The 121,896-nt window shown below is 44.9% G+C and overlaps 4 protein-coding genes across 5 annotated transcripts in view; 1 reads left to right on the top strand and 3 right to left on the bottom strand.

Moving 5' to 3' along the window:
* Positions 1 to 617: 617 nt before the first annotated feature.
* cilp (cartilage intermediate layer protein, nucleotide pyrophosphohydrolase) lies at positions 618 to 21,733 on the top strand. The gene is made up of 8 exons (XM_078427290.1): positions 618 to 711; positions 5,409 to 5,678; positions 9,475 to 9,666; positions 12,089 to 12,157; positions 13,895 to 14,209; positions 15,926 to 16,034; positions 17,148 to 17,305; positions 19,362 to 21,733. Exons 1-8 carry the CDS (start codon positions 651 to 653, stop codon positions 21,731 to 21,733), a joined length of 3,546 nt encoding a protein of 1,181 aa, XP_078283416.1. The 5' UTR covers positions 618 to 650.
* Positions 21,734 to 22,379: 646 nt separating this feature from the next.
* mtfmt (mitochondrial methionyl-tRNA formyltransferase) lies at positions 22,380 to 34,122 on the bottom strand. Its single transcript, XM_078427219.1, is given in 10 exon segments — positions 22,380 to 22,574; positions 24,368 to 24,444; positions 27,522 to 27,603; positions 28,050 to 28,141; positions 28,366 to 28,441; positions 31,793 to 31,895; positions 32,510 to 32,632; positions 33,141 to 33,356; positions 33,715 to 34,055; positions 34,057 to 34,122. Coding segments are annotated over 10 exon segments (1,326 nt in total). The 5' UTR covers positions 34,108 to 34,122; the 3' UTR covers positions 22,380 to 22,409.
* Positions 34,123 to 40,089: 5,967 nt separating this feature from the next.
* On the bottom strand, positions 40,090 to 88,352 carry LOC144609118 (aminopeptidase Ey-like). Its single transcript, XM_078427500.1, has 20 exons — positions 87,651 to 88,352; positions 72,677 to 72,819; positions 70,698 to 70,834; positions 67,707 to 67,833; positions 64,783 to 64,937; positions 62,804 to 62,917; positions 60,983 to 61,126; positions 60,831 to 60,896; positions 60,667 to 60,732; positions 56,642 to 56,811; positions 55,270 to 55,346; positions 54,297 to 54,430; positions 52,053 to 52,108; positions 50,278 to 50,425; positions 49,291 to 49,382; positions 48,078 to 48,188; positions 46,478 to 46,645; positions 44,812 to 44,952; positions 44,594 to 44,675; positions 40,090 to 41,815 (listed from the first exon to the last, which is right to left on the bottom strand). Exons 1-20 carry the CDS (start codon positions 88,292 to 88,294, stop codon positions 41,663 to 41,665), a joined length of 2,928 nt encoding a protein of 975 aa, XP_078283626.1. The 5' UTR covers positions 88,295 to 88,352; the 3' UTR covers positions 40,090 to 41,662.
* A 12,735-nt stretch (positions 88,353 to 101,087) lies between these two features.
* Positions 101,088 to 121,896, bottom strand: part of LOC144609012 (AP-3 complex subunit sigma-2) — a 48,476-nt gene continuing 27,667 nt past the window's right edge. The window contains exons 4-6 of one of the 2 annotated variants that reach the window (XM_078427326.1): positions 117,523 to 117,594; positions 108,884 to 108,991; positions 101,088 to 107,734 (exon numbers count right to left, since the gene is read on the bottom strand). In XM_078427326.1, the coding sequence (XP_078283452.1) occupies positions 107,627 to 107,734; positions 108,884 to 108,991; positions 117,523 to 117,594 (288 nt within the window). In that variant the 3' untranslated portion in view covers positions 101,088 to 107,626. The remainder of the gene's footprint in view (positions 107,735 to 108,883; positions 108,992 to 117,522; positions 117,595 to 121,896) is intronic. The other variant, XM_078427327.1, reaches the window with a different exon arrangement.

The raw sequence follows: 121,896 nt of genomic DNA, 5'->3' as shown, positions 1-121,896 counted from the left end.
GATCCTTCTTTCAGCAGATATGAACACCATGGGATAATCGTCCTTTATGTGCAGTAAATTTGTGAAACTTTAAGGGCTGCACTTAAACTAAACTATGACCCTCCCCTAGTTTGAATTATTGTATTCATTGCCCAGTCCTCCCTGAATACTATCTAATTCCCTGCACCAACTCATTTTCCTCCCATTTACCACAATTTTAGAGCATAGAATACAAAGAGTACAGGATAGGAACAGGTCCTTTGGCCCTAGATATTTACCCCTCTCTCCCTCCCTTCCTCTCCCCCTCCCTTCCTCTCTACCTCCCTTCCCCTCCCCCTCCCTTCCCCTCCCCTTCCCTTCCCCTCTCCCTCCCTGCCCCTCCCCTCCCCCTCCCTTCCCCTCCCCCTCCCTCCCCTTCCCTTCCCTTCTCCCTCCCTGCCCCTCACTTCTCTTCCTTACCTCCCATCTCTTTGCCCCTCTCTCTCCCCCTGATGGTGACTATTTCCAGCATCCCCCATGTCAGTGGGGGCATGTACTGCTCGTACAGTATTCTGTTTTAATTTTGTTTTTTAGGGATCTGCTCTTGATGGTATTAAATGAGATTAGGTGTTGATATCTGAAGATCAGTGGTCTACAAAACTCACCGCAGCTGTAGGAACAGAATTAAAGAGATGGATTTAAACTGGGCCACCACCGTGCTCCTGTTCGCGATGGTCTGTGACGCAGCACGAGGTGGGTGTTGTGCTCTCTCAGGAATTTCCTGACTTCAAATCTTTTGGTTTGCTGGAAATGCTCTTATATTTTATGCTGTCGTGAGCCTTTGAATTTAATTAGACAATGACCTAATCTGTGAATATCTAGCTCGCATTTAAGCCGGACTATTCTTCAAATTCTTAGAATCTTAAGAATCTTCATGAATTAAAGAACATGAAGTTCAGGAGGAGGTTGGTCGCATGGTAGCTTGCCATCAAATAGATCACAGTTTATCTACTGATAAACACTCTCCTTCCCAAACCCATAAACATGATCCCCCCCCCCCACCCCCCCCCCCCATTTCCAAAGCTTTCTCTTTCCCCAATGTAGCCAATATTGTTCTTCAGTTTTAGAAGGGCGATCTGTAAATGCATATAAAATGGTGAGGGGCATAGATATGGTGCATAGTCAGTCAGTTACACAGAGTCGGAATGTCAAATACTCAAGTGCGAGGCTTTAATGGTAAGAGGGGGAAAGTTTAAAGGAAATGTACATTGCATGCTTGTTATACAAAGAATGAACGGTACATAGAACCTGCTGCCAGGGTAGGTGATGGAAGCAGACACGATTTATGACATTTAAGAGGCATTTAGTTAGGCAGATGAATGTGCAGGGAATGGAGGGTTATGGATCACATGAAGTTCAGGAGGAGGTTGGTCGCGTGGTGGCTTGCCATCAAATAGATCACAGTTTATCTACTGATAAACACTCTCCTTCCCAAACCCATAAACATGATCCCCCCCCCCACCCCCACCCCCATTTCCAAAGCTTTCTCTTTCCCCAATGTTTATGTGGTATGTCGTCTTGGACGTTGTGGGCCTATGCCATACTGCTCTATGCTCTACGTTCTATCTCAAGCTTGACTGTACTCACTAAATCTGTATCTATAGCTCTTTGGGATAAAGTTTCTGAAGATTTATCAGATGTGCAGCACTTTGGTCAACGTGGGTTGTTTTTAAATGTGCTATACAAATAAAATTGACTTGACTTGACTTGACTCTGAGTAAGTGAACTCTTCTTTTCAGTCCCAAATAGGCAATTCTCAATCTGAAACTATGACCTCTAGTTCTAGATTATTGGGAGTATTATTAAGGTAGAGTAATAGGACACTAAAACAGTAATAATAGGGATGGGCAGACACAGCCTAGTTTGATGAAAATATGGCAGTTCTGTTTAAATTTTTCGAGGTTGTAAATAGCAAGGTTGAAAATTAATTGCTATGGTACATGTGGATTGTTTAGAAGCCTTTGATGTGTGATTGAGATATTATTAAACAAAACTAGTTATTTGTAGTTTATTCTGGTGTGGATTGAGAAAACAGAATTTTGGAAACTGAGACAAACAGGATTGGCGATGGCCTCATTTTTTCTTAATTTATATCTTGAACTTGGAAGAGGGGATCAAGTGTGATATGCCAAGTTTTTGGGTGAGGTTGGGGAAACTGCTTAGGAATAAACTGGTGAGGGGGTGAGAGAGACCTAGTGAGGAGCAGTGAAGCATCAGAAGGCAAAATCCTTCCAGGTGTCATTTCAAGCCTCTTTTTTTTTTTTGCTCATTTGTCTGGTATGATATTTCCAGAGAATAATATATTCTTCCCGTATTTACTGAAAAGATTTCAATCCCCCTTGAGAAATTTGACAGACCAAAGCTTTGGAAATTTTATCTCCCAACCGCAGAAATCTTCAGTGAAGCTGAACGAGAAAATCTGTTTTATCAATTAGGAAAACGGCATATAATTTGTCAGCAACAATGACAGGTTTTGGGAAGCTCATGCAAACCCCTGAGAAACAAAATGTTCAAACAAATCGTGCTTTTAAATACTATTCCAGATAGATTGTGGATGCTTCCTCAGTGAACTTTCAGTTCTGGGAAGTGAATTTATATTTTGGGATTGTGGGTTGTTATTCTTCTGTCTGTGACAGAGTTGTAATGAATTTATTTTACAGATGTCCTTTTACATGATACAAAACATTTATTTCTTAAAGCACTGGGACATTATTAACTGCAGGTTTTATTCTGCCGAGTGGTGTATTTTAGAGTTGCTTGTGAAAGATTATTTTATTTTCTGGACTGGAAGTTCTGAGTGCAAGTGACATTGTAAATGGCATGTGTGCAACCACTCAGCAACTAAAAACTTCACAAAAAGAGGCAAAGAAACCAAATGCCATTTTTAGAATTTAGATTGTTGAGGGGAATATTTTCCTTGGTTCTATATTATCAGTTCTTTCGATCATCTTTGGCCCATAAAAAGAAAGGTTTTCTTGGTTTTCAGTCTAAACAATGAAGACACGAGAGACTGCAGCTGCTGGAATCCTGAGCAAAAAACAAAGTGCTGGAGGAACTCAATGGGTCAGGCCGCATGTGTGGAGGGAAATGGGTCAGGCCGCATGTGTGGAGGGAAATGGACAGTTGATGTTTCGGCTCAGGACATTTCTTCAATCTGATGCTGCTTGACCTGCTGAATTCCTCCAGCACTTTGTCTTTTTGCCAGTGTTGAAGAATTAAGAACTCCAGATGGAGGCGATGGCTGCAATGGGCCTTTATGGCTTGCTGCAGCACGGACTTTGAAAATGGCACCAAACCTGGCCACTCTTGTACATGGTCTCAGTGGGCTATTTTTATACATTTTGTATTTGATCTGGGATTTTATTTATCAAGAGTAATAATTTACTGAACTATATGCAAAAATAAGGATTTCACTATACCTTGGCACATGTGATAATAAAGAACCATTGAACCATTAGAGCGCTGGGGTTTGAGATGAGAGGGGAAAGATTTAATAGGAACCTGAGGGGTGACTTCATTCAATGGGGATGACATGTATATGGAGCAGGCTGCCAGTGTGGAAGTAGTTGAGGTAGGTACAAGAACAGTATTGCAAGATATTTGGGCAGGTACATAGATAGGAAAGGTATAGAGGGATGTGGGTGAAATGCAGGTAAATGGGACTAGCTTAGATGGGGCATCTTGATGGCCTGGATGAGTTGAGCAGATGGGCCTAGTTTTGAGGTATGCGTCTCTGACTTGGTATGAGAACAAATGCAAAGTGTGATGGTATTCTTCAAATTGATGGTGCCTTGTTTAAATCTATGAATGAAACGGTATACTTAATTTTTTGATCTTTGCAAGCACTTAAAGCTAAGGAGACATTTAAGCAAGAATAATGCATGTGCCAATGGAAACCATCCCCAGTCAACCACAAGACATCAGCAGCAAGGTCTAACATTTCCCTCTTACCTCAGTATAACTCACAGTTTTAACTATGCTGCCCTGCCATTCTTCGAGATCACGTCTGATCTGCAGTACGATACGATAAAACGTTATTTATCCCAGGAGGGGAAATTGATTTGCCAACAGACATAAAAACTAAAAATACATGAAACATGAAATTAAAGTGATGAGTGGAATGGATTGGGGATGTGCAAAGATTGTGTGGGGGGGGGGGGGGGGAGTCAGTCTCATTCTACCCCATGACAGAAGGGGGAGGGGTTGTACAGTTTGATAGCCACTGGGAAGAAGGATCTCCTATGGCGTTCTGGCCTGCATCTTGGTGGAACCAGTCGGTTGCTGAAGGTACCCCTCAGGTTGACCAGTGTGTCATGGAAGGGGTGAGCTGTATTGTCCAGGAAGCTCCACAGTTTGAGGAGCATCCTCCCCTCCGAGACCACCTCCCATGAATCCAACTCCGCCCCCATGAAGGAGCCAGCCTTCCTGATGAGTTTGTTAATCCTCAAATACATTAGCACCATTTTTCTGCAGATCCTCATTCCTCATATTTTCTCAACATTTAGAAATCCATGTATTTCAATGTTGAATGAACTCGGTGACTGACTCTCCACAGCCTCCAGGGTGGAGCATTCCACAGACTGGTCACCTTCTCTGCCCCCCAATTGTACTGGGCTACCACATGCTCTCAGCCCGTCACTGTGGTTCCTGGCATCACCCAGTTGAGCCCAATGACTTTCTGCCTTTGACCATGATCTCCTCTCGTTGGAGAAAGCTCAAACTCTCCACCATCTCTGGCCCCAGTCTAGAGAATATTTGTTACTACTCCTCTGCAGTAATTATATAATTAACATAAGGGAACAAAATCTCGTACCCAGTACCCACTCTTATCAGAGCCCATATGATTACAGTAAGATATCTTTACTTCTGAACTCAAATCCTTTCAAAGTAAAAAGCCAATATACTATCTGCCTTCTTAATCACTTACTGTCCCTGCGTGTCACCGTTTGTGTACAAGGACACTCAAGTCCCTTGGATCATCCAACGTTACCCAATCTCTCACCTACCACTTAAAATTATTCAGCTTTGATCTCCAGACACGCAGATTCCAACGTGCTTTCCAGTGTTGCACTCTGAGCTTTCTCCAAGGTGGCACAGACCGTCTCCTCTGGTCGTTGAATTCTACAGTTCATTGAGAGCTCCTTGGATTGACAAGGCAAAGCATGATATGAGACTGAATTATACCGTGGCAAGGAGGAAATTTGTTGCTGTTGAGGTTTGGTGGTTGGCTGAAGGTGGTTTCCTTGGACACATTCACTGCAGTTGAGATCAGTATCAGACTGATCTGTGGAAGAAATTGGAAGCAGGAAGGGAGTAGGTGAACAATTGTACAGTTCCCTTCCATCAATCTTTGCCAAGGAAAGGGATGCAATAACACCTCCTTCTTTCAGGGCATTGGCAGTGGACGCCCTGGTTTAATATTGACCACCCTGGGGGGAGTGGTGACCACGAGCGACTTGACGCCATCCAGCGATACTACCCGGACAAACTCTGCCCAACGCCACTCGGGGTTGAAGCTCGCACCATGCAGGGTGTCCCCGCTGCGCTGACGGGAGAGGCAGTGCACCTCAGTCACCAGCATGGGTTCTGGTGCGTCAATGAAGAGCAGCCCCCGCGGAAACACTGCTCCAACTACGCGGTGAGGTTCCGATGTCCCACAGGTAGGTGCCGCCCTCGGGTGAGACAGAAACCCACTCGGCATTCTCCCTGCAGCTGTTCTTGTACTTTATCTCAGTGGGAGGCAGATGAGCGGGAAAGTTTGGCATTTGTAATTTAACGCTGACAAGTGTGACAACGCATTTTCTGAGGTCTAATTTTGGGAGGACATTCAGGATAAATCTGTGAGGCTGATTCCGATGTAAAATAAAGCAGGAGTTGTCACTAAGATCAGATGGATAAAAAATACTGAAAATCTGAAGTGCAGGTGGCATCTGCAGAGGAGAAAAAAGTCGCAAAGTGCTGGGGTAACTCAACAGGTCAGGCAGAATCTCTGGAGAACATGAATAAGTGATGTTTCGGGTTGGGACCCTCCTTCGGTCTGATGTTCTACGGAAATTGAGTGTCATTGAACACAAATGGTGACATACAAGGGCAATAAGTAGTTAAGAAAGTAAGCAGCATGTTGGCCTTTATTTTGAGAGGATTTGAGTACAAAAGTAAACCAGCATAGTTCCATATTTCTCCATCTGTCTGCAGAGGAGAAGTAGGTTAATGGGCAGGTTGTTATTAGAGGAAGCATATGCTGATTTTTGTGTGGGGTGGGTGAGGGACAGTTGAGGGAGGCAAGTTTTGAAGGAGAAGCCTGGTGTGTGGGACTCCCCCACATGATGTGTGCCTTTGGCCACAGTGCGTGCTCTTGTGGTCCCAACTTATTCCCTGCCCAGCAGTCAGTCGATCAACAGCAAGCAGAATGAAGCTGGAGCGGGCAAGTAGGATGTTGGTCAGATAACATGGTGACGAGGGACCAAGCCTTGTTTAATTCACGAGGGGCTGATCACTGAGGCAGCTCAGAGTCAGAGTCAGCCAGGGGAAGCAGGGACCGTTCCTGTCTACTGATCCACAAGCACTACTGGGTTATCATTACTAGATTTGAGGAGCTTCCAGCATTAATATAGATGCAATATATTCTGTTCATGTGCTTTTTAATTTTTTCTTTAAGTTGTCATTAACTCAGAAGAGGGGAAACAATCTTATCACTGTCCATTGGTCAACTTACCTTCCTGCCAAGTTCTGCTTTATTTTTTCCCAGTCCACTGGAGCACTCGAAGATTTCCATCAGGGTCCTTCCAACTCTCTCCCACCAACCTATTCCTACTGCCCCTCCCCCACCGATCCATCCCCAGACTCCCATCTCCCGACTCCCATCCCCCCGACTCCCAACTCCCATCACCCCTCTCCCACCGACTCATCCCCACTGCCCCATTCCCACCTTCTGTAAGAGTCAGGAAGTCATGATGCAGCTTTATAAAACTTTGGTTAAGCTGCATTTTAGTTTAGCTTATTATTGTTGCCACGTGTTACGAGGTGCAGTGAAAAGCTTTTGTTTGCATGCTATCAGTCAAAGAAAAGACTCTACATGATTACAATCAAGCTGTCCACTGTGTACAGATAAAGGATAAATGCATTTGGAATATTGTGTGCAGTTGTTGTTGCCCCACGACAGGAGGAATGTGGAGGCTTTGGAGAGGGTGCAGGTTCACCAGAATGCTGCCTGGATTAGAGGGAATTGGATATGAGGAGAGATTGGACAAACTTTGAATGTTTTTTCTGGAGCATTGAAGGTTTAGCTGTGAACTGGTAGAAGTTTATAAAATGAGAGGCATAGATAGGTGAGATTTAAATGTTTTTGTTTTAGTTTAAACGTTAAAGATTGGCAGGCATAACTTTAAGCTCAGTGGGGAAATTTAAAGGAGTTGTGCCGCACAATTTCTTTAGTCAGATGGGTGCCTGAAACGTGTGGCCAGGTGAGGTGGTGGAAACGGATACTACAGTGGCATACAGTAGTCTCTAATTTAAAGCACTGATTCCATCAGGGACCCAGTTTCAAATATTATTGAACCAAGGCTGGAATGAGAATTCACCATCTTTGCACCAGGACTTTCAGATGGCCAAAGTAGGGGTGAGGGTGGTGTGTGTCAGAATGATAGTGAAAGAAATGATAACTCCTCCCAGGAGAGATGATATACTAGAAAGATGAGGCTATTTGGGTTGTACTGTGATCACAAAAGCTGTGAGAATGGTGATAATCCTCTACCAATAACCTGTATGAAACTTTCCAATCCGGATTCCGCTCCAACCACTGTACTGAAACTGCGCTCCTCAAAATCACAAACGACCTTTTCCTCTCCTCCGACGCTGGCAACCTCAACATCCTCATCCTACTTGACCTCAGCGCCGCCTTTGACACCATAAATCACTCCATTCTCCTCACCCGACTTGAAACCTCCTTTAACATCACCGGCACAGCCCTATCCTGGTTCAAATCTTACCTCTCTGACAGGCACCAGTTCATCTCCATTAACAACTGTAAATCCCCCACCGCTCCCCTCCCCCAAGGTGTCCCCCAAGGCTCAGTCCTTGTCCCCCTCCTCTTCATCCTCTACCTGTTCCCCCTTGGTCAATTAATCCGCCGTCATGGTCTCAACTTCCACTGCTTCGCCGATGATATCCAGCTCCTCATCTCCACCAAGTCAATCTCCACCACCACACACTCTACACTGACAAACTGCATCACTGAAATAAAATCTTGGCTTCAATCAAATTTCCTCAAACTCAACTGCAACAAATCTGAAATCATCATCATTGGTCCAAAAACGCTCACCAAATCCACCCAAAACTTCATCCTCAATATTGATGGTCTCCCAGTATCCACCTCCCCTCACATCCGGAATCTTGGAATCATCTTTGATCAAACCCTCTCCTTCGACAAACACATCAAACACATCACAAAGACAGCCTTCTTCCACCTCAAAAACATTGCCCGTCTCCATCCATCCCTCTCCTCCACAGCATGCAGAAACCCTCATCCACGCTTTCATCACCTCCCGTCTGGACTACTGCAACAGTCTCCTCTATGGCGCACCCTCAAAAATCATCAGTAAACTTCAATACATTCAAAACTCCGCTGCCCGTCTACTCACCCACACCCCGATCCGTGACCATATCACCCCCGTCCTTTACAAACTCCACTGGCTCCCCATCCCCCAGAGAATCCAGTACAAAATCCTCCTCATGACCTACAAAGCCCTCCATAACCTGGCCCGATCCTACCTGACTGACCTCCTCCACAGGCACACTCCCACCTGCACCCTCCGCTCTGCTGCTGCCAATCTCCTATCCCCCCCCATCCGGACCAAACTCAGATCCTGGGGGGACAGGGCTTTCTCCATCGCTGCTCCCACCCTATGGAACTCACTACCCCAAACCCTCAGAGACTCCTCCTCACTCACCACATTCAAAACATCACTGAAGTCTCACCTGTTCAGTACTGCCTTCAACCACTGAAGGTCACCTCACCTTCTGTCTCCTTTCTCTGTTCGTTTACTTATTTATCTATTTATTCACTCCCCTATGTTCTTTAAATCCCTGTAAAGCGTCTTTGAGTATATGAAAAGCGCTATATAAATGTAATGCATTATTATTATTATTATTATTATTATTATTATTATTATTATAATGCACAGGAACACGATTCTCCAAGAGCACAGAGCAGCAAACACAGAGGCAGATTTCTGAGCTGCACCGTAACTGTCTGGCCAGTGGTAACTGGGCATTTGTAGTTATCCCAACTTTAACTCATGCAGAAATAGTGTAACAGGAGTAGAGGCGCAGAATTCAAAATCAGAATTTTCTTCAAGGTGAAGAAAATAAATAAGTGATAAATGATAAACGGAGTGAAAAATCACTTTATATTTTGGAGCAATTTAACACAAAACAAACCAGAGTTTCTTTCTTCAGGATCTGCTTCTAGGGTGGCTTTGAGCTCATGGTCCCCGTGGTCAGAGTGGGGGTCCTGCAGCGCAGGCTGTGAGCGGACTGGAGTGCAGACAAGGAGCCGTGCCTGCTCCTCAGCACAACTGCCAGACTGGCAGCAGCACTGCCCCGGCCCCCTGCAGGAGGGGCGGATGTGCCAAGGCCAACCTTGCACAGGTACGTGGAAACACATTGCTCATGTTCCAGGCTTGACTGCAGGAGTGACAGTAATGAGCAAGTTACCTCAGAGCTCATGTGAAATCAAAGGTTGGTGCAGCAATCCTAACTTCAGCTGATCGCTCGATTCTAACGTTCCCTTCCTTCGTGAAGAATCGAATCAGAGATGAATCTTCTCCCACACATCACTCCCCCCTCATGTAGTTATACCACTGTCATGTGATATACGCAACAATATTTACTGCATTAACAAGGAAGGAATGCTATTTTAATTCTGGTCAGTGGGCAGGCTTCCAAGCAACAATGAGTCAAGGTGTCATCTCCTCACCCTGATCTCTAGTCCAGAATTTGGATGCTTTAAAGATACTACAAGATTTTCTACAGTGCATTTCCAAAATACAGGATTAACTAAAGAGTGTGACAGCCAACAAACTACACCATAGGCAACACAGTACTGCCCCTCCCACAGTACGACACCACTCCTCCCACAGTACGACACCACTCCTCCCACAGTACGACACTGCCCCTCCCACAGTACGACACCACTCCTCCCACAGTACGACACTGCCCCTCCCACAGTACGACACTGCCCCTCCCACAGTATGATACTGCCCCTCCCACAGTATGACACAGCCCCCCCACAGTATGACACTGCCCCTCCCACAGCAAGACACTGTCCCTCCCACAGTATGACACTGCCCCTCCCACAGTACGACACTGCCCCTCCCACAGTATGACACTGCCCTTCCCACAGTACGACACCGCCCCTTCCACAGTACGACACCGCCCCTCCCACAGTATGACACTGCCCCTCCCACAGTATGACACTGCCCCTCCCACAGTATGACACTGCCCCTCCCACAGTAAGACACTGCCCCTCCCACGGTGCAGTCTCCCCTCAGCACTGCCCCTCTTATGGGTCATAACGTCAAAAGGGATAGGAGTAGAATTAGGCCATTTGGCCCATCATCTATTCCGCCATTCAATGATGGCTGATCTATCTCTCCCTCCTAACCCCATTCTCCTGCCTTCTCCCAATAACCTTTGACACCTGTAGTAATCAAGAATCTATCCATCTCTGCCTTAAAAATATCCACTGACATGGCCTCCACAGCCTTCTGTGGAGGCCAAGAATTCCACAGATTCACCACCCTCTGACTAAAGAAATTTCTCCTTGTCACCTTTCTAAAAGAAAGTCCTTTAATTCTGAGGATATGACCTCTAGTCCTAGACTCTCCCACTAGTGGAAACATGCTCTCCACATCCACTCTATCCAAGCCTTTCACTATTCTGTCTGTTTCAATGAGGTCCCCCCCCTCATTCTTCTAAACTCCAGCAAGTACAGGCCCAGTGCCGACAAACGCTCATCATAGGTTAACCTACTCATTCCTGGAATCATTCTTGTAAACTTCCTCTGGACCCTCTCCAGAGCCAGCACATTTTTCCTCAGATATGGTGCTCAAAATTGCTCACAATTTATTCATGTATGTGTGGAGCATCAGGAGATGGGCAAGATCCTCAAGCAGTATTTACCGTGGAGAAAAGCATGAAAGCTAGAAAAGTTGTAACAGTTAATGGAGATATCTTGAGGACAGTCCGTATCATGGTCAAGGAGATGCTGGACATCATAAGGTATATAAAGGTCAATAAATCTCCTGTGTCTGAGCAGATATATCCGAGGATGTTGTGGAAAGCTAGAGGGAGCCCTAGCTGAGATATATGAATCATCGTTAGACACAGGTGAGGTCCTGGATGAATGGAAGGTGGCTAATATTGCGTCTCCAGTTAAGAAAAGCTGCAAGGAAAAGCCTGGAAACTATAGACCAGCAAGCCTAACATCTGTGGCAGGTAAATTATTAGACAAGATGCTGAGGGATAAGATATATGTGTATTTGGATAGAAAAGGCTGATTAAGGATAGTCAGTCAGGTTTTATACTTGGGAGACAGTGCCTTATGAATTTGGTTGTGTTTTTTTAAAAGGTTGATGTACAAGGCCATGTACATTGTCTATCAGCAAGGCCTTTGATAAGGTTCTCCATGACAGGCTGCTCTGGAAGGAGGCCCAGATTCGATCCTGACCTCGGGTGCAGTTTATGTGGGGTTTGCACATTCTCCCTGTGCTTGCAGGGATTTCCTCTGCGAACTCCAGTTTCTTCCCACATCACAAAGATGTGCAGGTTTGTAGGCTAATTGGCCATTGTAAAATTGAACCTAATGTGTAGACAGTGAGTGAGAAAGTGGGATAACATAGAACTGAACAGGTGATCAATGGTCAGCGTAGCTTCTGTGGATGAATGGGGCCTATTTCCCTGCTATATCTCTGAACTAAAACTAAACTAAACAATAGTTACTGACTGCCCATCATTATTGGTCATTCCAGTTATGAGTAATGGTGGTTTTGCTTTTGTGCTCTACTCACAGTGACTCCCTCAACAGACTTGAGACTGCAGAGTGTTCCAGCGAAGAGTGGTGGGGAACAGCAGACTGCCGGTATTATCTGATCTGTTCTTCATTGTAAAGTGGTTGTAAAATAAATCCCATCCCTTGACATCATCTTCAAAGGAAATACCTTTATCATCTGTGAACAAATCAAAATTATTTGCAGGGATACCTCAATGGTACCTTATTGTCACATGTGCCTAGGTTCAATGATATTCACACTTCCACTTTGATCTGAAACTAGGTTGGGGTTAATTTTTTAAAGGGACAACTTATTCTGATCAAATTCTAAGTCATTAAGTGTGAAAAATATTCTTGTTAAGATTTAGAGAGTCAAGTGATAGCACAATTACAAAGTGCTCTTCCTCCACCTCCTTCCTGGATGCCCTTGAGCTGTGGAGATACCCAGTAGCACTCCAGTATAGTGACCTTCCCCTCATTCCTTGTACAACTTCCAGTCCTGCATCCTGTACCCCAGAGGGACTTTCCTGAGCAGTAACAATAAAGTCTCCATTTCCCTTTAGCAACAGCCAGAGTTCAACCAGAGGTTGGAAATCTATTTGTTCTTCAATGCAATGTTTCATTCTCATCCTCGATACAGACAGAACATTCTGTTCCTAATTCCCTATGATTGTAAATTAAGAACAGAAAATACTGGGTCACTTGGCCAATTAAACAGATTCTATGGAACAAGAAACCAAGTTCAAGTTTCAGACTTCATTAGATGTGGGGAAATGTCAGAGATACGCAGGTTTTAAGATGCAGAGAAAGTGGAAGTAGAGAAGATCCATGAAATGCAGGAAGAATACAAGGCATGATGATGTGTAGAGTGAATACTGGAAATCCAAAATTTAAATTCTGGAATACGATTGTACGGGATTATTGAACTTGATGTTGTGTCTGAAAGACCATAATCAGCAAATATTGTGTTACTTAATTAGAGGAGGCCACAAAGCAGTGAGAGTAGAAGGGTGGAGAATACAGGCGATAGGTGAGTAGGAGCTGAGGATGGCAGTAATGGGTGAACAGTCACCCAATCTCCAGTCATCTGCATGCAGAGGAAACCATGCTGTGAACAGTGCAGCAAATTTAACTGAACAAAGTAAATCACTGCTTCATGGCGGCACGGTAGCGCAGCGGTAGAGTTGCTGCTTTACAGCGAATGCAGCGCCGGAGACAGGTTCGATCCTGACTACGGGTGCTGCACTGTAAGGAGTTTGTACGTTCTCCCCGTGACCTGCGTGGGTTTTCTCCGAGATCTTCGGTTTCCTCCCACACTCCAAAGACGTACAGGTATGTAGGTTAATTGGCTGGGTAAATGTAAAAATTGTCCCTAGTGGGTGTAGGATAGTGTTAATGTACGGGGATCACTGGGCGGCACGGACTTGGAGGGCCGAAAAGGTCTGTTTCCGGCTGTATATATATGATATGATATGATATGATATGGGAATGAACGTTTGGGTTTCTGGACAGTGGGAAGAAAGGAGGTGAAATGGCTGGTGTTGTAGGTGCACAGCAAGTTGCCATGAGATGGGGAGTGGGGGTTGCTGGAGATGAGAGTGAAACTGAATTATGCAACAAGAACACTCTCTTGTTGCATAAAGGGGAAGAATTGGGAATTGCACCTGGCTGTGTATGGGAATTATGCAGGATGATCCCTTGCATGAAAGTTGAGAACAAAAATAATTCCGCTCAGCCTGGGAGCAGGAAGAATAGATCTGGATTATGTAAGGAAATGCTTTGGTCCTTGAATTAATTCTGACTGAGCTTGAATGTGGTGTGTTGCAGGTTGTGAGCTAAGGTGTGCAATGGGCCGTGTGAATGCAGCGTGCACCCAGTGCATGTGTGAGGATCATTCCCTCTATGGCTCAGTGCGACTCCAGGATGGGGCTCCTGCGTCCGAGGCAACTGTTCACCTGAGGGGAAGCTCCAACAAAGCCTTGACAGTCTGTGACAATAACGGCAAGTTCAGGATACCTGGCCTCTGTCCAGATGGAAAGACTGCCTTGGAGATCAGAAAGCCTTATTATGGAATTGCTGTTGTCACACTGCACCAAAACACCAGCAAAGTCTCCACCATCAACATAAAGCTCAAGAGATCCGGTAAGGAAATACACTACACCTCCGCATGTACACAGCACCTAACAGGAGGCACAACAACACACTGTCATGTCATTGTTACACAGAAATTGTTTCACATTTTCCTGTTGTGTTACACGCCTTTCACTAACGCACAATAATACAGTGACACAAGAGACTGGATTCTTGACTGGCAAACAATTTGCTGGAGGTAATAGAATAAGAATAAGGGGTAGGCCATTTAGAACTGAGATGAGGAAAAACCTTTTCAGTCAGAGAGTTGTGAATCTGTGGAATTCTCTGCCTCAGAAGGCAGTGGAGGCCAATTCTCTGAATGCATTCAAGAGAGCTGAATAGAGCTCTTAAGGATAGCGGAGTCAGGGGGTATGGGGAGAAGGCAGGAACGGGGTACTGATTGAGAATGATCAGCCATGATCACATTGAATGGCGGTGCTGGCTCGAAGGGCCGAATGGCCTCCTTCTGCACCTATTGTCTATTGTCTATTGTAATCAGCGGATCGAGCAGCATTTGTGGGGAGAAAGGGATGCCCCTAATATATGGCACATGATCACACAACCTTCACAACCTCACTCTTGCACCTCATGCACGTCACAAATGCTTCACTTTAACATAACTATGTAAGGGGTTTCTGCGCCGAGCTTTCGCCCGACCTAAGGTCCCCGTGCCTTGCTCTGATCCCTTGACCAGGCCGCGCACACTGGTTCCCCGTGAGTGGTTCGACCCACTCACCCCCTACGGTTCTAGACACTGGACTTAGATGCAGGAGCGTTGATAGTGCAGAAAAATTCAACCAGACCAGATTTGAAGACCAGGGTTTAAACGGAAAAGGCTTTTATTGAGCACTCGGGACTATTGAACATGAATGCTCTTCACAGTTCTATAAGACATATCGATAAGACACATACCGAATTACATGAATACTTTTGACTCTGAATCATAAAACGCACAGTTCTACAAGACATATGAATACTTTTGTCTCTGAATTATAAACGCACAGTTCAGACGGTCTGTTAATCTGTTTCTCGTTGAGAGGTGATGGGTTTAACTGGTTTCCCATCTCCTGCCAGGTATGTTTCTATGGGCTATTGTGCCCCCTTAACGAGATTAACTGTGTAGGTCGGCTTGGGGCATTGTGAGTATGCTGATGTCAGCGCCTCAGTGTCTGGACTTCGACCTGGTTTCGCAGGTTTCTGCATGGCCAATATTCATCCATTGTTCTGGCCGTGGCTTTGCGGAAACCTAGAGATTGGGCTGCAAGGTTTTTTGCTTTTGTGGCTGGTCACGAGGTCCTGCGGCCATCTTAGGACCCACGGATTGTGACATCCCTTGTTAAACTGACCGCAGCCTTTCTCCGCTATCAGCCCCAGTCTCCCGTGTAAAATGTCCAAACTGCAGCTCTTTGGTTTGGTGTTGATTGCAGAATGAGGGAAAACTTCTCAAATCTTACAACTATTATTAGTTACTATGCATTTCCCTTCAATATGAAACCACCTTTGTACATCTTTTATATCACTTGGGTGATAAATAAATCATCAAAACACACAGACCATCTGAGACACCTGATAGTTGCAATGATGCAACTGATCACAGCTACGCAACCAGTAACCAACCAATATAAATAAAAAACAGTTGTAACAACCAATACAACCAGTAGCATGAGGGAAAAAAAACACTCAGTGCCCTGGACTCACTGTTTTTGTTCAATCTTCTTTCTGCAGAGAAGCCATTCATCAAGAAACAACCTCAGAGCAAGGTCAGGCGCGAGGGGCAAGGTGTCACCTTCTGCTGCCAGGTTGTGTGCAATCCTCCCGCTAACAAGTACCTTTGGTGAGAACCTCTCAGTTTCGTTTGTGCTCCTCTATCTTTGTCTTTGTCCCTTGCAGTCCCTGATACCTCTGTGGGGTCAGGGCCAATGGTGATTAAATCAATGGTCCAAGGTTGGATTGGTCACCAGCAACTTGGTTCAATGGTCGGAGCTGGAACTGCTGGTCGGAGAGGATAGAATCTGTTGTTGAGGGCTGGAGTTGGTGCCAGATGGTGAGATTAACATTGAGGGCTGCGATCTGGAGCCATGAGGTGTTGGGGCTGATACTAACTAGTTGAAATGTTGCAGTCTGTATTGGGATGGGATCATTGGTTTAAATGCTGGGATCTGCATTGGGATGGGATGACTGCATATTGGGATGGAATAATTAGTTGGAATGTTGGATCTAGAGTGGGCAGAACATTTGTTTTGGTACTAAGGGTGGCTTCAGTAACTGGGCTGGAGTCCCTCCGAAGGGGGGAGTAGGACTGGTATTTGGACGTTGTTCAGTTGTCAGGTTGGGGTTGGTAGTCAGAGACTAGAGACTATCGGAGACAGTGGAAGAGTACAACTAACATTGTTTCATAAAGCTAAACTTGCTGCACCCCAGGTTCCTGTACCCCACCCAACCAACCACGTCGTACACCCACACATCTAAATGCGCCCTGGGTTCCTCATCTTTATTCCAGAACACAGCACTTTTTCCCAGTTTGGGTTCCTCTGCTGTTGTTTTGTTCCTCCTCTTCCTAGATGTTTAGTAAATTCTTTCCTCCTTCATCCCTCTGCCAAACCATTCCAAAACCTCCCTGAGGGCAGCAACAAAACGTTCACAATCACCTGGGTCCAGCCCTGGTGAAATGCAAGTCATCCCAACTGATTCCAATGCCCTCAGAATCTAATGTTCTCCCCTAATGGACATTTATAGGCACCACCATCCTTACTGTGTCCTGTGAAGGCTGCATGGCCCATTGAGTCTGCTCCACCCTTTGTCAAGATCATAGAATCATAGTAAGGTTATAGCAAAGAAGGAAGCCATTTGATCTGATTTAGTTGGGCTAAAAGGCCGAAATATGCTATCTAATCATATGTTTTGGCTCATGGTTTTGTACTATTTCTTCTGTTGACATTTGGTGCAGGTACCACAATGGTTCTTTGTTGGATGTGAGGACAGCAGGATCTGGCAGCGTGCTGGTGTTACACCAGTTGCAGCCACAGCAGGCTGGGCAATACATGTGTCATGCCAGCAACTCGCTGGGCTCCATCAAATCCAAGCCCGCCACACTCACAGTAACAGGTCAGTCCTCTCTTCACTACACCAGGGCTAACATTCAAGGAAATAATCAGACTGAAGAAGTTCAAACTCGTGTGCAGGTTGGGTACGTTTAAGTAGGATTACTTCTCCAGTGCATTTTGCCATTGCAGGTCTCCTACAGTGATGAGTATTCAATGTTTATGGGCAATCGGAAACAGTTCAGACGTATTTATTGAGGCATACATGTTGACCCAGAGTGGATGGAAGAACTCTGAACTAGTTTCAAGAAATATTTTCCATCCATATGATAATTTAGCTCCACCTAGTGCTGACACAGCACCTCCTCAGTGGAGATAGACACAAAATGCTGGAGTAACTCAGCGGGACAGGCAGCATCTCTTGGGGGAAAGGAATGGATGACATTTTGGATTGAGACCCTTCTTCAGACCCGACCCGAAACCCTCTTGACCAGAAATGTCACCCATTCCTTCTCTCCAGAGATGCTGCCTGACCCACTGAGTTACTCCAGCATTTTGTGTCTATCTTTGGTGTTTGTCTTGGATTGTGTGTCCAGGTGCCTTGCCTGTATAGATATGTTCAAGTGGGATTACTCTCCGAAATTTCCTGTGAGCGCACATTCCTTCCAGGGGATTTGAATGGGGTTTTCCTGGATTGAACAAAGGTTCCATTGAATAACATTTAGTCTTTGTGCAAACCAGTCTTGAGAAAAAGACTTCCTGCAGCATTTGGGGCTTTAACTGACACTACATTTTTGTGCATTTTCTCCACACTTTAATAGGACTTGCCTTTTCGTTTTAAATAAACATTTTCAGAGCATTCTGGGGCTTTCCTTGGTTTTACTTGTCAATGTTATCTCATTTGTTTTCCTAATTCAATCCTGCACCTTCTAAACTGCTCCAGCAATTTTAAAGTGCAAAGGTTTGCGTTACTCAACATCCATCAGGAGCCAGAAATATCTTTGCAGGAATATTATTTATTTCTCAAGGTGTGAGAATTGTTGGCAAGGCAGCATTGTATCTCATCACTTAACATCTTTTAGATGGTATTTATTCACAAAATGCTGGAGTAACTCAGCAGGTCAGGCAGCATCTCAGGAGAAAAGGAATGGGCGACTTTTTGGGTCGAGACCCTTCTTCAGACTGATGTCAGGGGGGCGGGACAAAGGAAGGATATAGGTGGAGACAGGAAGATAGAGGGAGATCTGGGAAGGGGGAGGGGAAGAGAGGGACAGAGGAACTATCTAAAGTTGGAGAAGTCAATGTTCATACCACTGGGCTGCAAGCTGCCCAGGCGAAATATGAGGTGCTGTTCCTCCAATTTCCGTTGGGCCTCACTATGGCACTGGAGGAGGCCCATGACAGAAAGGTCAGACTGGGAATGGGAGGGGGAGTTGAAGTGCTCAGCCACCGGGAGATCAGATTGGTTAACGCGGACCGAGTGCAGGTGTTGAGCGAAGCGATTGCCGAGCAGCATTCCTGAACTTCTGCATCCGCTTGAATATGCTCCCACTGGGCTGCTTGGGATGGTGTTCCAGGACTTAGACCCAGTGACGGTGAAGTAACGATGATATACAGTCAGGGTGTGATGTTGGGGAAACCTGTGAAGGTGCTGTTTCCATGCAGTCTAAGCCCTGCTTATCAAATCCTTCATGTCTTCGACGCTATTTACCTTTGAGTAACTGGTTCTCGTCCACTTATGTGAAACCATTCCTCATGCTTCCAAAGTGCTCCCTCACTAAAGTCAGTGCCATCTCCTTTCTCATGCTTGCTATGTTCTGATGTAAAAAGTGCATGCATTTCAACAATTCTCTGCATCTTCTCATACATTGTGGCTGCATTCTATTGAAAACCAGCACAGGTCTCTTTGTGAAGACTCAGAAACACGCAGCTGCAGATACCCCTGGCTCTCCCTCGCTAGGCAAGAGTCTGGCCTGATGGGTGGTTCTGACATTTTCTGCTTTTGCCACCGGAATGTACTTGCATTTTGCTTCCAACAGAACTCCCAATTGTTTTGTTCTTTGAGATGATATGCGTGCGTGCCTGTGTGTGTATTTGAAGCTCTGATCTTGTTTTCACAGTGCGGAGCGCTCCTTCATGTAACCCGACTCCTCAGAGCTACTTCATACGACTTCCTTCTGACTGTTATCAAAACCTGAGCCAGTCTTTTTACTACGATGTGGGTAAATGTCCAGTAACTGCATGTGCCAGCACCCAGGAACCAGAGGGGCAGTGCAGAGATGCAACAACCTATTGCTGTGGAGCTGTGAAACTAGAAGATAGTGTGATTTCCTGCTCCATGTACACACTTCCCATTCGAGTGGTGAATAGATGTGGATGCCAGAGATGCGTCCATACCAAAGCAATTGTCCGCGGTCGTGCAGTGGCTGCCGACGATGGGGAACCCATGCGATTTGGACAGATTTTTATGGGTGGAAAAAAAATCAGCATGACTGGGTACAAAGGTACCTTCTCCATTATGGTTCCTGCAGACATTGACAGGTTCGTCCTCACTTTTGTGGATCGCTATCAGAAGTTTGTTAATACCACAAAGGTACTTCCCTTCAACAGAAAAGGAGGTTCTGTGTTTCATGAGGTTAAACTTCTCAGAAAGAAGCCAGAGATAATGTTGGATTGTTCCATCAGCAACACAATCAGCCTCGGGTCAAAGGAAAACGAAGACCCAGTAGCTGAACTGGAGATCCCACCCAACTCTTTCTACAGGGAGAATGGGGAAATATACAGGGGGTTGGTGAAAGCCAGTGTTACCTTCCTGGATCCAAGGGATATCTCACTGGCCTCAGCAGCACAAAGTGATCTCAACTTTATTAACGAAGAAGGTGATGTTCTACCTTTGAGGACATACGGCATGTTTTCTCTGGATTTTAGAGATGAAGTAGCAAACGATAGACTCAATGCAGGACAGGTGAAGCTATTTTTGGACACTGCCCAAGTCAATATACCAGAACACTTGGAGCAAATGAAGCTGTGGTCACTCAATCCTGAAACTGGCTTCTGGGAAGAAGAGGGTTTCTTCACTTTTGTTAGAAGTCGTCGAGGCAAACGTGAAGAGCGAACCTTCCTGGTGGGCAACATGGAGATTCGGGAGAGAAGGCTTTTTAACCTGGATGTCCCAGAAAGCAGAAGGTGCTATGTGAAAGTCCGATCCTTTCGAGGTGATCGATTTACGTCTGGAGATCAGTTAGAGGGAGTGGTTGTATCGCTCATCAACCTGGAGCCCATGCCAGGATTTGCCTCCAACCCCCGGGCGTGGGGTCGCTTTGATAGCGCAGTTACTGGTGCCAATGGGGCTTGTGTGCCCGCTTTCTGTGATGACCAGCAACCACACGCTTACTCTGCTTATGTAACGGCGACCCTTGGAGGAGAGGAGCTGGAGGCTGTGGCTTCCTCCCCCACTGTGAATTCCAACACAGTGGGTGTTCAACAACCATTTCTGCACAAGCTCCAGTACAGAAGATCAGATCATGAGGATCCCAGAGATAAAAAGACAGCTTTCAGGATAAATGTGGCCAAACCTAATGCCAACTTACCAGCAGAAATAAATGGTCCTATTTATCCATATGAGAAATTAAGAGAGTGTGAAATAGCTCATTTTAGCGCCGGCCATTTCCGATTTTATAGAGTAGAGGGGGACAAATACGAGTACAACACCGTAGCTTTCAATGAAAATGACCCAATGAGTTGGACAGAAGACTACTTGGCGTGGTGGCCACGGCCAATGGAATTTCGGGCTTGTTATATAAAGTTGAAGCTCAGTGGGATGCATGAAATTACAGTGAGATCTCGCAACATGGGAGGAACTCACCCTCAGACAGTGGGTCAGATGTACGGACTCCGGGATGTGCGGAGTACCCGTGATGCGACCCAGCCTGGCGTTTCCGCTGTTTGTCTGGAGTTCAAATGCAGTGGCATGCTCTACGACCAAGAGAGAGTTGACCGCACAATGGTGAAGATCATCCCTCAAGGTCACTGCCGCATGGAAAGTATAAACAATATGCTACGGGAATACCTGGTCAACCATCTGCCACTCGCTGTCAATAATGACACCAGTGAGTTTACCATGTTGGCTCCACTGGATCCTCTTGGCCACAATTATGGCATCTACACCGTGACTGACCAGGATCCAGTCACAGCCAAAGAGATGGCACTGGGGAGATGTTTCGATGGAAGTTCAGACAGTGTCTCTAGAGTCATGAAGTCTAATGTAGGTGTAGCATTGGCCTTCAATTGTGAGGACAAGCCGGTGAGTCACCAGAATGTCTTCCAGACCCTGCAGAACTTCCCAGGACAGCAGCCTGTATATAATCAGAGGATGGGGAGAGGTAAGCGAGGCCGGGGAAAGGGCGTTAAACTGCGAGGACTTCGCCTGGCCAAAAAACTGAGAAGACATAGAGAGGTACCGAGAAGGAAGGCATTACAGCCTGTGGTTTAGTGACATGGTCAAAGCGGCACTTTGCTCCAAACTGCATAGTTTTACAGGGTCAAGCCTTCCTTAAGGAAATTAGTTCCAAATATTCTACGAACTGTGATATCAATTTGCTATTCTATTTATTTCTGATACTGTTTCAAAACAGTGCTTTCCAGATTGCACCAGGTGCCATGCATTCAAGCAATTCTGTATTGGAACTGGCATTAAACAGCTTTCTCTAAGTGCCAGCTTGATCTTACTACAACCTTTGATATAATTATTGCATACTCTGCTTGTAGTTAGTATCATGGAATGTTTGTAAAAATAAATAGCTCACGTTTTACATCGACATTGTGCTGCTACATGTGATTCTGCTCACTAACAATCTGTATGTGCATTCCAAATTCCCTCTGGGTGAAAAAAAACTCTTCTTCAGATTCCCCTTCAACCTCTGCCCTATAGTTTTATACCTCTCTGCTGCGGGGGAAAGTTTCCTGCTGTCCCCTTGTATCTAAACGGTCCAATCCAGGCAACATCCTGGTGAATATCCAGTGCTTCTCTCCTGATTTCTGTCACAGGCAATTTTCCCTTTACCCGCAAGATGTCATCTGCACATTCATCACAAGCCTCAATAATGTAAAAATAATTGAACTTTAATTACAGAATCACTTACATCTTTATCATCGAGTCACAATCCAGTTTATTTTGACATTTTATTGATCCTTGTTTTAGGTGTGTGTGTTTGAAACCTGGCTAAATTTTGATGAACTGGGCTCTGAAAGTATGGATGGAGGTATCCATTATAAAAATCTGCAGCCAAGAGCAACTTCTTCAATACCACTCGCTTGAAGCCAGTCCAGCCATTCTAGAGAGAAACACGGGTGAAACATTAGTGAGAGTTCATGTGCACAAGCTGTGGAGTTGATCAGCTTGGCGGTTTCTTCTCTGCCAATCCTCTTAGGTATGCAAGAACAAAATCAAATGAGCATCATAAATTGCATTCAATATCAACATCAGAGTGCCAAAAATTATAAACATAAATTTCAACTCTCCAATAATATTCTCTCGCCACAGGAGTCTGATATCCAGATCTCACCATCATGTGGTACAGCACAGAAATAAGCTCATTGACCCATGCCAGCGTTTTTGCCCATCCACGCTACTCCCATTTGCCCCATTAGGTCTGTGTACCTATTTAAATATCGGTTTAAATGCCTCTTCAACTTGGTGATTCCACCAGCTCTTCTGGCCATAAATTTCAGATGTCAACCACTATCTGCAAGAAGGATTTTCCCCTCAGATCGCCTATAAAACACCTTCCACTCAATTTAAACCTATGCCCTCCTGTTTTTGACATTTATACTATGGGGGAAACATTCTGACTATCTACCTTATCTATGGCTCTCAAAATGTTAAATGCTTCTAGCAGGTCACCCCTTGGCCTCCTTCAATCCAAGGAAAACATCAACTTTCTCTCCATAACTAAAGTCATTTATCTGGCACCATCCTTGTAAATCTCCTCTGCACTCTCTCCAGTGCAGTCACATCCTTCCTGCAGTGCGGCAACCAGAACGATATACAACATTGCAAGTGCAAGCCAGCCAGTGTTTTGCAGAGTTGTTACAAAACCTACTGACCCTTGTACTGAGTGTCCTGACCTATGAATCCATGCGTGCCTGCCTCACCATCCTATCCATCTGTGCTACCACTTTGAAGGAACAATAGAGCCCTCGGTCTGTTCATTACATTCCTTGGCACCCTACCATTTACTGTATATGTTCTACCCCTATTTGACTTCTCAAAATGCATCATGTAGATAGTTCCCGTCATTACAGAGGTCTCACTTGCTCGTTACCACAGTAACAGTCAGCTCGTCTGCTTGCCAATGAGGCCCTAAATCCCAATGCTTAAGGCCAAGGTCTCAGACATAATAAATCGGAAGGAACAAGACAGTGGCCTTCTGGTAGGAGTGAGATAAGAGACAAAGGGTCCACTCCAAGACAAGTCTCTTCTCTCATTCCTACCGGATGGCCACTGTCTTGTGCTTCAGATTTATTACTTCTGAGACCTTGGTCTTAAACATGCCAAACTTTCAATTTTTGGCTGTTGTTTAGTGAATCTGAGAGAGGTTACAATTCAGTATTGACTCTATTCTAACATTGAATGTTCATCAGCTGGTTAATCACTCCTTAATATTCACTTCTTCCATTCAGTCATTATCAATCTTGATATTTTTCCTAACATTCTTGAAGAGCCTCACAGACCTTTAACCATGACGGTATGTGGCACGCACCAAAGGCTGTAAACAATGTAATTCTTCTGTTCTGTGATGGCTATTTTAGTCCTTTGACTGACGCACACACATCCCTGGGTCCATGAATTCACACCCCCCCCCCCCTCACACCTCCAACCCTTACTTCACTCTTTCACTCTGGGCGATTCACAGAATTACAAATCCCCTTTTGGGGTCACAGAAAAAATGGAATTAGCTGAGCAGACACAGGGACCATCTGCAGAATGGAATTAGAGAGAGGGATAGGCAATTCGCCAGATCCTGTGAACTGTACCGCAGCAAACATGGCTGTTAACACAGTAAAGGAAAGTTCAAAAACCTCACATGCACCGAAATTAAGCCAGAATGCGATGTCAAAATGTTACCTTGCAGCGTATCAGAAGAATGTTCGATTCCTTATGGAAGTGGGCAGTTCCAGGGATTAACTGTTCTTGTGTGGCTGCTACAGAAACAAACGTTAAAAAACTCAAGAGATGCAATTCTGCAAAGTTTCTCAGCGTTACTGTGAAAATGGTTCATGCCACTTACAGAAATTCAAAGTGCAAGAAAGTGGGTACATTTCTAGAATCTTCAGAATTCGCAAATAATACAAATATAATGGCTGCCAACACTGAAGGCAGCCATCAGACCAGCTAGGAAGGATGGTTTCTTATAGAAACATAGAAAACAGGTGCAGGAGGAGGCCATTTGGCCCTTCGAGCCAGCACCGCCATTCATTGCGATCATGGCTGATCATCCACAATCAGTAACCCATGCCAGCCTTTTCCCCATATCCCTTGATTCCGCTCAATCAGCATCCAAGCACCTACAGTAATGGAGGCGATGCAAGTTCAAATACAATAACTCTGCAGATGCAGGCCAGCAGATCCAGAAATGTAACCTCTAATTCTCTCTCCACTAATGCTTCCTGACCAGCTGAGATCACCAGCAGTTTTATTTTAAGACTATTCAGGAAAAGGATGGGGCTTTTTAAGTGCCAGCACAAGTGACAAGTGCTGTTTGCTTTTGTCAAATTGGTTATGATCTTTTAAATTAGAAGTGTTAAATGTTTTCAGATGATTTGGGTTAAAAAGATAATAAACTATCGAAAAATCAACATTCCAAAACACTGAAAATTGCTTAAGATCCGAGGGTTTTGTTGGCCGGGCTTTTCCCTTCGACTAGTCGAGCCTTGGCTGGAGCTTGGATCCTCTGGCCGGTGAGGAAGGCCGAGCACATGTGGATCACGTTTGTTTGGACTTGGGTAAACCACAGACTGCAACTGCTGGCCAAGAACGTCTATTAGCGATATCTGGGCCGATACATTTCCATGAACCCTAACTATAAAACCCACAAAAGATTTTAGCAAATGCCTTCCGGAAATCCATGCAGAGAGCATCTGTCAACATGGCTTTAGTCACCAAAAACTGCACGCAAAACTCCAGATGAGGTCACACCAAGGCCGTGTACATCTGCAGCAAGACATCCTGCTTCTGCCAAATCTGTTCCATACCAGGAGAGCCGGACTACCTGCTGCACTGAGCTTTCAGCTACCGATGTACAAGGGCACCAGGTCCCACAGGGCTTTCCCTTTTACAAAATTGCTTACAGTCCTCAGGCCTGCTGTGGTGCTGGTAGTTTTGTATGTGGTGATTTGGTGTTTTAGCAGCATTGTGCAAATCTCAAGCCCCTGCAGAGGAATATTTAATTTAGTTTATTGTCACCTGTACCGAGGTACAGTGAAAAGCATTTTGTTGCGTGCTATCCAGTCAGCGAAAAAAACATGATTACAATCGAGCCTGTGTACAGATATAGAGGATAAAGGGAATAATGTTTAGTGCAAGATAAAGCCCAGCAAAGTCCAATTAAAGTTAGTCTGAGTGTATCGCATGAGGTAGATGGTAGCTCAGAACTGCTCTCTAGTTGGTGTTAGGATGGTTCAGTTGCCTGATAACAGCTGGGAAGAATCTGTCCCTGAATCTGGAGGGATGCGTTTTCACACTTCTGTACCTCTTGCCTGATGGGAGAGGGCAGAAGAGGTGAGACTCGTTCTTGATTATGCTGCTGGCCTTGCCGAGGCAGCGTGAAGTGTAAATGGAGTCCGGAAGGGAGGTTGGTTTATATGATGGTGTAGGTAGTGTCCACAATTCTCTGCAATTTCCTGCAGTCTTGGATGGAGCTGTTCCCAAACCATGTTGTGATGCATCCCGATGTTATGCCTTCTATGGTGCATCTGCAGAAGTTGGTGAGAGTTTGTGTGGTTACTTGTCCTGCACCCTCACCCCCACCCCAAAGGAGCTCTTTCTAAATGAGATGTTTGGGAGGGGAGCTCAATCCCATGGGTGGTGCTGCTGGCAGCCGAGGGAATTCCCAGCGCTCCTGGAAGTCAGGATGACTACATCTGTGGGATTGGTCTTGGTCCGGCCAGCTCGAGTGCCAACCGGCAACATTATACAGCCTAGCCACAAAGTGCTGGAGTAACTCAGTGGGTCAGGCAGCATCTCTGAAGAAAAAGGATGGGTGACATTTCGGGTCAGGTTAACCTATGATAAGCGTTTGTCGGCACTGGGCCTGTACTCGCTGGAGTTTAGAAGAATGAGGGGGGACCTCATTGAAACACAGAATAGTGAAAGTCTTGGATAGAGTGGATGTGGAGAGGATTTTTCCACTAGTGGGTGAGTCTGGGACCAGAGGTCATAACCTCAGAATTAAAGGTCATAACCTCAGAATTTTAGGAAGGAGATGAGGAGAAATTTCTTTAGTCAGAGGGTGGTGAATCTGTGGAATTCTTTGCCAAAGAAGGCTGTGGAGGGAGGGAGGGAGGGAGGGATGGATGGATACTTGATTAATACAGGTGGTCAGAAGTTATGGGGAGAAGGCAGGAGAATGGGGTTAGGAGGGAGAGATAGATCAGCCATGATTGAATGTCTGAGTAGACTTGATGGGCCGAATGGCCTAATTCTACTCCTATTATTTATGATCTTATGAGAACACTTCTTCAGACCCCAACCCGAAATTTCATCCATCCTTTTTCTCCAGAGATGCTGCTCGACCCACTGAGTTACTCCAGCACTTTGTGTCTATCTTCGGAATAAATCAGTATCTGCAGTTTCTTCTGACACTACAGAGCATCTGCCAGATGAAGAGCTACATAGAGAACAGCACAACTGTGGTCAGGAAAATAAAGGATGATCACCAGGCAGAGGAAGGAAGGCTGACCAGTAGTCAGGGAATCCTCAGAGTGCAACACACTCTTGTGGACAAGACAGATGGTACCTCAGTTCAATCTCCTATCTGAAGTGCTGCACTTCACACGGTGCTCGAAATCAGGACTGATCCCGAGTGTCAGCCTTGATTCCAAGGTCATATTTCTGGTGGTTTAAAAACTCATGACAGCCCAGTGAATCATGCACTACCCCAAGGTTCATTTCCTGAAAGGTTGCAGGATAGTCTGAGCTTCCACAGTCAGAAGGCAGAGCGGGGAGCCATGCTCAGTTTCAGCCACAGCCTAACCCCATTGCACAATCTGAAACAACCTACCCTGGAAGTCAGGAATTTCTTCTATATCCACGAAATCCATCAGCTTCACGGTCTTGCCCATCCACAGTGTCCGTAACAGTACCTGCGACAACAGCATTGATGTCAAATAATTCCATGCCCTTCCACATAATCAGCAGCATCATGTTAGTTCACCAGCAATATTATTTCTCTCCCCATCTTTATGTTCCATTTACCTATCCTCATGCAATCCGTGGAACACAGGAGGCTCACGAAGTGAACGGGCACTCCAATTCTGCCATTCTTCCTCCTTGGCTCAGTGAAGCGAGTGCAGGGACATGAGGTGCAGAAACACTGACTTGCTTTTCATAGTCGTTAACTGCTGGAAACTCCTTCAACCCCAGGCATTGAGCCCCGACTCTGGAATGACTGCTGTGGCTCACTGAGATAGTTCAACACCATTGTAACAGGAGCAGTGAGGGATGTACGATAGGTCCCAGCTTTGCCAGTGAAGACCACATCCAATGAACACATGAAGGGCAATGCCCAGTCACCGCCTCATGCACTTACCCTGGACCCGATTGCCCGGTTTAACCGATCAAGCTCCTCCACTGTTTGTTCCTCCCAATTCACCCAACTGTCAGCAACAGTGATTTTGGGAGCTGCAAATACAAACATTACAAAAAAAATTATTGAAGTCCCTTTGCGTAAAACACCCATTCCCCACCCGAGGTCCTTGACATTCAATGATATAAATATCTGGGATGATTTGTTTGATAATATCATATTATTTGATGTAAAACATTTCAGATGTGTTGAGAATGAATGAAATAGATGTAACATGTCAAAGGGCCAGTATCAGTGCAGAGAATTCTCTGGCACTCACCAAACGTGATTCCATCTTTGCTTTGTTCCCATTTATTCTCTATATGTTCGGGCAGACTTTTCAAAACTGACAAGAGCTGGAACAAATAAATCAGTAGGTTTAAAAATGATTGATTCAGCCAGATTGCAAAAAATCAGTAGGAACAGGAGGCTACTCAGCCCCTCGAGCCTGCTCCAGCATTGAATAGGAACATGGCTGATCCAACATTCCTCACCTACCTTCCTGTCTTTCACCCATTATCCTCAATTCTCTTACTGGTTAGAAATCTATCTTTCTCAGTTGTAGATATAGTCAAAGACCATATTTCTCTGCAGCAACGAGTTCCACAATCCTCATAAAAAAAATTCAACATCATCTCCGTCTTAAATAGGAGTCTCCTTATTCTGAAATCATTCTCTCTGCTTCTAGTGTCACACGAGAGGAAACATCCAATCAGCATTTAACTTGTCTAGCCCCCCCCCCCCCCAAAAAAACTATCTTTTACTGATCACCTTTCATTCTTCTAAACTGCAGTGAGTAGAATGCCAGCCTGTTTAACTTTCAATCCCTCTGTATCCAGTATCATCAAGTAAACCTCCCCTGAGCTGCCTCCAATAGCATATTACTCCACCTTAAAGAGGGGAGCCAACCCATTTGTGGTGTGCTATATGTGGTCTCACTGGGGCCTTGTACAGGTGCAGAGACTTCCCTACTTTTACACTCTGACCTCCTCGAAATAATGGCGGACGTTCCATTGGCCTTCGCCATTACCCGCTTCATCTGCGTGCTGGGTTTCTGTATTTCATTCCCACATTCCTTTGCGCTGCACCTTTTTGCCGTCTTTCTCCACTTAAATACTGTGCTTTTGTTTTTTCTTCCAAAACAAAGTTCACGCTTTCCCCACATTATACCCCATTTGCCCATTTTTCCCCCCCACTCACTTAACAATCTCTCTGTGAATTGTTTATATCCGCCTGAAAATATCTCCCCTTATCCCCACTCGCCGCTTCCTGCTCTCAGCCAATTACCACACATGACAATAGATTACTTCCAACACCATTGGGTTTTATCCTGTGATTTAACTTTTTGTGACCACTTTGTCAAACATATTCTGGAAGCAACAACAGGTTCCCTTCCATCCGCTTTTGAGACTTGCTCAAAAAATTCCAATGAATGCCTCAGACATGATTTCCCAGCACAAAGCCAAGCTAACTGCTGGAAAACACTGACATCCCACATGTGCTGCTCCTACAGTGAATGACCCGGCCTGGCCAGGACTTTAATACTGTCTGACTGGCAGGTTTTACAGCCTAATGGGTGTTACTGTTGCTAATATCCCAATACACTTTAAATTCACTTTGTTTTAAAGCTGTTACATGGTGGCTATAATACAATTACCAGTGAACCCTAAAGAGTGCTCAGGAAGCAAGGTGCCGATGAGTTTCAAAGGAGAATGGGAGCCGTCACTTGTGAGCTAGATGCTGGGCCATCAGAATTTCCTAACAGCTGGACTGCGATGTATCAGAATTACACTGTCCTTCCTCAATACTCTAGTTTGAATCACCTCAGCACAAAAATCAACTTTACTTTGCAGTGCAGATCCATCAGTGGCCCCAACATCTGTCCTTTCTCTGAAGACCTCTCCACTTTTCCCACACTCACTTCCGTAGCCATTTTTAATTTTACTTTTACAATTTTTCCAGTCAGCACCAGGAGATTTCCCACTTACATATATTTGTGATGTTCTCATTTCCATCTCTGACCCAATGAAAAAGATGGAACAACAATAGTCACATCTTTGTCCAGCTCCGCCAAAAATGAAGTTTTACTGATGCTGCAAATCTGTAGATTCTGGAAATAATCAGCACGCCAGGCAAGTTACACAGGTGTCTGTCCAATTTCCTTTGAAAGCATTGATTAATTTTGTTTCCACTGTGCTCAAAGGGACTTCTCTCTGAACCCTAAGAATTTTGCAAAGAGTTGAGACCTCAGTACACAATATTCTGTATGGAGTTTGAACGTTCTCCCTGTGACCGCATTAGTTTTCTCTGGATGCTCCATGAGTTTCTTCCGATACTCCAACGACGTACAGGTTTGTAGGTTAATTGGCTTTGGTAAAATTGTAAAATATTGCCCCTAGTGCATAGGATAGTGCAAGTGATCGCTGGTCGGCGTGGACTCAATGGGCTGAAGGGCCTGTTTCCATGCTGTATCTCTAAAGTATAGTGTAAAACATTCCAAGTGGCTGTTTCATCAGGGCAATGTAGAATTCCATTAAGGAATTTTGGTTTGCGACTCAAATCTTCTTGCAATTAAAGCTAGCATCCTCTATCAGACTACATCTTCCTTATTCAGTAGTCCCCTCCATTTATTTCAAACTTCCACATTTATTTCTGTCATTGTTTTTGTGGCAAAATTCAGGAATTCCCTCTACAGCAACACTGTTGGGAATTCCAGCAGTTTAAGATTTTCAGACTTTCAGCACCAAGAGAGTCAAGAGTTGTTTTCATTATCATATGTCCCGAAACGGAATTAATTTCTTACTTGCAGCATCAGTAATACGTCATCTTTGGCAGAGCCAAGTGAGGGCAGATCTGTGACAACTGTCTTCATGATCTTCTATCGACTCCATATCTGGTTGCACTGCGGACTTCAGTTTTGTACTTATGGTTATCTAGTATTATTAATGTATTATATTATTGATTATTATATATTTATATTTATCTGTGTGTTATTGTGCTTACTGGTCTGTTATACAACAAGTAAGAATGTCATTGTTCCATTGCCAGTACTTAGGACAGTTCTCTCTCTCTCTCCTAAAATTCTGCCCTATCTCACTTTGCCCATTTGTTGGCCTCTAAAATAACCCCAGAGAGCTCTTCTTGCTTAATTGAAACCAAATGGATGTGAGTTTTCACCTCTCAAGGACATCCTCTCTTTAGTGCTGTCTTCGAGAGATCATGAAGCCAACACCTTTTTCCCCATTCCCCTTTTTCAACACATTTTAAATTGTGAATTCATGGATAGGAAATGGGCAAATACGAGCAATGGGACTCGCTTAGGGCATCTTGGTCGGCATTTACCAGTTAGGCTAAAGGGCCTGGATCCCAGCTGTGTGACCTCATCCTGACTGGGTCAGAATCCAGGAATTCCTCATCTTGGAGGAATTCCTGGATTCTGACCCAGTCACAATTCAAACAAAACTATTGTGAAGAAACTTGTTGCATGACTGCAAGGCCATGTAGGTGACTGTTTGATGTTTGATTTTTTTCTACGATGGAGGAAACAGGCCTTCACCATCATGGACCATGGCAGGTCAACATCTTCCTCATTACCATCCACTCAAAGCCAGTCAGGGGTGGACAATAAATGCTGATCTTGGCATCAATGTCGACCCACGGACTGTTTTAAGTGAAAATTACAGCTAGTGCAAGTTTGAATATTTTACCATTTCAGCACCTTTTTCTGCCAGTATCACTCCCAGTTCACCAGACGTGCATCGTGGAGGAACAGGACACTCTTGCTGCATTAGAATGGGGCCAACGTCAAACCTACAAAAATCAAACATCAAACAGTCACCTACATGTCCTTGCAGTCATCCAACACGTTTCTTCACAATAGTTCTGTTTGAATGCAGTTAATCATCGAGAAAGTGATCAGATAAGTGATGCCAAGTCTAATCGCCTCTGCCTGCCACTATTGTAATTGCCTCCACAACCACCTTTGGCAATGCGTTCCAGGCACCCACCACTCTCCGTGTAAAAATGTACCCTGCACATCTCTTTTAATCTTTGCCCGTCTTACCTTAAACTTATGTTCTCCAATATTTGACATTTCCCCCCTGGAAAAAGGTTCTGTCTACTTTACCAATGCTTCTCATCATTTTATGTACTTTTTCAGTCTCCTCTCAATCTCCAATGCTCCAGAGAAAACAATGCAAGTTTGTCCAACCTCTCCTTATAGCTAATACCCTATAATTCCAAGCAACAATTTGGTAAAAGTCTTCTGCACCCTCTCCAATGCCTCTACATCCTTTCTGTAATGGGGCAACCAGAACTGAATACAATACTCCAAACGCCACCTAAGCAAAGTCCTGTGAAATGACCTATTTTGTTGATATCATTGGATTTCTCCCAGTTCCACAAGTTTCTTTATGTCAACGTACCTTTTTGGTCGAATCTGCATGATGGTGACACCAGCCATTCGATCACCATGGATCAGTGTGTGAAAAATTGGAGCAGGACCTCTCCACCTTGGAAGCAGACTGGGATGGAGGTTCAATATTCCACTAGAGACAAGAAAAAGATTAGATCTGATATTGTAGGCAGCATGAAAGAAAGATACAGGAGGGCATGAATCAAGAAAGTGTATTCCACATGTTCTAACTCGCTCTCTGGAGGATTAAGTAAGCTACAAAGGAAAGAAAGAAAGAGGTGCAAAAAGGAGGCATAGTCAACAATAAATTGGAGAGTGGTTCACAACGCCTTTTCATTGTTGACTTGAATCCCAACAGTACTTTTTTTTAAATCTCCATATCCCTTTTGATTAAATATCATCCCCATATCCTTTTTGATTAAAGATCTGCTATAATTTTACTTAATGGCACAGTGGGTGCGAGGGACTGAATGGCCTCTTATGTTTGGAAACACGAGACAAGGACAGTAACTTGTTGAGAACAGAAACCCAAATCTAATGTCCTGTCTACTTCAGATTTCTCTCACTATAGTAGTACATCATTAAAACGTCCCTAGTCCACAGAGACCTCAGGATCTGCAATAGGCAGAAGATATACTCACTATGGAAATTGCTGAATGAGGGCATCACTGAGCAGTGCACCAAACGATACAACAATTCCAACATCAAAATGATTGCACTCTGTGAGGCAAGGCCAATTGTGAATGGAAATTTGATTCAGCTTAGCGTATTTTCGAACGGGGAGCTTGTCAGATGTAGTGGTTGGCAAAGTAACAACCTCCAGCTGTTCTATGAGCAGCTTTCCATCATCCAAGGATCTATAAGGGGAAAAAATTAACCAGATGTGTCATTATTTTCCATTATTACTGCAGAAAGTAGCAATGTTAGAAGCAACCAGACAGAAATCCTTGGACAAATCAACATCAATTTACAGAGATCCCTGCAGCCTGTGTGGAGAGGGGATGGTAGGTGTGGAACATGATGTATGTGACCGACGTTTATTATTTCCAGATATGAATAAAGTGAATTTCCTAAAGGACAAGCATCGCCTTGGGCCCTAACTGACCCTGCCGGTAAGGTCAGGGAGGAGTCCCTCACCCCCTGGTTTGCTCCTGCTACCCGCCCCCGTCCCCATTCCCCTCCCCCGCGCCCGTCCCGGGTACCTGCGCCCGCTACCTGCACCCGTGCAGTTTCTGCAGCGTCCGTTGCGCAAACGCATCGGTTCCGAAGAAGAGAATCCTCCAGGGCGGCGCGGCCCGGATCCGCCGCCCATCGACCGAGCTGCCCACGGAGAGCAAGCGCTTCACTGCCCATCTAACGCGAGGAAAGCTTGGGGCTGCGGCCCAGGCCCGGCCGGCCCTCGCATTCCACATGCCGGGTGCAGAAAGCCCTGCTCCATCAACCCCTGGGCGCCGCCATCTTGGTGCAGGAAACTTCCGGTCCCGTCTGTTTTCTGCCCCCGAAGTGAAAGGTTCCGCCTGGGGACGCGGGGCGGTGAGCGGCGGTGCAGCAAAGCCGCCGAGGTGTCACTCCCTGAGAAGGAGTTCGGTGGTCAGTTCCCAGCTCCATGCCGTAACCCAGAGACTGAGGGGGAGGGAGAGGGGGCAGGCTTCCCAAGATGATCCCAGTCTGGAGAAATGTCCAGGAAAATAACTGCACAGATGCTGGTTTAAATCGAAGGTAGACACAAAATGCTGGAGTAACTCAGCCGGTCAGGCAGCATCTCAGGAGAGAAGGAATAATAATAATAATATATTCCTTTATTCGTCCCACACCAGGGAAATTTACAGTGTTACAGCAGCAAAGTGGATAGCAAGAGAGCAAGAGATCATTCATTGTAAATAAAAGATACATAAATTGTCATCAGTTTTCTGCGTCTTCTTAGCTGTTATTGTTGACTCGTCTGCTGGGAGCAGTGCTGGTTGTGCAGTCTCACAGCAGCGGGAAGGAAGGACCTCCTATATCTCTCCTTCACGCACTTGGGGTGAAGGAGTCTGTCACTGAAGGAGCTACTCAGTGCAGTGACAGTGTCCTGCATGGGGTGGGAGTCGTTGTCCAGCAGCGATGTTAGTTTTGCCATCATCCTCCTTTCTCCCACCACCTGCACTGAGTCGAGGGGGCAACCCAGGACAGAGCTGGCCTTTCTGACCAGCTTGTCGAGTCTCTTCCCTTCTGCCGCTGAGATGCTGCTGCTCCAGCAGATCACTCCATAGAAAATGGCCGATGCCACCACCGTGTTGTAGAAGGTCCTTAGGAGTGGCCCCTGCACTCCAAAGGACCTGAGTCTCCTTAGCAGATAAAGTCTGCTCTGGCCTTTTCTGTATAGCGCATCGGTGTTTCGACCCGAAACATCACCCATTCCTTCTCTCCTGAGATGCTGCCTGACCCGCTGAGTTACTCCAGCATTTTGTGTCTACCAGTCTGGAGAAAGATTCCTGCCCGAAACATCGTTTATCAATGTCCTCTTGAGATGCTGCCTGACTTACTGAGTTACTCCAGCATTTTGTGTCTACCAGTCTGGAGAAAGATTCCAGCCCGAAACATCGTTTATCAATGTCCTCTTGAGATGCTGCCTGACTTACTGAGTTACTCCAGCAATTTGTGTTCTAGGCACGATTCTACCATTTGTAGTTCATTGTGGCTCCAGCAATCAGGGATTGGTCATGGTTGGAGGCTGGTACAACAGGAGGATTAGAAAAAATTGTTGCTTTTTTGATTGGGGTAAACATCACTGCAGTACTGAGAAAATACATCCTTGTAGATCTTCCTGTGAGGCAAGAGGGAAAACTGAGAAATGAAAAGAGTGTGATCACCTCTGATAATCAAGGTGGCTAGAGGAGGAAATGTTGGGGGAGAATCACAAATAAGGAGCTGCAAGAATGATAGGGTTGTAATAGCGGGGGATTTTAACTTTCCAAATGCCATCACTTCCTTCAAGGCGAAAAAGGGGCAGCTCAAATGACAGCGAAGCATCACTCCCAGATGAGATCAATGCATTCTATGCATGTTTTGATAGGGAGAACACTGTTGTGCCTTCCCAAGCCCCATAGCCCCGTGATGGTATTGCAGTCACAGTTACAGAGGCCAACGTCAGAGGATACTTCGGGGGGGGGTTAAGCCTCAGAATACGTCTGGACCTGATGATATACCAAATCGTGTTTTTAAAACCTGTGCAGACCAAGATGCTGGAGTTTTTGCAGACATCTTCAACCTCTCATTACCAAGGTCTTAGGTTCCCACCTGCTTTAAGAGGCCATCAATAATACCGGTGCCCAAGAAGACCAGGGTGACATGCCTCAATGACTATCATCTGTGGTGATGAAGTGCTTTGAGAGGTTGGTCATGGTGCATATTAACTACTTCAACAAGAACCTTGACCGATTACAATTTGCCTACCACCACAACAGGTCAACGGAGGATGTGTTCTCACTGGCTCTCCACTCTGCACTGAACCACTTGGACAATAGAAACACATACGTCAGGCTGATGTTTATAAACCACAGCTCGGCGTCCAATACTATCGTCCCCACCAAGCTACTTATCAACATCTTGGTCTCTGCGCATCCCTCTGCAACTGGATCCTTGATTTCCTCATCAACAGATCACAGTCTGTTCGAGTTGGCAGTAACGCTTCTTCCACAATAACCATCAGTACGGGAACACCTCAAGGCTGTGTGCTCAGCCCACTCTATACAACTGTGTAGCTGGGTACAGTGCGAACTCCATCTTCAAGTTCACCGATGACACAATCATTGTTGAACGAATTACAGATGGTGATGAGTCAGAGTATAGAAGTGTGATCAATCGACTGACCAAATGGTGCCAGCACAACAACCTGTATCTCAATGTAAGTAAGACCAAGGTACTGATTGTGGACTTTGGAAGAGGAAGGATGTGGACCCACAAACCTCTCTGTATCGACGGGATGATGGTGGAGATTCCTGGGTGTGCATATTTCTGAAGATCTTTCCTGGACCCAGCACACTGATGCAATAAGCGAGTTTGGTATCACGACTGAGCATGCGCAGGTCATAGGTCGCAAGGGCTAAACATTCTCGTCGGCTGATCTGCTGCGTGTATACAGACCTGCGTTTCAACCGTATTTTCCAGTTTTGCTTCGTAGTGGTAAGAAAATACTGCTTTAAAAAATATCAATTAGGTGTATTTATGGTTAATTTGTACAGGAAGGATCTCGACATGAAACATCAGCCATTCCTTCTCTCCAGAGATGCTGTCAGTCCCGCTGAGTTACTCCAGTATTTTGTGTCTATCTTCAGTGTAAACCAGCGTCCACAGCTCCTGCTTACACGTTAAAAAGTCCCCACGCTTGGTGCTTCATTGCGGGTTACAGAGCTCCCTCCCACCCCAGGCAATGTCATTTGTGCCGCCGCCCTGAGTAGACACGGGCGCTGCACAAACTCACCCTCATAGGGGGATTGCACATAAGGTCGTACGGTCAGAGGGCCTGACGCACAGAGTCGTTCAAGCCATCTGGAGGATATGGCAGCTTCCGGCATACACTTGTAAGACATGCAACAGGTACGTTCTTACCTTGAAAAAAACACCAAAATGGTCCATTTTTGTGCTGGAAAAAATGGGGAAGAAGCTGGAGGATCCGGTGGAGGAAGAGGAACCGGGAGAAGGGCTGCCAAGCCCACGGATGCAAGAAGCAGCTGGGAAGACGTCTGGCCAGCCGGCGGGAGAAGGGGAACGCGACCGGGAAGGGAGGCAGGAGAGCAAGGCCGAGAAGCAGAGGGCTGCCGACCGGGGGGAGAAGAAGAGGAGGAGGAGGAGGAAAGGACGGGGTTGAGCGGGCTGGGAGAGGAGCAGCGGGAAGAACCCGAGCCGAGGCCCTGGAGGGTCTACAGGGGCAGAAGCAGCGAGTGCTGGAGGTCGGCAACCCATCTGAGGGTGAAGGGCCCAGACCTTGCTCGACGGCCTTGGAGGAGGAGGCAGTGGAAGAGAGGGAGGAGCGGAGTGTCGAGCCCGAAGAGGAGGAGGACGAAGAGGAGCCGGGGGGAGGCCAATCGGCAGCGGAGGCAGAGCAGCAGCGAGAGCTGGGCTGGGCGCTGAGAGCCGAGGAGGACCAGGCCACGGCTCTGCTCGGTGGCCCCAGCCTCGAGGTGTTGAGCATCAGCCACATAGAAACGGAGCCCGGCAGCCCGGCTGATGGAGATGGTGAGTGGGGAGAAGGGCTGGAGGGCCAGCAGGAGCGGCCGGGGGGCCGAAGAGCCACAGGAAGCGAGGCGCCGAGCCTGGAGGAGTGTGGAGCGCAGGAACGGGGAGAGGTGTCGGGACACCCGGAGCGCCGGGAGGGAGCCGGAGATGCATTGATGGGAGACGATGGGTGAAGCCGAGCTGCAGCAAAGTGCAGCCGCAAAATTCAACTGCAATACCCTCTCAAATTAAGACTGACGAATTGTTCCACAACAGAAGTCATTCCAAACATAAAATAGAAGAGAAAGACTAAGCAAAGCCATAGTGATTGCCTGCAGTACACGGCTTGCCCCCCAGAAGGCGTTATGTGGCAACAGTACGGGTCAGGGGTTGTTGCCTGCCGTGCAATCCCCCTATTCCACACAAACCTCGCTCCTCGTCACCCCAATGCCGCTGCCGGCGATGGCGGTGCCAGCAGAGGCCGTGTTCGCCAGCGCTGGCTGTGAGGATTGAGCCTGTCGGGTGCCGCTCCGTCAGGTTACAGGTGTTGCGATCGGAAACGCGCAGCGGGGGTGTGATCGAGGGAGCAAGACCCAGACAACCGGCTACCGGGAGCCAGCGCTGGTAAACACAGCCTCTGCTGGCACCACCATCCCCGGGAGCGGCGTAGGGCTGAAGAGGAGCGAGGTTTGTGTGGAATGAGGGTGAGTTTGTGCAGCGCCTGTGTCTACTGAGGGAGGCTGCACAAATGACATTGCCTGGGGTGGGAGGGAGCTCTATAACCCGCAATGAAGCACCAAGCATGGGGATTTTTAAACGTGTAAGAATGAGCTGTGGACACTGGTTTACACCGAAGATAGGCACAAAACTCTGGAGTAACTCAGCGGGGCAGGCAACATCTCTGGAGAGAAGAAATGGCTGACATTTCAGGTCGAGCTCCTAGAGTGTAACTTGAATCGTCAGCCATTCCTTCTCTCCAGAGATGCTGCCTGTCCCGGTAAGTTACTCCAGCATTTTGTGTCTACCGGAGTACAAATTAACCATAAATACACATAATTAATATTTTTTAAAGCAGCATTTTCTTACCTCTACGAACCAAAACTGGAAAATACGTATGAAACGGAGGTCTGTATACACGCAGTAGATCAGCCGGCGAGAATGTTTAGCCCTTCCGACCTATGACCTGCGCATGCTCAGTCGAGATACCGAACTCGCTTATTATAAAGAAAGCCCATCAACGCCTCTACTTCCTGAGAAGATTGTGGAAATTTGGTACGTCAGAGAGGACCCTCTTGAACTTCTACAGGTGTAAAGTAGAGAACATATTGGCTGGTTGCATCATGGCCTGGTTCACCCAGGAGCGAAGAAGACTGCAAAATGTGGTAAACACTGCCCAGTCCATCACGGGTTCTGACCTACCCACTATCGAAGGGATTTACAGGAGTCGCTGCCTCAAAAAGGCAGCCAGCATCATCAGAGACCCACACCATATATATATATATATTCATATACATACTCCCTCTTCCATGCTGTATGACCATGAAAACGCAGATGTACAGGCTTAAGAACAGCTTCCTCCTCATTGCTAGCAGACTCCTGAACCAATCACATCTTTCACACCCTTGAGAGTTTTAGAACTGAAAGGGTTAAGGATGTACGTGCAGGGGAGCAGCTCATGCAAGAAATATGTGGAAACAAGATAAGATGCCCAATTACCAAGTAAAACTGCAGAGAAAAACAAGTCTGTTCCAGGCACGAGAAGACCCCGTTACTTTAAATGTGCTGATGATGAAATAGGCATGGAAACTGATGAACGCAGCGGCAATGAGCGGGCATGCAGAAAGGAGCCAGCAACTTCAACAGACCAGAGTCCACACACAAATGTGACCTTTGCGACAGAGACTGTCACTCCTGCATTGGTCTCTTCAGCCACAAGCGACGCTGCTCTAGCCGAGGTGTGGAGCAAGCAGCCAACTAGGACCCATGGTCAGCCATGACCAAGGGGGCCTAAGAAGACGGGTATATAGGTACGGCTTTTGTATCGGACCTTTGAGTGGGACTACGAGGGACAACGAGTATGTAACCATACTCGGGGTTGCTCTCCCACTCCCATAAGCATAATAAAAAGGTATTGTTACATATTTAAGGTGACTAGTGTGTTTTGTTGTCTGACAGCGCGGATAGAACTTTAACACCTCTTCCCGGACTCCTGAACCACTCACATATTCTTAACTCTACTTATTTGGTTATTCCATTATTGTTCTTTAATATTTGTTTTTCAGTATATTGCATTGCACTTCAATCCAGTAACAATTGCAATTGTCATAGCTTTTAATATATTTTTACTGTGAGCTTCATGTGAACAAGAAATTTAATTTCACCCTGGTGTATTTGACTAATCTGAATCAGACTCGGCAATAAATAGCACTTCATGATATCAATGCTTTTGAGGAATTTTGAATGTCAACTTTTATTGAGAAAAAAAACACAACGAACATTGATGACGTTGCTGCGGATGCAGATTCTATTCTCGCTGTAGTTTCCCCACAGGTACTCTGACTGTTGCAGTAAAAACAAAGAATGGCTTTTATTTCTTCCCTTAATTCCGCACTGCGTAGCATAGTAAACAAGTCGGGACAGAGGTAATGCAATTGGCACACAGGATGAAGCAAATCTTTAAAACACGTGTGGCAGATTTTCAGGAATGAATGTTACTTGGGATGTTGCTTTCACTTGCAGTTGTGGTTTTAACACTGCGTGCTGTTGCAGTGGACAGTGCATAGACTTGATCGTTTCACATGAGACCACAGATGCTGGAATCTTGAGCAAAACACAAAATTCTGGAGGAACTCAGTGGGTCAGGCAGCAACTGTGGAAGGAAATGGCTGACAACATTTTGGATTTGGACCAGACTATGATTTCATTCTGTAGTAGACTCCGCGGGACTTAGCTGCGCACGGCTCGGTCACGGGGCCTTCCACCGCCCGGTTCGGCCGCGAGACGTCTCAGCGCCCGGTGCGACTCGGCCGCGGGGACTTCCAACCCCTTGCGGGGACTGTGCGGGTCGGTCGCGGACGAGCTGTCTGTCCGTGGGCGTGGGGAAGAGAGTGGAAGTTTTGTTGCCTCCATCACAGTGAGGGGGTGTTTGGAGTCACTGTGATGGACGTTTGTGTTGGGGTCATGTGTCTTGTGTTCTTTTTTGTGTGTGACTGCTATGTAGTTTCGTTCGGTACCTTGGTACCGAATGACAAATAAAAAGCTCTGTTGAACCTGTTGAACCTGACTCATAACATCCGTTGTTCAATTTAATTCTGAATTTGAGGCTGAAGAAGAGTCTCAACCCGAACCATCACCCATTCCTTTTCTCCAGAGATGCTGCCTGTCCCGCTGAGTTACTCCAGCATTTTGTGTCTATCCTAATTCCACAAATGCTGCCTAACCCACTGAATTCCTACAGACGTTATGCATCTTTTCCTTATAGATTCGTCCTGATAACAGAATTGCCAGAGGTATTTCCTCTTTCAATAATCACGTTTTGAATTGAGTAAACAGATTTTTTTTAAATTCAGAAACAACATAGAAATAATATATTTTCGCACTCCCTGAAGGTAGAGTGACAAATGTAATCACACTCAACCCAGAATGAAAATAATTATTTGGATTAATTAAGGCATAATTGATTCACCAGGTCTTAGCACCTGTACCATAAAGTTGAATCAAACCAATATCTTGGCATAGTAGTCTTGTGACCTGGAGGGCAGGGTACACATCATTTCAGTGGTTGTCACAGACTGAGTTCACTATTTCATAGATCATTACTCAGATATGGCTTGGCCTCCAACTCCAAAGTTTCGTGTCATTTTATATACAAAACATTCTCTACTGGAGAACAGATCGTGTAATCCTTCCAGTGCTTGTCACCCTCAGCTCATATTTACATTTCCGAATTGCCTTTCAGTTAAGGACTTTAATGCACGGCATTGATAAACCAGTTATTGACAGAATCCTTGTTTTCTGCCACCCATTTGATATTGGCCATTGTTTTCTCCAAGGCTTGTTCAATCGCCCGAGTTCCAGAACCAAATCCAATGTGCTCGTTGTCCTGTTGGAACTGTTTGAGCTGTTGATTAAACCAGCACAGTACAATGTTTAACTGTTTATATTCTTAGTACCAACAGTAGTACTTCCCGAGCAAACTTTAATCTCTAACAATTAGCATGATTGGTAAACTTGAGAAATATTGTAAACCCAAGCGTCCACATTCCCGTCACTTTAATTCTCCAGCCCACTCTGATCTCTGTCGATGCTTCAAAGGTGCTCAGCGTAAACTTTAATGACGGGATCTCGTCTTCTGTTTGTTTAAGTTAAGTTTTTTAAGTTTAAATTTATTGGCCAAGTATGCATATACAAGGAATGTGCCTTGGTGCTCCGCTCACAGATGACAACACAAACATACAGTTAACAATTAAGAATAAAGCATAGCCACATCAAAACAATAAGGATACAACATTTGGGTGACATGTGGGTGAAAATAAACCAGAGCAAAAAAGAGACTACAGACTTTGGTTATTGAGTAGAACTATCACTCGTGGAAAAAAAAGCTGTTTTTATGTCTGGCTGTGGCTGTTTTGACAGTCACCTTCCAGAGGGAAGTGCTTCAAAGAGTTTGTGGCCAGGGTGAAAGGGGTCAGAGATGATCTTGCCCGCTCGTTTCCTGGCCCTTGCAGTGTACAGTTTGTCAATGGGGGGAAGGTTGCAGCCAACAACCTTCTCAGCTGTGCGAACGATCCGTTGCAGCCTCCGGATGTCGTGCTTGGTGGCTGAGCCAAACCAGGCCATGATGGAGAAGGTGAGGACGGACTCAATGATAGCAGTATAGAATTGGACGATCATTGCCTGAGGCAGATTGTGTTTTTTCAGTTGCCGCAGGAAGTACATCCTCTGTTGGGCCTTTTTGACTGTGGAGTTGATGGTGGCCCCCCATTTAAGGTCCCTGGAGATGATGGATCCAAGGAACTTAAATGACTCCACAGATGTGACTATGTTGTTGTTGATGGTGAGTGGGGGGAGGGGAGGGGGATCTCTTCAAAAGTCTACAATTAGTTCCACTGTCTTGAGAGCATTGAGCTCCAGGTTGTTGCGATGGCACCAGGACGCCAGCTGTGTCACTTCCCCTCTGTAGGCAGATTCCTCCCCATCCTGGATCAGCCCAATCAGGGTAGTGTCATCTGCAAACTTGAGGAGCTTGACAGAGGAGTCTGGAGGTGCAGTCGTTGGTGTAGAGAGAGTAAAGGAGAGGGGAGAGTACGCAGCCTTGCGGTGCTCCTATGCTGAGGGTCTGCGTGTCTGAGATGTGCTTTCCTAGCCTCACATGCTGCTTCCTGTCCGTCAGGAAGTTGATGATCCACTGACAGAGGGGTTCAGGCACAGTCAGCTGGGAGAGTTTGTAGTGTAGTAGCTCTGGCACAATGGTGTTAAAAGCAGAGCTAAAGTCCACAAATAGGATCCTGGCATAGGTCCCCTTGTGGTCTAGGTGCTGGAGGATGAAGTGCAGGCCTAGATTGACTGCGTCGTCCACTGATCTATTGGCCCTATATGCAAACTGCAGGGGGTCCAGCAGGGGGTTTGTGATGTTTTTCAGCTGGGCCAGCACAAGTCTTTCAAAGGTCTTCATGACTACAGAGGTCAGTGCAACAGGCCTGTAGTCATTAAGACCAATGATCCTTGTCTTTTCGGGTACAGGGACAATAGTGGAGACCTTGAAGCAGGCAGGGACAGTGCAGGTTTGCAGGGACTGGTTGAAAATGTCTGTGTAGTTACCGTGGTGCCAGTTGTTCGGCACAGAGCTTGAGGGTAGAGGGGGAAACATTGTCCGGTCCTGGAGATTTTCTGAATAGCCTCTCCACCTCCGCAATTTCTATTGTTAAACTGGAGTCATTCTGTGAGGATGTGCAAATTGGTGATTGCATGGGGGTGGGGGGGGGGGGGGAAGTGCCAGTCTTTGCAAACTGGAGTCAGTCTTTGAGTTCGTGTGAAGTGGTGATTGGGGATAGGGGGAGGGGGTCCCAGGGTTATGATTCTGTTTCTCGAACCTGCAATAAAACTCGTTCAGGTCGTTGGTCAGCTGATGATTGTCCAAGGAGCGTGGGGTTTTCCTCTTGTACCTGCAAGCCCTTCCAAACTGAAGAAGCGTCATTAGCTGAGAACTTGCTCCTCAGCTTCCCAGAGTACCTTTCCGTGGCAGCTTTGATTCCTCTTTGTGTTTTGTGTTTGTTTCGGCTCTCAGGACGATATTCAATTTCATAATTTCAAGTAACCACGTGTTCTCCCTGCCTGTCTCTGCCCCCTGCCCGTCTCTGCCCCCTGCCCGTCTCTGCCCCCTGCCCGTCTCTGCCCCCTGCCCGTCTCTGCCCCCTGCCCTTCTCTGCCCCCTGCCCATCTCTGCCTCTGTCTGTCTCTGTCTCTCTCACTCTCTTTGCCCCTTCTATCTCTCTCTGATACGTCTCTGCTGGTCTCGCTCTCCCAACCCAGATGTAATTATCTTTCTATTTCATCGTGATTGTTTTTCTCTGTTGGTCTTTACATTTATTGTCATATCAACAACTTTGTTCAACACTCCTCTCTGCAATTTAAAACACACTTTTCCAGTCCTTGACTGGAAATGTTGACTGTTTCACCGTAAATGCTGCCGGAGATGTTGCTGAGTGCTTCCAGCATGTTCTGCTTCAGTGCAGGAAGGTGGTGCTGAATTAAAGTTCAGCAGTGAGCTGCTGTCATGCGGTAAACACGCAGGCTGAATGGTTTACACCTGCTTCAGTCTGCTGCATTCAAATCAACTTGTACCTAGGGAAAAGTAGAAATGGACCAGAACACGACAAGGTCAAAAAGAAGCACCAACCTGGTTGAGCTCAAACTCTGTTGAAAATCTTTCTGTCACACTGGATATCAGCGAGGAGAATGAAAAGGAGCCTCCACCATACCTGAACAAAGGAACAGCAGCCATTAATCCCTGGGTGCATGGAGAATGCAACCACCCAAGCCACTAGACCCTGCAACTCCCCACAGATACAATCCCAAATTGTTCCGGACTCCCGCTCACAATGTTCAGGTACTCACTGCTCAAAGATGACTGACCACCTTGCTCTTATAAAGTCCCATGCCAAGGGCTGGCCAACCACGTTACGAGCAATGGTGGAAATGGTGGAGGTGGCATCCTGCTTCCTGATCTTTAACGGATCCAACGTATATTCAAGGTAGCTTGATGGAAGTTAAAAAAATAAATTAATAAATCGAATTCTGGAGGCAATTACTCAAAGTGAGAATATTACCTCCATTTTTCCCTCCAGTATTAGAGTGCTAGAGGGGAGAGATTCCCTCCTGACCATTGGGCTAGCGGGCCATAGAGATACCCCAGTAATAGGATAGGGGAGGGTAAAGAGTTCCCTTCCACCAGCAAGGGGTGGAAGAGAGTGCTAAGCCCTGTGGGGAGAGAGAGATGCCTTCCTTCAGCTTGGGATGGGGGCGAGATGGAATTTGCCCACTGGAGCACCTGGTGGAGATTCACCTCACTACCCCAACACCAGGGTGCCTTTCCCGCCCCCAGAATCAGAGCAGTTAAAACATCAAAATGGGGGTGGAGGGGGTGTGGCAGAGGGCATGGTGCCAATGCAGCAGAAGGATAATCTCGTGTGGCAGAGGGGTGAGGAATGTGTCAGAGGGCAGGGGAGTAAGCCTACATTGGGGAGGAGACATGGGGAAGTGGAGTGGTGGGGGTGGGAACCTCTGGCAGTGGAGTTGGTGGTTGGAAGGGAGTGGAGATAGATGAGGAGAAGACCACCAAATGTTGTGAGAACTAATCACTTAAAGCAACACTGGTCCCTCCTGCCATGTTGCTGTGGGAGTGTGGGACATTATTACAGCTGGTGCAAACAGGAGTGAGGGCAAGCTTCATTGCAGGTCCTCCCTGTTGGCACACAGTAATCATTGCTATTCCAGAGCTCCCAGGCCCAGGTTCAATCCCGACTACAGCTTCTGGCTGCATGGCATTTGCACGTGGCCGAGAGAGTTTCCACTGGGTGCTCCAGTTTACCCCTAGTTACCCTTCATGTAGACGGATGGCAGGAGAATCAGGGTGGAGTTGATGAGCAGGAAAGCAAAAACGGATCACGGGAAAATGTGGGGGAAAGAGCTGGTGAGATGGTTCTGAGATAATTTCTTAATCAGTGAAAATTCCTGGATTTCCAGATTGTTGAGTATGCTTGCTGGTGTTCCAAACTCAGTGGCCGTGTGTACACCTGGGAATGGGGCAGAGACATTTCAAGCTGTAGGCTTTCAGAGTGAGAGTCCTACAATAGTTTCGTTTAGTTTAGTTTAGAGATACAGCGCGGAAACTGGCCATTCGGCCCACCAAGTCCGCGACGACCAGCGATCCCCACACACTAACATTTTCCTACACATACTAGGGACAATTTACAATTTTACCAAAGCCAATTAACCTACAAACCTGTACGTCTTTGGAGTTTGGGAAGAAACCAGAGATTCCAAAGAAAACCCGCGCGGTCACAGGGAGAAAGTACAATCTCCGTACAGACAACACCTGTTGTCAGGGTCTAACCCAGTCTCTGGCACTGTAAGGCAGCAGTTCTACCGCTGTGCCACCGTGCCACCCTGGGCTTTGACACAGTGGACTATGACAGCCCCTGCCTTTGGTGAACAAGCGTCCACAGTTGTCAGCCTGTGAGTATCCATATCCGGGCAGCAAATTGCCGCCTGATGCTCTCACCGATTCAGCAGCCATGGAAGGTTGGTGCACGCCAGAGCGTATCGCAGCTTGTCCGACTCCGTGGCGATTGTGGCACTCTCGAACATTTTCCATGCAAAGTTCCACTGCTCTTCTCCCCCCAATGCTATTGCATTGCAATAAACTGTTGACTTCAGGTTCAGTGGGATCCTTTTAATCAGAAATAATATCGCAAAATCAGCAGAGAAGAGAATAAATGATATTTATCAAGTGGAGCAAGATAGTAATTCACACAACTCTGAAGTAAACATCACTGTGCTGTTGACAGTCAGCTAACCTGAAGAAAGCAACTTTTCAGCAATTGAGTTCTACAAGTGCATTTGCCCCCTTTTCCAATTTTAAAAGAGTACTATGCATTTCCAAGTGCAAATTTTAAAAGTTCTAATAGAATCACAACACTTCACACCATTTTATCACCCACAAATTGTCTGGCTCTTTCAGCTTTACCACAGCTTTCAGAAGCATTATCTGAGCAATAAGCAGTGTGCAGACTGAGCCTGCAAACGTGCAGAGGAATGCAGCACTGAGGATGTGAATCGAGTTTAGCATAATTGGTCCTCAGCATTTGAAAGACTGTGTTCCGTGTGTGAAGAACCATACACAAGTGGAACACAGACTACAGAAGAGTACAGCACAGGAAAAGGGCTTCAACCTGCGATATCTGTGTCAACCCTATGCCAATTTAAGCTCATCCCATCTGCCTGCATGTGGTCTATATCTGTCCATCCCATGCCCATTCATGTGTCTGTTTAAACACCTTTTGAATGTTTCCACCATATCTGCTATCATCTCCTCTGGCAGTTGTTTCTGGCACCTACCACTCTCTGTAAAAAAAAATCATGCATTTCTCCTTTAAACATTCCCCCTCTTACCTTAAACCTATACCCTCTATTATTTGACATTTTTACCCTGGGAATGTAGTTAAAAATCTATTTGATTCAGCCCATTGCAGCTGGTAGAATGGGCACAGGGCTCAACCAACATTGTAGACTTCCATTAGTTCAGGATATCCCTGGACATCTCCCTGACAACCTCCACCCTCCAGTACTGTCTGCAGCCCTGGGGAATCCCTGTGCATTCTGGTGCATAAACAACCTGTTCCTATGGACACTATTCTTCACTAACCATCCAGGTTTTCCAAATCTCTGGGAGTCTCCAATCCTGACAGTATCCATTCAATTCAGTGGCAACACTTCCCTGTGACTGGAAGAGTGCCACCTGGCTTGAAGAGATTTCACCTGCTGACAACTGCAGGGACTTACAACACAATGGAATGCTGCACTGAAACCAACAATCAGCAATGGTATGTTGTTGCACAGGCAATCTGACCCACACTGGAAATCTCCCAGTTGTAGTCCTTGCTCATTGCTCTGGAAATCTCCCAGTTATAGTCCTTGCTCATTGCAGAAATAAGTATTGGGAGAGGGAATGCCATTTTAACACCAAAACAACCAAGAGAGCAGTTTCAGGCCTACTTATCACCATTTTATTTTCAAAATAAAATGCAATGTAGATTTCAAACATCCCATTATTACAAGTTATTGGTCTCCATATATATTTCCTTTTCATCCAAAATACTTACGGATTACTGCTGTTGTTGCTCATCCATTTATTGAAAAGCTCCTGTGCTTTGTTATGACACTCTTGGTGCCCATAACGACAGGCCACACTCATGGCAACAACCTCATTGTACCTGAAAAGAGCAAGAAGGGATTCACTTTCATAGAGGAGTAACTGCAGCGCTGTGAATCGTAAAGTAACCACAGTCTGACATAATGCTATTCGTTGGAATTCCAATTTGCTCTTCCCTTCATATTAAGGATACCGACGGAGCCTTGATCACAACATGGTAGAATTTCAGAGGCAGTTTAAGAATGAACGCCCCAGCCCTAAAACAGTGTTTTCAGCTAAACAAGGGTAGTTACAAAGATATGAAGGTGGAGTGACCTGGTCAATCAGGATAGGTCAGTAGCAGATTATAGAAACAGCTAGTTTTTCATATCGCTCAACAGAAATTTATTTCAATTGGAAAGAGTGATCCTGGGAAAAGTATGAATGATTAACATGGTTAACAAAGTGGATCAATCAGGCCACAGGGTGGTGGCAAACCAGAGAACTGTGTTTGTTTCAAGAATCAGCACCAGAAGACTAGAATACTAACAAAGAGGGAGAAAATTGATTATGAGAGCAAATCTGCAAGTAATATCTGGCATGTCCACCAAAAATGTTCGACATCTCTAAAAGGACAACGGTCTTTCTTCTAAACGCTGGAGAACAGAGGCTGAGCCCATGCAGTCACTCCTCGCCATCCCACGCCAGGGAACAACCTGCCAAATCTTTCTGCATTTTCTCAACAGCACTATTAGGTAAAGAGATCAATATTACATGGAATACATCAGATGTGGTCTCACCCATATAATTGTAGCAAGACCACCTTACCTTTGTACTCAAATCCCCAAGCAATATAGGCCTGCATACATTTTGCTTTCCCAATTGCTTGTTTTAGTTCAATGTTGGCTTCATGTGACTTCTATACAACAATATCCAGTCCTTTTGAACATCAATGCATTCCCCCTTTTAAAATCAATTTCATCATAATCCTGTACTGAATTCCAAAACTTTCCTAATCCTCTTTAATCCCATTTTGTTCTTCTCACATTTCCATTCAACTTCATCCAGATTCTACTCTTCTACTTTTCCTTCAAATATAGTCCCTCTTTTCCTGGAATCAAATAGTGAACAGTCTCCAAGGCAAATATATCCGTCTTTAAATCACCAGAACTGCAGATACTCACTGATCCATGTGGCTATCAGGAGGTTTTGTCCAGTTTGCAGTAATATTTTTAAAGTGGTTGTACAATGGGGACACCTGCTGATGCATGTATTTCTGTATATAATAAAAAACAAAGTGTCAGTCACAAGATATACTTCTTACCCCAGAGATGGCAACTCCTTCCACGGCCATTACAAATCAGGTGAAGCCAGTCTCCACCTCATGAACCATTTCTCACAAACCACAGCTGGATATTCACCAATAGAACAAAAGATCTCTGTTATCTAGACAAACCCACATTCACTGGGCTCCAAAAGAAGGAAATGAGATGATCAACCTCAGATATCAACCAATGTCTCTCTAATTTGACTTCCTCATGATGAGGAAGACATGAATTCTTAGTTATGTAATCAACATTAATTAGCCATGTTTGGTTTTCACAAGAGACTGAAGATGCTGGAATTTGCAGTGAAGCAAGAGAACAGTTGGAAGAACTCAGCAGTTTAGGCAGCTTCTGTGGAGGGAATGGAGGGAGTTGACATTTCAGTTGGGACCCTTCATCTAGACTAGACTCGAATGTGGTCCATACAAAGGATACCAAACCAAAACATCATCTGACCATTTTGCTCCACAGATGCTACCAGAGTTCCTTCTGAGGTTCTTCAGCTGCTCTCTATAGTTTTCATCAGTTGGCCTACTGCTTCTTTGAGCTGCAGACAAGGAGTGCGACTAAGATCTTCAGGTGAGGGCCTGGGGACTTGGGGAAGGAGGGGGAAGGGGGTTTCACCAGGTGAGGGACAGGATCACCTAGGTGAGGGACAGGGGCAGTTGGTCAAACAAATCTACCGATGAGGGTGGGATGCAATCAGTCCACCACAAGGACATCACTGTTAGTGTGTCCATTTCATATAATGGTAAAAGGGACAAATGCGCCCGTATTTAATTTACTGGAGATCACTGCCACATAGTGCTCTTTGAACTCGTTAAATGAATTTTCATTATTCCTTACCTTCATGTTTCCAAACACTTCGCTGCGGTCAAACATGATCTTAATGTAAGCCAGGTTATCCAGCGCTGCCTGCCATGGAATATATTGCCGCTCATTGTTCAGGTACCTGGTTGTGTCCAGTGCTGCTGTGGTTGTACGGTACTGAGCTCTAGAATTGGCAAAGAACATTAGTCCATTGTGTTTGGAAACAAGTGCCTTCTAAATATTACAGTCTTCTTTGGCCAGTTCCCCACTGCAGTGACCAAAGATGTGTACCCAAACCAGCCATGTTCTTCTGATGTAGGAACTAGTGATTCTTTACTGGGATACTGGGAAGGGCCGACTGAACACAATCTAAATTGTGCATAAAAATGCATTTAAATAGCATCTTTAAGGTACAAAAACGTCCAGGGTGTTTTGCAGAACCTCAGAAAGACACATGCAAGGTCAGGGAAGCAAGGTTTGGAGGAACAATCAAAGGCTTGGTCGCTGAGCTGGACTAGAAAGACTGCAAAAGTCAGTCAAGAAGTTGAAGGATTTAGGCTCAGACCTCCATAGTGGAAGCCAGTAGTTGGAGGAGAAATATGGATTGAAAGGACACAGGGCATGAGTTTGTGAAGATGGGAGGGGGTTGAGCCAGAGAAGGATTTAAAAAAAAGACTACATGTGTTTGTCAGCAGTTACGTTACGGAGAGCTGCTCCCGAAGCCCGACATGGTAGCAGTTTTTCACAAACATGATTAACTTCAGTGTGATGATTAGTTTCGATCATCACAGGTATATGCATTATCTAGGAATCTGAAGATCATCGTGGGACATCTTATCACTTTCACCAAACATTATCTCCCAAACCAGTGATTGCTGATTACCTCTGTATAAAGAGTACATTCTCTGCCAGTAGAATGGCATTCCATTTATAGTAGAAGATCCATTTATTTTGTCCATTCTCATGGCAAAGTCAGCAATAATTGCCTTTGAAAAGGTGGTGATTCACAGTGCGCTTGGACCACTGCAGTCACTCCTGGTGGAGCTGTTCCCCACAGCTGCTGGAGGGGGGAGTTGCAGAATCTAGACCCAGTGATAATCAAGATAGATAAAAATAATTCCAGATCAAGGTGGTTTGTGCCTTGAACCTGTAGTGGCAGCGTTCTTATGCGCACACCACCCTCGTCCTTTGTGGAGGTAGAGGCCATGGGTTTGCATGGTGCAATGAAGTAGCTTTGGTGAGTGACTGAGTCTGCTGGTGGAGAGAGATAATAGGTTATGATGCCAATCAAGCAGGCTGCTTTGTCCAAGAAGGCCACCAAGCCTCTGATAGTGTAAGAAAATCACTGCAGATGCTGGTACAAATCGAAGGTATTTATTCACAAAATGCTGGAGTAACTCAGCAGGTCAGGCAGCATCTCAGGAGAGAAGGAATGGGTAACGTTTCGGGTCGTGACCCTTCTTCAGACTGAATCAGCCTCTGATTATTTATGTGGTTGGTCCAGTTATATTCTCTTCAAACAAGAAGCCCCTGACTCAGTGATGGCAGGAAGACTGAACATTAAGCATATTTGGCCGGACTCCTCTGTTGCAGAGTCTCTGCTATCAGCCTCTGTCCAAGCATTATCCAGGTCTGGCTGCATTCCACAAGCTCTGTACACTTCCCTGCTTCCTGCATTCTCAGAACTCATTTCACAAAAAGAACCCTCATCTTGTTTACTGGATCTGCAATATTTAGCTCTTTTTTTTTGTTGCCATATTATTTTATTTCCTGTGTTCTGATATCAAGTAATCAACCTGGCAGCATCTTACCTTGCGAGATTGAAGGAGTCAGCAATTATCTGGGCTCTGTTTATGACCGGTATAACCTATAAAATAAATATCACACTCTTTTGAAAGCTGCACTGATTCCCCAGAGAAGAGGCTGCACTTTAAATTACAATGTAATAAAAAGGAACTGCAAATGCTGGTTTGCACCAAAGATAGACACAAAATGCTGGAGTAATTTAGTGGGCCAGGCAGCATTTCTAAAAAAAATAGGTAGGTATTTATTTTCAATTTTAGGTACCTATCTATTTTCTCCAGAAATGCTGCCTGACCCACTGAATTACTAAGGGGCGACCTGATAGAAGCATATAAAATTATGAGAGGCACAGATAGGGTAGATGATTAGAATATTTTTCCATGGGAATTGTCCAATACTAGATGGCATTGAGAGGGGAACAGTTTAAAGGAGATGCGCGAGCCTAGTCTTTTTAGACAGAGAGTGCGATTGTTAGGAGTAGTGGTGGATGCAGGTACAATAGTGGCATTTAAGAGGCTTTTATATAGGCATATGAAAATGGAGGGACATGGATCATGTGCAGGCAGAAGGGTCTGTTCATATTCCATGTTCTATATTCTATGAGTGGAGAAATGTAGTCTATATAAACCATTTTCACCTAACACTTCACATTAATGCAGGAATGTAATGACCTCCATGCAAAAATCTGACCACTGAGTTCTGGACCATAACGTGTCAAAGCCACTGTCAAGCCCCAGAGTCCAGTGTGGTTGTCAGAAGGCAGCACCAATGCTAAAAGCAGAACCCACTTCTCAAAGGGAAGGTACAGTGTGATTGCAGAATATAGAGTTTGCTGGAATAGCTGGGCAGCAGCAGGAGGCTGAGAGAGTTTCTGAAGTTGTTCCTGAGTCCTTGACAGAGGAGTGGAGAGGACAAATGGCCTGCAGTATCTTCTGTCCATCAGAGAACCTCCAGTCACTGCCTCAAAGATCAAGAGAGGCACTGGGCCAAAGGTCCTGAGATCAGTGCCATGGTGTAGTGCACTCAATGACCCCACACTTAGTCAAGGCCAGTGAGACCATCTTCAAGTGCCATCGCCCACTGAGCAGATCAACAGCCTTGGACGTGGCCAAAGCACTCACCCACACCAACATCCTCTGTCAGTCAGAACTGAGGCCCACTTCACAACTTCCACTGCTGAGCTACAGAGTGATACCATTGGGAATTGTCCCTTCAGCCCATTGTGACCTTGCAGTGCCCCAAATATCCATGTCTAGCATTTTCTAGCACTTGGCCGCAAGCCTTGTACACCACGATGTTTCAAATGCTCTTCTAAATGCTTCTTAAATATTGTGAAAGTGCCAGCCTCCAGCACTCCCTCAGTCAATATCATAGGTCATACAGCACAGAAACAGGCCCTTCGGCCCAACTTATTCATGCTGAACAAGATGCTCATCTACACTAGTGCCATTTGTCTGTGATTGACCCATATCCATTTAAACCTTTTCCCATTCATGTCTCTGTTCAAATATCTTTTAAATATTGTCTTTTAAATATTACCTCAATTACCTCCTCTGGCAGATCATTCCATATACTCACCAGCCTCTGTTTGAAAATGTTGTCTCACAGGTACCTAGTAAATCGTTCCCCTCTTACCTTATACCTATGTCCTCTAGGTACTTGATTTCCAATCCAAGACACCCCTTATAATTCTCTGCACTTCTATACGATCACCACTCAGTCTCCTACATTCCAAGGGATAAAGTCCGAACCTGCCCAACCTCTCCCTGTATCCTAGTCCCTTGAGTCCTGGCAGCATCCTCGTGTCATTTTTGCACTTATTCTATCTTACTGGCATCTTTCCTGTAGCAGGTGACCAAAACTGAACAATATTCCAAGTGCAGCCTCGCCAACCTATACAATTACAACAAAACATCCCAACTTCTATACTCAATTCCCTGACTGATGAGGCCAATGTGCCAAAAGCCTTCTGCATTAGCCTGTCCACCTGTCGTGCTGCTTTTAGAGAGCTGTGCTCTTGAACTCATAAGTCTTAGAATTCTAAGTAATCTGATTCAACAAAGATTCTGATTTTCCCGGATGTCTCAGGTAGAGAAAATGCCAAGAAGCCACTTTGATATCCCTGCAGTAACATCAGCCGTGGTTTCTTACACTAATGAAGGGGGCTACCTATTGATTCCATTGCAAAACATGTACTCTGCTGCCAGCTCATTAACCAACACTCTTGCCAGAGGGATAAAGTGTGTGCTCACCTCATGGTCATTCTTCAATTGCTCAACAAGGTTGTTCCAGTTCCTCTCATCATAATTCACTCGGTAATATCCCACAACGTCAATGTTTGCCAAGATCCATTGCTTCCCAGTGCAACTCATCTCTGGCATAGTCTCTACATTGGGGATTAAAACACTGATTCATTTGGCTGAACAAAGTTTGACACTGAAAGGGTCTTCTACCTGAAACATCAATTCTGTTTCTGTTTCCACAGGGGCAGCCTAACCTGCTGTGTCGGGGCAAAGAATAACAGTCTCCTGGCAAAATCCCAATCCTTAACCTCTCCAATAGACAAAGTCGTATCACATGACATCTGTCCATGGAGGCCAACCCTGGAGGAAACTTCTCAGTCCCAGAATCAATCTCTCATCCCTGACTCCCCCCCAACACCGAATCACCCCCAACTCACTCCCCTGTACCCCTGGCACACCACCCCACCCCCGACCCACCCCCTGGCTCCCCACCCCCTCACCCGCTGGCACTCAACCCCAAACTCACCCCTTTGACACTTCACACCCAATACCACACCCCACTCCCAACACCCCCTTGACATCCCACTCCTCCCCCAACACATCCCAGATTCAACCCCCCTGACACCTCACCCCACCCCCAAGTACTCACCCCACCCGCACTCCCCACCACCCTCCCAACACCTCACCCGACCCCCAACCCCAATGACTCACCCCACCCCCACCCACTCCCCACCCGACACCTGGCCCCACCCCCACCCAATTCTCCAGCCACAGGCAAGTCATGGGGTTAGTGGGTGGGGTTGTGGGGGTGGGGTCAGGTGAGGGTTGGGGTCAGGGTGGTGTTAGGAGTGGAAGCTGGGAGTTTTAATGAGTGACGGGAGAAGCAATGGAGGGATTGAGGGAGATGGGAACAACATCTCCACCAATTACACCACTGGAACCGTCTCCCTTAAGGGCCTTCCCCAGCTTGCAGAGTTCCTACCTTCACTTTTCATTAACCAGGTTGAGTTCGACTCTGTGAATCCCTTGATCCACGTAATTGGCACGAACCAGACATATCTGAAAGACAAACGCAAGGAAAGGGTTTGTGCACTGGTCAGGCACTGGCTGCGAGATATCCTCCACCACCTCTCCTCAGGAGATGGTTCCCTGACCAGCGGTGGTATCCCTGTGCCCAGGAATGCACTGGTTGGGTTACCAGAGATTTGGACTAACTCATTTACAGTTTACCTCCCATCACAGCAAGTGTGGAATTCAGTTAATACTTTGGAAGAATACCAACTGGTTTTTAGTAATGACAGCAAGAAAAACTATCATTCTGTGGTAAAACGCTTCACTTCATCTGTGGCAATGAATTCCACAGATTCACCACCCTCTGGTATGCCCTTTTATTCCGAAGCTGTGCCCTCTGGTACTAGACTCTCCACTACTGGAAACATCCTCTCCACATCCACTCTAGCTAAGCTTTCTATTCTTCCCACATCGTGCTCTATTACCATCTTCCTTCCCTCACTTAACCCACCAACATCCTTTGCTTCTTCCTCTTGCTTCAGTTAGTCCCTCATCTAAGTGGGGAACATGGAGTATGAATATCTGAGATGCTGGGACTATTCCTGGTGCCATCCCACTAGTCAGGTTGACAATTTGAAAGTGCTCCACTTCTTCCAGCTGCCTGCTTCTGCCCTTCAACCAGACCTTCCATCGCCGCTGATGTTCTACACGCACTGCATCATACGCTCATAAGTGATAGGAGAAGAATTAGGCCATTCGGCCCATTGAGTCTACTCTGCCATTCAATCATGGCTGATCAATCTCTCCCTCTTAAAACTATTCTCCTGCCTTCTCCCTACAGCTCTTTGACTGGGAAAAACCTCTGGTGTGGTATTGTCTGAAACTCTAGAGGTAGTCTGTCACTGGCTTACCAACAGCTGATTTATAACGTCTATAAAACGGAACCCGCTCACTATGGGACGGTCTATCTACAATACTTCTTTATCTCCAATTACTCCCACAAGAAACTCAAACAATTTCATTGAGCAAGACCTGCTTTTTATAAAACCCTGTTGACTCTGCCTAATAATTCTCTTATTTTCCAAGTGCTCTCTTATCTCTTCCCTTCATGGCATGTTCCACCATTCTACTGATGGGCGACAGCTGATTCTGCTGATTCCAGTTTGCTCTCTCCTTCCTATCATGAAGTTGATTATTTTGTTGTTTTCACATCCACTGGGGCCAATTTGGACCTTGGGGAACTTCAGCGGATCAGACGGTATGTTTTATGGACTAGGAATTCTACAGTGCACACCCAAACTTATAAAAGTTCATATTACGAGCTCCAAATTGAGCAGACTTACTTGAAATCTGAGGGACGGGTCACGGTTGAATTTGGATCAATGAGGAAATGTTTCTGGCTGACGATTCCTTTTTCTGTGTCAATGGTAACCACTGGGAACCCCATTTGCAGTGTCCATCGACTCATAATTGCATTAACTGTGCCTGGCAATGTGATTTTGCCCACTGCAGCCTGGAAGCGAAATAAATTAATGAGTGGCCTAAAATCAGTGGCGCGACACGATCCAAGTGAAAAGTAAATCCCAGGAATCCTGGTCTCTTATCAGCAGGAAATCTTTTACATTACTTCTCCAAATTCCTCAGAGCCCCAACAAATTGGTCAGACAGCATTTTCCTTTCACAAAACCAGATCGACTTTGCTGGTTACCTTGAATTTTCCTTACTGTCTTGCTATGAAATCTTCAGTAACAGTTTCTAACCCTTTCTCTGTGACATGGATGGGAAAGAGGTGCAGCGGTAGAGTTGTTGCCTCACAGCACCAGAGACCCGGGTTTGAACCTGACCACTGGTGCTGTCTGTGCGGAGTTTGCACATTCTCCCTGTGACCATGTGGTTTTACTCTGGGTGCTCCAATTTCCTTCCACATCCCAAGGGCGTGCATGTTTCTGATTAATTGGCCTCTGTAAATTGCTCCCTGGTGTGTAGGGAGCGAATGAGAAAGTGGGTAGCATGGAACTAGTGTGAACGTGTGATCACTGGTCAGCATGGGCACGGTGGGCTGAATGGCCTATTTCAATGCTGTATCTCTAAACTAAACTAAAATGACTGACCTGTCATTTCTTGCTTTCTCTCTCCCTTCTATTTTGAACAAAGAAGCTGTATTTGCTATTTTCTCACCTAATGGAACCTTCCTCAGATTGTGGGAATTAGGAAAATTGAAACTCATGGATCAGCCGTTCACCAGCTACTTCTTTTCAGATCCTGGGGTGAAGTGTGTTAGGACCAGAGGACACTCAGCTACAACTGCCACCGGCCGCTCAGTCCCACTGCCCTGTGATTTCCCCGAGTTCCTCCCTCCCGTCCAATTCCCAATTGACAGCTGTTTCTGGGTTGTTAGATGCACCATGCGCAGTAAGGAATTACACAAAATACCCGCTTAAATTCACCTGTCATTCCTTAGTTTTGCACTTATTCTTCAAAACTCACTTTGTTAACTCTATATCTCGAGAACCTCTTACCATGTGTGATTACATTTCTGGCTTACAATATTTCTTACTCAAAGTTTACTATGTAAATTGTTTTAATTTTCAGACCTAATGTCTGTCTCTGTGCTTTCCCTCTAATATGTTTTTAGTTAACCATGGATGACTAGTTCTTCCCTCAGAGTTTTGCTTTCTCCATGTAGCCTGTATGGTGAAAGACCTCCTGATTCACCGATTCCTTAACCAGCTCATTCTAGCCAGGTTCCAGCCAACTCTGCTCTCACATCCTCAGTTTTGCATGTTTAAATTTAAAACACACTGTGGATTCTTCTCTACCTCAGACAGAATGGAAATTTCAATCACGTTAAGATTATTGCAGTCAGATAGGATTAGCGAGTTCTGCTGCAAGGGTGGACATGAAATTGAGCATTGTGTAATGATCAACAAAGATGATCTCTGATGGGAGGAAGGTCATTGATGAAGTAGCTGGTGGTAGTTGGGTCTGGGATAACGTCCTGAGGAACTCCTTCACTGTCCAGGGACTGGGCTGGGTTTCTCCAACCACATGGTTTCCACACGGCATGGTCTGACACCTACCATTACAGTGTCTTCCTTCTCATGCCTTTTGACTTCAGTCAGAGCCACAACACCCACCTCACTTGGCCTGGGACAGACCAGTCCTGGCCAAACCCAGCAGGTGAGGAGGTTTCATGAGGAAGTGCCATTGGAAAGTTCTGACACCAACTACTTCCGTCTCTGGGTGTTGACTGAGGGTGGGATGATCACTCGGTGATTTCCCACGTTGTTGACAACTGGACTTGAACCCCTCCAGAGGTGTGGCTTGGTCCCTGTCTCCAGTACTACAGCTGGGGTGTTCCCTCAGCCCCTGGTCTTTGCTGCATCCAGTGCCCTCAGGCCCTTCCAGAAAGTTGTGAGAGGCACAGATAGCGTAGACAGTCAGAAACTTTATCCGGGATGGAAAAGTCAAAATAATAGAATATGTAGCTTTAAGTTGAGAGTTTAAATGAGATGCGTGTGGCAAGATTTTGTTTTTACATAGACGGTGGTGAGTGCCTGAAATGTGCTGTCAGAGGTGGTGGTTGAAGCAGGTACATTCATGACACTGTACGTCAGGCATCTGGATATGCAGGGTATGTATTGATATGGGTTATGTGCAGTGAGATATGTGATGGTCTTGGCATCATGTTCGGCACAGACGTTGTCAGCCGAAGGGCATGTTCTTGTGCTATACTGTTGTATGTTCTATGTTCTACATCATGTGGATTGAAGACTGGTTTCTGCGAGGATGGGGACATCAGGAGGGAGTCTTCTTCCCCTCTGACTGATGTGACTTCAGTCTTCCCTCGAGCATTCATGTGCAGGCCCCACTATCCCTTGTTCTGTCCCCACCATCACCCATGATGGGGATATTGTCATAGCCGCTTCCCCTCCGATAGTTCAGGGTCATTCAGAGTTACAGAGCACGGAAATAGGCCCTTCAGCCCATTCCATGCTGACCAAGGTGCCTTGCTGAGCTAGTCTCATTTACCTGCACTTAGCCTATGGCCGAAACCATTCCTATCCTCATATCTGTCCAAACGTTTTTTTTAATGTTATGATGGCATTTCACATTTCCTCAGGCAGCTACATCCATATACCCTTAACCCTCTGTGTAAAATACTTCCCCTCAGGTCTCCATTAAATCTTGCCACTCTCACAAACATATGTCCTTCAGTTTAGACTCCACTACCCTGCAAGTAGGACTGTGACTATCCACCTTATCAACACCCCTCATGGTTTTATAAACTTCTACAAAGTCACCCCTCAGCTTCCTTTGCTCCAGGGTAAACATGTCCCAGCCTACCCAGCCTCTCCTCAGGACTCAAACCCTGATATTTGTTGTGGATCTTTGCTAGTTTATTTATCCTCCACTGTTCCGGGATTACAGAGCTTCCCTCTGCATCGCTCGTTCTGAGATGTTTGAGTAGGTTGGGATGGTGTTGCAAGTTCAGACCCATCGTCAGTGGGCCTGCTGTCACTGACCCTTTTACCTTCTGCTGTTCTCACTGAATCAGGGCCATTCTGCCATGCTGGTCCCAGGCCACGGCTTACAGAGTAGCGGTGACCACTTCTCCAACAGCGCCCTGTGGATTGCCAATTCTCAGCTGCCAAATCTCTCCCACATTTTCCCAGTTCATGGGCGGTGGTAAAAACAAACAGGTCCATTTGGAGAAGTGTTTAAATCATGGGCATTTTAATTTCTCACCTGAGCTAAGGCAGCCCACGTTAGCGTTATCCTTCTTGCTCTGTCGTGTGGAATAAGTACAAACGACACTCGGTCTCTGCAGAGACTGCAATGGCCTGGAATCTGTTGATTACTGTTGCCTTTGGAGCCATGGTAAGTGACCAGGAAGCATCGTGGGAGGCAAGCAGAGAACCTGCCAACGGCAGCAATGCTGGAAGGGACATCCCTCGACAGCTCAAATCAAGCTGCTTACACAGCTACTGCCTCATGTACCTGCTCAACATCCAGTGGCCCCCCCTCACTCGACTTGGGGAGGTTTTAGTCAGGTGAATTGCTAACCCAATATTCATTCTGAGAACACATTCTAGAGAACCTGTCAGTGGAAAACTCATTGGGCAGAGTGTAGAATCCCAACCTGAAACCACCAACAAAGCGCATCTAGTTTAAAGAGAATTGATTATGTTTCTTGAGTTGAACAAGTGATAACAGAGTCAGTCTGACACAGGGAAGAACATCACCCAACAAAGAAACTGTTATCTCCTGCACTTGATGCCTAAAGCTGGAGTGAATGTAGTAAACGGTGTTTCAATTTTCAACATTATTAAAATCTATCCGTTTTATTTTATTTTGCTTAAGATACCTTTTGCAGATGATCAAAGAGATTGTTATATACTGTGTTCCCATATGAAAATTCAGTAAGGTAGCTCTGTAGGGAAAGAAAAAGTAGAGAAATTCAGAGAACTGCAGAAACTGAAAAGGTTTCAAACTAATTGCCATCAGGAAATAAATTCAACAGAGACTCACGCTCAGCCCATCAACGAAGATAGTCTCCGTCAGGAAGTTAGACAACATCCGCAGAACAGCTGCTCCCTGCAAAGAAATCCAAACAGTCATCCGTCAGAATATCATGGACAGAATCACACGGAAAACAACAGCATGTTAAACGAAACACTCACCTTGCTGTATGTAATGGCATCAAAGAGCTCATTGATCTCTGCAGGCGTGTTAATCTCATCCTCTTTGGATGAGAGCGGGTGAGATGATGCCAAAGCATCAATGGCGAACACTCGGTAAACATCGTCCAAGACGGTTAAATCTCTCTGTTAAAGATAGAAGACAATTGAAGATTGAAGGCAGCGAGCATTGGGATCGTTGTGTAAAGGCCTCGGTCATTTATAGCCCATGCCATATGCCCAGCACTTTCCTTCATTCTGTCTCCCTTGCTTTTTGAATAGAGAAATTACATTTGCTATGGGGCCTTTCCTGTGTAATTTTAGTTCAAATTTCCAACAGGCCACGGGGCGATAGCAATGTGTTGGTGAAGTAGCAAATGGAGTTTAACGGCAACAAATCTGAGTGATGCATTTTGGGAGTACTAATGAGGCTGACATTTACCGTGAATGGTGGGGTCCTCGGGAGTATTAAGGAACAGAAGGACCCAGGTGCACAAGTCCACAGATCCATGAAAGTGGCCGTGCAGGTAGATAACGTGGTTTTAAGAAATCATTTGGGAAACCGGCTTTCATTTGTCAAAGTATTTAATGCAAAAGCAGGAAGGTTTTGCTCCAATTTTATAAAAACATTGGTCAAACTCAGTTGAAGTGCTGCAAGCACGTCATGTCATCACACTATGGGGAGTATGTGATAAAGCTAGAAAGGATATAAAGGAGATTAGCCAGGATGTTGCCTGGGATAGAGTGAGCAGAGACTGGAGAGGATGTGTCTTTTATCTCATGAGCTGAGGAGATTAAGAGAGGGATTACTGAGGTACATAAAATTATGAACGGTATCAATAGTGTGGACTACAAGAAACTTATTCCCATGTCAGAGATAGATAAAACTAGAGAAAAAAATGAAGATACGGGGGTTAGAGATTTAGAGGACATCTGATGAGGTCCTTCTTCATCCAGAGAGTGGTGAGCACCTGGAATGCTCTGCTGGAGAGAGTGGTTGAAGAAGAAAACACTTGAATTGTTCAGGCATTGAAAGCTGTGGGCCATCGGTTGGAAGATGGGTTTAATACTGATGGGTGCCCACTGGTCAATGTGGATGTGGTGGGCCGAATGGAATGTTTCCGTGCTGTGTGACTCCGTGACTCTATGATCTGTGCCTTTTGATTCTTTGTATTATTTTATGTCGATCAAACAAGTCTCTTGAAATGTCTCTGTAAACTACAGCTTTCTTCTTCACTTTTAACCAACTGGTAGTTTGTTCAGAACAGGTATTATGCTCAGAACAGGTATTGATAAAGGACAAGTCCCCAGTGCTGAGCTCCACGAAACTCCCAATCTCTCAACAACCCATCCATCATTTCCCTCCACTTTCTTCCACTGCGCCAATGTTGGGTCCAGGTTACACCCTTCCCCTGAGTACCATTCAGTGGGGAGCCACAAGGTGCAGTTTATCCTGACTGTGATCCTGACTGTGTGCAGTTTACACTGGTGCACCACAGAGTTTACCACACTTATTGTGGTCAAAGGTGCCTTTGAATGGTCACAGTTAGATCTGTGGCCTATTCTGCTGGGAAAACTGGGCATTTACTACCTTAATGCTGAATCAACCCTCTTGGTCCTCTGAAGGTAGGCTGCAAACTGTATCCACATATTCCCAACCTCCAACTCATCCAAACTCATCCGCCTCTCCTTCATAACACATTTAAAGATTAACATGGAGGAATCTGTCACAGTTCTGACCAGCATGAAGCACTTTTCATGCATTTTAAATGAAGATTGCTATATCAGATTATTCGTTCACAATCCTGACCAAAATCATCTTACCACATTCCAGGTCGGTTCTGCAAAATCTGCACCCAGGTATTCAACATAAGAGGCAAAGCCTTCATTCAGCCACAGGTCATTCCACCATTTCACGGTTACAAGGTTTCCAAACCACTGAAACATAGGTAAAATGAGTGAGTTCAAGCCTATCGTCCTTCTGAACAGATCAGAATTATAGCATATGATCACGAAGGTACCCAAAACTGGAGCCACAATGAAAAAATAAAGGGGTGCCCATTAATGACAGAGGATCTTCCCTCCTAAAGTGTGAGTCTTTCAAACCCTTTTCTTCAAAGGACAATGGACGTGGAGGCTTTACATCTTTTTAAGGCAGAGGTAGATAGTTACTTGATAAGCAAAGAGTGAAAGAAGTGAAAGGTTATAGAGGGCCCAGGGAAACGTGGATCTGAGCCCATAACAAGGTCTGGCATGACCTTATAACATGGCGGAGCAGGTGTGAAGGGCCAATAGACAATAGACAATAGACAATAGGTGCAGGAGTAGGCCATTCAGCCCTTCGAGCCAGCACCGCCATTCAATGCGATCATGGCTGATCACTCTCAATCAGTACCCCGTTCCTGCCTTCTCCCCATACCCCCTCACTCCGCTATCCTTAAGAGCTCTATCCAGCTCTCTTTTGAAAGCATCCAACGAACTGGCCTCCACTGCCTTCTGAGGCAGAGAATTCCACACCTTCACCACTCTCTGACTGAAAAAGTTCTTCCTCATCTCCGTTCTAAAGTGGCTACTCTTACTGTTAAGGTGTATGTTAGTCTGCTGTTAGTGTTACAGTCAATGGCAATCAATTCAGTTTCATTCAAAAACAAGGTTTGAGTCAGAAGAGTGATATTGCTTCCATCTTCTCCTTCAAACCCATGTCGATGGCAAAGGATTTAGCTGACTCTTCATTGCCACTGCCTTAATTTTCTAGTTACATCTTTGTTCCACTATTACAGATGGAATAACATTTGCAATTGATATGCAGCTTGATGGACAATGAGAATGAATCAACAAAACGACACCTACACCAGGGACCTGGTCATTTCGTATGTTCTGGTGACAAACTACAATAATCCCTTATCATGTATCAGTAGACAATAGATGCAGGAGCGGCCATTCGGCCCTTCGAGCCAGCACCGCCATTCAATGTGATCATGGCTGATCATTCTCAATCAGTACCCCGTTCCTGCCTTCTCCCCATACCCCCTGACTCCGCTATCCTTAAGAGCTCTATCTAGCTCTCTCTTGAATGCATTCAGAGAATTGGCCTCCACTGCCTTCTGAGGCAGAGAATTCCACAGATTCACAACTCTCTGACTGAAAAGGTTTCTATTCTATTCTAGAGGGACTGTGGAGACTCAGTCCTGGATTATAGATGTTCTCTGCCTTGGATGTTCACCAATACATGTTCACAATTTAAGAGTATCAAAGGATATAGGGATTAATTGAGACACAAGAGACTGCAGATGCTGCATTGTGGAACTAAGAATAAACTCAGTGGGTCAGGCCACATCTGTGAAGCCAAAGAGGTGGTTCATGTTTTGGGTTGAGAACCTGCATCAGGACCATGTATCGTGTTAGTTCGGGAAAGTGGCACCAAGGTTGAAGACCAGCCGCGATCTTATTGAAAGTAGAGTACAGGCTCAATGGGCCAAAGTGCCTTGCCCTGCTTCTGATATCTGGTCTAATGACCGCTTGGCCAGAGTATTGTCCCTCTGACAGTGCAGTGCTCGCCCAGTATGACAACTCAGGTAGAGAGGCTCTCCCTCTGCACTGCCGCTCTCTCAGTTCAGCATCCCCCACACCGTCCCTCTGACACTAACGCACTCTCCCAGCAGGACCATTTATTTTGCCATAAACTCAGCACCAACAGTCATGTGCACGACATGTTTACTGCAGACAAATCTGTTGGCATTGTGCACGAGTCAATCTAAGATTCACTTCAAGCAGTGTTCTGCAAAGAGTTGATGCACACATACCTGATGAGCCAGCTCATGTGCTATGACCTTGACCACTCTTTCCTTGTTCCCATTGGAAGACAGTTTTGGGTCGTACAAAAGTGCCGTCTCACGGTAAGTGACCAGCCCCCAATTCTCCATCGCACCAGCATTAAAGTCAGGAAGTGCAATCTGGTCTATTAAAGAGATTAAACATTGAAGAGCAAACAATGGTGTAAAAGTAATCAGACATCCACAGCCTGAGAGTTAATGAACCTTCATTTATCAGTACCACAAACACCATTAATATTTACTCTATGTTAATCTGCTCTTTCAGGTAGAGTTTCGTTAACCCTCCAATCAGTTCTAGGGCAAGAACATCAAAGTAGAGGAAGAGAAATGTGGAATGTTGTGCGCACAGGTGAGGCTCTCAAGCTGTGGCCCTTGGATACAGAGACTCAGATATCATTGTATTACCTTTGTTGGATGCACCCCTGATTTCCTGATTTGTACCATACTCTGCATTTCCATTAATGTTCGGAGCACATTCCCAACTTTCACCATTTTCCACCCCTAGTTCTTTCTTAGCTCCGTACAGAGCGATTCTACATCGAGGTTCTGACTGATATTCTTTGTCCCGTTTTTGAACTCTCATTCTTCATTCATTTTGTCAACCTCTCATAAAAGTACCCTGGAATATTTAATTCTCAACATTGACTGAGAGGTTGTGACAGACGGCTGAGGAGTCCAGAACAATTGGCCATTTTGCAACCACTCCCCATCGTGGCCTGTAAATTGCACCGACTGGTCTCTATTTAAGAACTAGAAGCAGAGTTGCCACTCGGACCCTCCAGCTCCCTCTACCATTCATCATGGCCAACCTTGGCTTTGGCACCATTTTCCTGGGAATCATTACTGCATTCCTTCAGCAGAGAGAGAAAATGTTCTCCTGGGTCAGGAGAGGAAAGCTGTGTGCAGTTCTCCGGCAGCAGTCGACAGCTGTAATCAGACTCCCTCACCCTTGCACTCAAACCCTTTAGCAATAAAGGCTAACGTATTATTTTCTCCTTAACGGTGTGTTGGGTTCATATGTTGGGTTACAGGGATTTTTTTACAAAAATGTCTTAATCCCTTTCAACATAAATGTTACCCAATCTTTCACCATCTCAAAAAATATGCTGCCTCTGTGTTTTGTGGCTGACCTTACATTTCCCACATTGTGCTGCATTGCCCTTGCCCATCCCCTCGGCTTGCCACTTCCCTCACAATCAGTATTTTTACCTTTTTGTTTATGAATGCTGTGAGCTTTCAGACAAAGAGCCCTGTTTGCACCTTCTCCCATTACTGGAGGTACACTCTCATGTTTGTAAGTTGTCATGACAGACTCTGTTTATTATTCTCCATTTTGATATCCTGCTTACTTGCTTTGTTTTTTCTCACAAACTATATATTTCCCGTCAGCAGAACTCTCTCTGACCCCCATCCCCAGAGACTTCTAGATCCTATGCTCTAGGATTTCCATTCTTGAGCCAAGATTTAACTCATTCCCATCCTACTGATGGATACAAGGATTTTTTACTGTCTTGTTCAATCTGCCACACGGAACTTTGTCAAATCCATTGCTAAAAACCTTGTCTATGACATTTCATTGACCACCTCAACGAATCCAATCAATAATCAATCACAATTTTAGAGAAATACAGTATGGAAACACACCCTTCAGCCCACTGAGTCCACATCGACCATCAATCACCCATTTTACACTGATCCCACTTTAATCCTATTTTTTGTTCTCCTCACATTCTCATCAACTTCCCCGCATACTCTGCCCCTCACCTATACACAAGCGGCAATTTACAGCAGCCAATTAACCTACCAACCTACACATCTTTAGGACATGAGAAGAAACTGAGGCACCCTGGGGAACCTCTCACATTCACAGGGAGAATGTTCAAACACCACACAGACGGGAGTCAGGATTGAACCAGGATTTACCCGCAGCACCACTTTGTCTCCCATTGTTAACCAAATCTGTAGACAAATGCCATCTTGCTCAATCTGACACATGGAACTTTACTAAACACCTTGCTAAAATGCATGTACAAACACCTCATTGACCACCTCAACAAATCCAATCGATAATCAAGCACAATTTTAGGGAAAGTCAGCACAGAAACAGGCCCTTCAGCCCACAGAGTCAGCACTGACTGTCATCCACCTATTTAAGCCTCCAGGAATGCTGACTTGTGCTGAACCCAAACTTTTTTTTCCATTTTTGTCTTCAGCTCAGCTTTGAGAATAACTTGCCCCCAGTCCAAGGGCAGGAGTGTTCCCCAGGCAGACGGCCAGTCTGCATTCATCTCTCCAATGTGGAAGAGAGCCCATCCTGAACAGTGACCCAAATTGAAAGAAGTAAATCGTTGTCATCTGATCTCCCCTCCACTCTAACTTTTCCAGCCCTTCCCTTTACCTCTACTCTCTCTGCCTCCTTCTTCTGAAATATTGAAATCTACAATTACCTCGACACCTTTTACCTGCTTAATACCATAATTAACCAACAGTTCTTTCACTTCAAAAAATGAACATGTTATTGCCAGTATAAAACTTTGTGTTAATATTACACACATTTATAGAACAAATCACAGGTGGGCAAGACTTCAACATCATTGTGGGCGGCACTGTGGCGCTGCCTTGCACTGCTTGCAGCACCAGATGCCTGGGTTCCATCCCAACTACGGGTGCTGCATCTATGGAGTTTGTCCGTTCTCCCCGTGACTGCGTGGGTTTTCTCTGAGATCTTCAGTTTCCTCCCACACTCCAAAGATGTACAGCTTTGTAGGTTAATTGGCGTTTTATGTGTAAATTGTCCCTAGTACGTGTAGGAGAGTTTGTTAATGTGTGGTCAGTGCGGACTCGGTGTATGCTGTATCTCTAAACCAAACTAAAAAACGAAACTAAAATCTTACCTGATTTTGGAAGCGGATAGCTAACGTTGTAATATTGTTCAAAAAAATTGAGGATTGGCCTTGTGACATTGAGGGCGTATTCTCCCTGTCCTTGAGCAATTGCTTGCTTTCGAGCCCATATGCGGATCTTAGGACAAAATCAAATTGTTTAGGAATACGTTAATGAATCAAGTATTTTGTTTCACACTAAGTGTTCTGCAACAAAAATAGCAGAAAATCCAAAACACTGAATGAACACAGGTCTGAACCCAACTAAACGTGCAAATAGCTGCTCGATAAACTTGGTGAGAGGGAGTGCAGTGAAGATGACCAGATTGCTTTGAGAGATGATGGGGTTTACCATGTGAAGGGGAGACAGGAAGGCCATGCCTCTCTGCGTGAGGTGATCTCATAGAAAATACAATATTTTCAGAGGGATACAAGTCGATGTTTCCTGTAGAAACAAATAACGGATTTCCTGTGCTGGAGGAGGCTGGAACTGGGGCTCATAGTCTCAGGTTAAGGGGCAGATTAATTAGGACTGAAATATAGAGAAATGTGAACCTTTGAAATGCCCTGCCCTGTCTGGAAGAAGGTATAGGAGTCTGAAAACAATGACCACCAGGTTCCAGAATAGCTTCTTCCCAACAACTATCAGGCTCTTGAACTACACGATACTAACCTCAACTATGAACCTGTGTGTAACGGCGGGGAAAGGTTACACAAAGGACAGTGTGTTTTCTGCACAAGTATTGTGGTTATTCATGTATTGATTTCTTCATTATTTGTGTGCATTGTCTTTACAGGTCTGTTATGTTGCTGCAAATAATATTATTGTTCTGTTGTTGTTACATATGACAATTAAAAATTTCTGACACTGGACGGAGTCTCAGACGCTGATTGTGTTCAAAGGTACATGGACGTGGGTATTAAAGGGACAAGGAGAAGTTGCAGGAAAACAATGCAATGATTGAAGATCAGCCAAGATGTTGAAAGCAAAAGACTTAGGGGAGGGTGGCCCATTCCTGCTCTGTCTCAGTATAGTCTTGTGATTCAGAATGGATATAGACATGATGTAATGGCAGATAACTCTCCCTGTGTTCAGAAAATGGACAATAGACCATTAGAAAAAACAAAAACGAAGAAAAATCAGTCAACAATGCTTGCAAATCTTTTAAAACAATACTAGTATCAATTTACAAAAAGGAGTAGTGGAGATATCAATGAGGTTGAAAGAGGAGAAATGCTCCAGACTGCTGACCTGGATGCCAAGCTGGCGAAGAAAGTGAATGTAGAGATAGTGCTGACCCTGGCTGTCAGCTTCCAAGATGCTACAGAGACCAGAACAGTTCCCACAGATTGGAGGGGTGAACATGTAACCTCACTATTTAAGAAAGAAGAGAGGGAGAAAACAGGGAATTATAATCTATTCAGCCTGAAATCAGTAGAAGGAAAATACAAGAATCTATTATTAAAGAAGTAGAAACAAGACACATAGAAAATAATAATATTGTCGGAATCAACATGGGCATGTGAAAGAGAAATCATGTTTGACAAATACATTGTAACTCAAAATTGATAAGGGGAAAGCAATAGATAAAGTTATCAAGTAATTCAGCACAGAACCAGGCTCTGGCCATCTCCAACGGGATGCCACCACTAGCAAAATATTCCAATCTCCACCCCTTTCCACTTTCCACAGAGACCGTTCCCTCCACAACTCCCTTGATCACTCGTCCCTTTCCACCCAAACCACCGCCTCCCCAGGACTTACACCCCAGCAACTGCAGGAGATGCAACACCTGTCCCCATACATCCTCACTCGATTCCGTTCAAAGATCACAACAATATTTTCAGGTGAGGCAGAGGTTCACGAACCTCCTTCTACCTCATTTATTGTATCCGCTGTTCCAGGTGTGGACACCTATATATTGTCGAGACCAAGCGCAGGCTCAGCAATCGTTCACTGAATACCTCCGCTCAGTCTGCCTAAACCTACCAAATTTCCCTGTTGCCACACACTTTATCTCCCCCTCCCATTCCCATACCAACCTTTCTGTCCTGGGCCTCCTCCACTGTCAGAGTGAGGCCCAGCACAAATTGGAGGAACAGCACCTCATATTTTGCTTGGACACCTTACACCCCAGCGGTATGAATGTTGACTTCTCTAACAAGTAATCCTTGCTCTCCCTCTCTCTTCATCCCTCCCCCTTCCGAGATCTCCGACCAGTCTGACTGTTCCCTTGATTAAATCTCATCTCTGAAGGCTTCGTTGTCATCTTCTCCTAGCTAACAATGATCTATTCTACACTTTCCTTGACCTACATCCCCTCTGATGTCTCGTTCTCACACCTTACACTTCCTTATCTCTGTGTCTCCCTCTCCCCGACTCTCAGTCTGAAGAAGAGTCTCGACCTGAAAAGTCACCCATTCCTTCTATCCAGCAATTTCACTGAGTTACTCCTGCATTTTGTGCCTATCTTCGGTGTAAACCAGCATCTGCAATTCCTTCCTACACTCTTCGGCCCACCATGTCCATGCCAACCATTGTACTTATCTCTACTCATCCCATTTACCTTGAGTTGATCCATAGCTATCTATAGTACTTCTCTAGCTGCTATATTTATGCAAGAACCTCTGCTTCTATCAACTCGGACAGTATATTCCGCCCAGATTCCAGCCACACTCAGTGCGGGAACAAAGGTCAAAGATGACAGGGAATTAGCAGAATAATCTAAAACTGGATGGTATAGCTTTAGTGCGGAAGGTAAGAATTTTAGAAGGGATCTAAGGAAGAGCTATCTTGACTCCAGAGTGGTTGCAATCTAGAGTGTACTGCCCAAGGAGATGATGGATGCAGAGACTCTCACAATATTTAGAAACTTTTCAGGTGAACTCCTGAGTTGTCAAGGCGGAGAGGTCGGTCAACCAACCAGGCCCTGTGGAACCAATCCACTGCCTCGAGGAGGAGCACCAATTCTGTTCATGTTGAACTAAAAACTGATCTCTTACCAAAGGTTCCTGTGTCTTTCGCTCCACAAAACCAAAATCACAAACAATAAAAGCAAGGAGATATGTGGACATCTTGGGAGTTGTTTCAAAGGTGACGTTAATCCAGTTGACATTATTAACAATCACAGTTTTATTCTCTGCAGAGAAAGAGGAACAATTGTTTATACAAATCATGAGCATTTCCACATTACTTAACACATCGTACATAATTTTGCAATGGGTGCACGCGCCCACCATTAGCCACACAACAAGTGAAAGATCCTACATCTGGATGGATTAACATCTTCTCTTTTTGGTGGAGGGGTTACAAGTGGGAATGTTAATCAGCTGATTACAAAATGAGGCACAACATGCTGGAGTAACTCCGCGTGTCAGGCAGCATCTCCAGAGAAGATGGTGATGTTTTGCGTTCGGGACTGTTGTTCAAACTGATCGTGGTGGGGGTCTAGAAAGCTGGAAGAGAGGTGGGAGCTGGAGAAAGCCTGGTGAGTTAGAGATGGGTAGACACAAAATGCTGGAGTAACTCAGAGGGTGAGACAGCATCTCTGGAGAAAAGGAATAGGCAACGTTTCGGGTCGAGACCCTTCCTCAGACCCTTCATCTGTTACAATTGGATACTTGTGAGAGGTTTTTTGATAGGCAGATGGTTGGATAAAGGCAAGAGATGAAAAAAAACAGAGTGTGAGATAAGGATAGCAGTGGTGTAAATTGTGAAGCCAGAGGAAGAATCTGGGCTGAAGGGAAGAAATGAGTGCAAATTTAGGTGGGACCCTGGTATTTCCATTTTATTGATTACAAAGTGACCACATTATGTTTGCCTTTTTTACACCACCAATTATTTAATACTTCATCTGTTTTTCAGGTACAGCAAGTAATTAGAGAAGCTAGCACATACATATTTATTGCTCTGGAAACTGAAATCAAATGTAGGGAGTCGAGCTTCACTGATATAGTGCCGTGGTGAGACCTCATCTGCACTGTGTTGATCTCTTTATTCCAGAAATAATTTCTATTCTTTGGAAACAGTTGAGTGAAGATTGGCTAGACTAGTATCTGGGATGAGTGGATTCTACTGTGGACATGCCAAGCTTGTACCAGTTTGAGCCCAGACCTGCCAGAGGCAATCTGATTTAAACATGCAAGATCTTGAGGAGTCTGGACAAGGTGGGTGGGGAGTTGCTGTTTCTTCTTCAGTAACAATCTAGAACTAGGGGCCACCCACTTAAAACTGAGAAGCGACTAAATTTGCGAGGACACAAAGTGCTGAAGTAATTCAGCGGGTCGAGGCAGCATCTCTGGAGAACATGGGTAGGTAACATTTTGGGTTGAGATCCATCTTCAGACTCTCTCTAAAATTTGAGGGGGTTGTGAGTCATTGAAACTCCCTTCCCCAAAGAGAGGTGGAGCAGTCTGGGAATGGATTACGGTGCCGGCAGACAGCCAGTGGATGAAAGGCTCTTTGCGACAGGGAGGGCGGGGAAGCAGAGTGGGGTCAGTCTAGACCCGGAGATAGACACAAAATGCTGGAGTAACTCAGCGGGTCAGGCAGCATCCCTGGAGAGAAGGAATAGGTGACGTTTCGGAGGACTTCGGAGACTCTCCTGACCCTCAGTCTGAGGAAGGGTCTCGACCCGAAACGTCACATGTTTCTTCTCTCCAGAGATTCTGCCTGACCCGCTGAGATAATCCCGCATTTTGTGCCTATCTTCAGTTTAAACCAGCATCTGCAGTTCCTCCTACAGCTTGTGTTTTCATGGTTGCACTTAGGACTTTACATTAATGGGAGAAGGTTGGGAACTCTGTGTCGATATGACTGGGTGAGGGAGGCACTTAGGCACGGGGGCCCAGCAACCAGTTGGAGTGAGAAGGATTGGCCACCTGTGGTCTGAGATTGGTCACAGGTCTCTCAACCCTTTATAACAATCATCACCGCCATCTAACCCTCCCACCCCCCTGCCGCCTCCTCTGGGATAGATTACCCAATATCGGCATGTTGGACAATGCCGTGTAGCTCAGTTGGTGGAGCAGGCTGATGCTGAACGTGGCCTTCATCGCTGGCTCGTCGAAGCAGGGGAAGGCTTTCCTGGCATCGGTCGGCTGCATCTGGGTGGTGGCAATGAACCTGCGGACAAACAGAGGCACATTGGTCGTCAGACAGGCAGACATCAGACAGACACCACTTCCCTCAGGATCACTATCATTCCTCTCAGCTGCTCCAAGGCCGTTTAAGGAGCTGCCCCCACCGTCCACCCTGCCTCAACAGACCCTACTCCCAACCAGACAAACCCAGCCACCAAACATTCTCCTTCCATCTGCACCTCAGGATCAGGCACATTCTTCAAGGACGAGATGCGACACGACTACCTGTTGTAGATGGTGGCCGTTGCAGCATGGTCTGGGTATGCAATGGCCTGGCGTGGTTAAATTCGACATGTACAGCACCTCATGCTCCCCCACCTCAGTCCCTGGGCATCTGCCCCACCAGAGCCGGAGAGAATGGCTCTGGGGTTCCTCAACATTGCCTCCAGGCCCAAGGAATCAGGTCAAAGGCAGGCCAGGATTACCAGCCACATTCCTCCCTCAGGTGACAAAACTCACTCCTCCATGTGGAGCAGCACTATGGAGTAGCGCTGAGGAGCAACAACACAGTGTGTCCTCTGGGTGGAGACTTCAATGTCCATCACCGGGCTGTGTCAGTAGCATCACTGACCGAGCTGGCCAAGTCCTGAAGGCAGGGCTGGCAGACTGGGTCTGGCAGGGAGTGAGTGAACAACGCCAGGGTAAACCTCGCTCCCACCTCCTGCCAGAGGTAAATCTCGCTCCCACCTCCTGCCAGAGGTAAATGTGTCAACGAAGATGATGGGTGAGTGACCTCCACAAGGTTCAGTCCCCAGTGTGAGAACCATCTATGTGGCGTTACATCAGGTAGAATATGTGAAACAGAAGCAGTAATATGCTTTGGGGCCAAGGTGCTGGGCATACCATCAACAAAACTGCCTCATTTTGGACTTCAGCACCATTTTCCTGTACTACCTCTGTATCACTCAACTCCCTTCATATCCAAAGGGGTAATATTTGCACTGAATATATTCAGGGACTGAGCCTCCACAGCCCTCGGTGAACAGTTATTGAGGTTCACTACCCTCTGGGTGAAGAACTCTCTATGCATCCTGGTCATTAATATCTGTTCTGACACTGTAACTCTTTGTTCCGGACACCACGTTCCAAGGAATCATTGTCTGTACATCTACCTTATGCAGCCCTGGAATATCTTCATCCATTTCAATGATATATCACCTCTCATTCTTCTAAAGTTGAGAGCATTGACACAATCTACTTCATCTCACCTGACGGAACAATCCTCCTGAACACAAAAAAGCACAAAGTGCTAGAGTAACTCAGTGGGTCAGGCAGCATCTCTGGAGAACATCGATACTTTCGGTCAGGACCAGTCTTTGGATTTCCCCTGAACACAATCTAGTTCATCTCCATCATATTTCCTCTATTGCAAGCACATTCTTCCTTGCGTAGAAGGCAGGACCTGGACCCAATGTTCCAGCAGCACTCTCACTGGGAGACTTTAATATATCTTTCCTTTTGTAATTAACCCTTCCTGTGACAAATGCCTTCATTATTGCTTGCTGAATAATGTTAATGTCCAGTGATTGTGTACAAGGACACCCAGGTCCCTTTCAAACACCCATTGTTTCTAAACTATCCCTTTTTTCTTTCCTGACTACTGAAAACAATTTACTCAGGATGGAGATGTTGATCAAAACCAATCAGGAAGAGATGTTGAATATCACCAGCCATCCAAGTTGGGATGGGGTTTGAAGCCGGGAATGACCTTCAGTCTGCACCATCCAAGTGCTCTGTCAGCCTTCCCTCAATAACAGATTCCAGCATCTTCCCTACTCTTACATTGGGCAGGTCAATAGACAATAGACAAATAGTGCAGGAATAGGCCATTCAGCCCTTTGAGCCAGCATCACCATTCAATGGATCATGGCTGATCATTCTCAATCAGTACCCCGTTCCTGCCTTCTCCCCATACCCCCTGACTCCGCTATCCTTAAGAGCTCTATCTAGCTTTCTCTTGAATGCATTCAGAGAATTGGCCTCCACTGCCTTCTGAGGCAGTGAATTCCACAGATTTACAACTCTGACTGAAAAAGTTTTTTCTCGTCTCCGTTCTAAATGGCCTACCCCTTATTCTTAAACTGTGGCCCCTGGTTCTGGACTCCCCCAACATTGGGAACATGTTTCCTGCCTCTAACGTGTCCAACCCCTTAATAATCTTATATGTTTCGATAAGATCACCTCTCATCCTTCTAAATTCCAGTGTATACAAGCCCAGCCGCTCCAGTCTTTCAATATATTACAGTCCCGCCATTCCGGGAATTAACCTAGTAAACCTAAGCTGCACGCCCTCAATAGCAAGAATATCCTTCCTCAAATTTGGAGACCAAAACTGCACACAGTACTCCAGGTGCGGTCTCACCAGGGCCCTATACAACTGCAGAAGGACCTCTTTGCTCCTATACTCAACTCCTCTTGTTATGAAGGCCAACATCCCATTGGCTTTCTTCACTGCCTGCTGTACCTGCATGCTTCTTTTCAGTGACTGATGCACTCGGAAACCCAGATCTTGTTGTACGTCCCCTTTTCGTAACTTTACACCATTCAGATAATAATCTGCCCTCTTATTCTTACCACCAAAGTGGATAACCTCACACTTATCCATATTAAACTGCATCTGCCATGCATCCACCCACTCGCACAACCTGGCCAAGTCACCCTGCAACCTCATAGCATCTTCCTCACAGCTCACACTACCACCCAGCTTTGTATCATCTGCAAATTTGCTAATGGTACTTTTAATCCCTTCATCCAAGTCATTAATGTATATTGTAAATAGCTGCGGTCCCAGCACCGAGCCTTACGGTACCCCACTAGTCACTGCCTGCCATTCTGAAAGGGACCCATTTCTCCCCACTCTTTGCTTTCTATCTGTCAACCAATTCTCTATCCATGTCAGTACCCTACCTCCAATACCATGTGCTCTAATTTTGCCCACTAATCTCCTATGTGTGACCTTGTCGAAGGCTTTCTGAAAGTTGAGGTATACCACATCCACCGGCTCTCCCCTGTCAATTTTCCAAGTTACATCCTCAAAAAATTCCAGAAGATTAGTCAAGCATGATTTCCCCTTCGTAAATCCATGCTGACTCAGAACGATCCTTTACTGCTATCCAAATGCTCCGCAATTTCGTCTTTTATAATTGACTCCAGCGCCTTCCCCACCACTGATGTCAGACTAACTGGTCTATAATTTCCCGTTTTCTCTCTCCCTCCTTTCTTAAAAAGTGGGACAACATTAGCTACCCTCCAATCCACAGGCACTGATTCTGATGTACAGGTTGGGCATCCAAGAGGCAGTAGTGGCAGTGTGAAACACAGCATTGCTTGCCATCTGCCCTGTCCATCCCCTTTGCCTGGCTTGTCTATGTCAAGTGCAAACTGTTTGCAACCTCATTATTTTGACGGTGGACATTTTTGGTTCCAGAACACAATGTTCTATCTTGAAATAGTGGTAGGAAGTTCTGATGTTGCAATGATGCTTTGCTGGTTTGGCACACATAATCATGCCAACGTATGGTTTTGCAAAATGCAAATATATTCTGATACATTTGTCTCCCATCGCTCTGCACAGTCCTTCCGCTGCATTCGAACAGATATGCCCAGCTCCGTGAATTACTCAAATGGTCTGACCGAAGGAACAGTTCAGAATATGAAAGGTGGGCTTGAAAGGTGATGAAATGAAAGTTAAGATGCAAATTTCACATTTTCATCACCTTTCAAGCCCACCTTTCATATTCTGAACTGTTCTTTCGGTCAGACCATTTGAGTAATTCACGGAGCTGGGCATATCTGGTTCACTCCATTCTTTCTGTGAGGCTGAGCAAACTGCACAAGCAGTTAACCTTCTCCATAGCAAGCAGTTCTGGATGACCACGTGTAGCTAAGATCAATCTCAGCTTTTGGATTTTTGTTTGAGATGTAGATGTATTCCCAGCAACTGCCTCCATCCATTTTTACTGGCTGAAATCAGGGTCATTTCCCCAAAGCTCTCATGCAACCTCAACAGAGGTTTGTTCAGTCAGGGCCAGAGACCACGATGTGCTCAAGATTAGTGACATTCTTTGTTGTGTCTTCCAAGTGGCTGTCTATCCTTGCCACTGCCTTCTGGCAGCTTGCTTATGATGCAATACACCTGGTATCTTTCAGAATAACTGCTCTTCCTTCCAGTGGAACAACAACACTAGATCCCCAAAGAACCCCCTTCAAGTATTCAACTCAAACTCTTCTTGTAGTAATCTTGCAACACTTTCTGATCCATGCTGGATGTGGTTGTACACCTACAAGAGGATTAAGTCACAAAAAACAATCTGTTGGGTTGTTGAAGAGGTACTGCCCATGATCTCCTGTAAGGAACACACTCACTGGCAACTGGTGCCTCATGGAGCAGTCAGCTTTTCATAGCACATCCACACTCTGACTGCACTCTCTGCTCTGGCATCTTAGAATGCAACATTCACTATCTGGCCAAGATCATCCTAGGTAGTCCACTAGATTAACCCCAAAATATGGATGTTTGTGGTCAGTATCCCACAGTACAGGCCATGTGGAACTATGCCTTAACAGCTGTTTTCTTGAGCTAGTTGTGGATATCATTGCTTTGCTTTGGGGAGATTCCTTGATGGAGTGCTAGTTGGTCACCCATCCCACATCCAGGTTACGTGACATAACACGCAAGGTAAGTCCTCTCAGAATTGCAGTCAGGATGTTGTTGGATCCTGCACTGGAATGAGCTTGTCTAAAGTCAGCAGCAACTGCTTGAGCCAGCTCCTTCGTCCGTCCACGGTTGTCTTGTGATTCAACAACTCATGTACAACTTATAATACAGCCTTTATCAGGACAGAAAATGGCCACAGTAATTGAAGTGCTAAATAGACCTTGAACAAGTTGCTCAGGTTAAATGTGACATTCACTTGCAGCCTTCACCTGATCCTGCACCTTATATATTTACAGAAATTAGTCTATTTCTGAGGGAGCAAAGGATTCAATTATGTTTTTGCTCAGGAATCATGGAACCTCCTTCTCTGGATTCTCCTTCTGCTCCTGCTTCCCAGAGGCCAAGGTAAGAACTACTCAGACCCCAACACATGACAAGACATTGTCCTCTGGAATGAGTCTGCCGTGTGGGTGCAAGTCAAGTCAAGTTGAGTATTTGACCAAGAAGAGTATTTATCATTCAGTGTGTAAGAAGGAACTGCAGATGCTGGTTTGCACTGAAGTAAGACCCAAAATGCTGGAGTAACTCTACGGGTCAGGCAGCAGCTCTAGAGAAAAGGAATAGCTGACGGTTCAGGCCGAGACCCTCCATCAGACCGATGATCAGTCATCAGTTCATCAGTCTGACAAAGACCTATTCCTTTTCTCCAAAGATGCCTGACCCGCTGAGTTACTCCAGCATTTTGTGAGACCAGCATTTTGTTTGTATCACTCAGTGTTCCTTTGAATACATGGCTAGCCCAGCTTGCTGAGAAGTATCTAAAATGTCACGGTCCTCCTCTTAGCTGTCTACAAGTTCGCAGCAGCAAGGGGCAGCAGCCTTTCTCTGTTGGTCATGTTGCTAATGATGCCAGCTGTCTTAACCGAAGTTATCACAAAATGCTGGAGTAACTCAGCGGGTCAGGCAGCATCTCGGGACAGAAGGAATGGGTGATGTTTCGGGTCGGGTCTTCAAACAATCAGAGAGCAGATGCCAGAATCGGGAGTGAAAAAAAAAATGCTGGAAAAACTCAGCAGGTCGGGCAGCATCTGTGCAGGTGGAGGGATTGTCAATGTTTCAGGTTGAGTGCCTGCATCTGGACTCAAGAGTGCAGAGCGAATAGAGGTAGAGGGAGGTGTTAGGTGGAATCGGAATGGGGGTGGGGGAGGGGGTAAGTTACTGTCAGCAGGAGGAACTAGTGAGGGGAGGGATATGAAAGGTGAACCAAAGGGACAAAACTAGGTGGATAGTAATGTCTGTGATTGGTTGATGAGGGTGGGGGAGGTAAAGTCTTGGTGACGTGAAATTGCAACATTCAATGCTCACACAATTGGATTGTCGGCTAGCCAAGCGGAATATGAGTGTTCTTCTAGTTTGTCGACAATCTGAAGGTATCCCAACTGGCTTCCACCTCCAGTTCGGCTACAACGCGTATTTGCCTACTGCAAATCTGACATAACGTGATTGATCAAACGGAACTCTTTGCATTACACGGGCTGAATTAACTGTAACGTGATTTCGATCGGGAATTCGGGAATCACAAACATTTCTTTGGAAATTGACGAACAGAAAAAATGATAGCTGCCTTGGGAAAAATAGCAGCCTCGGGAAAATAAACTGTTTCCAACAAACCCCCTCCCCCCTGCAGTAATCACTCAGTACTTGTCTAAAGAACCGTCGGTCTGTCACCGCGGGTGGTCATGCAATTTGACCAGAATCGCTTCTATTGACACGTGCGATAATACTCTATGAAACAAAGTAACATGCAAAGTAACGTGACAAAAAAAAAGAATGACTATTAAAAAGACCTATATATGTGAAATACCTGCGAGAGAACTAACTTTGTTTCAGCCCTTAACCCTCCTTTCCCATTGACATAACTGTTTTTTTTTTTTGTTAGTGCGTTTTTCTTTAACACGCTGTTTCTTAGGAATGCAACTATCGCATTATGGCAGAATTACTTGTGCCTTCACCCAAGATCCACAAACACAACTGTCCAGGTGGACCCATTGTTTCTGCCTGGTCTTGCCCCACCAAACTTCTCTCTTCATATCTTCGTTCTATTCTGTCTCCTATTGACCAATCTTTTCCCACCTGCATCCAGGACACTTCACCTCTCCTTGCCCTGCATCATTTGACAACTTCCAACACCCTGGTCCCACCTACTTCATGTTCATCTCAGATGTAGAGTCCCTATCCACCTCCACCCCCCCCCCCCCCCCCCCACCCCCATCAGGAAGGCCTTGGGGCTCAGTTTCATCCTGGAACAAAGACTCAACCAGTTCCCTCGACTCCATCTGTCATCCACCAAGAACTTGTTCTTGCCCTCGGCAACTTCTTCCGATCCTCCCCCTTTCTACAATTCATGGCCACTCGCGTGGGTCCAGCTAGGCCTGTCTTTGTATTGGCGAGAGAACAACCCTTGTTCCAAGCCTATTACAGTGCCCATTCCCAACACTTTCTTTGCTACATCAACAACTACAGTCTTATCACCTTTACCACCAACCTCCATCCTCCTCACCCACCCCTCATGACCCCTGGCACTGACCCCTGCAACTGTTGAAGGTACAACATTTGTTCCTACACCACCTCTCTCACCACCATTCAAGGGCCTACACAGCAGTTCTCTGTGAGGCAGAGATTCTCCTGTACTTCCTCCAAACTGGTCTATTGCATTTGGTGCTCCCAATGTGGCCTCCTCTCCATTGGTGAGACCAAGCACAGGCTTAGAGCAACAACAATCCTACATTCCTGGTTGCCGGTCATTCCCTTTCACATTCCCACACCATTTTGTTCATTCTTCACCTCCACTAACAGGGTGAGGCCCACCACAAACTCGAGGAACAACATCTCCTATTCTGCAATGGTCGTCTACAACACAACGGAAGGAGCATTGAATCTTCCAACTGCAGGTATCCCACTTCCCGTATTACTTTCCTAATTCACCCAGACTTGTTTTCCTTCTGTTCACCTTTTCAACCCCCTCCCCCACTTCATTACCAAGACCCATCACCCTTCCCCACCGGGTTCCATCTGCTCATCACCCACATACCTATCTGCATCAGCTCCTCCCTTATTTCACTATTGCTAACACCTCCCCCAGCCTCCATCTCTACTTCCCCCCTCTCATCTTCAATGCAGTTCGAATTACCTAATCCTTCTCCCTTTATCTGGTTTCACCTATCACCTACCAACTCACCTCACTTCTCCCTCTCACTTTCATCCACTGACCACCTTTCCTCTACACTCACTTATAAGGCAGGGACTCGACCAAAATGTCAACCATCCCTCTGCCTCCACAGATGCTACCTGACCCACTGAGTTCCTCCAGCAGTTTGGGGTTTTTTGTCATTGAAGAGGGAGATTTGCTTCACTTTTAAGACTTCTCACTTGATCTTCAAACACTCCCATTACCTGTTCCATTGTCCACTGTTGTTATGAGGAAGCTGGTTCACTCTGAGCTTGATTGTTTCATTCCATCCACAACATTTGAAGTCCTGGCCATAAATCACTGCCACTGACAATTCCTGTCTCTTCCATCATGTACTGATGTTCTGAAATGTTCAATCCCATATCCAAATCAGACGTCACCCTGACTTGGAAATTTATTAACATTCTTTTACCTTTCCAGGGTCCAAAATCTGGAACTCAGCAGAATTGTGTGTGTCTATTAACCAGATGCACTGCAGTAGTCTAGAAAATGGTTCACTGCCATGTACCCAAGTGCAAGTGTGGTGGACAATAGGCACTGGCCTCCCTAGTACAATCTTTGCCTAGCACACAAAGTCTGCAGAGTTACTGGAGCTGGAACATCTCCACAAAGGCTTCCCATTTTGCTTGCCAAGTTGTGCTTCCAGTTTGCCAAGGTGACATCTGTTTATGTTCTACTTATTGGCTTTTTTTCCAATAAACTATTCTTATCTTGAATTGCCTTCATTCTTTATTGTGGTTATTCTAAATCTTATGATGTACTGATCAGTATCTCACTGATCAAGTCAGATAGCACAGAAACAGGCACATCGGCCCAATTTGTCCATGCTAACCAAGATGCCCCATCTACACTAGTCCCACCTGTCTGCATTTGGTCCATATCCTTCTAAATCTTTTCTATCCATGTAGCTAACCAAATGGATTTTAAATATTGTTATAGTATCTGCCTCAAATACCTCCTCTGGCACCTCGTTCCATATACCCACCATCCTCTATGTGAAACAGGTGACCCTCGGGTTTTTATTAAATCTTGGCCATCTCACCTTAAACCTACATCCTATTGTTCTTGGTTCCCCTACTCTGTGCATTCTCTATCTATTCCCCCCATTATTGTACACCTCAATAAGATCACTCCTCAACCTTCTGCACTCCAAGGGATAAAGTCCTAACTTGCCCAATCTCTCACTATAGCCCAGAACCTCAAGACCTGGCAACATCCTCATAAATCTTCTCCGCACACTTTTCACTTAATGACATCCTTCCTTTAGCAGGGTGACCAAAGCCAAACACAATACTCCAAATGCAGCCTCGCCAACATTGATCCCTGCTTGGGCCAGGCTCATTTCCCAGTCCAAGTTCACGAATGCCAACTTCCTTGTCTGGCCAAACATGTACTGATGATGGAGATTTTCCTGAACACACTTGAGGGAGTCTCTAAATAGATAATTATTTGATTATCATCTTAGTCATTTCAACTAGTTTATCCAGTTCTTAATATGTCCTCTTGCTTGGTTTGGACCGATTCGCGTTTAGCACTCCTCCCTATATGTTCCTGAAAAAGTGGTGGTGTGCCACATCAGTGCTTCTGTGAAGGTACTCCCACTGTGCTTTTGTGCGTGATACGTTTTACTCAGTATCATTCTCTAAAGCACGCATTGAGTGGGAGACCAAAACATCACAGGTCTGGACACAAGATCGCCATTTTAACTCTCTGTATATTTTTGCAGCAGCGCAAGCACAGCTTTACCATATTGTTGATGTATACATCGCATAGCAGCTTTACCATATCAATAGACAATAGGTGCAGGAGTAGGCCATTCAGCCCTTCGAGCCAGCACCGCCATTCAATGCGATCATGGCTGATCACTCTCAATCAGTACCCCGTTCCTGCCTTCTCCCCATACCCCCTCACTCCGCTATCCTTAAGAGCTCTATCCAGCTCTCTCTTGAAAGCATCCAACGAACTGGCCTCCACTGCCTTCTGAGGCAGAGAATTCCACACCTTCACCACTCTCTGACTGAAAAAGTTCTTCCTCATCTCCGTTCTAAATGGCCTACCCCTTATTCTTAAACTGTGGCCCCTTGTTCTGGACTCCCCCAACATTGGGAACATGTTTCCTGCCTCTAATGTGTCCAATCCCCTAATTATCTTATATGTTTCAATAAGATCCCCCCTCATCCTTCTAAATTCCAGTGTATACAAGCCCAATCGCTCCAGCCTTTCAACATACGACAGTCCCGCCATTCCAGGAATTAACCTAGTGAACCTACGCTGCACGCCCTCCATAGCAAGAATATCCTTCCTCAAATTTGGAGACCAAAACTGCACACAGTACTCCAGGTGCGGTCTCACCAGGGCCCGGTACAATTGTAGAAGGACCTCTTTGCTCCTATACTCAACTCCTCTTGTTACGAAGGCCATCATTCCATTGGCTTTCTTCACTGCCTGCTGTACCTGCATGCTTCCTTTCATTGACTGATGCACTAGGACACCCAGATCTCGTTGAACTCCCCCTCCTCCTAACTTGACACCATTCAGATAATAATCTGCCTTTCTATTCTTACTTCCAAAGTGAATAACCTCACACTTATCTACATTAAACTGCATCTGCCATGTATCCGCCCACTCACACAACCTGTCCAAGTCACCCTGCAGCCTTATTGCATCTTCCTCACAATTCACACTACCCCCCAGCTTAGTATCATCTGCAAATTTGCTAATGGTACTTTTAATCCCATTGCATGTATACATCACAGTGTGTGTTCTGAGAGAATTTACTGTGTCGGTCTGCATGGGCCAAGAGATTATATACTTTCCATCTTCCAGTGCTTCTCCCATCACCTTCCCCCTCACACCCTCCCCAACTTCTGTCCCACACTTGGCCTCTCTTCCCAACTCGCCACACCCCTGCACAGAGACTTGGCTTGACAAGCTGGGACTTTAAGCCATGTCTTACATTTGTACATAAATTTAACTAAAAACAAATTTCGCACCAGAAAACTGCACTCTCACCGTGAATATACCACATTAGAAAACCAAAACCAACATATCATTTTCTTCCCGCTTGTTTCCTATAACTGTGGGTTAACTGTTGTTGCCATTTCCAAATTACATCATTTAAAATATATTATGTTTTTCTTCCTGCAATGGTAGATAAATCGCAGCTCTGCACATCCAAAACAGTCCTTGTTTTAACTTGCACCACTTGCTCTGAAACCCAGTTCACCAATATTCCAATATCAAAATTCCTTCCCTTGGTTTTACATTTTACCGCTTGCTATTCCCATAATCTTCACCAAAACTATTGCCCCAAGGATGATGCTGCTCCCCCCTTCGATCACTTGCACATCCCTGAATTCAACACAACAAAAACAGCCTGGACTCTAAATGTTTTCCTGATCCTTCCTTAATAAGACCATCTTTCCATTGTCACGTGGTATCACACTTTGTCTGTTTCTGTGAAATTCCTTTGGACAATTTGGTGTAACAGGTGCTGTATGAAAGCAGGTGGTGTTGTTATTGTGATGTGCTTCATAGTGCATTGGGTCGAGAATAAACTGTCAAATATTGTTGGCAGCAACATTGCTCACAGTTAATGTTGTACATATTGTGCTTATACTTCAGTGAAATAAATGCAAATGTAAATTTAAATGTGCAGATCCAAATACCATGCTCAAGCTGCACTGGTCGACAGTCAGCTTCACGAAATAATAATCTCACCATCTGGCTCTCCACTGATAGTCATCGAATGGCTTAAATTCACAGTTTATGCACGATATACAGGGATTATACATGTCTCAGTAAGTTCAGGCAGGTAAAAGCAGGTCCAATTACTCTGCCATTGACGATGTGTTGACTGCCCTTTGTCAACCTTACTGGCATTGAAAACTAACTAAAACTACACGCCACTAGCAGTTACACCCATAGTTGCTGCAGAAGATTTGCTTATAACTTTGATCTCAAAGTAATTTTGCCCCTCACTCACCCAAGAGAAACTTTTAAGAAAAGCAATGACATTGAGATAACATCTCGGGAGAGAAGGAATGGGTGACATTTCAGGTCGAGACCCTTCTTCAGACCCTTCTTCTGAAGAATGGTCTCGACCCGAACGTCTGAAGAAGGGTCTCGACCCAAAACGTCACCCATTCCTTCTCTCCAGAGATGCTGCCTGACTCGCTGAGTTACTCCAGCATTTTGTGTCTACCTTTAATTTAAACCAGCATCTGCAGTTTTCTTTCCTACACGTTGAGATAACATGTCACTTTTAGGACTTATAATTCAAGTGTAATGTAAATAGAAAAACAAGAGTGTTCCTCTCAGGTTGATTGTTGCTGGTGAATGTACAGTAAAAAATATGACAATTATGTCTAATCGAGTTGAACAAATATCGATCAACCACAGGAACTTTTTTAATTAAATAACCACCAGGAACATATTTGTTCATATGTAATGCTAATTATGTACTGGAAATAAAGTGTCAAAATACAATTCATTTCATGTACAGCTATGCACAGCACCCTGTGATAGCACATTACACTTCAAGAACAATTGCCAAAGTATTAATTTCTAAATAAATTCTCGACCCAAAACATCACCCATTCCTTCTCTCCAGAGATGTTGCCTGTCCCGCTGAGTTACTCCAGCATTTTGTCTACCTATCATTTCTAAATAAATACTTATTTTATACATAAACAACCAATGTATTCACTTTATTATAAATAAATACTTTTATTATAAAATAAATAAATGTTATTGTTTTTATTCTTAAATAAAGATCCTTTTATTCTTATGATGAGTTTTATCACTGCAAATAAATAAATCCATACAAAAATGGGAAGCTCACTTATTCTGCCATTTCTTGCTGATACCATCCTTGAAACATAACAGGTCTGCGGTCAGTAGAACATTGAAAGGGGAGCTCACGTTGCTCCTGCGTGTTTGTGCTGTTCAGTGAGACTATAATGTCCTATGACCAAGCTCTACCCACCCCACAACCCAAACCCCAACACCCTAACCCTAACCCCATGACCCCACCCATTAACTATTGACGTGGCACAAGAACAACAGGAGCAGAAGAGGCATTTCAATAAGATCTTGGCTAATCCAGTCTCAGCCACAGCGCCACCATGCACTCTCTCCCCAGTACCATCCCCGGTACTGACCTCCCCGCCGTAAAAGGGATCCATAGGAAGCGCTGCCTCACAATGGCAGCCAGCATCATCAAATATCCACCCTTTCATTTCACTCCAACCATTGGGAAGAAGGTATAGCAGTTTGAAAGCTGTGACCACCAGTCTCAAGAATAGCATCTTCCCAACAACCCTTGATCACTACGCCACACTGGCCACACTGGCCTGAACTATGGACTGCCTTTAGTTGCACTAAAAACTTTGGGCGTTTTTGTATTGGGGTTATTCAAATATGGATATTTTTGTTAATGATATATTATCTATGTGTATTGTGTTCACCGGCCCGTTATGCTGCCGCAAGTAAAATGTCATTGTTCCAAAGTCGGTACATGTAACAATTAAACACTTCACTCTTGATTCAAGTATATCTGCCTTGAATATATCCCATGACCACGCCCCCGCAGAAATAGAATAGAGAACTGTGAAAGCGCATTAGAAATTCAATGTTTTCATCCTTGTCCACTGCTCTCTCGCAAATCTCTATAATTTGTGTTCAAAGGTTTTTCCAAACAATATTCTTGAAACACCAAACTGTAGCCTCCTCCCGATTCCTCAACCTGATGAAACTCGTTCTCTACGTCGTTGTGTTCTCATCAGTTTCCTTTAATAGTTTGAAAATCCAGATTTAATCATCTGTCTACATTCCGGGAATATATCCTAGTTTGTGGAATCATGGAGTTTGGATCTCGCGCTTAAACGCACACACTCCAAAGACAATCTCATAGTTTCTGGTGCCGGCCCCGGAGCTGGTCACTATACACCAGGTGGAGGTACAGGGCTTTGTGTGATTATAGTACAACCTCCATCCCATTCTTAATTCATATTTCCCGACACCGTGAAAGGCCAATCAGCCTGTGAGCTGTGCTATCTCGTAGTATTACCCATCACATCACCCCATTTACATCACACATCATTTCCCTCTCTGTAACTTCTGCTCCCGCTCGCTGAATGCCTTCCAGCCGCTCTTCCCAACTATTTACACTGCGGCTAATTAATCGCTGGAGACTAGGGAGAGAACCGAAGTCCCCGGGGGAAACGCACTCGGCCACAGTGAGAACATGCAAACTCCATACAGACATAAAGCGCAGCCTGCAGGCGGGATGGAACCCAGATCTTGGTATACAAAAGGCTTGTATACACTGAAATTTAGAAGGGTGAGAGGGGATCCTATCGAAATGTATAAGTTTATTAAGGGGTTGGACAGTTCGAGGCAGGAAACATGTTCCCAATGTTGGGGGAGTTCAGAACAAGGGGCCACAGTTTAAGAGTAAGGGGTAGGCCATTTAGAACGGAGCTGAGGAAAAACCTTTTCAGTCAGAAAGTTGTAAATCTGTGGAATTCTCTGCCTCAGAAGGCAGTGGACGCCAATTCTCTGGATGCATTCAAGAGAGAGCTAGATAGAGCTCTTAAGGATAGCGGAGTCAGGGGGTATGGGGAGAAGGCAGGAACGGGGTACTGATTGAGAATGATCAGCCATGACCACATTGAATGGTGGTGCTGGCTCGAAGGGCTGAATGGCCTCCTCCTGCACCTATTATCTATTGTCTATTGTCTATTGCAAGTACCTTTAAACTTTGCGATCACTTTCCCCACCCGGGGGACTCTCGCTCTCTCTATCTCTCTCGCTCTCTCTATCTCTCTCCCAGGGACAGGTCTCGGCTGCAGGTGCCCCCCCCCTACCCCCCGACCCTCCCCGGGGAGAGTGTGCCGAAACTGACCTGGTCTGCCCCGTCTCGTCCTTGTACTGACTCCGGTAGAAGCCCTTCAGGTCGTCGGCCAGCGGGCCCCGGAACTGTGTGTAGAGGCTGTAGTTGTTGCCGGCGGTGAGCGGGGCTGCCAGGCGGATGGCCAGGTACTGGGTTTCCAGCTGCAGCCAGCTGTCTTTGACAGCCAGCAGCTTCCCGTCCGGGCCCCACACCCGCGCTTGTGGTTGGGACAGCTCCAGATGGTTACTGTGCAGCAGGATCAGGTCGGTGGCCTGCAGACAGTGGAACAGCACCGAGCAGTTGCCCGTGAAGTAGTAGTCGGGCGGGAGTCCGGCCTCGGGCTCCAGCCGTGGCCAGAGGCTCACCTGGTAGTGGATGGGCTGCAGGGAGGAGGGCAGCCGGTACCGCTGCCAGGGCTCCTTGGGCAACGAGGCGGAGCTGGTCCGTGAACCGCTCGGTACCGTGGTCCCCGGACCACCCGGCCCTTCGGTCCCCGGACCACCCGGCCCTTCGGTCCCCGGACTGCCCGGACCCTCACTCGTATTCCTCTCCTGGGCGTAGACTACAGCCAGTGCCACGATGGTGGCGGCAGCAGCCAAGGCTAAAGCCCCCGCCGCCACCGCCAGCGTCTTGCTGATGTAGAAACCTTTGGCCATGTCTGCGCGGGGAGCCGGCCCCGACCGCCTTTATAGCAGCCGGCCCGACGGGCCGAGCCTCGCCTGGGGGCCGAGCATTGCAACATCCGCAGCCACTCGCAGAGCCAGGACCTTCCCACGCGGTGCCGGGCGTCGGCGCAGAGTCTGACAGGCGGACTCAGCTCCCGGACAGCCACGGAGGACCGACCCACCCCCCCCCCCCACCCCCACCCCCACCCCCACCCCCACCCCCCCCCCCCCCACTAGGCGGCTCGTCACCCTCCTGCCCCGTCCAGCACCGACCCCACCCCTCGCCCACAGTCGCCGGGATGTTGTAGGAACCCGCAGTGTGTGGGATTGGGACGTGCAAACTCCACACAGGCAGAAACCCAGGCCAGGATCGAACCTGGGTCCCTGGAGCTGTGGGACCACCCTCCCCGGACACCAGTAAACCCCCCTCCCTCCCTCCCCCAGTTCCCATCTTTACCCAGTGGCACGGCGCAAGGCTGCTGTACTTGTTTACAAACCTCTCCCTTCACCCCCACAGGCAACTGAACAAGTTATCCGGTCCCCCCCCCCCCCCCCCCCCTCCCGCACCCACCATTGACAACCATTGAAGGAGGACATTAAGCCGGTCGAAACCAACTGGTCAACTTTCAAAGAACAATCCGCCTGGTGCCAAACCCCAATACGTTGCCAATCCTTCAATTGCAAGCTGGCAAGTCGTTGTTGCTGTTCTGCCTGGACGTGACTTATTGTTTTTTTAAATAATTTGACCCCCTCCCCCCCCAGGTCAGTATTCCTTGGAGGACGGGAGGCTGAGATGACCTTCTAGAGATCTATAAGATAATGAGGGGAATAGTATAACAGTATAACAGTATAACAGAACTTTATTGTCATTCGGTATAAATACCGAACGAAATTTCAGCAGTCACAAAACACAGCAAAACAAGAAAAGAACACAGGACACACGACCCCAACACAAACATCCATCACAGTGACTCCAAACACCCCCTCACTGTGATGGAAGGCAACAAAACTTCCACTCTCTTCCCCCCCCCCCCGCACCCACGGACAGGTAGATAGAGTAGATGTACAGAATCTTTTATGCAGAGCAGGAATCAAGAACCACAGATTTAAGGTGAGAGGGGAAAGATTTAAAAGGAACCTAAGGGATAACTTTTCCACACCGAGAGGGGGTGGATATATGGAATGAGCTGCCAGAGGAGATAGTTGGATAGGTACATTTGGACAGATGCATGAATAAGAAAGATTCAGAGGCTTATGGGCCAAACAAGCGCAGGTGGGACATGCAGATGGGGCATCTTTGTTGGAATGGGCAAGTTGGGCCGAAGGCACTGTTTCTGTGTTGTATGACTCTACGACTCTCTGATTCTACATCAGAGGAACTAATTGGATGATTGTTTGTAGAGCACCTCCATGCAGTCAGTAAGGCTGACCCTGATCTTGCAGACGCATGTCACTGCAGTTCTCCCTTCCAGCCACTCTCTAACCCTGTCTCTGATATCCTCCACTGTTCCAATAACCAGTGGTTTGTGTCTGGCCACATAGCAGCTCAGCTCTAAACATCAAATTAATCAATTTCAGATAACCAGCCTACCCAGTCTGGTTTGTCCTGGTGAAAGGACATCCATGTTAACTATGTTAACTCACATGTTCTCCCTCCACAGATGCAATCTGACCTGCTAGATATTTTCAGTGTTTTCATTTTGAGATAGGATTATACACCACAAAAATGGGCCCTTTGGCCCAATCTCTCCATGCCGAACAAAACAACAAAACATCCATTTCAGCTAGTCCCATCTGCATGTGTTTGGCCTGTATCTCTCTAAACTTTTTCTGTCCATGCACTAATCCAAGTGCCTCGACAATTCCTCCAGCATGTTGGTCCATAAATCCACCATCCCTGTGTGAAAAGGTGGGCCCCACTTCTCCTTTAAATCTTTTTCCTCTCACATTGAACTTATGCACACTTGATTATATAAACCTCAATAAGGTCATCCCTCAACCTCCTACACTCCAGGGAAAGAAGTCCCAGTATCTCCAGCCACTCCTCATAACTCAAGTCCCTCAGTCCCAGTAACATCTGTGTGAATCTTTTCTGCACACTTTCAAGGATACTGATATCCTTCCAATGACCAGAACTACACACAATACTCCAAATGTGGTCTCACCATTGACTGTTCACAGACCTCCAATCTGAATAGCAGCCCTCCACTTCCACCTTCTGGCTCCTCCCACCAAGCCAATTTTGAATCCAAATGGCTAACTCACCCCGGATCCCATGTACTCCAACCTTCCAGACCAGTTAACCATGTGGAACCATGTCAGGGGCCTTGCTAAAGTCCATGTCGACAATATACAATCCTCTTCATCACCTCTTCAAAAAACTTTTGATAAAATTCATGAGGTACAAATCCCTGCACATAATGTTATGCTGATGATCCCTAATCAGCCCTTGTCTTTCCAATTGCTGGTAGATGCTCTCAGAGAATCTCCTCCAGTGACTTTCCCATATCACCCTTTCCATTCTGTAGTTCACTGGCTTGTCCTTGCAGCCCTTCTTAAATAAAGGCACAACATTAGCCACCCCGCATCATTCCAATTCCTCACTTGTTGGTAATGATGATGCACATATGAGTTCAGTATTGATGTGGATAGAGAACTGGCTGGCAGACAGGAAGCAAAGAGTAGGAATAAACGGGTCCTTTTCGGAATGGCAGGCAGTGACTAGTGGGGTACCGCAAGGCTCAGTGCTGGGACCCCAGCTATTTACAATGTATGTTAATGATTTGGACGAGAGAATTGAATGCAACATCTCCAAGTTTGCGGATGACACGAAGCTGGGGGCAGTGTTAGCTGTGAGGAGGATGCTAGGAGGCTGCAAGGTGACTTGGATAGGTTAGGTGAGTGGCCAAATGCATGGCAGATGCAGTATAATGTGGATAAATGTGAGGTTATCCACTTTGGTGGCAAGAACAGGAAAGCAGACTATTACCTGAATGGTGGCCGATTAGGAGAAGGGGAGATGCAACGAGACCTGGGTGTCGTGGGTACACCAGTCATTGAAAGTAGGCATGCAGGTGCAGCAGGCAGTGAAGAAAGCGAATGGTATGTTGGCATTCATAGCGAGGGGATTTGAGTATAGGAGCAGGGAGGTTCTGCTGCAGTTGTACAGGGCATTGGTGAGACCACACCTGGAGTATTGCGTACAGTTTTGGTCTCCTAATCTGAGGAAAGACATTCTTGCCATAGAGGGAGTACAGAGAAGGTTCACCAGATTGATTCCTGGGATGGCAGGACTTTCATATGAAGAAAGACTGGATAGACTCGGCTTGTACTCGCTGGAATTTAGAAGATTGAGGGGGGATCTTATAGAAACTTACAAAATTCTTAAGGGTTGGACAGGCTAGATGCAGGAAGATTGTTCCCGGTGTTGGGGAAGTCCAGAACAAGGGGTCACAGTTTAAGGATAAGAGGGAAGTCTTTTAGGACCGAGATGAGAACGTTTTTTTTCACACAGAGAGTGGTGAATCTGTGGAATTCTCTGCCACGGAGGGTAGTTGAGGCCAGTTCATTGGCTATATCTAAGAGGGAGTTAGATGTGGCCCTTGTGGCTAAAGGGATCAGGGGGTATGGAGAGAAGGCAGGTACAGGATACTGAGTTGGATGATCAGCCATGATCATATTGAATGGCGGTGCAGGCTCGAAGGGCCGAATGGCCTACTCCTGCACCTATTTTCTATGTTTCTATGTTTCTACATATAATTCCTCCTGCAATTTCTTCCTTGGATTTCCTCAATATTGTAGGATGCACTTGGTCAGACCCTGGCGATTTATCTACCTTACTGTGCCTTAAAATCATCCGAACCTCTTCTTTTTAACGTGGATATGTATACATAACTCTTCATGTCCCTTATTGTAGATGGCAAGAAAAAGTGTTCAGCACCTTGCAAGTCCAGCATCGTTCACTCCCTTACATGGATCTGCTGCTGTTCATACCTGCTCCAGACAGATTAATAAAACCCTCTGTCGAACCCCAATCCCCTTCCCCCACTTGACAACACTATTGCTTTGTCCACCCGATCACAGATGTGCATTGCCCTCTACACCCCTCCCCCCTCTGCAACTTCAAACACACTTGTTTTCTCACTTTTCCTAGTTCTGATGAAAGGTCACATCCACGAATCATTAACCAGATAGGCTGGGGCTGTTTTACCTGGAGAGCGGGAGCCTGAGGAATTTGTCCCATTTTCCTGTTTAACCTTCATCTATCCAAATCTTTCCTATTCATCCAAGTGTCTAAATGTCTTGTAAATGCTGTGTTTGTACTTGCCTCAAACACTTCCTATGGTAGCTCTTTTCACGTATGTACCATCTCTACCCTTCAGGTTCCTACTAAATCTTTCCCCTCTCACCTTACACTGATGCCCTCTAATTCTTAATCCCTCAATTCTGGGAAATAGACAGTACACACTCATCCTAACTATGCCCTCATGATTTCATACACCTTTATAAGTTCATTCCTCAGCCTTTCTTGCTTGCTCAACTGTTCCCTACAATTCAGTCCCAGAAGTCCCAGTAACATCATTGTAAATCTTCTCTGCACTCTCTCCAGCTTATTGGAATCTTCCCGATAGCAGGGTAACGAAAAGTAACACAAAACTCCAAGTTCAGCCTCATCGACATCTTGTACAAATGCAACATGACATCCCAACTTCTAAACTTAATGCACTAACTGATGAAGGCCATCATGCCAGAAGCCTTCTTCACCTCCTTGTCTACCTGTGAAGCCAATTTCAGGTAATTATACACTTGTACTCTTAGGTTCCTCGACTCTACAACATTTCCCTTGGCCCAACCGCTCACTGTGAAAGCTCTAACTTTATTTCACTTCCCAAAATGCAACACCTCACGTTTATCTGAATTAAACTCTATTTGCCATTCCTCATCCCACTTATCCAGCTGATCAAGATCCCACTGCAATAATTGATAACATTCTACACTGTATGCAAATGCATGTATACCTTATCCCTCATAATTTGTTCCAATAGCTTATCTACCACACTAACTGGTCTTACCAGTCTTACCAGTTCCCTTCTTAGCCTTCTGGCACCTCACCCGTCGCTAATGATGAAGCATATTTCACAGCCAGGGCTCCCATATTTCTTCTATAACTTCTCAGTGTCCATCAATATACCTGAGCAGGCCCAAGAGATTTACAGAACCTAACCACATGTTTTACCTACATCCCTATTAACTTTCCCAAGTTCCCTAGTCTTAGTGTTTTTCTCCACAATAAAAACAGGAGATATATTCATGAGGATCTCACCCATTTCTATTTTAAAACAAATAGAACTGTGGTTAATGGTCCCAAAGTGCTTCCCCATTCACACGTCACTTGCCCTGCCTTCTTTTCCACAAGTAGGTCAAGCTTTGTTCTCTCCTTTTGTCCGGCCCTCCAGACATTTTCCCGAGTAAAAAACATTCCAGAACACACAATAAATTCCACCCATCTAAATCCTTAGCACTATGGCCGTCCCAGTCTATATTAGGAAAGTGAAAATCCACTAGCAAACCTGTTATTATTGCAACTCACCACAATCTCCCTGCATATTTTTCCACTAATTCCTGTTGACTGGGAACTGTAGACCAGTGAGCCTAACATCTGTGGTAGGCAAGTTATTGGAGAGTAGTCTGAGGGATAAGATATATATGCATTTGGTAGCCAGGGATGATTAGGGATTGCCAGCATGTTATTTGGACATGAGAGATTGTGTCTCACAAATCTGATTTGAGTTTTTTGAAGAAGAACCAAGAAGGTTGATGAGGGCAAAGTTGGAGATGTTGTCTATATGGACTTCAGGAAATCATTTGATAAGGTTCCGAATGGTAGGCTGTTTTGGAAGATTAGATTGCATGGGATCCAGGAAAAAGCTAGCCAACTGGATACCTAAAGGACACAAAGTCCCGGAGTAACTCAGCATGTCAGGCAGCAACTCTGGAGAACCCTTCCTCAGATTAATTGTTGTGGGGAGAAAGAAAGCTGGAATAGAGGAGAGACAGGACAGTGTTAACAGGTGGACACAGGTGAGGGGGCGGGGGGGGGGGGGGGGTGTTTGATAGGTAGATGTTTGGAACAAAGGCCAGAGATTAAAGCAGAAGGCATAGATAGGATTGAAGAGTTGTGAATTGTGAAGCCAGAGGAAGGAATGTAGAAGGAAGGGGAGGAGGAGAAATAGGTGTGCGATCAGGGGGTGCACAGAGGCGAAAGGAGGGTGTGGGAGGGGAGGGGAGGCTGTTAGAGGTTACCTAAAATTAGAACATTTAATGTTCATACCATTGGGTTGGAAGCCACCCAAGGGGAATATGAGGTGCAGTTCCTCCAGTTTGCATAGAACCACACTTTCGACTGAATAGGGAAAAAATGGCTTAATTAGCTTAATGGAAATTAAATTAAATTAGTAGAGGGTGATGGTGGAAGGTTTGTTTTTTTGGACTGGAAGCTTGCGACCAGTGGTGTGCCTCAGGATCGGTGCTGGGCCCATTGCTGTTTGTGGCTACTGCCGCGATGTTCTGCTCAATCAAAAATCTAAGTCCCCCTCCTCTTCCCCCCCCCCCCTCCCCTCTCTATCTCGCCTATACCCTGGCATGTTAAGCTGCCAGTCCTGTTCCTCCTTTAGTCATGACATAGATGAGGTTTAATAGCCACCTTTGTTTCTCCGGGAGAGGGGAGTCACAAACTCAAAGTAAGTTTCAGGTGAGAGGGAAAGAATAAAAATGAACCCGAGGGCAACGTTTTCCATATATTTGAAATGTATATTTTGATAGTAAATTTGAAATGTTACAATTGTATCTTTCTCAACTATTTAATCTGGGAGGAACGAGATGTTTAAAATGCATCGGACATTTTAGGAGGATATAAGCCAATACATGTTTATAGCATTTAATGTTAATTAATTAGAGTTGCTACCCAACAGTGCCAGAGACCGGGTTTTGATCCTGACGGGTGGTGTGTACGGAGTTTGGTCTGTCCGACATGCACTCCAGGTTGCTAAGTTAATTGGTTTGGTAAAATTGTAAATTGTCCCAGTGTGTGTTCGGAATGCGGGAGGAAACCGAAGATCTCGGAGAAATCCCACACAGGTCACGGGGAGAACATACAAACTCCAGACAGTCTCCGGCGCTGCATACCCCTGCGTCACCGTGACCGCCATGAATCTGTCTATGAATCTAAACTTGTTTCTTGCTCTGCCCGACCTGCTGAGTGTTTCTGTTGCGTTTTGTTTTCCTTCAGATTTCCAGCATCTGCAGGTTTTGTTTGTTTTTTGAATGGTGTCTTTAATTAATGACCCAGCGAACGGGAAACCAGTTTCATAAATGTTCGCGATCCGCAGTCACCATCCGAACTGCTCTCCAAACTTCTTCCCAGCATTTGTACTTGGAGGAGAGCAAAACCAACTTCTGTTTGGGAGGTTGATTTTCACTTGCAGAGTGACAGAACTGGAATGTGGGAATAATTTAATGCAGTTAGTACATGTTTAGTCCAATTTACTCCTCGAGCACTCTACGTTCTTGTGAGACGCCTCCTCAGGAATCTTTGAATATTTTGAGGTGGAGCGTGTAAAGATATATAATTATCAGTCTTGTAATAGAGGTTTCTAAATAATGGTGCTGGATTGAATCCCATATTTATCTGTTGAATGAATTATGGAACTTAAAAATAACACAATACAAAAATCAATATTTTTTTAGCTTCAGCCCTGGATATTCATGTAGGAAACGTTTACTCGGCCCCTCAAACCTGGTCAGCCATTTAGAACATAATGAACTGCAGATGCTGGCTTACAAAACAAAGAAGACACAAGGTGCTGGAGTAACTCTGCGGGCCAGGCAGCACCTATCAGATCCGCTGAGTTACTCCAGCACTTTATGTCCTTTTTGTTTGTAAACCAGCACCTGCAATTCCTTGTGTCTCCGCTGTTCTATGTTCCATATAGCTGAGTAAACAGTAAAGCACAGGAATAGTCCCTTCGGCCCAGAATGCCAGTGCTGAAATAACAATGTAAATGATTTGACTGTTACCTCAAACTCCCATAAATTCCCGCGGGTTCCCTTGCATATCCAGTGTGTATTTGTTTCTGCTTTAAAATTAATCAAACATTCTGCTCCCATCAGCCTTTGAGGACAAATATCCCAAAGATTCACTGCCCTCTGAGAAAATATATTACCTTGTCTCTGCCTGAAATGGGTGACCCCTTATTTAAAGAGTATTTCAAAAGTAAATCAAACATATTGACAAATAATCTATACGGCAGTTTAATTAATAATATAAACAGAAAATGTAGCAGGCCAGGCAGCATCTGTGGGGAGATAAACCATTCGTACTTCAAGTCTGGGATTCTTCATAACTGAGGAGATGGAACAAGTTAATTGCTATTATCCCCACATATGCTGCCTGACCTGCTGTGTTTTTCCAGCAATTTTTCTTTTTATTTAGGTTTCTAGTATTTGCACTTTTTTTTATTTTCATGAACTTCAATAACTTTGACAAGATCTCGTGTGAAAGGTTGGTCTATATAGTTAGAACCAATGGAAACCGGTGTAAGTTGGATACAAAGTCTGCTTGATAAAAGGAGGCAGAGGGTGATGGAGGAGGGTTGTTTCTGAGCTGGAGCCCATAACTAGATGATAACCCTAATATTTAGGGCTTATTAGGATTATGTACATTCACAATTTGAATGTGAATGCATGAGGTGTCATAGTAAGTTTGCAGTTGACACAAAGATAGGTGATGTTCTGATTGTGAGGATAGTTTTTAGTTCAGTTTAGAGATATAGATTGGGAACAGGCCCTTTGGTCAATCGAGGCCACACTGACCAGTGATAACCCCAAACACTAACACTATCCCACACACACTAGGGACAATTTACAATTTTACCAAGTGCAATTAACCTAAAAACCTGTACGTCTATGGAATATGGGAGGAAACCGGAGCACCCGGAAAAAACCCCATGTAGTCACGGGGAGAACTTACAAACTCCATACAGATAGTTGTAGGCTAAAAGATGATATCGATCAATTGGTTAGAAAAAGGTATGGTAAAGGAATGTCCGATGGAATTTAATCCTGATAAATGTAAGGTGATGCAAATAAAGGGTAGGACACACAAAGGGATGGGTGTGGTGGGGCGGATAAGGTGATGAAGAAGATGAGTGGGATATTTACCTTCATTAGCTGGGGCATAGAATATAGGAGCAAGGGGGTTATGGCACAACTTTATGTAACCGTTATTAGGACACTGCTGGATTTCTGTGCGCAGTACTGGCCACCACACATTACGAAAGATGATCTTACACTGGGGAGGTTGCAGAGAAGATTCATTGGGATATTCTCTGAGATGGAACATTTCAGTTATGTGGAGAGACCATGTAGCCTGGGTCTGCTTTTCTTGGAGTGGAAGAGGCTGAGCAGATGTACCAATAGATGTGTACAAAATGAGGGGCAGTGGAGACTTTTTCCCCTTTGGAAGGCTTAGGTTTAGGCATAAGAAGACTAGAGGCATAAGAAGACTAGAAGACTAGAGGTGATGTAAGAAAGAATCTTTTGACCATGAGGGGGGATGCTGGAGTCTGGGACACACTTTCTAAGGGAGTGGTGGAGGAAGATACTTTCACAACATTGAAGAAGCATTTGGACGAGCATTTGTATCGGCAAAGCAGGGGAAGGCTATGGACTGGGTCCCAGTAAATCGGATTTAGCACAGAAGAAAGATTCTAGGGGGAGAAAGAGGCAATTGTGGCTGACAAGGGAAGTCAAGGACAGTATAAAACTAAAAGAGAAGGCATATAACATAGCAAAGATTAGTGGGAAGCCAGAGGATTGGGTAGCTTTTAAAGAACATCAGAAAGTAAACTAAAAAGGCAATATGGGGAGAAACAATGAAATACGGAAGGTAAGCTAGCATTATAATATAAAAGAGTTTCTTCAGTTATATAAAGAGTAAGAGGCAAGAATGAATGTTGGACCGCTGGAGAATGATGCAGGAGAAGTGATAATTCCCAATCTGACCTTTCTGTCCTGGGCCTCCTCCATTGTCAGAGTGAGGCCCAGTACAAATGAGGGACAGCACCTCATATTTAGCTTGGGTAGCTTACAGCCCAGTGGTATGAACATTGACTTCTCTAACTTCAAATAGCCCTTGCTTTCCCTCTATATCCCCTCCCCTTCCCAGTTCTCCCACCAGTCTTTCCATCTCCAACTACATTCTATCTTTGTCCTGCCCACTCCCCTGACATCAGTCTGAAGAAGGGTCTCGACCCGAAACGTCACCCATTCCTTCTCTCCAGAGATGCTGCCTGCATGTCCCGCTGAGTCGCTCCAGCATTTTATGTCTACCATGGGGAATAAAGAAATGGCAGTGGAGTTGAATAACTTTTTTGCATCAGTCTTCACAGTGGAAGACACCAGCAACGTGCCTGAAATTCAAGAGTCAGCGGGTGGAAGTTAGTGGATTGGCTATTACTAGGGAGAAGGTGATTGGGAAGCTGAAAGGGCTGAAGGTGGATGTCAACTGGACCAGATTGACGGAACCTTAGGGTTCTGAAAGATGTGGCTTTAGAGATTGTGGAGGCACTGACAGTGATATTTGAAGAATTACTAGAGTCCCAGATGATTGGAAAATTACTAATATTACCCCGCTGCACAAGAAGGGAGAAAAGCAGAATAGTGGGAACTATAGGCAGGTTAGTCTGACTTTGGTGGTTGGTAAGATTTTAGAGTCCATTATAAAGGATGAGGTTACAGAGTACTTAGAAGTTCACGATAAAATAGACCGATGTCAGCATGGCTTTGTGAAGGGGAGGTCTTGCCAGACAAATTTGCTGGAATTCGTTGAAGAAGTAAATAGCAGGACAAAGGAGAGTCAGTAGATGTTGTTTACTTAGATTTGCAGAAGCCTTTGATAAGATACCACATGTGAGGCTGCTAAGGAAGATGCGAGACTACAGTATCAAAGGGCAGATACTAGCAAGGATAGCAGGTTGATTGGATGGCAAAGACAAAGAGTGGCAATAAAGAGGCTTTTTCTGGTTGGCTGACAGTGACTAGCGGAGCAGCTACTCTTCACGTTGTATATTAATGATTTGGACGAGGGGATTGAAGGCTTTGTGGCCAAGTTTGTGGATGATATGACAATAGATGGAGGGGCAGGTATTATCGAGAATGCAGGGACTCTGAGGAAAGACTTGGACAGGTTGGGAGAGTGGGCAGAGAAGTGGCAGATGGAATTTAGTGTTACAAAGTGTGGAGTCATGCATTTTGGTAAAAGGCGTAGACTATTTCCTAAATGGGGAGATAATCCAGAAATTGGAGGTGCAAAGGGACTTGGGAATGTTGGAACAGGATTGCCAAAAAATTAATCTGCATGTCCAATCAGTAGTAAAGAAAGCAAACTCAATGCTATCATTTATTTCAAGAGGGCTTGTGTACAAAAACAGGGGTGTAATGCCATGGCTCTATAAGGCGCTGGCAGGGCCACATTTAGAATACTGTAACCAATTTTGGGCACCATATCCGAGGAAGGATGTGCTGGCTCTGGAGAGGATCTAGAAGAGGTTAACAAGAATGATCCCAGGAATGAGTAGGCTAACCTATGATGAGCATTTGTCAGCACTGGGCCTGTACTTGCTGGAGTTTAGAAGGATGAGGGGGGGGGGGGGGGGTGGGCCTCATTGAAACATACAGAATGGTGAAAGGCTTGGATAGAGTGAATGTGGAGAGGATGTTTCCACTAGTGGGAGAGTCTACGACTGGAGGTCAAAGTATCAGATGTTATTTTAAGAAGGAGATGAGGAGAAATGTCTTTAGTCAGAGGGTGCTGAATCTGCGGAATTCTTTGCCACAGAATGCTGTGGAGGCCAAGTCAGTGGATATTTTTAAGGCAGAGATAGATTCTCGATTAGTCCAGGTGTCTGAGGTCATGGGGAGGCAGGGGAATTGGGGATCGGAGGGAGAGATAGATCAGCCATGATTGAATGGCGGACTAGACTTGATGGGCCGATTGGCCTAATTCTACTCCTATCGCTTATGACACTTATTGGACATGATGGGCCGGGGGGGGGGGGGGCTGCTTCTGTGCTGCACATGAAAGAGATAAAAAGTGTAATACATTTACACTGGAAGGGAAACTGCCAAAAACGAACATTGGCATGTTATGTTATTGAGCAAACGGATAGTAGATGGAATAAAATATGAGGTTATGCTTTTTGGCAGCAAGAATATAAAAGCAGAGGATGTTTTAATGATGAGAAATTACACAAGGTAAACATACAAGTTCAGCAAGCAAGTGGCTCATACACTGGACTTCACTGGAGACTGGTGAGCAGAAGGTATTGTTGCTGATGTTGGACAGGGCTGTGTGGAGAACATGATGCATGACCGTCCTGCTCCCCTGGTCCTACCTCATTCCCCACCCCCAATCCGCCATGGACCAAAAATATGTCTTGAACCTAAATATTTATTTCTGAATGTTTATTGTAATAGATAACTTGTCGGGGCAGCTGGACCAGATAAAGTCAGGGATCTGACACATTCTTAGACATCCAGTGGTCTTTGTCAACATCCTGGAAACGTGGTGAACGTCTTTTTCAAGCCCAGATTCACTGTAGTTTTAATGTGATATTACTAAACTAAGAAACTGTCTCACTGGTGTACCTAACCAAGGGAAGCATAAATGTCAGAATAATTGTGGTACAATTCATCCTTCTAACTCTTTTCAATTAAAGAATATTCAGTGAGTAGAATCCAGGCCAAATCAACAATCTGCTTTGCAACAAAATGCTTGAAGTAAATTTAAAAGGAAAACTGGAATACATATTCATCGAGTCATTAATGAACGCCATGAAACATTTTATATTACTACAAGCTTGAAAAATGCTTTTAAAATGAACAAGACACTTTGTGTGCAGTTGGATTTCCATAGTTCAGGCACAGGTAACCCAGGGGGTCCCTGCACTGTGAGGAAACATTGGAATCAATAACAAAGGATATGAGAACATCTTGAAAAGGATCTGAACATCGGAAGGGTCTAGACCTGAAACGTCACGCATTCCTTCTCTCGAGATGCTGCCTGTGTAGCTGAATTACTCCAGCTTTTTGTGTTTATCTTGAAAAGAATGATTCGTTCGAGCCGACTCACCTTGGGTTAATGAAAGGAAGATCGTGTTCTACTGGTCTGCTGGAGTTTTCTGTGGATGCGACCAGTGGAATAGAAAAGGGAAAATTAGTTGCTGGGGTGGATTTTCATTTCTATAAGGTTGTCAAGATGGTCTCATACTGAAGGTTGCTGATTAAGGATATGACACAAGGATTTATGGAAATACATCAATGTGGATGTGTGCTGGTTTATGTAGTGAAACTACCCAAAGTGGAGGAGAATTGGGATGGGATTGAGAATTGGGCATCCTTTTATAGAGAGCACATGGATTCTGAGGAACCAGTGGCTACTCTCCGAGCAAGCCATCCTCCCGCCCGGACCAACAGCATGCCCGGCCCCATCCACGGGAGGGTCTGCGGGTCCCACACCAGCCTCAGCAGTCACCTCAGAACCCATGGGCCCCAAATGCAAGAAAGTCTTCCTCCAGATAAGATTTGCAAAATGCAGAACATTTTAACCAGAATTCCTGGGTTTGATGTGGCAAAATTCCAGCTAATGATAAGCACAGTTGCCTGCAGCCCCACAGCAATTGACAAATCCATCCGCTGATCACTCAATCGTTCCTTCATATGACAGGCCGTACATAAATTGGCTGTTCATAAGCTGGGCGAGCTATATTGTCATTGTCGATGGAATATCATCTTCGATTTGCTGGATATCATGATCCTTCTTGTTAAAAATGTCACCGTTCTGTACTTGGGTCCAGTACATAACAGAGAAATGAGAAATCAGCAAATGGATAGTTCCAGACATCATGGTCAAGGCAATAGTAGCCAAGGTATTTATAGCGTGTGACCAAGGATGGATGGTTTGAGATCTATAAGCAGTTCCAGGAACATGGATGATTAGAGCAGAGAGGGTTTAAAACGGGGCAGTTTTAACATTCAGGTGTTGTTTAACCAACAGCCAATCTTGTTCAGCTAGCACAGGGAGGAGGGATAGTGATCAGCCTCTGTAAAGAGAAATTAATCGCAGCGTGCCAGCCTTGGTGTCACAGCCGAATCTCTAACTGAGCAGCCCCATCTTTTATATTCTGAATATATTAAACTTGTCAGTATTAATTTTTGATGATCAAATCAGATTTTCTGACTTTGCTAGTTTACAAACTGTGAAATAGCAAAACCAGTCTGATCCCAGTGCCTCGTTGACTACAATTACAGGTCATACATTACTGGGCACGGCCTTCAATACAATGCACAATTTGACATATTCAAACACTGTGATTCTATCTGCTTGTTTAGTCAATGATTAGTCATTGGCACAATGCAGACATGCCCAACTCCCCTATTAATGGCAACACATAAGACTTTCTGTACAATGAATGCCACTTTCACATTGAAATAATTTCAAACACAGAATGGGGAAGGCTTGCTTCTTTATTGCACCTTTTAATACATTGATTGCTCAGCAACTTGTATATAGGATTCCACAGACAGCAACAAATGTCCTCAGGCAGGGTGGGGTGGGGTGCCCTGGAAAGGGATCCACACAAGTTGTTTAACCAAATCCACAGTGCACCACATTGTATCCCTCTTGTGATCATACCTTCCCTTGCCAACAATTGGCCTACAAGGGCACCACCCTGCCCGAGGTCATTTGTTGCTGGCCCTGATTTGTCCTGGTCTTTCTCTGCCTCCAGCTCTTCCCCTTCTGCACCCCCCTACTTTCAGTCTGAAGAAAGGTCTCGACCCAAAATGTCACCCATCTTTTTTCTCCAGAGATGCTGCCTGACCTGCTGGGTTACTCCAGCACTTTTCTGTCTATCTTGGTATAAATCAGCATCTGCAGTTATTTGTTTCTACAATGTTATTTAACGTTGGTTTTGGGATTAACATTGGTCTTGGGAGTCAGGGCAATGAACTTTTATACCCACTTTACCAATGGAAACTTCATGTTTAACATTATGCCAGAACAAGAGAGCACACGCCATACACATAGCGGACTGACTGACCACTCAGAGTTGCCTTTTTTTAAAGAATTAAACTACTGATTAATCTAAGTATTTAACTTCAGCCATTGCAAACTTGATTGTAACCAGGATCTTCCAACAGGATGTATTAGTCACTAACTGCACTACATTATTCAAGCTGTCACATGACTGAAAACTTGCCTCGTGATTCTTTATAATTTTTGGCATTTGCAATTTTTTTTTAATGCTTCAACAATCTGTCCAATCTTTATGTGTAATGTAATTACTTATATGAGGCTTGAAGAAATTTAAGGGTTAGTAATTTCAGTTTGGACTGTTGGTGTGGAAACATTAGCCTTTAAACAGGGAAGGAACAACTCAGAAATCATGCTGGTGTCAGGAGAAGGGACCTTGTATGGGCTGAGAGGCATAATGTTCACAGGGAGAAGGCAAGTGTGATTCAACAAAATGCAGGTGGATGGACCAAGGATGCTAAAAAGACACGGAGTGAGGTGAATGGACTGAAGTGATGCAGGGAGCAGAGCAGGTGCCAGCATTCTTTCCCTCGACCTTGAGCATCATTTCCAACCACACCACAGCAAGTACTCGTAAAGGTAGTTTTAAAGACATGCTGAGATTCCGCCTACACCCTTCCAAACCACAGAGCTCAGAATAATGTTCAAATCCTCTCTAATCCTACACTCATTTATTTAAATTGCTCAACAAGGAATATAGTCTGAGATGCATGTTTACTGTTGACAGCACAATCTTTGTCTCTGAAGCAGCAAGAGTTCAGAAGGTGCATGGACAAAGCTAGGGAGTGAAAAACCTGAAACACTCTGAAGATTAAGTGAGGGTTTGGGGCAGTGAGGGTTTGGGGCAGGGGAATTCAGGTGGACTGGGGAGATTAAAACACAAAGAACCAAGATATCATCATCCTGGTGAAAAATAAAAGTTTGAGCTGGAAAAGCATTTCTGACAGCACCATCAAGAAGTCTGTGTACAGCACAGATGTTCACCCACAACAGAGCAGGCCTCAGCACAGAGCAGGCCTCAGCACAGAGCAGGCCTCAGCACAGAGCAGGCCTCAGCACAGAGCAGGCCTCAGCAGAGCAGGCCTCTCAGCACAGAGCAGGCCTCTCAGCACAGAGCAGGCCTCTCAGCACAGAGTAGGCCTCTCAGCACAGAGCAGGCCTCTCAGCACAGAGCAGGCCTCAGCACAGAGCAGGCCTCAGCACAGAGCAGGCCTCAGCACAGAGCAGGCCTCAGCACAGAGCAGGCCTCAGCACAGAGCAGGCCTCAGCACAGAGCAGGCCTCAGCACAGAGCAGGCCTCAGCACAGAGCAGGCCTCAGCACAGAGCAGGCCTCAGCACAACCAGGGTGTGCTGGTGATAAAACTCTGCAACTACCTCCCATCTCTGCCCTCAAGTTTCTCCAGTTAGCCTGTCCTTGCACTTGTGATTCCTCTCCTCTTGACACGAGGCCAAGGTTGAGCTGATAAACCCCATCTGTGCATCAAACCTCCACATCAGAATAGAAATCAGATCATTAAAGCATCCGTTCCAAATGGACAAGGAAAGTGTCCAGCAGGAGACCCAGGAACACCTTCAGCCCATGCAGCCCGCAGCAACAACTCCAGGGTTATTGAGGATATTCAGAACACCACACTTTATAGGGAATGGGTTTTCAGAATCAAAGTTAAGACACATTGCTATAAACATCTCCAGTCCATTCCCATCCTGGAACTGAATATTGAGGAGACTGAGAATTTCCAACAACATTCATATGTGGAAGAAAATATAAATAGGGCACAGGAAAATAATTTAATTTGCAGACTACTGCATTTCTTGGAAGTGAGCTCATGCAAGGCCACAGAAAAATGAGTTAATCCACTGCTTGTAACCTCCCTTTCTTTTCAGGCAGTCACAGTGTTTAGATCAACTAATCCTCTATATCCAGCACCGTTTGGATAGTAGAGCTAGTTAATAGTTAGTTATAAGTTATCTGGGCCAGAGCACTGGATTAATCAGTGCCGCAGATAAACATTTGATGCAATAAACCTGAAAACGCTGTAGATGTTCAGACGGTTAGGAGGTCAGAGGGAAAAGGGGTCAATACTTCAGCTTGAGGATCCTTCACAGAATGTGTTATGAAGGCTTTATGGTCTTTAATAAACTTAAAATGCAATTTAATGTTTAACATAGTAAGGCAATGATTTGGGTGCAATGGAGGCTGCACAGTTAATGTAATCAGTCAGTGGACACAAGAGATGTGACTGGCTCCGGACACCAGGGAACAGATCTTTTCGTTGTTCCAAGTGTAGTGCATCATTTCGCATGGAACTTGGCTTTGGACAGCAAGGCAACACATGCACTTCCCTTTCTGCTCACAACAGTGTCAATCTCAGTGTCAATCTTAGTATCATGACGGACATTTCATTATGTTCATTGGTCTTTCTGCCAAAGTAGGAAGGGAAGGTTGCCTGCAACTGGACAGAAGGTGATGTCTGTTTATTCTTGGCTTCAGATGGCATATATTCTGGTAAAATTAATGTTTTGATAGATTGAAGATAATTAAAAAGGTATCAGGTAAGTGATGGTCAGCCAGTAATGATTAAAAATATTTTAGTGGAACTGAGATATTCAATGGCTTTGATGGTTTTATGAAAGATTCTGCCACTTGCTGAGGCAAATACCCTCAACTTTTGGCAAAAGGGATTTAAAGCAACAACCCTTGAGTGTAATCTAAATACTTTAAATAATTTAGCTATGGGGGGGGGGGCAAAGAAAAGTGGGAGGACATGCAGTCATTGTAATGATCCTTTGGCTTTGTCAGTAAGAGGTTTATCATTAAGGTTTTGGACAGGATGGGGTTTGTCCTCCATTTCATCAACCTTGTCTTTGACATGGATTCAAGGTGAAGGGGAAAAGATTTAACAGGAATCTGAGCAGTAACGTTTTCACACAAAGGTTGGTGGGTGTATGGAATAAGGTGAGGCTGGGACTATCCCATTGTTTAAGAAACAGTTAGACGGGTACATGGATAAGACAGGTTTGGAGGGATATGGCAGGCAAGTGGGACTAGTGTAGCTGGGACATTGTTGGCCGGTGTGGGCGAGTTGGGCCAAAGGGCCTGTTTCCACATTGTTTCACTCTATGACTCTTCATGACTTGCAGTCAAGCCCTACCACGTTTATTGAGAATAGCAAGGCTAAAACTGGACCCCATCTGTCGTGAGTGGGATTTAGTATCATGACGGACATTTCATTATGTTCATTGGATAAAATTGGGTGCAGTTCTAATTTAAGAATGGACAACATATATTGTACTGCGTTGGCCTTTGCTGGTGACATTGCACTTGTGCGTGATTCTCACAAGGCACGTCAAAAAATCTCAAGAACGTGGAAAAATTCTGTGATAAGACAGGTCTCAAAATTAACATCAATGAAATGCTGGGTTTTTCCATGGCTCATAAGAACAAAACTATATATTTTTAATATCGTTGAAGTGGGTTTTAAAATGTATTAGTGCTTGTACTTTCAACCACTACTTAAGTGCCAGGATCAGTCCATGGATAGGCTGTTCCAAGGATTCATGAGTAATAAACTCAAGGAAGCAGCTAACAACCTCTCCAGAACAAGACTTAAGCCGACCCAAAATTGGAGATTTGTGAGATCTATTCTACCCTTTCATCTTTATTTCACACGCTTTGAATAAGGTGTTACAGAACATATTAACTAGGTTAGAAGAGATTATAATGTTAAAGAATATTTGCACCTCCCTAATTGTATAAATAATTAGATTTAATACTTCAGGAAGAGGGACGGTAAATTAGGTGAGAAAACAAATGTGTTTGAAGCTGAAGGAGGAGAGAACAAAGGGAATGTTTTGACAGTGTAGAGACCGAGGTTGTTTAGGTGAGACAATGACAGGTCATCGACCTAAAAATTAACTGTGCTTCTCTCTCCATAGATCCTGCCTGACCTGCCGAGTATCTCCAGCATTTTCAGATATATCCCACATACAATATGACTGATACAGGTGCTCAACACAAATAGTTCGCTTCTGTACCTCTAATTTTAGATCTGTTATAGGATGAGGATTCTGGACCAAACACAATCAAATCTTCTCGTGCTATAAAGAAGTGCTGGTCATGTTGTATCTGGGGAGTGCAGTGAACGAAAAGATAACTTAATGCAATGTCCTTTTATACAAACGGGGATAGATTGGAAACTTTGATGTTGCGTGGGATCTCTGGGAGATTGATGTTCTTGACAGCAGAGACTGCGCGGGCCGGAGCTGCAGAGAACCCAGCCTAGAATGGCAATAGAAAGATTAGTCACTAATGTCACATAGACAAACACCAAAATATCCAGAATACCGCTGTTGCAAAGAACTTAATCACTTTATAAGCTTGTTCAAAAGGGCATTGGCAAAAGCAAATGTGAGGTTCTTCCACAAAAACTGGAGGAAGAAAACTAGGAGAGGGCAGTGAGAAGGAGATAGGTAGTGGGAGGAAGTGAGGATATTCTGTAGCGTTAAATATGTACTTAAATTTACAATTTAGTTTTGTATAAAAATGTAAAACACTCAGCAATTCAGTTAGCATTTGATGAATGGCCCGCCACTTATTTTGAGATAGTGATCGCTGGTTTGACTTTTCACCCTACCTGTATCCACCCTGTCGAGCCCTTTATGGGCTGTGTGGTTCATTTCATTGGACCTTTTGTCTTCCATTAACTACTTAATTGGCCACCTGCATTCACAACCAGATGTAGTTAGGCTGCAGGACCTCAATCTGATACACTGTGAGATTGCTCAGCTGTGTCTACTGTTTGCTGCTTTTGCAGCTTAGCTCGCATGTATCCTGTGTTAAAGTTTCACTAGGCCAGCACCTTATTTTTAGCCAGGCGTGATGTTCCTCCTTGCAAGCCCTTCTATACACTTGAGTGAACAAGGGTTGAGCATCTGGCTTATTAGTAACAACAGTTTGAAGGATATGTTGGGCCATGAAGTTATAGATTAGGAGGCGAACATTTCACTTGTTTCAAAAGAATGGAATGGAATACATGGTTCAGATGCTCAGTGGTGGCACAGTGGTGAAGGTAAAAAACGAATTGAGGAATGTGAAATAAATGGCCTGTTAAAGTAACGGTGACCACAAAACAACCAATTGTTGTAAAATCTCTAAGTTTTCTTCCTTGGCTTTAGGAAGACCTTCTGTATCTTCTTAAATGTAACATTTATAACTCTTAAATGCCTTCTCAGTCAAGCCCCGCACATTAACACCAGGAACAATTTTTATTTATACCAAGCCAATTAACCTACAAACCTGTATGTCGCTACTACTATTATACCATCCAGTTTTCCCACAGTATGCCTTCTATCCACTGCTCTTGCAATAGAGTGAATATTGAACTCCCACACGCTCACATCATATACTTGCACAATGATAACTTCTTACCTCTGCCTTTTCCAGTTTACTTTGTGCCTCGACCTGTGACACGATCTCATTCATGTTGGTCTCCAACACCATTCCTCCCATTACAACTTCCTGCAGAATACAATGGACCTAAGCAAATATAACCAGATAAATCACTAATTAATAAGTGCCCTCGGAAATCTGATCTACTTCACAAATTCTGACAGGCTGGCAAATAAACACCAGCTTATTGACGATCAATCAGTGGCTGGCATCAGGAACTCGCTGCCAGTAGAGGTTGTAGAATCAGATACAATCACTACGTTTTCAGGGCATTTTGAAAGACATTTGAATAAGCAAGGCATGGAAGGAAAATATCCCATTTCTGTGTTGTGCAACTCTATGACCCTAATATAATCAAATCTTAAACATTCAGAATATCTTTTAACCAATGACACATAGGTTCAGATTTTAAAAATTCATTTTCAGGATCTGAACTTCGCTGAGAAGGCTAGTATTTACTGATGCAGGGTCACAATCCAATACATCGACCACCCCCTTGCCTCCTCAGATGCTGCTTGACCTGCTGAGTTCCTCCAGCAGTTTGTTATTCTGCTAGGATTTATTGCCAAAAGAATAACACTGGAATAATAACAGTTGTTTAGTAATAGCACTGGAAACACAAGACAAATCTTCGACCTGAAACCTTAGCTCTGTTTTAGTTTCCTCAGATGCTGTCTGTCCTGCTGAGTTCCTTCAGTAGGCTGTTTGCATTCTGTGCCCATCCCTCAATGAACGGCCTTTTTGAACTGCTGCAGCCCTTTTGCTGAAGGCGTTCCAGGATTTAGACACAGTGACAATGAAGGAACAGCGATGTATTCCAAAGTTCGGATGGTTAACACCTTGGACGGGAACCTGCAGATAGTGGTGTTTCCCTGCATCTTCTGCGCTTGTCCTCCTTGGGGGCAGATGTGGCAGGTTTGGCAGGTACTGTCAGAGTAGCCTTGGTGTGTAACCGCAGAGCAATTTGTAGACAGTGCACACCCCGGTCACAGGGCACTGGTGTTGGAGAGGTGAATGTTTAGGTTGGTGGATGGGGTGCAACAATTAAGCTACTTTATCGCGATGAAGTTGAGCCTTTGAAAGTTGTAGGCACTGGACACAACCAGGTAGTCACAGAGCCATGCAGCTCAGAAACATGCCCTCCAGACCACCTGGCCATGCCGATCATTGTATTATCTGTACTTGTCCCATTTACCTGCTTTGTCCCTTAACCTTCTATATCATGGTGATTCAAATATTTGTCTAGATGCTTCTTAAACATTGGAGTCTCTGCCTCTACCACCTCCAACCAACTTCTGGGTGAAAAATATTTCCCCCTGAGATCCCCATTAAACCTCCTACCTCTCCACTTAGGGTTTGGTTTAAGAGAGGAATTTACTACCTACCCTCCTATAATTTTCTATTCCTCTCTCTGGTCCTCTCTCAGCTCCTGGGAAAGCAAACCCAGCCTATCTAGCCTCTCCTTGGTAAGTGGAGAGCATCCCATTGCACTCTGGACGTGCCTTGGGACTGACTGGTGGGAGACAGTGGGTCACTCTGACCTACTCTCGCAGCCATGATATTTATGAGGCTGGTTTATTTGAATTGCTGTTCAACGATGACCTCTAGGATGGTGATAATACAGAACTCCAAATTAAACAATGAACAAATCAGTTCCCTTCCTTAACTGTATAAGTCTCTCCCTTCCCATCTTCTTCACAGGGCAAAGTGAATCAGCAAACTGGTTCAGCTTGGCTTCCTGGTCCACTCACTTCCATCCCTGAGCAAAGAACTACCAGAAACAGTGATGCATATGGACATTTTTGTCCACCACTATTACATGGCGAGAGATAAACAAAAGATTGCTTGTTAAACTTCTCTTTCCTAGCCTGTTGTGCAACTTTCAATGATTGATGCATGTGCATTTAAGATCTTACAGATGATACATACGTGTAGCATCTTTGGTTGTAAATCAGATAAGTACATTTCAATCGTGGAGAAGGAACACAAGGTTAAAGTTGAACCTTGACAACAGAATCTAACCCAATGAGCAGCAGGGTGCACAGATTGTTTAGTAATTGACCTGTTTATCAGCATTGAGCAGCAACGGTCAAGGAGCATATCAAGATATATACACAGAAGCCAAGGAGTGAAACCCTGAGAATGGGAGTGAATAAAGAACTGGTCAACATGAAAATGGGGAAGGCTCTCAATAATAAGTCACTGATTAGCAACACAAGAATTACTAAAATCTTCTCGACATTCCCAAATTTTAAGAGGATAAACTTTATGCTTGAGAATCGCGGTCAGACTGCGACCAGGAGGATGGAATTGCTGGGAGAGACAGTGGAGAGGCTTGCAGGTGAAGCTGAAGGCCGTAGAGCAGATGGAGGCCAGGAAAAGCTGACTGCATTAAAATCTGCCACGCCTCGATTACTGTGCAATATGTTAAATATTTAAAGTCACCAATAAGTTACAAAGAACAAAGACTGAAAACCAAAATGGGCCCTGAATATTTCCACATGAACATGGTCTTCAAAGCTCACCACCCAATCTGGGTGTTCCCCAGCTGAGCTGGGGATTCACTGAGCGAGCAACATTGCTTTCTCTGCGGCTACCAGAATAGTGGCAAGCACAGTAGCTAAAGCCCTTATCGTCATTCTGGCCAGCTACAGCTTGGACTGTGAAAATAGCACCAAACCTGGCAACACTTGCATATGGACTCTGTGAGCTGTTTCTATGCATTCTGTACTTAATTGGGGATTGTCCTTATGCATAGCAATAATCTTACTGATCTGCATGCAAAAAATAAATCTCACTGTACCTTGTACATGCGATAATAAAAAAAGAAAGTAAATCAGAATTCATCAGTCAGCAACTGCTCTGACAATCACGACTTATCATGCAGCAAACTGAGAACCTTTAACTTTATAAAGTTGAAGGAACTCTAAAAGACTGCTATTTCATGTTTACTGGATAACTATCAGAATTCATTAACTCTGCTAATAATTATTTTGGAGTGCAACCAAACTTATGTCGGCTGCCAATGTTCAGCCAGTCCTGTTAACTGGGACAGGCCCTTAAAACCTTCCACATCCCAAGGCAGCAGGAGAATTGTACTGAACCATATTCTGCAAGCTTGAGGCCTGGCATATCCCCAGTTCTACCATTGCCATCAAACCAGCGGATGAAACCTGGGTCAATGACGAGTGCAGGAGGGCATGCCAAGAGTAGCACAGGCATACCTCAGAATGAGGGATCCTGGTGAGGCTACAAGAAAGAACTACTTGCATGCCAAAGAACATCAACAGCATGCAACAGACATAGCCAACCAGCCTCACAATCAACAGATCAGATCTAAGCTCTGCAGTCCTGTCACATCCAGTTGTGAATAGGGTGAACAATTAAACAACTCATATTAGAGGAGCACGCTCCACAAACATCCCCATTCTCAGTGATGGGGACGCCCAGCACATCAGAACTGGAAACAGAAAACTGAAGCATGTGCATGAATTTTAAGCCAGAAATTCCGATGATCCATCTTGGCCTTCTCTCACAGGCCTCTGCACGACAGCCAAATTGATTCACTCCACGTGACAACAAGAAAAACGCTCAAGGCATTGGAACAGTAAAGGCCAGGAGGCCTGACAACGTTCCAGCAATAGTACTGAAAATATCTGCTCCAGAACTTGCCGCGTCCTTGGCCAAGCTGATCCAGTACAGCACAACATTGGCATCTATCATATCATATCATATATATACAGCGTGGAAACAGGCCTTTTCGGCCCACCAAGTCCGTGCCGCCCAGCGATCCCCGTACATTAACACTATCCTACACACACTAGGGACAATTTTTACATTTACCCAGCCAATTAACCTACATACCTGTACGTCTTTGGAGTGTGGGAGGAAACCGAAGATCTCGGAGAAAACCCACGCAGGTCACGGGGAGAACGTACAAACTCCTTACAGTGCAGCACCCGTAGTCAGGATCGAACCTGAGTCTCCGGCGCTGCATTCGCTGTAAAGCAGCAACTCTACCGTTGCGCTACCGTGCCGCCCTATCGACAATGTGGAAAATTGCCCAAGTAGGTCCAACTAATCTAACCCAGCCACTTACCACCCCATTAGTCTGTTCTCGGTCATTAGCAAAGTGAAGGCAGGGATAATTGAAGGGGCTGTGAAGCAGCACTTGCTTAGAAACAACCTGCTTATTTTGGTTGCACCAAAGTCACTCAACTGTTGACCACTACAGCCTTGGCCAAACATGGACAAAAGAGTGGAACTCTACCTATCCACCATTATTCGATCACCTGTACACTTGTTCTATGTTATCCCACTTTCACATCCTACACATTAGGGTAAAATTACAGAGCCCATTTAACCTACAACCTGCACGTCCTTGGAATGTGGGAGGAAACCGGAGCAACCAGAAAAAATCCATGTGGTCACAGGAAGAACATACAAACTCCGCACATACAGCACATAGTCAGCATTGAACCCAGGTCTCTGGCGTTGAGGCAGCGGCTCTACTGCTGCATCACTGTGCCTCCCCAAGAGCAATTATATGCTGCCTCAGCCTGTGAAGGCCACATCTTTTGAAGGAATATTTAAAAATTGAAGATAGACACAAATTGCTGGAGTAACTCAGCATGAGAGGCATCTCTGGAGAAAAGGATTAGGTGATGTTTCGGGTCGAGATCCTTCTTCAGATCCAGTACAAAGAAGGGCCCTGACCTGAAAAGTCACCTATTCCCTTTCTCCAGAGATGATGCCTGAGCCGCTGAGTTAGTCTAGCATTTTGTGTCTATCGTTGGTATAAAGCAGCATCTGCAGTTCCTTCCAGCACATTAAAAAATCTATATAATTTTGACTGATGCAGTCGAGATCTATTGCCATTCATATCAAAAACCATGATAAGGGCATAATTGGGAGTAAAGGTTTGTGAAGAATTGGTATGCAAATATAATTCTATATAATTAGCAATAAAAAAACATTTGCAATTGTAATGTGCTGCTTTCCACAATCACTTCTAAAATTTAAAAAAATGTCTGAACTAGATAGCTGACAAGAACATTTTGTGATTGCCTCCACGGAATATGAATCAGATAAATTTGTTGTTACTACATATGCAGTAATATTGCGAAAGTCTCAGTGGAACTCAGCTCAGTAGAAAAGATAAAAAGTACAAACACAGGTCATTCAGCCCCTCCATTTATACTTTACTCCTGCTCCTCTCGTCTTTCCACATCCAAATCTGTCTACCAGCGCCTGGATTCCGTGTAGGCTTCTCTAGCTTTCCATTACTAATTGCTTTTCATTTTAACTTTTCACTCTTTGGGAAAAGAAAGAAGTTTCATCAGAATTTCCTGCTGGATTTCTTGGGGAGGTGGTTACATTCTTCCCTTTGTGGAAACAACCTCTCCCAATCCATTTATCAAGAATTCATAATTTTAAAGATATGTATTAGGTTTTCATTTCTCAAGGGAATCAGAACGCTTTTTCAAATGTCCCCATGCATTTCCGGTATCGCCCTTGTACATTCCTCTGCACTCTCACGTGCCTATAAATCATTATAATGCAGCCACCATGATTGTATACAGTGCACCGTATGATATAACCATGGTACAATACAGATTTAACATTACTTTCCTACTTTTCCTCTGAGAAATATAACGTAGAGTTGGCTTGCTTTTTATTTAAATGACCATGAGAATTTGAGATACATTTCTATTTCAAAATTCTTTATCCCTCTAACCCACCTAGCCCCATTTACAAGTAATGTGATCTCTTCAGTCTTCCCACCAAAATGACTACCTCACATTTATGCGCTGATTAGAATTTACCAATTAGTTATCCATTCTTCAAGTATACGAATATCCTCCTGCAATTATCCCCAGTTCTAAATCCCCAGGTCAGAAGAAGGGTCTCGACCCGAAACGTCACCCATTCCTTCTCTCCAGAGATGCTGCCTGTCCCCCTAAGTTGCTCCAGCATTTTGTGTCTATCCTCCTGCAAGTTGTTCCAGACTCCTCAGTCATGACCATCTCTCAACCCATCTCTCAATTGGTAAAAATTGCCTTTTGATCTGTTCTCCACACCAGCCACTCACAGCACATTCCCAGCAACGACGGCTGATGCAACATCTGCCCTTTCACTACTCTTCTTCCCAACATCCAAGAACTAAAGCCTTTCCAAGTGCAACTATGATTTACTTCCACTCACTTTTAGTTTAGCGATACAGTGTGGAAACAGGTACTTCAGCCCGCAGTGTCAGCGCCGACCAGCAATCACCCGTGCACTAGTTCCATCCTATGTACTCGGGACAATTTTACAGATGCCAATTAACCTACACATCTTTGGAATGTGGGAGGAAACCGGAGCACCCGGAGAAAACCTCTACTGTCACAGGAAGAATGTACAAACTCCGTACCGACTTCTTCCAATCTAATGTACTGCACGGTGCTTATATTGTGGTCTCTTCCACACTGAAGACATCTAACAGGGACTGGATGAACACTCTGCCTGGCACCTCTGTTCAGTCTGCACAGGGGACCCTGAGCTGTTGCCTGCCACCTTAATTCTCCATCCCAGTCCCATTCTAACCCAATGGTCCGTGTCCTTCTGCACTTTTATAATAGCAGAATGTGAGCTGAGGAAAAGCATCCCATTTTTTCATCTGGGCACGTTGCAGCCTTCTGGTCTCAATACTCTGGACTCAATTCTACTACTTCAGATAATTTAGTATCTGGAGAAAAAAACAAAGTTGGAGGAATCCAGTGGATCGAGCACAATCTGTGGTGTGAGGGGAATTGTAAGAGGATTGGGAGTTGAAGGAGCTCTGGTTATGATGTGTAGGATGTGGGGGGAAACCCATGCGATCACAGGGAGAACATGCAAACTCCACACAGACAGCACTCGAGGTCAGGATCAAACCTGGGTCTGTGGCTCTGTGAGGCAGCTACACCACTGTGCTGTACTTGTTCCTGAGAGAGCCTTTGACTCCATCCCACAGGAGCTGCTTAGTGCAGCCGGATCACCAAAAGTAAAACCTTCCAACAACAAAACAAGACCTCTGGGAGCTGAGGGAGCTCTGGTTATGGTTCCATTTGTGGGAAGGGGAGGATATGCCAGGAGTCCCAAGGGACTCTGTCATCATGAACGTCTGCTGCAATGAGTCTGTACACACATGGTCCTGATGGAGAAATCTGGGATTCAGTGTCAGTGACTAATTTGCATACCGAATACCATCTGGCTTCTGTCACTTTAACCCTGAAAAGTGTGTCCCACTTTACAATTAGTTTTGCTAGTGTCAAACATCAAATAAAGTCACACAACCTACATGTTCCGGACTTCTTTGAAAACATTTTGTTGAGTAAACTATGCGGTTGTTTACTTCTAACCTATTTGACTTTAAACAAGTCTTGCTAACTTAGTCATGTTATGGAATACTTAGACAAGAACGTATCCTTGATCACTAAGGTTAATGGATCCTTTTACCATTGTTTACTGTTTACGGCTATCAAGCCAAACATTAATCAGCCATGGATGACAACATCACTGATATTTACTCACTTGACAAGCACTTGTTATATATAATCCTCAAACACAAATAGACCACCAAGCTTCCTCATGGCATTCATTTCAAAACAATCCTGTTTATTCTGCAAAGTCTTTTTATTTCAGAGTACAAAAATGTGATTGTTATTCTTTCTGCAAAACATCCAATAAACATTAGTTTAAACAAATTTCTCACAATCTAGGCTAATAATCTAAATGATGGGAACTAAGTCCATAAGATATCCTACTATAATCGAGGCTTCAATCACTAACAATCAGGGGGACTGCAAAAGTATACAGAGCTTGTTTACTCTGAGCATAATATACAAGTAACCCCAAACAAAGCCAAAGCTTCCAAGGACATTTCTATTATAAAACCATCTCCAACAAAGTTTCACTTTTTAAAATCTAACCTCTGTTCTCAAGCCTGCAGCAACACAACACCAAGAGATTCACACACACTGCTGGAATGTAAGAGAAACAAGAAACAGTTGGATGAGATAAACCATAACCCCTGATGTGGTAAGGAATGCTCAGAGATAAACGGGGAGGAAAGGGGTTTCCTTAAACAAAATGACCCTGTGGTGCAGCTCCGGGAGTGCAAACAGAATCAACACGTTACCCAGTGTGCTGTCTTGTGCATGGCCGAGTTCAACAAAATATGGGTTTATCTACAATATCCATGGTTCTGGCTGATAGCTTCTCGGCTCCAGTCCTTCCATTTAATCTTAATCCAAAGTAAACAATGCACAATTTATGTTGGAAGGCTTTATGTCGGACTGCAATGTGAGAACAGATCCCAAGTTACTGAGACAAGCTAATCTGACAGCCTTCACAGAGCTGATCCGATCCAAACATTTAGCACTGAAATGCTCTAAACTTTATCAACTCAGTACTACATATACAGTGTGTAGTTGTTATCAGCTTCAGTATTTTACCAAACCAGATATATTTCTAAGCTCTTAGTAATATTGATCAAGCATTCTTATTCCATCAGCTATGTATGGTGCGATATAACTGAATTCCAAACAGTTATGCACAATTCAAAACATGATAAACAGCAGCAGATGAAGACTTACCTTGTCCATGTGAAATATAAGATCGAGCTCACAAACGTTTTCAAAACACTTGTCCAATGTTTCCACAAATACCTGAAGGAACAGATTAAGCAAACACCAACAGATTATTCAGTGGTCAGACAATGCCAACACCATCCAATTTGGTTGACTACAATGCACTCACACAGGATTCTGGACCACCACAATTGGATAAAATGTCCATTGCCTTTGCATAATTTGCTCAACCTTGCTCAAGTCAGGCTATATCATTTGAAGAGAAACAATTCACATTGCAGGTTGACAATCTTTTAGAGCCTGGATTGTTAACTGTCCCTCTACCTCAGACGTTGCCTAATCTGTATTTCCAGTATTTATTTAGATTTCCAACAACAATGGTATTTTGCTCAGAACGATGGCCTGGCTATAGATGTGCACATCACCACAATCAATTGTTGTAACATGGCCCATTGGGTTTTGACAGAATTTAGAAGTATGGGAAGAGGAAAGCCAAAAGTGGTTGGTCTGACTAAAAACATTAAAGTCAGGCCAACCACAGTATCATTGTTAAAACTGGGAGTATTTATCAGTTATGTGGTTAACATTGAAATGAGAAAACAGAGAAAACAGTGTACACACAATTATCCACAGCCCAGAGTTTCCTGTACCACGCATCACTGACTTTTACTATTTAGTACGGATTCCTCCATTTGAAAATATGAACAGTGGATTGTGTTACAAAGCTACACAAACTGAATCAGCATCATGAAATTTGAGTTAAAAAAATCCTAATAATCTCAGAATATTTCAGAAACCACCTTAACACTTCACCTTAGATAGACTACTCATCCAATAAGGAAACAAAGATAAGCAACTAATTTCTGGTCTGGGGAAGATTGATAACTATTACCAAGCAAATGTGCTGAGTGCACACAGCTGATAAAAGTGATAAAGAAGTAAAGCATGAAGCAGCTCAGATAAACAAGTTAAATTAGAATTGCAGGATATAATGACGTCCATTTCAGCCCCACTGATCCTGCAATGTCTTATTGATAGAGCTGTGTATCTTATTGCTTTATTTACAAGATGTGGCCATGACTGCCTATGCTAAAGGTTATTGCCTGGAGTCAGTCACAGTGGAGTTACAAAGGCCAGAGTGAGTAAGCAGAGCCTGGTGCCCACTCCTTCTATTTTATTGTATTCTCTGAAGGATATTAAGAAACTAGTAGAATTTAGTTGTTTCACAGTCACTATTGCCGACACTACCTGTTGATTTTAAGTCTACATATGTTACTGAAATTAAATACACCAACCACCTTTACAGGAAAACAAGGTGCTAGATCATCAGCTTTGGGCAGATTCAGAGCAATAGCCAGACCCACCCTCGCCATTGTTAACAGATGCGCTGCCATTCATTTATAATTTGTATTTTTCCAGGAGATGTTCAATTTTGTCTCAGGTTACTTTCTCTAAATGTCCTCTTACTCACTGTTCTCCAGTTGCTGGCCTCCACTTTTAATTAATAAATCTGGCAGTGTTCCAATACCATACATGGATTAAAGGGAGATTGGCAAGGAAAGGTAGTCGCCATTTAGCACATCGTTTAGACAGCTTAAAGTCAAAGATAATTGAGGTTGGAGCGTGATCTGAGATCAAAATGTTATGATATTTACAGAATATTTGGAGACCAATGACACTTCTGATGTCTCGGACTCCACCTTGTGGGAAGCTTTCAAGGCAGTTATGAGGGGTCATATTATTTCGTATGAAGCGTCTTTAAAGAAATCCAGAGAGAGACGTCTACAAGAAATTGATTCGGAGCTTTCTCCAATGGAGACGTTGTATAGGAGCACAAACAACCCCCAAACGCTGCAAAATATGCTCAGTCTTAAATATGAGTATAACACGATTCTAACAAATCAAGTCAGTGACCAGCTACTGCGACTGAAACAGCGATATTTTGAATTAGGGGACAAACCGCATACATTGTTAGCCCGTCAGCTTAGAGGGCAACAAGCAAGTAGGGCCATACATATAATAAAATCAGGCAAGGGTGTTGTTTTAACCGATCCAAAATTAATAAATGAACGCTTTAAGGAGTATTATCAAGAGCTGTATAAATCCAAAGCTAACGGTGATATCAATGCATGGTTAAAAAAGTTGGACATACCAAAATTAGATAGTGCCTCTTGTGAGGCCTTAAACTCAGAACCCTCCTCTGTAGAAATTATGGTTGCAATTAGGTCGTTGCAAAACGGCAAGAGCCCTGGGCCAGACGGTTTTGGAGTCGAATTTTATAAGACGTTTGCTGACCAGGTAACTCCGATCCTGCACAGGATGCTCTCCCACTCAATCGAGTTGAAAAAGCTCCCACCGTCATTGTACAATGCTAATATTTCTCTTATTGAAACAAGACAGGGATGAAACCAATCCCTCCTCATACCGACCAATTTCTATGCTTAATTTGAATTTTTACTAAAATAATGGCGACTAGACTAAATAAGTGTATAGAATCCATTATCCATACGGATCAGACCGGGTTCATCCCCAATAGATTCTCTTTCTTTAATGTTAGAAGAGTAATGAATATTATGTATCACAAATTCGACAGTTCTTCCAAACAAGCCATTCTGTGTTTAGACGCAGAAAAAGCTTTCGATCAGGTTGAGTGGGGATATTTACTCAGAGTGCTGGAAGAGTTTGGTCTTGGTGCCTCTTTTATTTCCTGGGTACGTCTTATATATGCTCATCCCACCGCTTCCATACTCACAAACCAGGATAAGTCACCCCCTTTTGCCCTTCAGAGGGGCACGCGACAGGGCTGCCCCCTCTCGCCGCTCCTCTTTGCGTTAGCCATTGAGCCGCTGGCAATCGGCATAAGAGGGCATGCGCTTATAAAACCGATAATACTGGGTGGGCTGGAACATAAGATTTCGCTTTATGCGGATGATATTGCCATCTTTGTATCTGACCCTGAACATTCTGTCCCTTACCTATTCCAGCTTATTAATTCCTTTGGCGAGGTCTCAGGTTACACTATAAACTGGCAGAAGAGTGAATTTATATCGATAACAGCAGAATTAGACCCTGTATTCTTAGCCAACATGCAGTTTAAAACAAATCCGGACAGTGTAAAATATCTGGGCATTAAAATATCTAAAAACCCCAAGACCCTTTTTAAAATTAACTTTACCGAAAGGTTGAACAAGCTAAAGGAAAACATAGAGAAATGGAGAACGTTGCCTATTTCCTTGATTGGCCGCGTGAACGCAGTAAAGATGGTCTCCCTGCCGAGATTTCTGTATTTATTTCAGAATGTCCCTATTTTTATCCCCAAATCCTACTTTAAGTTAATCGATTCTATCATTATGCCATTTATTTGGGGATATAAAGCACACAGGATCTCAAAAGCTTATCTTCAAAAAACGAGGGAACATGGGGGACTGGGGTTACTGTGCTTTTTATATTACTATTGGGCGGCCAATGTTAGAGTCATGGTATACTGGCAGTATGCATATGAACGGGGAGTTGGATATGACCTGCCCCCTTGGCTGGCGATTGAAAAAAGCTTAACCCCAAAAATTTCTCTCCCTGCTCTCCTTTTTTCATTACCCAGATCTCTCACCTCTCTTAGAGAGGATCACTTCACTCTGTCCAATGCTCAGAGAATATGGCACCAAATTAGGAAAGCTTGTGAGCTTCCAAATACGTCAATGCACGCCCCAATCTGGCATAACCACGCTTTCCCCCCATCATTTACAGACACAGCATTCAGAGAATGGAGCTGTAAAGGGATAGTTACAATAAAAGATCTTTACATAAATAGACACTTTGCATCATTTGATCAGCTACAATCCAAGTTCTCATTGCCCAAAACTCAATTCTTCAGGTATTTACAGCTGAGAAATTATGTTCGACAAAACAATTCGCTTTTTGAGTCCCTGCCCGAAGACGACTCGTTGTCCAAAATTTTGCTGGGTCCCCCGGAAGCAAAGAACCTAATCTCATCTTTTGTAGGTATCTTTTCAAACAAACTAGATAAATCTACTTTAAAAATAAAACAAACCTGGGAAGAAGACCTTAACATTGAAATTGATGACGATGTCTGGAAGGTAGTACTGAAAAGTATAAAATCCTGTTCTATTAATTCTAGGCTACAACTGATTCAATTCAAGGTTATACACAGATTACACTACTCTAAGGTTAAGCTGCATAAAATCTTTCCTGATCTCTCACCTTTCTGTAATAGATGCAAGACCGCTGAGGGTACACTCGCTCACCACTTTTGGACTTGTCCAAAACTTCACAACTTTTGGTGTCTTTTATTTCAATGGTACTCTACTGTTTTAAACGCCACTTTAACTCCGGACCCTGAAACTGCTCTATTCGGGTATTCCA

This window comes from Rhinoraja longicauda, chromosome 33 (assembly GCF_053455715.1).
Source record: "Rhinoraja longicauda isolate Sanriku21f chromosome 33, sRhiLon1.1, whole genome shotgun sequence".
NCBI lineage: Eukaryota > Metazoa > Chordata > Chondrichthyes > Rajiformes > Arhynchobatidae > Rhinoraja > Rhinoraja longicauda.
The sequence above is the reverse complement of the archived record's forward strand: the minus strand, read 5'-3'. Positions and strand labels throughout refer to the sequence as shown.

Excerpts from the sequence above, each read along its gene's own strand:
- cilp (XM_078427290.1), top strand. The coding sequence starts at position 651 with ATGGATTTAAACTGGGCCACCACCGTGCTCCTGTTCGCGATGGTCTGT. Across the intron at positions 9,667-12,088 it reads CCAAGGCCAACCTTGCACAG|TGACTCCCTCAACAGACTTG; the intron begins GTACGTGGAAAC and ends CTCTACTCACAG. Across the intron at positions 14,210-15,925 it reads CATAAAGCTCAAGAGATCCG|AGAAGCCATTCATCAAGAAA; the intron begins GTAAGGAAATAC and ends TTCTTTCTGCAG.
- LOC144609118 (XM_078427500.1), bottom strand. The coding sequence starts at position 88,294 with ATGGCCAAAGGTTTCTACATCAGCAAGACGCTGGCGGTGGCGGCGGGG. Across the intron at positions 56,812-60,666 it reads TCTTTGATCATCTGCAAAAG|GCTGCAGTGGGCAAAATCAC; the intron begins GTATCTTAAGCA and ends TTTCGCTTCCAG. Across the intron at positions 48,189-49,290 it reads CCTGATAGCCACATGGATCA|GTACAATGAGGTTGTTGCCA; the intron begins GTGAGTATCTGC and ends TGCTCTTTTCAG.